Genomic DNA, 144,179 nt, shown 5'->3' with positions numbered 1-144,179 from the left:
TGCAATTAGAAACTATGACATATGGGCTGCATATAAATTAGAATTCAATTATCTTTTTGAGGAAACCATGATTACAATCCTCCTACCTTATAATTATCATTATACTCTTCTTTATTATTGGTTAAATATTTCAATGACTTATTATATCAGAGTTTCTGTAATGTTGAGTAAATAAATGATTTGCACTGATGTAGACCTTCAGTAGCTGAGAAAATATTATCTTTCACCGAACTGAAGGTGATTATAATTATTTCCAAGGAAAACTCATAAAATTATCACCTTCTTGAAAAGGAACTCTAGCAAGTCCTAAGTTTCAGAGAATAAAATCAAATCTTCCAGTTATAAAAATAAAAAGAAAAAATCCTCAGGGGCCCTGTGAACAATACTTTCCAAAAATAAGGCTCTTGTCTTTTGGTAACACATCAAAATTTCACCATAGAGTTGGTAACAGCACAGGGAAAAGGATGAAATAACTTTAAGAATACTTTAGAGCTTGGGGATAAAAAGTCCTTTCAGGATAAAAGTCCTTTAGGATATTGTCACATTGGTAGAATACCAACATTACCGTTCCTTTATGAAATGTCACCGTCAGAGAGATTAACTTTAGAAGTATAGGATCACAGAAATGTTTCTATTGATGTTGGCTACTTTGTTGAACTCCAAAAATGTGTCAAGAGTAACAAATCTATCTGACGTGTCCAGTCAAGGATCTGTTTTAAGCAGAAACCATGGCTTGCAGGACATTGTTACATTTTAATTTTGTTTTCCAACCACAAAAAGGAGTCTTTGTTTGCAGTCAAGATGAACACCTGTGTAATCCCTAAACGTTTACAGACATGTCTTTAAAAGTTCTATGGTACAGTTAAGATTTAATCTATCAAAGTGGTATAAATAATGCAGACATAGCCTTGGGTGCCAATTTTTCCCACAGTAGATAGAAAAACATAACAGTAAGAACTTCTTTGCTGATTTTCCTATAGCTCAAATAACACTGCCAAGAAGGGCAGAGGAGAGCAGTGTAATTCTAGAGATATAGCCTTGACGTTATTAATAATGTGCTAAAGTCTAGAAATTGAAAATATGGTCTGCAAAGCTAAAATTATGCAGAAGAAATAAGATTCAGATGGTTTCATGCTCAAAACCTTGGATCTCATTTTGAAATTTTTATAATTGAAAAGAAGTGGTTTTAAGAATGGTCAAGCTATTTTGTACCTAAGTACTGACCTTTCATATTCTTTCCATGTAATCTGAGGGCATTTCAGTGTTTATCCAATCTATAAAAACACTTCTGTTTTCATGAATGTGGAGATACAACCTAAATTTCAAACCAACCATTAATTAAATATGAAATCAGATGTGCAAAGCACTGTGTTGACTACTACAATGGATAGTGAGAAGTGTAACATGATTATGAGAGGTGAAGCTAGCTTGACTTCCTGGGTCAAGTGGAGACTTGGAGAACTTTTCTGTGTAGCTAGAGGACTATGAATGCACCAATCAGCACTCTGGGTCTAGCTAAAGGATTGTAAATGCACCAATCAGCACTCTGTAAAAACGCACCAATCAGCGCTTTGTGTCTAGCTAAAGGTTTGTAAATGCACCAATCAGCACTCTGTAAAAACGTACCAATCAGCGCTCTGTGTCTAGCTAAAGGATTGTAAATGCACCAGTCAGCACTCTGTGAGAAGGACCAATCAGCACTCTGTAAAAGCACACCAGTCAGCACTCTGTGTCTAGCTAAAGGTTTGCAAACACACCAATCAGCACTCTGTAAAAACAGACCAATCAGCACTCTGTGTCTAGCTAGAGGTTTGCAAACACACCAATCAGCACTCTGTAAAAACAGACCAATCAGCACTCTGTGTCTAGCTAGAGGTTTGCAAACACACCAGTCAGCGCTCTGTAAAAACAGACCAATCAGCACTCTGTGTCTAGCTAAAGGTTTGTAAACACAACAATCAGCACTCTGTAAAAACACACCAGTCAGTGCTCTGTGTGTAGCTAAAGGTTTGTAAGTGCACCAGTCAGCACTCTGTAAAAAAGGACTAATCAGCACTCTGTAAAGTGGACCAATCAGCAGGAAGTGGGTGGGGCCAAATAAGGGAATAAAAGCTGGCTCCTTGAGCCCGCAGTGGCAACCCGCTTGGGTCCCTTTCCACACTGTGGAAGCTTTGTTCTTTCGCTCTTCACAATAAATCTTGCTGCTGCTCACTCTTTGGGTCCTCGTTACCTTTAAGAGCTGTAACACTGGGAAAGTCTGCAGCTTCACTCCTGAAGTTGGCGCGACTATGAACCCACCGGAAGGAAGGAACTCCAGACACGTCTGAATACCTGGAAGGAACAAACTCCGGACACACCATCTTTAAGGCCTGTAACACTCACTGTGAGGGTCCTTGGCTTCAGTCTTGAAGTCATGGAGACCAAGAACCCACCAGAAGGAACTAATTCTGGACACAATTACACTTACACTTTAGGTTCTAATCCTAAAGATGATTAATATCTAGGAAGAAAGATAAGGAGAAAGTATTTGAATAGTAACTAAGATTCAAGGCAGGAGATTTGAAAGGGAAAGAAAACAATTGTTTTGGGTTGGGTTGTTCTAGAAAAATCTCCTTGGTGAAAGAAAACGTGAGATTTGATAAAGAAAAAGGTTAGTGCTTTTACAGTCATGTGTCTCATAATGACGTTTCGGTCAACAACAGACCACATATATGACAGTGGTCTGTAGGATTCTAATACTGTGTTTCTACTGTACTTTTTCTGTGTTCAGATACACAAATATTTATCATTGTGTTAAAATTGCCTGCAGTATTCAGTACAGCAACATGCTGTACAGGTTTGTAGCTTAGAAACAGTAGGCTGTATCACATAGCCTAGATGTGTAGTAGACTACACCATCTAGGTTTGTGGAAGTGATGTTCATATAATGATGAAGTTGCCTAACAATATGCCTCAAAAACATATCCCCATTGTTAGGTGATAGATTATTGTAGATGAGATGGCAGAGACATTCTCGACAGGAGCACTGATGCAGAGTTGGAGAAACCGAGCAACAGAAGATAGCCAATTTTAGCTAGAGGAATGGATTTATTAGCGGAATAGAGAAATTTCTTTGAAGATATTCACCGCCCCCCCACCCCCACCCCAAAGAGTGTAGAAGGGCTGTGTAGTAAATTTAAGACATTTAAAGGCCAGATGCGGTGACTTACGCCTGTAATCCCAGCACTTTGGGAGGCCGAGGCGGGCAGATCATGAGGTCAAGAGATTGAGATCATCTTGGCTAATATGGTGAAACCCCATCTCTACTAAAAATACAAAACATTAGCCAGGCATGGTGGTACGCACCTGTAGTCCCAGCTACTCAGGAGGCTGAGGCAGGCGAATCGCTTGAACCCGGGAGGCACAGGTTGCAGTGAGCCAAAATTGTGCCACTGCACTCCAGCCTGGGTGACAGAGCGAGACTCCGTCTCAAAATAATAATAATAATAATAATTAATTAAATAAGTCTTTGAAATGATCACCTTTACAGATAGAAACCAGCACAAATATTTATTGAATAAATAGATTATCACTGGATATTTATTATCAGTAAAGGTCCGTATAGAAACAAAAATAGGCTAACCTATAGCAGATACATTTACAGTAGAATTAGAGTCAAGGTGAGGAGCTAAAAGAAAATGCAACTGCTCCTTCTGTGGCTACACATGCAGGAGATGGAAATAAGATAGCAGTCCAATTCTCTTCTTGTAGAATGAAAAACCTTAAGTTTTCTTGAAATTCTCTTTTACCTAGTGCCTCCAAATTCCTGTTGCTTAGCACAGGATCTTCCCTTCTGAAGATAACCTTATCTTTCTTTCTTCTGTCTGGAGGACAGACATCTATGTTGCAGGTCACCTTCTGAAAAACTGTCTCTTGATTCCTCTCAGGTAATGTTAATTACCTCCTTTTTTGCACAAAGAAAGTAGGCACTGCTCTTGTTATATTGCACATTCCGAAGTACGACTCATTCTTTCAAATGTTTATGTCCCGTGCTTGAGTCTTTCTAAAAATTAATCTATTCTTGGCACAATATATACTTGCTGAATATTTATTGAATTAAAAGCTTTCCAGTAACATAATGCCAATAGCATAGGGGAAACTTACAAAACAAGTTATCCCTAGAAAATGAAAGATTAAAAAATGGCCAAAGGATTACTGGCCCTTTGATAATGGTTCCTTAGTATCTGCACAGAATAAAGAGGGAAGTGCCCATTCCAGCTTTACTTGGAAATTCTAGATTCAGCCATTTACTAAAATACTTTCATTTTATACATCTGTATTTCATAATGTGTAATATATAATGTATAGATCTATATTTCATATATCTATATGTATACACATGCATATATGTTCATATGTATACATTATGTGTATATATGCATGCATGTGTATTATATATAATACCGATTATCTCTCATTTTCTATACATATGCATTTTTAGTTGATAGGGGTATCTGTAAAAATGCTGTGCTTCTGCCAGCATGGCTCTCCAAACAGGTTCCACAGAAACAAATGAAATAATCAAAACAACCCCTGTTCCTCCTTCAGCCACACTCTTAGTTACCTGTTGAGTAATTTATTTTGCTGAGGATTTCAGAATCCTAAGATTTAGAAATGAACAATAAATAGATAATCTGTAGAACAAATCATACAATAAAGTTAATAATTTAAAACAAGAAAAATACCCAGAATATTTCTACTTAAAGATAAGCTTTTCATATCTTAGGGCATTTTACTTTGTTTTGTTTCACTCTGAAGATCCACAGCTGGATTTCAAAGGTTTGTGCACTCCACTGAAATCATGTGCTACATTTTGCAATGTGTAATTTTCCTTAGGAAATGTTTCTGGCCTTTGTTTTTGTAAAATTAAACTTTCAAGATCTATACCCTTCAAAATATTCTATTTTGTCCATTTAATGTGTTAGACAGTGGGATAAATATTTGATAATGATAGTAAATATAGTAATACTTTACATATAGATGATAATTTCAAATTATTCACTCTAAGAAGTAGGGTATTTTCAGTACTCATTTTGATAATGAAGAAATTGAAATTCAGATATCAAGCATCTTGCCTAAGTAAAGTGAGTTTTTACATGGTAGACAATGAAACCGTGTCTCCCATCTACAAATCTGCAGCTCATCTCAGTAGGCTTGTTCCTTGCCCCACCAGTCATGTGCTCTTCAGGAATTTCTCTTCCTCCATCTGTTTTCCTATACACATGAGCATGATCAGTTCTTGAACAGCTTGTCCAACTGCTCCCTGTCCCACTTCCTACCATGGTTCCAGGTCTTCTGAGCATAGAAGAAAAAACAGATCAACAGAATTGATATTTTGAGCTGGCAATCTGGAAGTCAGAATGGTCACACTTCATTGTTGGGTCACAGTGGTGGCACAGAGGAGTGCAAACATAATTATCAGAAAGAGCTTTGTACTGGAAATTTGGAGGCAGAGGTACAAGAAAAGGAGTGAACTTAGAATAAAGCAGGGAGGAGAAAGGCAAAGAGAGAGATGTCAGCTGGTGTCATGGACCTAGGCTCAAATAGAAAAGATTCCTTTTCAGCACTAGAATTGTAAAACCTTACTAATGCTGGGAGAGCCTGTTCCCAGTAGCTTTTAGTGACTGTCTCTATCAGTAACTGCTCTTTAAATCATCCTCCCTAGACAAAAGAAATGCATCAAAGGAAGGAGTAAAGAAGTTGAGGCCAAAACCGTCCACCTGACCTAACTCCCTAGGGAAATCTAAAGCATCTTAACTCTGCAGTGCCACCTTTGTACTGCATGGATTCTAGTCCATTGCATCTTTGCAAGGCAAAACCATCTTTATTATTTTTCTCACGCAAACCTGACATCCTTTGTCAGAGTGGGAACATGAGTGTTCCTTCCTCCTTCTTCGTCCTCTTCCTGGAAGCTTTCACCTGCCAAAACTAACAAAAGCTTTTGCAATGTAATTTAAGCCTGAAAGAGACAATACTGTGTTATGGTTCCTGAGGACCTGAGATGTATCTCATTCATTCTTTTTGTTTACATTAAGAAATTGAGGTCCAGAAATATCACATCACCTAATTGGAGGTACATGCCTTGGGCCTTTGGATCCCTAGCTCAGACATACCTGCTCTGTACTGTGAAATGTTCAGTACATACATTGTCAATAATATTGCTTAACTGACTGACAGAAAAGGAAGTTAGTCACTGCTACTTATTCTTGGTATTAAGTTCAATATATATATATTCTATTTATCCAGAAACTTATTGACATATAAATTCAGAACCCCTTGGTACTTATTTTTCATATCAGTACATATATGCACCAGATTAATCACATCAATATTTATTCCTACTTTGGACCATTTAGTTTTCTGTCTTACCAAGACAGGCATTGTGATTGGGCATATCCTAGGATACAAGCAGTTTCCACAGATCTGTAGATATTCCCCACCACTAAGGGAATAATACGCTTTGTAAACAAATGCTGTGTATGTCCATGAGGACATGGAAAAGCACTACAATGTACCTCATCAGGGTATCTCAACACTCCTGCCTGCTTAGTCTCAGAGTCCTAGGCATTGGTGGTGAAGAAAGGGTGGAGACAGGAGAGAGAATGGGCAGTGTTAAGTGATACCTGAATTGACCTGTAAAGTCAGAGTAGATTTCAAAGAAAAATTGCAAAGCCAGTGAAGTTTTTCTTTGGATTTTTTTTTTTCATTTCCAGATGACTATTTTAATCAATAAGAAAACTTCATGTCTGCTGAACTACTGGGGTGCTGATCCCAAATGGGCTTCTGGCTGACCTAAACCTCACTTTCTCTGGTGTATAGCATTGAAGAGAGAGCAAAGGTTTTACAGTCCTCTCAGGACTGCAAAACCTTTGCTCTGCCAAGATAACCAGCGCTGTTTCATTTAAGAACCTTTGGGAACAACATTTGTCCAGCATTGGGAGAGATGGCCCTCCCAGCATCAATTTCCCAATGATAGACATGGAACATAATTTGTATCTCTAAGACACTGAAATTTTGTATCCGTGTTTTACAAAATCTTAAGCATAAACTAGCCTTTCCTAACTAATACATTCTTCCCCCTTTTTTCCCCTCCTAGTAAAAAGTTAATGGACTTCTGTTTTTGGAACAAGAGATTAGATTAGCTGACCCATTGTCTTGGTCAGCTCAGGACACTATAGCAAAATACCATAGCATGGGTGGTTTAAACAACACATTTATTTCTCACAGTTCGGCAGACTGGAAGTCCAAGATCAAGATGCCAGAATATCTGGTTCCCGGTGAGAGCCTTTTTCCTGGCTTGTAGACAGCTGCAGGGGTGGGGTGAAGATCTTGTGTTCTTTATTTCCTTATAATGGCAGTAATCCCATCATGAGGGTCCCACTTTCAGGACCTAATCTAAACTCAATTGCCTCCCAAGAGCCCTACTTCCAAATACTATTACACTGGGAGACAGGGCTTCTATACATGAATTTTCTGGACACATTCAGTCCATAACACCCACATATTACAACTAGTAATACAGAGTGAACAGTGGCATTCTAACATCAATTTAGTTGGAGGCAAAGCAGTGCATCCTATTAAAAACAAACCTGGTGAAATTAGAGGGAAGAATGAGTGAGTGGTTCTTCCATTTAGAGGTGGCTGAGGGGCACCATGCATAAGAGAAATGATGTTAAGTGACATTTCCTAGATTGGCCTTTCATCCCAATCTACACTAGAAGAGCAAACCTGAAAATTTTCTTAACTTTCCTGAGCCTCAGTTTCCTCATCTGTTAAAAAAAATATATTTCTCATATTATTGTTAGGAGGATTAAATGAGATAACACATATAAAATACCTAGCACAGTGCTTGGAGATTAGCAATAAATTTAATAAATAGAACAATTACTTTTATATTTTTTAATGGTTTTTTAATCTCATCTCAATTCCTGTCTGATTACAGCCATGCATGCTTCAGCAGTGTAAAAATAATTATTTTCATTCATTTGAATGGCTTACCACTTTTGCCTAATGATGTGTAGCACAATAGTTGTTATACATATCATTAAATATGTGTCTGATTAATCTTGTTATAATTTTAATTGCAACATGAAATTCCTCTCATGCATACTCAGCCATCAAAGGATGTAGTTCATGAAACATGGCTGGCTACTGTCAACCTGAAAGAATTACAGGGAACATTGATCACATATAGTATATATCATAGACCTGAGAAGAGTGTCGCACAAAAGAAAGAAAACAAATTTAGAAGTCATGTACACCAAGAACTGAAAGCTTTACCCAACCACTGTAATTTATTCAATTTTATTCTAAGAGTTTTTCTCTGAAAAATGTGGCTAGTGATACGCACCATGTAGGCTCTTGTGAGGAATCGAGATATTTTATGTAAGATGATCAACAAGGACCTTGGAACACAATAGACGTTAATTATATTAGATATTACTACTTCCATACTATTGGACTTTAACTTGGAAGGGACTTCCAGAAGTCCATAGTATTAACCACCTCTGCTTCAAAGGCAAGATGTTGTCACTTCCCCCACTCTCATTTTCTACGAACACAGGGTATAAAACACCAGCGTGATTTGCCCAAGGTTAGGCAGCTTGCAAGTGAAGGAAGTAGAAGCTGAGCCAGCGATGGGTGCCCCACCTCTTCGTTTACTTCCTCCTTTCACTCAGCTCATGCCCGTGGCTGGCAAAACACCCCAAAGCACACATTCTTCTGGTGTTGAGTCAGTGGCATCCTGTGCCTTCCCAAAGAGAGGAAGCACATTTGAGTCAGGAGGAAATGGAATTGCCAAGTAGGAAAAGAAATCCGAGAACAGAGGACAGCCGACCTGTTCTGTGCTATAAATGTGGCAAAAAGCCACATTAAAATGATTCTGCAGACTCGGTAATCTTGAGAAAATTAAAGTGTGTCAGTATCTGAATCTACATTCCTCCTTCAGGAAGGAAACTAGAATGACTTCCTGTTAATAAGAGCCTGTCTTTATAAGGCCTAAACCCCAAGTTTCCCGGGAGACCTGGCCTTCCTTTTGGGTGTCATCCCTGAATACTTTCTCATTTAGGTCTCCTTCCCCTGAGTCTGCCTCAGTGTACAGATGGAGCAAGGAATCTGAGCTGTCCCAGATGCTGGCTGCACACTGTCACTGTGGTAGTGGCTGCTCATTCAAGGACCACATCTAACATGTGCAGTCCCATCTCAGAATGGGTAGCTGCTTTCTCAGAAAATTTAGTGCTGGTGCACAAACCTTGACTCAGAGCCCTATGAGACTGATAGAAAAGTCAGACTTGACTACTCGATTTCTTTCCTTTCTATTATCATTGTGACCTAGTCTTCTCTCTGAAGCCATGGGGACAGCGTGTTATGGTGGTTTGAACCTTGGTATAGTATCTCACTGGGAGGTGAGTCACTTTTCTTTTCAGATGTTCCAATAAAAGGGTCATTGCAAGGAAGAAATAAAAGACTATGGCTGAATAGACTAGATATACATTAGGTATGAGGAAAATGATAGTGTGCCTTTATTTGCTGCAAAATAAAAGCTAAGTCTAGAGAAAGAGAGCTATAATAAATATAAATATTTCTGATAATTTCAAATGGATAGGGGTAAAGATAGAGGAGAGTGCTACTTCCCCGTCATGTTGAATATCTCATTTTCTATAACTATAATTTAAAATTTATAATTTATGAAAAAAATAATTTAAAATAAAGTTAATATGGAGAAGCAGTGTGCCTTTAGAGAGTTTTATATATATATATACACACACACACACACACACACACACACTAGGTATTAATTCATTTCCATTTTAATTGAAATGACTTTTCATACATCAGGAAAACCTTTAATAAAGGAAGCAAAACTAGACGTTTGACATGACACTTTGTTGATGAATTTGGAATATTGAAGCAATTTGAGGATAAATATTTTTCTGGTTATGATAGAATCAAGTTATGATTTTTCTGGTGATGAACTTGTGGTTTGGAAGATTAAGAGCATTGTTGCCAGAGGAGTTGTTTTTTATCAGCTCGGGCAATTTTGTTGGGTTCTTCAGTAAGGTCCTGGCAAAAGCCAGTCTCTTGATTAAAGCTGAGAATCCCAAGATGCTCCATGAATTTTTTAAACCTAAATATGTTCATAATAACTAAACACATTGTATCTCAATGTCCTTCATAACAATTTTGGAGAAGTGGGGAAGCAGTTAACTTCTTTTTTTCTGCATTAAGTGTCAAAGAAGGGGAAAATGTGCTTTTATGTAGGTTCTATAAACGAAGTTCTGAAACATTTTCTAGAAGTCATATCATCTATACTACTAAGAGTTCAGTATGTTTTGTATACAATTTGTTTATATCAATACACCCACTTAAAACACCATTGATGCCACAAAGAGTTTGAAAAAAGTAACACTGTGGAAACGTTGGTGTGAGCCAGTATTGCCTGTTTGTATGGCTTGATGATTTCAAGCCTACTTGGCACATAAGCCATATGGGACTATTCCTGGGATGTGATTTCCATTTGGGCTCAGTCCTATGACTAGCTGATAAGGGCTACGGAAATGTATATGAGAGGAAAGTTGTAGCTGTTATACACTCATCTAGATAATCAAATGGAGGCACTTACGGATGAATAGCTACAATTTCTGTCTACCTTGAAAACTACTGAGGAAGATGAAATGGTCAGGGTCAATAAGTGGACCCATAGAGTTCAAACCTGTGTTGTTCAAGGGTCAACTGTATAGTACTTGCAGTTTTCTGGAAAATGTGTTAAGTTTCATGTTGAAAAAGTATGGTTGCTGCAAAACAATCCAGGTACAATTCTGACCATGTTCTCTTGTTTCTTTAAATTAAAGGAAGACGTTCACAAACTCTTCCCTTATCTCATAGCCCAATTTTCAGGAAGTCTAGAATTGTGCTCTTGTCTCATTTGCCCTCATTTTACCAATGAGGAGACAGTTTCATAGCATGAGAGGGATAACTACTGAGCTAGGTTAGCAAAAATTATTCACATAAGAGAAGGCCCTTGGGAACACTGACAGGATTGTTACCTAGTCCTTCTTTTCTTGGGTCATTATGAACTTTAAAAGGAAATCTATGTTCCATCTCTCTTGTTCGTGTTCTTAAGAGTGAAGCAAGAAGCTTTACTATTTAAAAAAATGCTGGAACAGGGCATACCTACTGTATGTCAGGCACTGAATTTGTGCTAAGGATACAGCTGTGAAAAAGACAAACATAATTTACATTCACAAATGCCACTGTGAAATGATAAGCGAACAAATAAGTGGTGAATGTGTAGGGGACTAGTTCTTCCATGGCAAAATTACTCCTATGGGAACTTATAGCAAAACAGTTAAAGTACAGTAAGGTTATCTTTTATAAAATTAACCTGAAGTAACTATAGAATTTTGGAGTTGTAGGCCAGGTGCCGTGGCTCATGCCTATAATCTGAGCACTTTGGGAGGCTGAAGCAGTAAGATCACCTGAGGTCAGGAGTTCGACACCAGCCTGGCCAACATGATGAATCCTCAGCTCCACTAAAAATACAAAAATTAGCCGAGCATGGTGATGTGCACCTATAATCCCAGATACTCAGGAGGCTGAGGCAGGAGAATCACTTGAACCTGGGAGACAGAGGTTTCAATGAGCCAAGATCATGCCATTGCACTCCAGCCTGGGCAACAAGAGTGAGACTCCATCTCAAAATAAATAAATAATAAATAAGGAAGAAGAAGAAGAAATTTGGAGTTATAGACCCCCTTTGTGAGAGGCTTTGGACAGATATAGACTCTCTGGCCTGTTTAGGAAAAGAAGGGACATCAGTTTCCTACTGCTTAACAAATGACTACAAACTTAATGGTTTCAAACATATTATCTTCAAGTTCTACAAGTTAGGAGTCTTATAGAACTAAAAGTATCAGCGGAACTATGTTCCCTCTGGAAGGTCTAGGGAGATTCTGTCCTTGCCTTTTCTAGCTTACAGAGCAAGCTTGTCCAACCCGCAGGGCACACGTGGCACAGGATGGCTTTGAATGCGGCCCAACACAAATATGTAAACTTTCTTCAAACGTTGAGATTTTTTTTTTTGCGATTTTTTTAAAGCTCTTCAGCTATCATTAGTGTTAGTATATTTGATGTGTGGCCCAAGACAATTCTTCTAATATGGTCCAGGGAAGCCAAAAAATTGGACACCCCTGTTCTAAAGGCTTCTGACCATCCTTGGCTCATGGCCACATCACTCAACTTCTGCTTCCAGTCTCACATCTTCTTTGCCTCTAACTCTCTTGCATCCCTCTTTCACCTGTAAGGACCTATATGATTACAGTGAGCCTGCCTATATAATATAATCCAGGATACTCATCTCAGCATTCTTTTTTTTTTTTTTTTTGGCGTAAAAACACTTGATTTTTATTCTGTATTTTATTACTGAAATATGTTGTCCTACCCATCCCACCCTACAATAAAAATCTCACTCAGTCCCCCCATTTCTTTCCCTCATCCCCTCTTCCACCACACCATCCCGGAACAAGTGATCCAGGATTACCTGACCACTGGCCATTTTGGAGTGTGTCCATTGGGTAGCAATGTGGAAACCACCAGGGCCTTTGTGAAGAAAATGGAGGGGGTTGAGGGAGTCCCAGGAGGGGCTTATTTGAGGGCCTTGGCCACTTGCTCATAGGCGAGCTCGATCTCCTCATCATCTGGACAGGTGGAAACGAATTCTTCCCGCGGGTAGGCATTGCTCAAATACCGACGCACTCCCCGGAAGGCCTCGGGGATGGTGAATCCCCGGTACTTCTTACACGCCACCTGTACTATGTGTAACTTTGGCAACAGGTTGCAGTCAGCCAGGGTGAGCTCGTTGCCATCCAGAAACTTCCTCTGAGAGACACCTTCATCTTCAGCACTGGTTTCATCCACTTCTTTTGGGAGGGGGGATGTTAAGTAATTGTCTAAAACCTTCAGGGCTTTCAGGAGTCCCTTCTCCAGATTATCATTGAGTGCTGGGTTTGAATTCTTGATGTAGGCAGAAAATTTGGCAAATATGTCCAGCCCAGCAGTGTTGGACTCAGGGTTCAGAGCCGCTAGCTTGGGGTACCTGGGAGGGCACAGCACTGCCTCCAGAAATTCCTCAATCTTGCTGGTGTCTGTGCACTTCAGTGCCATACAGCAGGAATGGGAGCTGCCCTCCTGGGCACAGCTTCTGCACTGTCTCAGTCCGCCTTTTGGTGTCAACGGTGGTAACATTGAAGGTGACTCCCTTGAGCCACAGTACCATGAACAGTCTCTGGGAGAACGGGCAGTTCCCAATCTTGGCCCCATCACTGCCAGCCTTCACGAACAATTCGACCTGCGGTTGTTCTTCAGCCATGGTTGCGTCGGGGACCAGGAAGTGCCCGTCGCTGGGGGAACTCGGAGGGGCTGGGGCCAGGGAAGGCGGGTCTCACACTCAGGGATTTTCTCCCCTAGACCCAGGGCTGTCCCTTCAGTGCAATATAAGCTCAATCAGACCCTATTTGCTCCCAAACTCGGCCTCCTCACCAGCCCAACGCACCCCACACCCAGCTCCTCCAGCTCGGTCCCCTCCCGGGCTGGATCAGAGAGCCTCAGCATTCTTAATCACATCTGTGAAGTAATTCTTTGCCATGTAAAGTAATAATGACGCATAAATTCTGGGGATTAGGAGGTAAATGTCTTTAGGGAGGAAATTCTGTCGCCTAGCACAGAACATAGAGTGAGAATTAAAAATGTTTCAATTTAACATCTGTTGGGGATGGAATGTTTCTGTAGCCCCCAAATTAATATGTTGAAATCTCAAACCTTAATATAATGGTGCTAAGAGGTGGGGTTTTGGCAGGTAATTAGGTCCTGAGGGGAGAGCCCTTATGAATGATTTCAGCACCCTTATAAAGGGGTTCACAGAGAACTCTCTCATCCTCTTCTCACCATGTGAAGATAAATGAGCAAACAGCCACCTGCAGCTCAAAAGAGAGCCCTCACCACAACCGAGCCATGCTGGTGCTCTGGTCTTGCACTTTCAGCCTCTAGAACTGTGAAAAATGATTTCTGTTTTTTATTAGCTACCCAGTCTATGGTGCTTTGTTATAACATCTCAACCTAAGACAATAATTAATTCAGGTCTTAATTATTTGAAATAGATAAATATAGATGGAAAGACATTTTAGGTTGAGTTGGAGGAAATTATCTTCACACTCATTACTGTCAGTTTGCATCAGGCTCTTTTACAGTCTACATCTGTGTTTAGACCTTGTTCTACTTACAGAATAAGCACGAGTCCTAGTGATTGCCCTTCAGATACCTTCAAAGGGCAGTTTAACTATAAATTGGAACCACTCTTCTTTTGGAATAAATCAATAAATATAGGGGGATCTCCTAATAATAGGGCACTAATTGCTGAAAGAACAGACCAAAAAATATTTAATATATTTCAGTCCTGTGCCAATTATGAGAATAAGTGAAAAGAGTATACACTCCAAAGCTATTGGTCAAAACATGATAAAGAAAATAAATGCTTACATAGTCTTCCAAATTAAAAGCTAATGTAAAGGTTGGATATTATATTTTCTGATATACATTATATTGTACATACCAGAGAAAGAGAATCAATAGGTGATATATATTAGAGATACATATATGCACACACACATACACACACACACACACACACACACATATATATGAGATTTAGAAAGAGACTTATTTTAAGGAATTGGCTTATTCTAAGGAGTTGTGGAGGCTGACAAATCTGAAATTCTTTGGCCAGACTAGCAGGATGAAAATTCAAGTAAGAGTGAGGTTGTAATCTTGAATCCAAAATCAGCAGGGCAGGCCAGCAGACTTGAAATTCAGGTGAGATTCCCATGTTGCAGTCTTGTGGCAGAAATCCTTCTTTGAGAAACCTCAGTCTTTGCTCTTATGGCCTTCAACTGATTGGATGAGGCCCACCCAAATTATGGAGGATAATTTGCCTTACTTAAAGTTAACTGACTGTAAATGTTAACTTACATCCACAAATGCCTTCACTGCAGTATCTAGACTAGTGTTTAACCAAATAACTGAGCACCATAGAACCTAGGCATGTTGATACATACAATTACCATCACAATGCCCAAGGCTGAGAGCAATATTCTTATTTCTTTGGTTGGGGCAGTGAGGACTTTTTTTGAGCAGAAGAGTCTTGAGAATTAGCAGTAATTCTCACTATTACCACTTATATTACTAAAGGCTGGCATTTAAATACAATAAAAGAAGTCAAAGATTTTTTAGAACTGAAAATTGGGGAAATATGAGATTTTGTTACTTATCATTGTATATAATTTCTAAGTAATGATTACTACTAGAACTACTTTATTGCACAGCCATCAATTCATGTAGAAGGACATGGGCATAAATCCCTGTGTTGATTAATTATTTTGGGAGCCTGGAATCACCTTGAATTAATCAGCCAGGTTACTTTAGAATATAATATATGACATTAATTTTATGATACTATGACAACTATGGAGAAACCAGCTGATTTGAAAATGGACCACCTATCACATTGATAAATAGAAACTGCCCAAATGCAGAGGAAATGTTGACTTAGAGAAATTTACAGATGTTGATGTTAATAAAAAATAGTTCCTTCATATTAAATATAACCAGATAATTTTTAAAAACTTGGAAAGATTAGGAGCTTAAATAAGTAAATGAAGCTGAGCTTAATGCAGAGAGATGTTTTACTAGTTCCCTTTTGAACTACTTTTTTAACTGAAAGAGAAAATAGACTTTTAAAAGTCACCAACATAATTACTTTAAAGATAACAACTGATGCTCATCTTTGTACCTGTTCAGGTACTATCTACTGGCATCATGCAGGAATGCTGGGCCACAGAACCAGGATTTCTATATAGAACCGTATGCACATATATATCCTATATGAGAGGATATTGGTGATGGAAAACATTTGATTTCAAGGTAATTGAGCCTGACTTTGTCTTCTGTATGGGTGTATGTGTGACAGAGAGAGAGTTATCTTAAGGAATTGTCTCACGTGCCTGGAGGCCTGGAAAATTCCAAGTCTTCAGAGTAGACTGGCAGCCTGGAGATCCAGGGAACAGTTGACTTTTGAGTTTAAAAGTAGTCTGCTGACAGGGCAGTCTGCATTCTCATAAGGCCTCCAACTGATTGGAAGAGGCCCATTTACTTTATGGAGGGCAGTCTGCTCCATTCAAAGGCCACAGAGTTAAATGTTAATCTCATCCAAAAAACACCCTCACACAAACATCTAGAAGCATGTTTGATTAAATATCTGAGAAATGTCTCCAGCCAAACTGACACATAAAATTAACCATCACAGATTCTTAACTGATTTAAGCTATGAGTTGGAATCACATGTATAATGGGAATACAAGTAAGAACAGAAGAAATGAATGGATAATATGAAGTTCTTCCAGATTGGATAGTCATGTTTTATTTCCCAAGAGCTCTTTAGACCTCATAAATGCAAGTACAACTCTAATATTAACTGTAATAAAAATGACTTTATAGAGAGAATACATTGGTGGAGTAGCAAGAAAAGGATGTCAGCTCAGGAGGAGACAAAAGGTAAGTCTTTTTAGCAAGTAAAACAGCCCTATTCATTTCCTCCCTTATGGGTGCCTCCTGTCCCTCCTCTGCACCACTGAACTCAGCTGCTCAGTAGCATGCAATGCTCAGCTCTCTACTTCTCTGCATGCCCCTTGTGCTCCTGACAGCAGAAGGGAAGGCTCTTGGAGAGACACTGCCAGCAAGATGCATTTCTAAGTTGGGAGTAGCTTACTACAACAGAGGCAGTGCTGAGCTCACCATCTGCAACGCCTACTTGTATTCCAGTCAGGTTTGTCTACCGAGTCTTCCTCACTCCCCGCTGTGCCATCAAACTGGCTGCAGTAAGAGATAAAGATACTTGTGTTTTTTCCACCACTGACCTATAATCAAGAACCATAACGATGAAGCATACTAATTCTAATCAGCAAAGGCCACTTGTTTACTCATTCGCCTTTTGCCTTTGTGATGTTCAACATGCATCTCCAATCAGTCAGAGATGGAATGTGGATTTGATTTGGAAGGACTCCAGGCTCCTGTGCATTCTGAGCAGAGGCACCTGACCCTACTGCTAGGCTGTTCTATGACTATGACAACTCTAAATCTCAATAGAATGCTGCTACCACCAGCCAGTCCTAGTACCCACAGTGTACCCAGATGACAGCAAAAATAAAAAAAACTTTTCAGATTATTCTTAATTACCTTCCAAAATTCAAGGAAGATTTCCATAGAGAGAAATTAAGCCATTGATTCTATCAATGTATATCTGATGCATCTTGGAAAATGTGGAATTAGATGTCATGTGAAGGCCAATGGCATTGAAGTCCTTTATAGACCTTTTTTTTTCATCTGAAAAGATGATTTAGTTACATTTGAACAGGAAGATGAATTAAATGAAGTTTCAAAATAATTTCTAGGTATAGTTCTTTAACATTCTCTCATAAGGACCTTAGGGATAAACAAATAAAAAAATACACGCAATAAACATGCCTTTTATACTATTCAAAATTAATTAACTAACTAAAGTTCTCAATAAAAAGTAGTTAATTTAACTATCAGATTCTTTCTTAATATGGCAAAGCAGTCTTGTTTAATGTGCTTACATTTATTCTTCTATTCCCTAGGCCAGTAGTGTTTTTAATCTCCCTTTTATCTTGCCAAAATCTATTAATGAGTATATTTAAATACACAAACATTAGGTTAGGAAAAATATCAGCATATATAGTAGCTATTCACAATTATCCAGCCATAGCTTAGCCTTCTTTCCACCCTTTGTATACTACATGGGCCCTTTTATTAACTTACTGATTTTTTTCAAGGTAAGCATTAAAATTTTTTCCTAGCAGGCTTTATGTTGCTCAATAATATTTGTGGGTTTGTGTGTGTGTGATGTTGCTAATTTGCAGGTGGATATTGCAGGTTGAATCCCTAGGGATTAAAAGTAGTCCCTAGGGATGCCAACTCTGAAAAAAAATGGTTGGCTGGTTTTAGTTAAATATATCCAAATATATCCAAATCTTAATTTTGTGTTATGTATAGGTCTTTGAAAATATTTCCCTAGATTTAATAACAAGTTTATAGTTTCTTCTAAAATTGTAGAGTTTTTCACAAAAACTTAAGTGTTTAAACCACCTGGAATTAATTGAAAGGTTTATCATGTTCTATTGTTCTTCTACTTGAGTAGTCAGTTTCTGAATATTGAATTTGGTTTTCAAATATTTAATATTATACATATATGTGACTTATTTCAAATTGTGAAAATTCAATATTTATCAGTGATCAGTTTGTTGCCACTCAGCCCCTAAATCATACTTGAAAATCTCCTCTGTTATAATACACTGGAATCTTCAACATTTCTTCTTTTTCTTAAAATTTATTTATAATTTAGTTTTTCCATAAGTTATTGTGGTACAGGTGGTACTTGGTTATATAAGTAAGTTCTTTAGTGGTGATTTGTGAGATTTTGGTGCACCCATCACCCGAGCAGTATATGCTGCACCATATTGTAGTCTTTTATGCCTCACCCCCCTCCCACTCTTCCCCCAAGTTCCAAAAGTTCATTGTATCATTCTTATACATTTGCATCCTCACAACTTAGCTCCCACATACCAGTGAGAACATATGATATTTGGTTTTCCATTCCTGAATTACTTCACTTAGAATAATAGTCTCCAATCTCATCCAGGTAACTGCAAATGCTGTTAATTCATTCCTTTTTATGGCTGCATAGTATTCCATCATATATATATACACACATACATACATATACACACACACACACATACACCACAGTGTCTTTATCCACTCATTGATTGATGGGCATTTGGGTTGGTTCCACAATTCTGCTATGGTGAGTTGTGCCACTATAAACATGCATGTGCAAGTATCTTTTTTAAATAATGACTTATTTTCCTCTCAGTAGATACCTAGTGTTGAGATTGCTGGATCAAATGGTAGTTCTACTTTTAGTTCTTTAAGGAATCTCCACAGTGTTCTGCATAGTGGCTATACTAGTTTACATGCCCACCAGCAATGCAGTGGTGTTCCCTGTTCACTTCATCCACGCCAATATCTACTGTTTTTATTTATTTGTTTATTTATTTTTTGATTATGGCCATTCTTGCAGGAGTAAGGTGGTATTGCATTATGGTTTTGATTTGCATTTACCTGATAATTAGTGATGTTGAGCATTTCTTCATATATTTGTTGGCCATTTTTATATCTTTGAAAATTGTCTATTCATGTCCTTAGCTCACTTTTTGATGGGATTTTTTTTTTTTTTTTTTTTTTTTTTTACTGATTTGTTTGAGTTCATTGTAGATTCTGGATATTAGTCCTTTGTCAGCTGTATAGATTGTGAAGATTTTCTCCCACTCTGTGCTGTGGATTGTCTGTTTACTCTGTTGATTATTCCTTTTGCAAAAGCTCTTTAGTTTAATTAGGTCCCAGCCATTTATCTTTGTTTTTATTGCATTTGCTTTTGGGTTCTTGATCATGAAATCTTTGCCAAATCCAATTTCTAGAAGGGTTTTTCCAATGTTATCTTCTAGAATTTTTATGGTTTCAGGTCTTAGGTTTAAGTCCTTAATCCTTCTTGAGTTGATTTTTATATAACGTGAGAGATGAGAATCCAATTTCATTCTCTTAGATGTGGCTAACCAATTATCCCAAGACCATTTGTTGAAAAGGGTGTCCTTTCCCCACTTTGTTTTTGTTTGCTTTGTTAAAGATCAGTTGGCTGTTAAGTATTTGGGTTTATTTCTGGATTCTCTATTCTGTTCCACTGGTCTATATGCCTATTTCTATTCTAGTTAGTACCATGCTGTTTTGGTGACTATGGCTTCATAGTATAGTTTGAAATCAGGTGGTCTGAAGCCTCCAAATTTGTTCTTTTTGCTTAGTTTTGCTTTGGCTATGCAGGCTTTTTTTTGGTTCCATATGAATTTTAGAATTGGTTTTTCTAATTCTGTGAAGAATGATGGTGGTATTTTGATGGGGATTGTGTTGAATTTCTTTCTAATGGGCACTATGTTCAGCTTTGTCAGGAGAGGGTGTCTGAGGAACATTCCAGTAAGGTGGGGACTTCTCTTCTGAGTTCTAGTGTGTTTCCATCTGCCACTTCTTGCTCCTGCTGTGCGGTTGTTCAGTAATGTGGGTCGCCCAGAGTGCTCAGGCTCTCGGCAACTACTCAGCCGTGGCCTGAGCCCAGTAGCCATCTTTCCAGAACCATTTAGATGAAGGTAATGCATATGCCAGGCCTGTTCTGGCCCAGGTGACCCAGAGGCTTCTTTGACATGGGGAGGCTACAGCCACACCTTTCAGCTCCGGCCTTTTGGGAGAAGAACTCACATTCCAAGTTTTCCCTTCCTTGGATACCCTTCCTCAGCTCCACGGTACTCTGTAGGGATCACTTTATATTTTTATAGTCACTCTTCTATCAAAACAATAAGTATATCAAATTTCCCATGTTTCAATTTTTGTGTATTTTCTAGTTCCTAATTGAATCCAGCCTAATGCAAACAGCACTCGGTTTCCAATGGATCTGTAATGCTTTTGCTGTCATATATTCACTGTTGTGGTTGTGGGGTGGTTGTCTGCTAACTTGCCTTTTTGTGTTTTTTTTTCCCTATGCCAAGTCTTAATTATTCCATTGCTTCTCTGCCATTTTTAAACAATTTAGTTACTAAAAAATTCAATTAAATTTACTGTTTATATAAACTCTATATATTTAGTATATATATAGAATATATACTAAAAAGTTCAATTAAATTTACTGTTTATATGTAAACTACATACAGTAAACATAAACATATTTAACTAAATCTAAAATGTGACATATTTAGTTAAATTTAATTAAAATATACACATGTATTTTGATTATCTATATACAGCTGCTTAATATGATATCCATTGTGTTTTCCTTTTATTATCATTCTTTCAACTCTTCTTGATTTCTACTTGCCCATTTTTCTTCACATTAATTTTAGAATCAAATTTTCAAATTCTTCAAAAAAGTTAACTGATCAATTGGTATTTAGCTAAAATTAAATTAATTTAGGGAGAATGACCAGATTTATAATACTGACTCTTCCCAATTGTGAACATAATACTTTTTTTCCAGAAACTTATCTTGTTTTTCCAGATCTTGTTTGTCTTTTAATTTAAAAATTATTATTTTTCTCCAAAAACTTATTTTGTTTAATCTACTCTTAGGTAATTATACATTTTTTGATATTCTAATGAACAATTACCTTTTAACAATATATTTTCTGATGAATAAGAAAAGTTTTCATGTGTTTATATGTATCTTGTACCTAGGAAGCTCACTGAATTCTCTCATTAGATCTAAGTTTTGTCAGGAGATTCTTTTGAATTTTCTAAGTACACCTTCATATTATCTGCTATTAGTGGCAATTTTTCTTACTGTTTTCATTTTTTAAATTTCTCAATCTTTTTTATCTTGTTTACTTAATGTAGTCAATACAATGTTTAATAGAAGTGGCGATATGCATGCTTTCTCTGTTCCTGATTTAAAAGGAATAGATCTAAAATTTTAACACAGTATACTATTCATTAGAAGTTTTGGTAATGTATCTAGGAAAATTCACTAGTATTACTAGTTGGCTATCAATTTTGAATCAAAATTAAGAGTTGAATTTTATAAAATGCTTTTCTCTGTGGAGATAATTATATGATCATAATGATAGCTTAAAGCAGATTACATTGATAGATTTTCTAAAATTAAAACATCCTTTATTACTGACTACTCAATCATAAAAGATGTTTCATGATTTGATTCCTTTGATTCATTTAATTAGTACTTTTGGATATGTTCTTATAAGTTTAATTACCCAATAATTTGGCTTTCTGATTCTGTCATTGTCCAGTTTTAATACCAAAATATTTGTAGTATTATAAAATGAGTTGTAATTTTATATTTTTCTCCATAATCTAAAACTCGATGTATAAGAAAAAAAAATTTATTAATTGAGGGTGCTTTTTGTGAGCATGAATTCAGGACCATGGGAATGAAAATCAACTATGAGTTTCTTGAAACCACTGAGATTATAGTTTGTTATCACAGCTTGGCCTAGTCTAGTCTTACTGATTTTATAGCCAAATTCTAATTGATTTTCTATTGTTTTTAATTCGAGACTCTGTCCTTCAATTAATGGTTTGAATATAATAAAATTTGCTATGGTTTTTGTTATACTTGGCCTTACTTCTTCAATATTGGGCTTGCTTCATACAATATATTTTTCTTGCCTGTTTTTTCTAACTCTCTCCCTTCTATCGAATTGTTAATGATTAATTTATTTCACTTTTTCCACAGTTTTCTTGTTTGGAGCTCATTCAATTTTCATTATATTAGTAGTTGGTGTTAAAATTTTAACATGCCCAATTGTCTTAATAATGTCATCTTAATAATCCCTAATAATCCAGTTTATCCCTACTTAGTCTAAAAAATTCAACAGAGCTTAAATTGTTACTGCAATTAATCACTCTCAAATTGTTGTCTAGAATTTTAGTTGTAATTTTAATTTCCTTTAATTGATAATTGTGATTCAAAAAAAATATTTAGACAATTTACCTAAAAGTTTTATTTTTATCAAAAAGACAGTCTATGTAAATACCCAAGTTCATAAATTCTTCTAAAATTCTAAACATTTTATGTAGAATTTTATAAGCAATTTCTTTCCTTATTCCTTCTTATAGGTTTGTTTTTTATTTAATTTATTTTTTATCAAGAACATCTATTAATTGGCCTTTCAATCAGAATCTGAGTGGTAAATTATCTCTTAAATGCTTTCATTTGTATTAATATTTGAAACTGTTTCACTGGAACTTTAGAATTTTAGGCTGTTATTTTTATCTCAGCTTTTTGAAGATATTATTTTGTTGTCTTCTTACATTTTTGCCAAGAAGTAAACTGTTAGCAATTTTGATTCCTTTGTAAACAACCAAGTCTTTTTGCTCTTTAAAAATTTATCATTTGTAAAACTTTTCTCTTTTTTTTAGATCCTGCATTTTCTCCATAATATATGCAGGTTTGGATCTATATTTATTTATTGAGTTCAATATTTATTTTGCTTATTTAATCCAATAGTTTATGCCTTTCACTAATTCTGGAAAAATTTCACCTATTATTTCTTTGATTTTTTTTCTATCCCCAATTAACTCTTTCCTCTTTTATCAACCTTTGTTGAACTTAAGTCGTTCCACTCATTTTAGCCTAGGTGGTTGTTCTGTTGTGTTGTCTACATTCATGTCTCTCTTTTGCTTCCTCAATAATGTAGTCATACCCAGCTTCCAGCTTATATATTCCTTTTGAGTCCAGCTTTATTTGATGTTAAATTGTTACAAAAAACTTATTGATATTAATAATCATATCTCTAATGTCTTTAAGTTAATTTGATTTCCCTTTAAATCCTTTCTATTCTTTTTCTTGGTGTCTTTTAGCTTATAGGATTCTATTACTTCTTCTGTACTTTAAATAATTTTTTAAAAACCTATTTTTCACACACTAGATTGCTTTATTTCACAAGTTTTTTTGTTACAAGTTCTTCTGTTTGATGTATCTCCTCTCTTCATCATGGAAATATTTTTTAGGAATTTCTTTAATTTTTGTTGTTCTCTTTTCTTTGCGTGTGTTCTATGAGCGTGAGATTATGAAAACGGGATTTCAGAGTAATTTTGGTTTACAACTGCCAGTGCCTTCAGAGGCTTACTTGGTCTGGTATCAGTCTTTAGGTACATTTTTTTGGGATCTCTGCACCATTCATACAGTGTAAATTTGAAATGTATACATGCAGAAGACAGTCTTGGGATTTCATTTTCTGCAGAGACTTTAAAAGAAATACAGAATCCTAGTCAGACACAGAAACATAATTGTTTCTTGAGACTTTTCTGGGACTGAGGGTACAACTTCTCTAAGTCAATTTTCACCAAGTAGGAAGATTTCCCAGGGTTCAAATCTCATTCAGCGATTACAGTTCCAACCCTGAACACGTCCTCTTCCCCTGCCTGTGAAATACTATCCTGATCTTGACATGTTGGGCTCATGTTAGATCTCATATTTCCCTCATCTCTCGTTTTCGATCTCATTCTGAAGTGTTGCCTCATGTGTTTTGTTCTTCTGACTTCAAGTTCCTGAGACTTGGTCATTTTTTTCTGTCTTTCAAGGTTAGCCAAGTATTTTCTTTACTTTTGTTTAATTGTCATAGTCAACTAATGACTAAGACAAATGTCTTAGTCAGCATTTGTAAGTGTTTGGAATTAGGTAGAAGTCTGCATCATTTCAGTTCACCATGTCTTGAACTTGAATTCAGTCATTTTTAAATACATGCTTTCTTTAATTTTTTGCATAATTATATTTACATAGGCTGTGAATTTCTACTGCCTATTTTCTATCAGTAAGGTTCTTGCCAAACATGAAATAAATCTCTTTCTGAAGTATTAGTATTATCTTAGGGTTCCTGCATCATTGTCTAAATAATGTAGAGTTGTTTTATCACTAGCATTTAGTATTGGGTAGTATATTGATTTATTTTTGCTAAATTGAGAGGTAATCTAGAACTCAGATTTACTATACCTATATCTACATATTATAGTGGCAATTTGTTAATAAACTAGTGAATTGTATAATGTTTGAATTGTATTGGAAAATCAAAAGAATAGCATTTTAAAAGGTTTTGATGTCAAAAAAAGAGGTCAGATACTTAGAATATTTTAAAAGCAGTGTTTAAATAAAGGTACATAGCTCAGAGTCTGACTTTATGTCTCATAAACCCCCTCTACCTTTTTTATGTTATAGTGTTGGTCTAATTTAGGTGCTGACTCTTGCAGTCACAGCTCACAGGGGCTGGAATAGAAACTGAGAACATTAGATTGTTAACTCCCGATGAGAGCTGTGTCAGGCAGAATGAATGAATTCTCATGTTAGCCTGATCATTACATTTTCTCTATACAGATGAATATATAAAAATAAAAATGAGTATATAATTGTTAGGTTATTTTGGAATCAGAACAAGAAGGGGTTTTAACAACTTTTTGAATATTTAATATCATTAGGGCTCAAAACTTGACATGTCAATTCCTTTCATAGGAATGTATTCACTCAATGGACCTATACTCACATTCATCTGACACTAGGTCTTCATTCATAGAGCTGTCATTGCTTATGTGTTCTCAATGGCTCCTCTCTATCTGTGATTCTATTGCTAAGTCATCTTACTTGGGGTTGCCATCTGCCATTTTGAATCACATCCCTATTTTCAATCAGGTTCTGGCTAAGTTTTGTTAACCTTGCAGTCATTTTCTCCCCTGAAGGCAACTGACTTTGAAGTACTGCTGCTGCCTTTTTCCACCATATTATTCCTATAATTAGCTGCTGAGATTTACTGAACTCTTCCTATGGAGGCACGTGCTATACTTTTTGATATTCATTTTCTCATTTAAACTTAGAAAACAAATATGAAGTAGAAAATGTTATACCTATTTTGCTGATCTATAGATTTCTGAATGACTTGTCTGTCTAGTAAGACAGTAGCAAAATGTCAAGAGTTTATACTTAGGCAAGTATATTTACTATAAAGCACTTCTACCTACCTTCACAATAACTGGCTCTTGGAACCACACTTTATGACACTAAATCTTAGTATATTAGATCAGGACTGTGGTGATTATTCTCATTTTATGTGAAGAAATAGATCTAGAAGTCTGTATTTTATCTAAGACCAAAATCCAATTAATTACTAGCCAAGCTGGGACTAGAACCATGACCTTTAGACTGCTAGTCCTGGGAATTTTCCAAAGTTATACTCTCTTCCTTATTTTCCTTCTACAGCTGTGCTGCTTCATATGTGAACCATTTAATTTGCAAGGTTGCCTGAAGAGATGAGTCATGAAATTAGTTTTATATTGACTAATGGTATTTACTTATCTATATAGACACATGTTACACACATGTGAAGAAATGACTACTTCCATCATTACCAGGACAAGGATGCTGAGTTTTTCGGATGTGAGGATGGGTGGATGGGTTTTCTTTCTTTCTTTTTTTTTTGAGACTCGCTCTGTCACCCAGGCTGGAGTGCAATGGCGTGATCTCAGCTCACTGCAACCTCTGCCTCCCAGATTCAAGAGATTCTCCTGCCTCAGACTCCTGAGTAGCTGCAACTACAGATGCGTGCCACCACGCCCGGCTAATTGTTTTGTATTTTTAGTAGAGACAGGGTTTCACCATGTTGGCCAGGATGGTCTCAATTTCCTGACCCCGTGATCTGCCTGCCTTGGCCTCCCAAAGTGCTGGGATTACAGGCATGAGTCACTGCGCCCAGCCAAGTTTTCTTTTTTTCTTCTTTTTCTCTAAGCTATCCATCCTTTTTAACCCAGTGAGCAAGTGTGAACATTTCTCACACAGTCTGAAAAATTAGGATTACAAATTCTGTGTTTCAAATAAAGCCTTAAACAGACAAAGTAAGTAAGTATAAAAACTACTAGCTAGTATTCAGCTGTCTATAACTAGCTAAATATCTCACTAGGAGTATTCACTTTTTCTTATATTCTGAATGGAAAGTTTGCGGCTTTGCACAGCATGGATACTTTCTAGTTAAAATTCAGAAGCATTATCATTGTCCAGCTGAGCTGCTATGTGGGTCAACCATTCCAAGACTTCATCTTTTTTATTTTTAAAATGACTGAAATAGTATTGTAAAGAATTCAGTCCTTTGAAGCCAGCAATATATAGAAATTATATGACTGTAATCCCAGATGGAAGAGTTTTTTGGTTTTGTATTTAAATTTTGAGGGAACATTATGCCTGTGCAAGATGTCAGCTTGGCAGGTTGGAAGATCAAAGTTCTTTGTTCATGTGCAGCATATATGCCAAAGCTAAGACATCGCTCTCCTACCCCATTGTGCTACTAACTCTTAATAATAGCTGCCAATTCCAGCCAGGCAGAAAGCAGTTAAGTGCCCATGTGCATCCCTCCTTCGTTGAGTCTGACAGGCAAGGTGACATTGTGATGATGCATTACCGATGATGGAGTTGCAAGGAATTGAACAAACAAAGCATTAGTATCCTGAGTAGTAGCCAAACAACATTCCTCAAAAAAGTCATCTCATCATGTCCCCTCAAAGACTGAGAACCCTGTAACTTCAAGGATAGATTTTCAAACTTTAGAATTGACTAACCAATGTAAAATCTAAAATATGAGCGTAGTATTTTTTAAGAAATGAATGAAGTCTCTCTCCCCTTTTCTTTGCTTTTCATTTTTAGGGAGGATAGGTCAACTTTATGATAGATTTGGGTTTGTTTTTTTTTTTTTTTTTACAATACTTAAAACATAATTTTCCATTAAAATTTGATGTAGTCTGCTCAGTTATTTAAAATTTAGCAGCTGACAAAGTTTGGTTTCATCATTTAAAAAACTGAGAGGCTGTTTCTCCTAACATAAACAACCACTATTTTAAAATTTGGGCTGAAATAAAATAAAATTTATTGACAAAAGATTATTGTAGAACAGTTAGGCAAAATGCAAAGGTCCATTCTTTACCAATTTCAACTTGTATAAAGAAAATTTTCACGTGGTTAACTAACAAATATTTATTCACTACCCACCCATGTGCCAGTTTCTGTTAGGTATTGAGGTTATGAAAGTGGTTTCTGAGGAAGGGCGCGTTGGCTCACGCCTGTAATCCTAGCACTTTGGGAGGCCAAAGGAAGGCAGATCATGAAGTCAGGAGATCGAGACCATCCTGGTTAACGTGGTGAAACCCAACCTGTACTAAAAAAAAAAAAAAAAATACAAACAAAACTAGCCAGGCGCGGTGGCGGGCGCCTGTAGTCCCAGCTACTCGGGAGGCTGAGGCAGGAGAATGGCTTGAACCCGGGAGGTGGAGGTTGCAATGAGCCGAGATCCTACCACTACACTCCAGCCTGGCTGACAGAGCGAGACTCCATCTCAATAAAACAAAAACAAAAGCGGTTTCTGCCTCTTATGAATTTACTCTATGGTAGGAGAGGAGATACAAATGAATAAAGAGAATAGTAACACACCAGAGATAGTAAAATTAGAAAGAAGAGGTGACACAACCCTACCTGGAAGAGGCATCAGGTAATACCATCTACCAGAGGTAACAGTGGAGCTTATCTTACTGGATAAGACTGAAGTTGGCCATGCAAAAGGGAGGGGATTCAAATCCTAAAACAGTCATAGTACCACAAGAGCAAGCACTGCTAGAAATAATCTCATCTAAGTAAAACCATCTCACCAAACTCCCTTTTAGAACTGCAGTCTGACTTGGGAAAAGTCTAGGTTTTCTACTAATTAAAAGCCCAAACTGGGTGATACTTGTTAATTTGTGTTGCAGTGATCATATTCTTTGTGTTTTCTTTGCTTTTTGGTATTGTCTTATTTGACAAGGAAGGAGCTAATTTTGTTTCATTCAACTTTTTCTAGGCCCCTAGTGTGTATTATGTCTAACTCAATCAACTATTTTTTTCTTTGTACTGATCTGAATACAAGGAGTTTTCTATTAATTTTGACAGTTCATTGAATCTTAAAAGTTTGCTTCAAGGTTGGATTTATTATATATTTAGATCTAGAATTTCCTAATGTCAAAAATAATGCTCCATTCTAATTATTGTTAAGAAAGTTGTATATATATTTCCAATGGAAGGAACTTACTTTATCGAGATTTTGCTGTCACAATGCAAATAATTATAGATAAGATAGCTCTTGGTGACTTGTGTTTGTAAGTAAAAGGGACCATTTACTTTTTCTAGTTTTGTTTATGATTTTTCACATTTCAGTGAAACAAATACTTACCTTCAATTCAAAATGCAGTTGCTTTTATCATTTACAAAGCATAGAGTACAAAATATTCTTTCCTATTCACAGATTAGTTTGGAAAATGAAAGAAGTTGGTCAAACTTCAGGTCCTTGAAAATATTAAAACTTAAAGGGGTTTCAAAGCCTCTAAATGCTAAAGCTTTGAAATTTTTCATATGCAAATTTTAATGGTGCATCACATATAACTTTAAGAAATCAGAGAGCTTTTTTTTTTTTTTTCGCGTTAAACACAGCAGCATTTTAGGATAATGTGTGCTAGCTTCTCTGTTTGTGTAACAGTTTCTGAAACGGATCTTTTCAAGCATAGTAACGGGTTTGAATTGTGTTCGCCTAAAGGCTGTGAAAACCAGAAACTGTGAAATGGAGTTCAAGCACAGCCCTTTCGTAGCTGGCAGAAGTTCAGCTGTAGTTTTGGGTAGTTTGGTCAGTGGTTTCAACAAATACTTTGAAAATTTTATCTATATATAAGCATTCTTTTACTGAGCTGTTGTAAGCGAGTATTGAAGAGTAAATTCTTTATTTTTCCATCCATTATGCACTTTCTACATTTGTGGGAATAGAGACCACTCATTGAATACATTTGCTGGGTTCACTGCCAATTGGAATGTATGAATAATTGATACACATTGGATTTACTATCTTTCATTGCAAATCCCTTTACACATTATACCAGGATTATGGCTTAGGAAATGAGGTGGGTGTGAACCACACTTCAGAAGTCCAATCTTATTATTCATTGCTTCAAATACCTCTGTTTTATGTATTTTTTTTCTGAAAGTTTAATTCAACTATAGAAATAAGATGAAAAAGCAAAAAAGATCTATCCAAACTGTGATCCCACGCTGTTTCTTCTAGTCTTCTGATTTTCTGTTTTGAATTTGAAGTTTATGATCAAATCTAGTGGGCCAAAAGATGTCATAATTAAAACTATGGTAAAATTCCCCTGGACACCCTTTCATTCAATAAACCTTTATTGAGGCCCTGCTTTTGACCCAAAGCCATTAGAATGTATGAAATCACTCAAGGAAACTGTCAAGCAAGTTCTGGGGCCAAGAATTCTTTATGATCTCTTATTTGAAGGGTGTTCCAGAGTTCTTCATATCCTAATGCTGTATTATAAGGTTTTAAATTTCTATTGGGATTTATGATTTGTAAGCCTTCTCACATGTAAAATTATATCCATTTCAGAAAGAAAGAGCTATAGTAAGTATGTGGATTCCAATTCTGAGCCTTCTTCTTGCTGGGAAGGTAAATTAATTGCTCCTGTTCCAACTTCAGCAGCACTTTCAGCAGTGGCTACATGTTCTGGTGGCCTCAGCTCTCCCTGAATGGATACCTGAGGTCACATCCACAGGATGACCCTGGCTTTGGGTTTCCTTTCAGTTTACCTCCATGCCTAGGAAAGTTAGGGGTAGCTTTTTGCTTTTGCTAAAACTTGGGCTCCCTCAGATACCCCTTAGCTATTTCTCCTTTTCCATTACCTGTGTGGACATTTCTTGAGTTTAAATTCTCTCTGTTTGAAATACCTAGAAGGGTATTTGTTTTCTTGACTGATATGCTTCTTTACACCTCCATTCCCCAACCCCTCGACAATGAAGATAAAAAAACAACTTCAGAGGGCTGTTTTGAGGATTACGCTAGTGAAATACCTGAAGGATGAAGTCAGAGGATGGAATAACAGACAAACCAGCTGTGGGGGAAGGGTGTCATGGTGGGAGAGCAGCTAGAAAAGTTTGATAGAAAGAAAAGAGCATTTACTCAGGGCTTCCTTTCTCCTGAGCACCCTAATTTGGTTAATAATCTTTATTTTCATTTTTAAGATGAGAAAAATGAGCCTTGTAGATTTGAAGCAGAATACCATTTATTCTATGGAATTAGAACCCCAGTCAGTTCAGACTCTAACTTTATATATTTTTGGTTTTCCTGCCCACCTTGATGACTGCTTTTGGGAAGTAAATGATGTTGAATTAGACAGGCTCCATTTTTAGGTATGGGATTTGTAGTCATTGACAAAATGCAGAACAACATTTTTTAACTGACCTTTCCTCTTTGTTTACATGAGTTAAAAAAATACTATTTAATTAGAACACACACATGCTTTGTAGAAAAAGGAGAGTAGTTTTGCATAGGTTTATGGGGTATTAACTATTCCCTAGCATTCTGGTCTAGAAAACCTCTCAGGTCATGTCAAATCTCCAGTTGTTTACATTTTTTAGCCCTTTGCCAAGATGATTAAGTTAAGTCATAAATCAGAAATGTTTTGCTTTTAATTGCCCATATTGTCCATGTAAATGCCACCTTAAATTACCACCTGTTTCCCTTTTAACTGTAAGATATTTTATGTGCAGTGTCCAGTAACTCATTTTCTATCATCAAAAATAAGTCAGATAACAGGTTCACAAATTATTTGTGGAAAATACACAAATCTCTGATTTGAAAAAAGGAATACCTTAAGTAAATATGCCAGGTGTGGAAGCTAGATACAGTAGCAGGTGCAAATTCTCACCTTCATTTTTAAGTTGGTAAACCTTAGAAGGACGTGGAGAAGTGTCTATGTGATAAAAAATAAAGATCATTAAAATTTGTTAAAGACATTCCTTTGAGGTTTTGGCAGTTTTACAGGCCAAACGATGTAGTTTATGTAAGGAAAATTACATGGAAAAATGATTTAATAGCATGACAGGATACATGAAGAGAATTTCAAAAGCTATTGACAGCTGTGGAGAGTGAGCTCATATTTTGTGGAATGGAGCAGGGAGAACAGGTGGGCACAGACCTCAAATTTCCCATATGTGAGATACCTGGGAGGTCTACTGACTGCTGGGAGAAGTGATGATTTAAGGGAAGGAAACCAACCAGACACATGTAAATGAGGGAACCAATATTGATAAAAAAGGAATCTCAAGGAATGTGGACATTATTTCCAATAATTTTGTTCATGTTCACTTAATTGATTTTTACTTTGTTTCCCGTTAGATGTTTTGTTTTTGCATTTATTTGCCTAGGGCCATACCACCCTGGATGCTCTCCTTATGTTTACAGACTGAGCAAAGCTTAGTCAGAAGTTAGGTTGGGTTAAAAAAGACCACCTAGGAGAGTTGTACATGGTATCACTTAATGCCAAAGTTGCTGATGCAATAAGAAAACCATGAATATAATATGGATTCTAAAGTTAGAACCTAAAAAACAAAAAAAAAAAAAACGAAATTCAGATAGAGTTAGAAAACAGTTGTATGACCTTTGATTACTGTCCTTGAATATTCTACTTAATCTTCATTTGTTGTTTATATTATAGGATATTATTTGAGGAAATTAATATGTAGCATTTGATAGCTACTTGATCCCCAGCACTGGGCCAAGTAGTTCACATGACTATCTCATTTAATCTCACAGTAACTCTTCGAAAGATGCACTGTAATTACTCCTGTTTTGCACATGAGGAAACTGAGGCTCAGGATCTTTAATCAATTAGTATAGTTAGAGAGAGCCCAATAAGAACAAGAAGAGACAATGGATGGGATTGGTGGATAAGACTTAGCCTGTGAAACAGTGCCAAGGTTTTAACATTTTTCAGAGTTTAATAACTTCTTAAAATTTTTAAAGTTAACTTAGAGGCTACAGGAGTAAGCAAATACACTGCCACAAAGAAGCCATCTTTTGGGCAAAATGTGCCTCAAAATACCTTTGGTACTACCTGAAGAAATAAAGAGGTTTTTTTAATCATAAAGGGATAGAGACCCCAGGATTCATGCCAATCTCCAATTTATTTAAAATTCTTCCCACAATTTCAACATCCTGCCAGCACTGACTGTGAATGAACATGGCTAGGAGAATACATAAATTGTGGCTGTGCCATTAATCAGGTGCAATCTTTCAAAGTATCATAAATTTCTGTGATCAATGTCAAGTCTCATTTTGATGACTTAGGGACTAAACCCATGGATCAGCCTGACAGAGACAAATAAGAAGCTAAATAGGGATGTGATAGTCTGTTAGGGGTGGGAGATACTTGTTAGATTTTCAGACATGTCATTTATTAAAAACAAAAATACTGGATCATTTGAAACTCTTCATGTCTGTCATCTATGATTCCTTATGCTTATAAGTAGAATTTTGTGTCATTTCTTGCAGATTTTATTTCTTTTGATTTGAAATTGAAAATATTAACATTCAAGTAGTTATTTTTCAAAGCATATATTATTTCTGGCAGTGTTTCAAAGGAACTGAATTAAAAACAGTACAAAATTTGTATTACACAGTTCTTTCTTGTGAGTTTATACTTTTACTCAAAGAGTCAATGAAAACTTTTAGGGTTTTTTTAAATCATTTTTTTCTTACAATGCAATAGTACTAATGACTTCAATTTGAAAATTTAATAACAATAGGAACAGAAATAGATATTTGCCTTTTTGTTATTATATTACTAGTAAGGCTTCTTAAAGATATTCAAATACTTTTTTAAATTTATTTTTTTGAAAACCAACAAAATGTCATCTGTGGTTATTGTCGAGTAACTTCCCTATGATAATTCATTATTACTCAAGGTTCAGTAGTGCTTGGTTAAAAAAAAAAAAAAAAAAAGAAGTTGCTCTATGTGTCCATGGTAATACATGGAATGAGAGGCATTCACAGTTGTGGGAAACCAGCAGAGTGAAAGGTGGGAAGCTGTCACTAACTCTCAGTCTGCAGAACGGAAGTGAAGTGGTGGATCTCAAGAGTCTACTTGGGAGCTGCCACAGAACTCAAGTGCTTCTAGGAAGTTCCAAATAACTACTGTAGCCAGGTGCACTGAGATATCTGGTTCACAAGAAGCCATGTCAGCTATCAAAGCTGCCTATAGCACCTAAGTGAATATTTTCAGAAGTTCACCCTGAAATTCCTTCAAACTTCACATCTGACATGTACTCACGTGTCTGGGTGAATCTGCCTCTGGTGAATATCATCATTTTCTTCCCTTTTACTTTCTGAAGTTCACAGAAGTGACTGTCAGTGATGAAACTAACTATACAGGAAACCACACAGGGAAAAGGATTCTGGGGAATGTGGTTCTAGTCTTCTCTTCTGCAATGCAGAGAAGACCATCAATGGGAGTGGCAATGATGTTAACCTGACAAGAGTTAATCCAGCACAGGGACTCATATTTCATCTCAGCATCCCTTGACACTCTTTTATCCACATTTAAACTTCTGCCTACTTCTACCACCAACAAATCAGGATTTTAATATGACACATATATACACATATCCCTCATATGACCAGAGACATGCTCACCTTCTCTGGAACATGGGAGGTTTCAACAGCCCATATGTCACCATTTCCATCTCTAAATCATGTTCATTTCTTTCTTAGTCCAGTCAAGTCTCTCTCTCATGTCCTGTAACATAAAGACCAGATTAAAAGGTTAAGGTTATGAATACAGTATATATAGAAAATAAGGTAGAAGACTTGCCTTTTTACTTCACAGTGATCAAAAGGAGCTACATTTGTACCTGATAAAGCAATATCAGGCATCATGTAGAGATCTTGGACATTGAGTTTGAAACTTTGACCACTTGGGTTGTTTCCTTTGGGGAGGATGAGTGTATTTGCCTGCAATAAGAAGAGGAAACCCAACATTTGGTAGCCAAAAACCAGGCATTTTGTCATTAGAGTTTATCAGATATTTCTGGTCCACTTGAGCAAATGGTGGGATTGCATTCCTCCCATGCTTATAAGTAGGTGTGGCCACGTGACTTGTTTTAAACAATGGAACATGAGTGGAGATGATGTGTGCCATATTGGTCTGTGAGCTCCAAAAACCAGTGCAAGATTTGCCATTCTTTCTCTTTCTGCCCCATAGATTCTGGCAATGCTATACATACAAGCCGCTCTATGAACCTGGGTTTTAGAATGGGGATGATGAGTAACAGAGCCTGACTTAGGCTCTGATGAGCATATAATGTACAGAAAAAAAACCATATTTTACTATATTAGGCAACTGAGATTTGGGTGTTGCTTATGATTGCAGCTTAATATATCCTATTCTGAATAATGTAGTCAATATTAAGTATGAAAATAAATATATTTATCAAGTTTAAAGTCCAAAGCTTTTAAATACTTGAAGAGTAAAAGTTAGAAAATGATCTTGACATTTAATGCAGCTTAGAAAAGAGAAGGACATAGAATTGGTTTAATATATTTCTGATTGTATCAAGGTTTATTAGATAGCATAGCTATTTTTCATAAGGTTCTATCACAGTCCAGACTATGGGTCATGAAGGGTTAAAAATCACCATGGAAGTGATCTACCTACAAAATATTTGGAAGTACTGCTTACTGGCAATTTTCTGTCCTGAGGCTCATGACAGTGAGCTGAACCAATCAATTGTAAGCATAGGCCTAGCACTGTTCCAGGTGGATGTGGACATAGAGAAGTAGAAGTCTTATTCTTCTTGTGAAATTTGTCCAAAATCGGGGTATAACTAGGATTAAGTCACCAATTTGCCGGGAGAAGTATATCACAGTAAAATAAAAAAAGGAGACAAATGAAAGGATCAGTCTGAGTTTTTAATATGGTGTTATTTAAGTTTTGAATTCCAATTTCAGCTTATGAAGAGTGGGGATATAATGACTATAAGTTTGTTGTGAAGCTTAATCAATATGTCACAGTAGCTGCTCAATAAATATGTAGGGTTTTTAATATTCATCTTTGTTAATTTTATTCTGAATGTGCATATGGAGTGTTTGGGATCAGAGATGGATGGCTTAGTAGTTACTTAATAGTAAATAACAAGTGTATAAGCCTCCTTCCCCCACTGCTTGTCCTCAGGGAAATCTAATGATAATCAATGGGAAATTTTTCCCACCTGAGTAGCCAGAAAGTACATACTCAATAAATGAGAAAAAAAATGGCTTTTCTCTGCTTATAAAAGGAAAGGAGGAAGCTGTCTCTCTCCACTCCTAAAAGCATCTTTTCGGAAATGTAATGGGCCTCAATCCTAACTTTCATTTGATGTTGTTATTGACTGAATGCTTTAATGTATCTGGAGACATATATTTATATCAATTATATATGTTAATCTTTCAGCAAAAAAGGGTGGTTAACTTTCCCAATATTTTTCAATAACGGGTAGAAAGCCTTCAATCACCCAAGTCCCATGAAACAACCTTTTCCTTCTTAAAATCCTATTAACTCAACTGTTTGGCAGAATTAAAAATAAGAGTTTCAGCAACTGACCATGTCTAGAAGGCATTGATGTGTGGCCAAGGCAATAGGGCAGTAGCTGCAAGATGTTTTCTTCTGAATCCAACTAGAAAGTCATAGATCATGAGAAACCCTTTTCTAGACAATGTGAAATTGAACAGGAAAATACACTCCAATTACTGGCCTACATAAATATCCAAAGCGAACAAAGAGCATCAGTCAGGAGGCTATTGTCTTCCTAATTATGTTTCAAATTGGAAATGGCAGCTTGTTTTCTTCCTCACATAATAGTTCTCTAAATAAATTGTCTTCTCCCTCTGTCTGCTGTTCTCTTGAGGATTTGGTTATATAGGGATAAAGAACTTCTGGTTGCGAAAAGTCTGGGTTATGAGCCAGCTAGCTTCCTATGCCAAGAGAGAAAGTGGGAACGAATGCTGAGGTTATGACATGTTGTAAACCCGACATGTTTAGCAATTCCATTTGTTGTGATTTGGGTACTACAGAAGACTTTTGTAAATTTTATGTCTTCTCTGATGGTTAGAATATTGACATAGTGTACTGCAATGAATAGCTTTGCTTCCTGAAAATCACATATGGACTATTTGATAATACCCCTATCTTAAATTGCCTTGGTATTTCTTCAAACTAAAAGTGTATCTGATGGAGATTTAAGAGAATAATGTTCATTAGTATTAGTTAATTCATACCATCAATTTGCTTTGTCTTTCTCCATCATATTTTACAAAAAAAAAATTCTTAACTTTAAAATTTGATACTAAAATATTTTTCTGTTTTGCTTAATGACTTTAATTATGAATTTCTTCCATTTTTGTGAATATTACTGGGTTTAAGCTTTGCCAGTGAAATACCATCTCAATTGTAAGGTAAAAAATTTAGATAATTGCCATCAAATATCTGGGGTTGGATTTTGCATGACTAATCTCTCCCAAGCTTGTTTGTTTATTTTTAGTATTTTATTTCTATATTCACAGAATTTGCTTTTATTCTTCAAAGTGGCAATTAACTGTTATTTTATATGATTAGGCTTATAATATTAATCATTATTTTGGTTGTAGCTAATTTCTGTCCAACTAAGCACCTTTCTAAATTGTTTCTAATTTCCTAGGAATGTAATTTTTAATATTTGTTGATGTATAGATATGTCCTTAGGAAGGTTTGTTTTTGTGGTCTAAATGATCTTATAAATCTTTATATCAAAAACAAATGGGAGATGATCCTTGGTAGATTTTTATCTTCAAAATACCCTGTCTTTCAGTATGAATAATGACAAATGTAATGTTTTGACAAAGTGAAATTACAAAAACTAAAGACATATCATAAAATACTGAGAAGCAAAAGCTTGAGACACCTTTAAATGAAAGTTACAGAAGCTTAATTCTCAAGGAAGTTGGCTCCATCAGTGTCATTTTCCTGAGAGGTAACTGTAGCATGGAATATATTGTGATAAATGAAGTAACCGATCTAACATGGTACTGTCAAAATGGAATACAAATAGTAAGTATGTCATTAGTTGAAACTCTTTTCTAATTATTTTGATATTTTTTAAAATCTATTTTTTTTTTTTTTTTTAGTATTGCTAACTTTCACTCTCGATTGATCACAAGGACACTTGCCTGGGCTCCGTTCATGTTGAAACAGGCTTCCATGTGAAAGTGTAAATGCGCCTAATACATCTTTATGCTGGAAGACAGAAGTCTATGTGTTAGAAATACTTATTTTCTGTATGTATACAATCAGAGAAGAAGACAAAAGCTGCACTGGTTTAGCTGTGTGATTCTGTTCAATGGCTTTGCCACTGGGGTCTGCAGAAAGGAAATAAATTGAGAATAATAATGATAGTCTTCAGCAATCTTGTTATCTTTCCTCATTTAAATTTTAGCCAGATTAGAGTGAAGCCTTCCCAGGGAGACAGAGCATTAGCTATAGTTTTTGCACAAATAGACTATAGCTACAGAGAAGAAAAGGGAGCTCATCAAATGCTAGACATGAATTTGGTTTAGAACTTTGAAGACTCTGAAATGAAAATGATCTAATCAATAACCTCAGGGTTATTAAGAATTAGCACAATCTTTCATTTTCTTCCCCCTCTTTCCCACTTGTGGTTTTATCTTAGAATCTGGACTCGCTTCCTCAAACTTAGGCATTTCTTTTCTTGATGGACCATGTCTAACATGGTGCCCATATATCTTCAAATTCAGAGTGAAGATTTGGGTTTCTGAGCAATCTGTGACATTTTTTAAAAATTTCTTTTTTAATTATAGTTTAAGTTCTGGGGTAAATGTGCAGAACGTGCAGGTTTGTTACATAGGTATACATGTGCCATGGTGGTTTGCTGCACCCATCAACCTGTCACCTACATTAGGTATTTCTTCTAATGCTATCCCTCCCCCAGACTCCCCCCCCCCCCGAGATGCCCCAGTATGTGATATTCCCCTCTGTGACACTTTTTATAAGGTAAAATTCTCTGGATTCAATTAATGATTCATGAAGCACATAACTTGTTAAAGATCAATGGCAAGAATGACTATTGGTTTTGAATTTGACATGATAAAACTGCAACTGATCAGGTAGAAAGTAAAGAACAGTGTGAAGGCACACCATTTTTGCTCATAGGTGTTCCTACTGTTCTAGAACAAGCCATACTACATTCACAAATGGGGTGGAATACCTGAGAACACCTGATTGGTTAGTGACGGGCAGTAGAGATGAAGTTCTCTTTCCACTTATGAAACCCCAGCTGAGATAAACAGAATATCCCATGCTCCCCCAGTAAGTATGTAAGAGTATGTAATTACTAATATAGATGAGGCATGACATTTTCATCTGAGATTTTTGGTCATCTTCGTAACTGGCTAAATCTTTTCAGATATCATGTCAGGTTCCCCTACAATAAGAACAAAACAAATGAGCACACTCTTTCCTTGTTAAATCAAGTGTAATGAAACTCATTTGCCTAAAAGTTGGAATGGGGCTGTGTTAGGAACTAGAGTAATACTAAATTTTAATAACAATGGATAAAATATAAACAGGCCTAATAGCATCTCTGTTAGTTATTGGCAACTAATTAATGCCTCTTGAATTTTCCTGTAGCCTGATCTAATTCAGATAGGCTAATACATAAATTTTCTTCTGTCTTATACGTATAGATAAGACCAAATACTCATGAAAACATTTAGAAAACTACTGATGGGGTTTAAATAATAATGCCCCATAAACGAAATGCGCCTTGAGGGTCTCTCAGTAATTACCTATTGCATTTTGTACAGTTGAAACAAGTTTTTAACCTTCATCTAAAACAGGTCCGGTGAATTAATGCTAGATTTAGCTCCAGTAGAGAATGCACAAATTCACGTAAATGGATCAGACAGTGTTCAACTCTTTATTAAAATATTCTTTCGTAGCATTTGAAAGCATCAAGGACTCATGTGGCACATTTTTCTAGTTTTCTTTACAATGTATTCGTGTGATAGGTACCAGAACTTCCGATAAAAACGCAGGAATCGTAAACCTTTTTGCTCACTGTCCCTGACTATCAGCTATCCAGTTATTCCGGAGTCACAAGCCTTGACTGTGCTGGAGATTTTCTTTCAGATGTACTTTGAGACGAATAATGTTTTGTGTGATGAATCTGCTGTTTGTATTTTGAAAATGGTTATCTGGGCAAAGGGTTTTTCGATAGAAAGCAGCGGTGATGAATCCAGATAAACTGAAAGCTGCTCAACTTTTTTTGCAACTGACAGTCAGAGTGGTTTTTGATCTTTAGCTTTCTATAAAAGGGATCTTTTCCCAGAGATATTCCTTAATAAAATTAGCTAATTATATGTATACCTGTGTGTGGGTGTGTGTATGTGTGTGCATATGACAGAGGCAGACATGAAGAGTGTTACACTCTCAATAGTGAGTTATGGAATAAATGTCAAATTTGCTTCATGTTCAGAATATGAAAAAACATGGGAGAGATCAGACTACGGCTTACACAGGGTCACATATGCTACATGTTAGTGATCAACTGTTAGTCACTAACAAACAGTTTGAAAACTGAAGCAATAGTTTGTGTACTTGATGTTATGTTGGATAGATCCTCAAATTTTCATGGATGCATTCACAAGCTTCAGATTCACATTTTATTTCAGAAGAGAGCATTGCAATGTTTTTTGTCTTTTTTTTTTGTCAAATCAACCCAGATTCGCAAGTAGTTTGTGTAGAACACAGTCTGTAGTTTAACTGGAAAATACATTCCAGTTTTTCAAATAAGTTATAAATTAATCAAGATTTGAAGAATTTCTATTAGTTTGCATTTTTATAAACTACACTGGGAAATGATATATACTGTTTGAAGCATATTCTGCATCAGTTGTGATATAAAACTAATAAGATGGAAAATTACTTTGAGAAGAAAGCGAGTTCCGTATTAAATAATTGGCCCTTTTTATTGAAAATTATTCAATAAGTGAATGACATTTGGGAAATTCAACATTTATGATGCTGAAATAATATCTCTTTATACAGAAATTTTTAATTTAAAGAGTTTTGTTTTTTTTTTTTACTATGTAAGTGGAATATATTATATGGAAGCAAAAATCATAAACTTATCTCAGAATTTCTTAAAGTAAGCTTTATGAGGCACCGCATACTCAGAATTCACAACATTTTAACTTTTATTATCATTATTTTTCTTCCCAGGTTTATGGAAAATAAGATTTTCTTCCCTTTAATTTTTTCCAACACTAATTTTATCCTGAAATGTTAACAAGTTTCAGAAAGATAGAAGTTTCGAAATGTTTAGACAAATATGATATTATTTTAGAAAATGTGGTATTCATTGATGTGTTAATTTTGTCCCACCCTAAAACAATTAAGTTAAATTGCTAATAAATTTATGAATTCTACATATGTTATATGCATATCATATAGAATTTTTATTCAACCCAATATCTGCACAGTAAGTTGTCAATAAATTTTCATAAAGAATGGGTTGCACTAAGATTATAGTAGAATCTAGTACCTAGAAAATTTGGTCACAAGCATGAAAAGCCCCCTCCTCTTTTTTACTGTCTTTCACCCCAATGTGGTCTTGCTGGTTAGTTGGTGACAACTTTCTGATGATGCTGCTATTAATGTCTTCTTGCTTTTGTTAGCTGAGGTTTGTTTTTCCTGACCAACCTACTTATTTTGTATTTCATTTATCTCCCCAAATATCCTTAGATCTCTGCTAATTATTTTTCTTCATTTCTCTTCTATCCCACCTCTTCTTCAGAATTGACCTCAGTTCACTTTAACCTGAAATACAAATGTGTAAACCAGTATTTTCTACCTCATTTTCTTTCCTCTGAAATATATTTATCAGTCAATACATATTCCAGTTATCCACCTCTGAGTGTAAAGAACTTCCACTGTCCCTCCCAGATGCTGTGAGTATAGGAATTTACAAATACCAGTGGGTGCTAGAATCCTAATAATGGTAATAATAAAACAGTTAATATATATTGAGCACTTACTATGCCAAATCTGGACTAAGTGATTTATACAGATTTGCTCATATGATTCTTCCAACCATATCATAAAATAACTGCTATGTTTATCTCCAATTTATAGTCTAGGAAACTAAAACTTAACATGATCCACCCAGGTAAGAATTGGCAGAGGTCATGTTTGAATCAGGGTTACTGGTCTCTAGAAACCACATACCTCTGTAGGAAGGACCCATGTCCCACAGAGAGGCAGGATATCTGACTAGTTTAAAAAATAATAAATATGGCCTTCAGACTTATTGCCTATAGGGATCCTCACTCAATAACCACATACAAATTCATACTTTATTAAGTAAATATTTTATTATTTATTTAATAAATATGTCTTAAGTACTATTGAAAGTATTAAGGTGAGTCATAAACAAAATTGATAAAGTCATGAATATCATGCAGCTTTCATTCTAATGGACAGGACAGATGGTAACTGCAAATATAATATATGCATACGCCTGGTAGAAGTAAGTTCTATTAATAAAAATTAAGCAGGATAAACGGAAATAGAATTGTGCAGGGGACTAACATTCTCTCCATTTATTCTCTGATACAGTGCCATTTGAATAGAGAACAAAATAAACTGAGGGGGTGAGCCATGAAAATATCTAGGGGAAGAGACTACCAGGTAGAAAGAGTGGTAGGTATAAAGACCTTGATACATAAGCACACTCTGCCTGGTGCTTAGGATAAATAATGAGGACCTTGCGGCTGCATTAAAATGAGCCAGAGGAAGTATAGCACAAGAGGTCAGAGGAAGAGAGGGGAGCTAGATCATATAGAGTCTTGTGGGTCATAGCAAGCTCATTCAAATTTACCTGGAAAGAGCTGAGAAGCCCCGTAAATCTGAGGCTTTTGACCAGATTTATTAAGTATCTGACTGCTGTTTATAGAATCAACTCTAAGGAGGCAAGAATCTGCCGAAAACCATTGCAATAATTCAAGTGAAAGATACACGTGGCTTAGAATAAAGTAGTGATGGGCCAGGTGCAGTGGCTCACACCTGTAATCCCAGCACTTTGGGAGGCCAAGGCAGGTGGATCATGAGGTCAAGAGATTGAGACCATCCTGGCCAACATGGTGAAACCCTGTCTCTACTAAAAATGCAAAAATTCGCTGGGTGTGGTGACACACACCTGTAGTCCCAGCTACTTGGGAGGCTGGGGCCAGAGAATTGCTTGAACCTGGGAGGCAGGGGTTGCAGCGAGCCAAAATCGTGCTACTGTACTCCAGCCCGGTGACAGAGCGAGACTCCATCTCAAAAAAAAAAAAAAAGGAATAAAGTAGTGGTGCAAGTGATTAATACGTATACACAATACACACACATTTGCATACATACATAAATATAAATTTTGTGTTGAAATGAAATGCATGTATACAAAGCACACATCATAGACATACAATTGGATGAATTTTTTTCTGTTGGGAATACTAGTGTAACTAGCTCTTACATTAAGAAACAGAACATTATAGCCCTAGAAACTCCCACACACTAAATTGTAGTCATTACATAGGCCACCTTTGGCAAAGATAAGCAGTGTTCTTACTTGTTATGACAAATTCTTTAGTAAAGGACCAGAGAGTACATTTTTAGGCTTTATGGACCACATGTGGCTTCTGTCACAGTATTCTTTTCAGTTATTTTGATAGTTTTTCTATGTGTACAATTATATGTTAGAAATCATTTATGCCATCAAAAATTTGAGAACCTTGCTCTTCACTCTTCTACCTTCCAGAAAAATAGACAATTTTGAGCCCCAAATCTTTCATTTCCAACTTGTAAGCCCTAATATGAGGCAGCTTTTGATCCAGAGACTTGAGATTTTTTTTCCAAAAAGAAAAGTTATCTGCCCCATTCTCCTTCCAAGACATATGTGGACTCTGTTACTCAGTTTTGTCTTCACTGAATTATCCTAGCTATCAATAATGAATTGATCAAAACAATGAATGATAAAGTCTTTACAATCCAAATGCTATTCAAATACTGCTCTTCTTTTAGAGAATAAAGCAATAGCTTCACTCAGTTCAGATTGCTCAGAGTCTGCAGCAGTCACTTGTAGAATCAGATGTTGGAAATTCCAGAAGCCTGTCCAACACCATGATAGTCTTGATCTAATCCAGAAGTACACTTTCCTCAGAATCAATATTTTAAAATATTATATTATCTGAAACTTAAATGTTAGACCTAAAACCATAAAAACCCTAGAAGAAAACCTAGGGAATACCATTCAGGACATAGGCATGGGCAAGAACTTCATGTCTAAAACACCAAAAGCAACGGCAACAAAAGCCAAAATTGACAAATGGGATCTAATTAAACAGCTTCTGCACAGCAAAAGAAACTACCATCAGAGTGAACAGGCAACCTACAGAATGGGAGAAAATTTTTGCAATCTACTCATCTGACAAAGGGCTAATATCCAGAACCTACAAAGAACTCAAACAAATTTACAAGAAAAAAACAAACAGCCCCATCAAAAAGTGGGCAAAGGATATGAACAGACACTTCTCAAAAGAAGACATGCATACAGCCAACAGACACATGAAAAAATGCTGATCATCCCTCGCCATCAGAGAAATGCAAATCAAAACCACAATGAGATACCATCTCATACCAGTTAGAATGGCAATCATTAAAAAAATCAGGAAACAACAGTTGCTGTAGAGGATGTGGAGAAATAGGAATACTTTTACACTGTTGGTGGCACTGTAAACTAGTTCAACCATTGTGGAAGACAGTGCAGCGACTCCTCAAGGATCTAAAACTAGAAATACCATTTGACCCAGCCATGCTATTACTGGGTATATACCCAAAGGATTATAAATCATGCTGCTATAAAGACACATGCACACATATGTTTATTGCAGTACTATTCACAATAGCAAAGACTTGGAATCAACCCAAATGTCCATCAGTGACAGACTGGATTAAGAAAATGTGGCACATACACACCATGGAATACTATGCAGCCATAAAAAAGGATGAGTTCATGTCCTTTGTAGGGACATGGATGCAGCTGGAAACCATCATTCTGAGCAAACTATCACAAGAACAGAAAACCAAACACCACATGTTCTCACTCAGGTGGGAATTGAACAATGAGATCACTTGGACACAGGAAGGGGAACATCACACACCAGGGCCTATTGTGGGGAGGCGGGAGGGGGAGGGATAGCATTAGGAAATACACCTAATGTAAATGATAAGTTAATGGGTGCAGCGCACCAACATGGCACATATATACATATGTAACAAACCTGCACGTTGTGCACATGTACCCTAGAACTTAAAGTATAATAATAAAAAAAAGAAAAATAAATGAATAAAATATTACGTTATCTAAGAAAAGGAATACCTGACTACCAAGACAGTTTTAGATACTTAGAAGGGTTCCCTAGGATGCTCATTACTACTTCACTAGGGATATAGTAATCATACCTAGACAATACACTTGCTGCAATTCCCATCAAAATACCACCATCATTCTTCACAGAGCTAGAAAAAATCCTAAAATTCATATGGAACTCAAAAAGAGCCTGCATATCCAAAGCAAGACTAAGCAAAAGGAGCAAATCTGGAGGCATTATATTACCTGACTTCAAACTATACTATAAAGCCATATTCACCAAAACAGCATAGGACTGGTATAAAAATAGGCATATAGACCAATGGAACAGAATAGAGAACCCAGAAATAACACCAAATACAGTCAATTGATCTTCAACAAAGCAACCAAAAACATAAAGCTGGGAAAGGACACCCTATTCAATAAATGGTGCTGGAATAATTGGCAAGCCACACATAAAAGAATGAACCTGGGTTATCATCTCTTACCCTATACAAAAATCAACTCAAGATAGATCCAAGACTTAAATCTCAGACCTGAAACCATAAAAATTCTAGAAGACAACATTGGAAAAACCCTTCTAGACATTGGCTGAGGCAAAGACTTCATGACCAGGAAACCAAAAGCAAATGCAATAAAAACAAAGATAAATAGATGGGACTTAATTAAACTAAAAAGCTTCTGCGCAGCAGAATTATTACTGAGTTTCGAGAATGTGTGAGGTCAATACCCTTGTCAAAAGGGATTCCCTAAGTTAACCCTCAGGTTCAGTGATTTGCTAGAACTCAAAGAACTCAGAAAATCTGTTTTACTAATGGTTATGGCTGATTATAGTGAAAGAGAACAGACTAAAATCATCTAAGGTCAAAGGCTGATAGAGCAGAATCCAGGAAAGACTAAGTTCAAGCTTCTATTAATAGTTGTTCTCTCCTAGTAGAGTCCCACAGACAGCACCTAATTCTTCCAGCAATAATCTGTAACAACACAAATGGGGTGTTGTCAACAAGGTAAGCTCATCTGAGACTTGGTGTCCAGGATTTTATTGGAGCTTGGTCAAATAGGCATGGCATGCCCATGAGGCTGACCTTAGTTTCTCAGCCTTCAGCCCTTCCAGAGGTCAAACTGATAATTATGTGGCCCAAGGCCCCAACCATAACTTAACATTGTTAGCATAAACTGCCTCACATGGCTGAAGGCTCCAGGTAAACAGACACTCTTATGAGGTACCATATTCTAAAGGCTTAGATGCTCCTAGTAGCCATTCCGGGTCCCATCCTTCCTTTGGAATGGGCAAGGTTTAGACACCTCAGACATGCTGAGTCAACCTGTCCCTGCACAAGCGTATTTTATCGCTCAAATTTAGGAGATGCAGCCTTTATACAAGATCTCTTTCCATAAATTTCCCAAGCAGAATAACTCCAATTTGAGACCACAATTTTATCCCACATATGAAAGAGCTATCTTTCCCTCTTCTGGTTGAAATTCACTTATCTCCTGTCTACCTCCACCAGATTATAGCATGTTTTATTCTATGAAATGTTTTGCTATTGCTATATTATTCAACATTTGAAGGCTCTGAAGAACTGACTCAGTCAGATATTGCTATGCAACACACAACCACAAATATCTCCGTGGCAAACAATACTAAGCATTTATGTCTCGCCCTGGCACCTGTGAAGTGGCTATAATTATTTTGCATCTGTGAGAAGCAGCTCTGTTCTATTTGTCTCATTTAGAGTTCCCAACTGGAAGGGTAGTATCTACCTGGGGTTCGTTTTTCTCATGGCTTTAACAGAAGCACAAGATGACAAGCATAAGGGCTTAACCATATTTCAAGCCTCTACTCATGTCACACCTGTTAATATCCATTGGCCAAACTAGTCATATTGCCAATGCCAAAGTCTAGGGACAGAGAAGTACATGTCACCAACCGTGTAGGCCATGGCAAAGGAATGGATGAATAATAATTCCACAGGTAAGTGAAGAATTGAGAAGATTATTTTACATACCTCCGAGGACATAGTGCAATGGAAAAATTTAGGAAGTTTTTCAAATCCTGGTTTGGCTACTTGTTCACATACATAGATGCAGTTACTCAGCATTTTCATTACTTGGTTTTCTCATCTGTAAAAAAGAAATAAAATAATTATTCAGAATTTTGTTGTGATGATTACAGATGTTATATATGAAGTGCCTACCACAGAGTCCTGATAATAAGTACACAATTAATGATAACATTTATTATAATGAAGATGTCTCAGAGCTTCCTCCTCAGAAGCACTAATGAGGATAATAACAGCTGATATTTATTGAGTATCTACTGTATACTCACTATTATCCTAAGAATGTAACAGGTAGAAATTCTTTCATATGATTTTTGTGTGTGTGTGTGAACAAAAGAAGGTGAGAAAAGCTAAGAAACATGCCTAAAGTTAGCTTTCATTGTATCTCAAACTATCTCAAAACCAAGTGGCTTAATATAACAATTGTTTGTTTTGTTTATGACTTTATGGGCCAGCAATGAGGGCTGGACTCACCTAGGTTGCTTTTCTGGACTCATCTGGATGCAGGCATGTATCTGCAGTCAGCTGCTTGGTTGGCAAAAGCTATCTATTCTAGAATGGCCTTGGCTGTTATAGCTCATTAGTGTTCCAGTGACCTCTCATCGTCCAGCACAAGAGCCTCGGCTTATTTACCTGGTGGCTGGGAAGGGTTCCAAGACAGCAAGTGGGAAAGTTTGCTTGAGGCCTTGGCTTCTGATGTGTCATCACGTTTACCTCTTTCTATTAACCAGAACAAGTTACAAGACCAGTCCAGACAGAAGGCAACGGAGAACAGAATCCATCTCTTAATGAGAAAAGTGGCAAAGTCACATTACAAAGAGCATGGAGGCAAGAAGGAGTAAAGGATTATGAGCCAATTTTCTAGTTTACTACAATCTGCCTCTGGCCACAATTTTCACCTTTCTACCCATGTACAACATCCTCTTCCTTCTCATAGGATCCCTAAAATTCTCATGGAACTATGACATCAGGCTTGAATTCTAGAATTCAATTATCCATTTAAAGTTGAGAGGAAGCCCATTAAATGTAAATGTTTTTGATCCAGAGAGTCATGAAATTTTAAAAAATATATGTCCCATAAACATCCAACCTGCAATATTAATACAGGGATAAGGTAACTGATAAATACTGCCATTCTGAAAGAAAAAAATGGGAGGTACATAGCAATTACTGGTCCACTGGAAATTTAAAATCTAGGTAGAAAAATGTTGTTAGGCTCCCCTACCTGGGAGGAGTAACTATTCGTTAAGGCAAGGTGCTGTTTTTTGGGGGTGGTTTCCCAGTTTTTTTGTTTTTCATGACTATTGGATCTTGACTCTGCTCTCTAGAACATTCTCTCTTTTTAATTTCCTTCCTTAGCCTTTTGAAAAACGTTCTCAGTCAGCTTCTGGATCATAGAAAGTTGCACCCACAGAGACCTTTTTGCAATTTAAGTAAAATCATTCTTTCAAAATTCAGGTTGATGGCACTTTTATAAATTCAGTTTCTTCCAAATCATGGTGGACTTACTATGAGTTTAATTTATGTGCATGTCATTTGTTGGAAAGCCATACCCTGATTGTTTTCAAGACATGCCTCTCTGTATAGACTTATTTACTCTGGGATTGGGCTTCTGTGAGACCATACTCTTACAAAGTTGAGGAGCTGTATTTTTTAGTTTGAGAGAGAACCAGACAACATATAAATTCTTTCAGATTTCTTAACAAAGGATTGCGGAGCTACACCCTTGAATTGATTTTTTTTCTTCTTGATGCCTCATTTTACTTTGAGAATTTTTACTGGATGGAAAGACAGAAGATACGAAACAATTATATTTTCCCACCCAGAAAATTCTGTCCCCTCTGTGTTCCCTCAGAATTCTCCTTGCAAGCTGGCCATGTCTTTATTTAGACCATTTCTTTCTTCTTGTACCTATATGTAGCTAGGACCAACCATCTGACATTTCAACATTCTGTGGAGGTCTCTTTAGCCAAAATCAAAAGTTCATTATATACACTGGCCATCTTTCAAGTTTCTATAGGCAACACTTTTGACAATTATTTTATTCTCAAAAATACAGATCACCATTTTTTTCCTAACCTCCAATAACAATTTGATTTTTTTTCTCCGCATTTGCTAAGAGTTTGTTTGCCATTTTTCCATCCTCTGCTCAGTGCTTACTGCCAATGGCACTTATTTTAGATTTTTGTTATGGCAGCACCTCAATTCTAGGAACCAATTATTTCTGCATCAGTTAGCTTTTGCCATGTTAAAAAAATCACACAACTTCGCAGCTTAAAACAACCATTTCTTTTATTTTTCAGCACATAATTCTGCTGGTCATTAATATGGACTGGGCTCAGCTGAGCTTGTGTTTGCAGTCAGCTGCCAGGTCAGCTAGGGACTAGAGGTCTAGAATGGCCTCAGCTGGGGCTGCTTCCCTTGGTTCTGTGTTTTCTCATCATCCTGCAGGATAGCCTGGGCTTGTTCTCATGGTGACTGGTTGGAGTTTCACGAGAATGAAGAGAGGCAAGCTAAGGATTTTGGGGCCTAGACTTAGAGCTAGCACACCATCACTTATGCTGCATTTTATTGACCAGAACAAGTTACAGGGCCAGCCAAAATATAGGAGAATGGCAAATGGACTCTAGATGTTACATTGTAAAGGATATAGATATTCAGAGTACAGAAGAATTAGGGATCCTCTTCCAATATACCATACCTCTCACTATTAGTAAATTTTGTTACCCTTACTGTTTTCTCAAAAACACTATTAAATTGGTATTATTCCATGGAAAAGCATGACTGTGGCTTCACCAAAACTTTTCTGCTTCCTTGAGCACAGACACTAACTTTCTGACCACACAACCTGACTATATATGTATTAGTATCCTACTCCCGAGCCTTCTCACTGGTCTACTTGTTTCAGTAGGCAGTTCCCAATCTCACTTTTGCTTACCTGCCTCTCTCCATCTTTGTACAATTCTAACTGGTTGAATCCAGGCCTGTAGATTTGCTTGTCTTTGGGTGGCTTGTGATCTTCAACCACCTTATAAACAACAGCAGCACCAATCAGTCCGTTGTTTGAAGGAAGGCCCACTTACGTAACTCCTGCATGCCCCACCTCAGTGATGATCATGTTCCATAGTCCCCTCTTCCATTATGCACCTTCTTCTGATCACCTCCACTACTGGGCTTTTCTCATGAGTTATAAGTTATCTAAAAAATTGATGTGTCAAATATGTAATTTTATTGTCTTAATCTTATTGTAATCTATAGAGGACACGTCTAATTTGATTTTCTTGTATTTTATCATAAAAATTTCTTTTTATATTTTTGCTTAGAAGGTATATGGGTAGGACTGAATAAATAGGTGATAGGGCTTATTATATAACAGAAATTAATAATTGATTTGCCTCATGGTCAATTAATTTGTTAATAATTACCTAATTTTTGGTCAATTTTCTCAACATTCTACAGAAAAGAGAATCATATTGATTTTGTACAGAAGTAGAAGATTTTGCCAGAATGAAAATCTGCTTCATCAATCATCCTGTGATTTAAAGGGTGCAACCATCTAAATATAAAAATATTGGAAGAGTTGCTTACAGTTCTTTAGAGAAGCACCCTGAGCTGAGTGAGTCACCCTACATTTAAGCTCTGATTGGATTGGCTTGACACCCCCAAAAGTCAGAGTTCTATTGGGCAGAGTTCATGAGTATTATCTCAGAGGGGACTTATATTCATAAATGCTTACATATGACTTTTGCAGTAGCCTCTGGCCTAATCCTCTGTGGCTAGGATGGCATCTATTTTAACACCACATATATGCTCTATTGTGTAATGTGAAACAGCTAGTAAAAGTAGGAAAAATTTGTTGAAAATATGTTCTTCAAAAACTAGCTATGCAGAGAAGAGAAATACAGCTCCTACCAGTTCAATGGTGTTAACTCCATGAGTTAGGCCCAAATCCTCTTTTCAAGTCCAGAAATTGTTATAAACAAGATGTGAGGCTTGGCTACTTCTTTGACTTTCAAGTCTCCAATCTTTATTAAGTTTGATTTTCATCCTTTTATTTGTGTTTTTATGGATAGTTCTATAAAGGAAATATGAAACCTACTTAAGAACATTCAAAGAAAAAGGTGAAGATACAGAATTACACCAAAAGGCCACATGTTCATTAGGATGGAGAATAAAATCACAATGTGTCTCAAGATCTATTTAAAACTCCATTTATGAATATTTGCTTTTTCTCTGATTTTTTCTGAGAGCATAAAATAATTTTGAGATGATTCTGAATGTTTTAAGTTAAAGAAAGTTTGCGCATTAAGGGCACAAGAATCCTTTATAGTTCACATAAGCACACACGCACACATACACACATACTAACACACATTTATTCCTCTTTCTAATCTACATTTGTTGGCCAACAGTATAGATGATGAAAAGGATATCCTCCCTCATTATATCAAATAGCACCACCAGCTTGGCTATGAATTTTACCCTGAAATAAGCAACACACACACACACATGCACACATGCATACATCTTTCTTTAAGTAGAAAATAACCCTAACTCTGATTCAATTCAATAACATATACTGTTACAAAATTAAGACATAATTGAGCAGCATTTTTGAGAGTTGATAATGCAAAATTGATATGTTATACTTTTCTTACTGCCCTTGATGTAATATTTAGCAAACCAGTATTTATTATGGGAATAATGGTAACACAATTGACAACCCACTGGGATAAATGGATATGTTTAGTTATATAAGTTATGGGAATTGCCTGTCATACTAGTACACCCATTTTAATTTGAGCTCTAGTGGAAAAATCAATGCTTAGAAAATGCAAGAGGGAAACAATGACTACAACATTTTTTTAAATGTCTAAGATATTACATGTTTTTTTTTTTTTTGTAAGCAAAACTGAATAAGGATAGCTTTGTTTCCTAGAAAAAGCTAGATATAGTCCTAAAATAAAGTTGCACATGATTTTAAAGTAGATTCTCATTCATCTGTATTCTCTGGCCTTTATTAACATTAAGTAAAATATGTAATAATTTGAAAGTAAAAATTGAAGAAGAGTTCAACTTCAAAATGAAAATACCTCGAAATAAACTCCTTTATCCCCATGAAACATTTATTTTGCTTCATGCATGTTAGTTCATAGGCTTTCCCCCTTGAGTCCCCAGTGTAACATTAAAGAGAATTTAAACATTTCTTTCTCAGCATGGAAGCTTACGAGCTAAATAAGATGGTAACATGAGCAGAGACTCACAAGGTAGGCCTCCCTTCCCACTTCAGACCAACTTGCAGATTGGCATTCTCCTATATCAGACCTCAGGACGATATCTAGTCAAAATCTTTACTTGTCCAAGAAATTGTGTCATCCAAGAAATAAACATACCCTCCAATCTCTTCGCTGTAAAGTAAATGAGCTTTCAGAACAATTAGGATTATACAGAGTTAAACTGAAATGCCTTAATGTGTACAACAAAGTTAGTTTAGAGATAGTGCCAAAGGTTGATATGTGAAAGTCAATATGGCTCTTGTCCTTTGGTGAAGACATGGAACACAGGGTTTCAGGAACAGAATTAAGCTTCCATTTCTGGACGTATGATGGAAGCTATGTCTTATTCATGGAGGTCATAAACAAACCCAGGAAACAAAATCAATAACTTTTGGAATTCTCTAAGCCATGAAGCAATACACTTCTGACCAAGAAGAATCACCTGCTGTGGAGATTTGGTCTGGGCCTGATACGTTTGCACTGAAGTCTTCTCTACTCAGATCAGGAAAAAATGTTTGAATGGGGGTGATTCAATTCAGAGGGAAACACAGAGAAGCAGTTTGAGAGTTCTCTCATTTTGGCCTGCTATATATGATATATAAATTTTTGGGTTTTTAGGAGTCTGTTTAGGAAAGATATATAGAACGTAGCATGCTATAAAAATAACTGGATTAATTGGTACATTTTGTTATTCCACTTATTGAGAAAATGGAATCCAGATTCTAATTTTATTGACAATTACGGCATTCCAGTAAAATTTTATAGTTGATTGATATACCTGTGTAGATTTATGTAACAAATATTTGCCCTAATTTTATGGTATACAGTGGATCTCATGTGAGGAAAAAAAAAAAAAAACTACCTTAACACTGCTCTTTGTAGCTTACTAAGAGATCTATTTTCTCCCAAATTTACATAAGCACAGAGAAGGAAACTATTCTAGTGTGACTAATTGTAACAGTAATCTGTCCTGTTTTTGGAGCATGCTTTTGTTTGTCAGATATACCATATAATATTACAGCTAGCCATCTCCCCCGACTCTCCACTCCCTAGAACAAGCAGCAGGTTACAAATAAATTTGACCTGAATAAGAATCCAAATATAAAAAAGGAATATTAGCAATTTATTTATAAAGTACAAGTTTATTATAATAGTGATATTTTGATAAACTTCTTGTATCAAGAAGAATTATGGGCTGGGCATGGTGGCTCATGCCTGTAATCCCAACACTTTGGGAGGCCAAAGAAGGTGGTTTGCTTGAGCTCATGAATTTGAGGCCAGCTTGGGCAACATGGTGAAACCCTGTTTCTACAAAAAAATAGAAAAATTAGCTGGGCGTGCTGGTGTGTGCCTGTCACCCCAGCTACTTGCGAGATTGAGATGAGAGGATGGTTTGAGCCTGGGAGGCAGAGGTTGCAGTGAGCCCAGATTGGGCCACTGAACTGCAGCCTGGGTGACAGAGCCAGACCTTGTCTCAGAAAAAATACCAAAAACCAAAAAACAGAAGAATTATGAACTTTACTTAGTCATATTTCTACAATTATATTTAGTCTTAAACCAGGAATGTTTTATGAATAGATTTAAAACACTTGAAAATGCATTGTTTGGCATTTTAGAATGTGTCTTTACTGGTGTATTAGTGGTTGATAAAGTGCACATAGGCAAGTTTATTTTTCGTGTAGCTAAACATGATTACTACAAATGAGGAAAAAATCTCAATTCTTTCATTGGACTTCATGATTCATTGAGTAGCATGCAATGAATAGCACCAATTTTTACTGGCAATATCTTTCTAATATCTTTATATAATGAAACAAGTAGCTCCAACAAAGTGTTTTTAAAAATAATACATGTGACTATAGACATCTCTAGTTTATTTTAATAAACTTAGATCAGATATTTACAATTGCTCTATTATGAATGTTGGTTAATATGGAGGAATTTGCATAAAATAGTATATTCTTTAGATCTGTTGAATTTTGTTTTTTAGAATAATATACCACTTTGTCTTTATAGTAATTTGATGCTGTTGAAATAAAAAGAAATCCTGTTGAAATTTTAAAAAAAAAGGTTGGATCTGTCCATCCCAACATTAAGAAAATATAGAGTGAATAAATCTCATAATATGTCTAACTTTTGCATGTAAATGGCTTCCATTGAGAACATATAAATTAAAAGGTTCTTAGATTTTATAGGAAAAATAATCCTAATTTCTTACTAGAAAGGATATGTAGAGAGAGGCAAGTCTGTGAACCAGAAGGAGCGCAGGGCTTGTTGTCAGTCTTGATTATTGCCTTGATTCCATGTTGAAATTTATTTAATATGGGTTATTATATTTAATTATTAATGCTTAATATGTGCTTACTATGGATCAATCACTATAAAAATTTACCTCTCATAATAAACCTCAAACCTATACTACCGGAAGTGTATTAAAATGAAATTTTTACTTTCCTTTTGTCTTATTAGATAACATTAGCACTTATCTAATATAAAAGATAAGTACCCACCATTGCAAAGTGAAAGTGAAGCACCAGATGACCTTGGGAGGACAATCCAAAAAAGTGACTTTGTGTAAGGTTCACAGTTTTCAAGCATCACCCACCTTTAGGCTATAGAAATGAAGGCTAAGGATTCAACCAGAGGGTGTAGACATTAAAGGCGTGAATTATTTGAAGAGAATGTGTAGGCATTTCCTCCTGGGGCTCTCTGACTGGGTGAAGAGGATGTGAGGATGCCACATAGCAAGCAACCACCTTTCCCTGAGAGTAGGACAAAGAGACGCTTCTATGAATTCAGGTAGGCCATATGTATTAGTGTTTTATGCTGCATATGAAATTTCCACAAACACAGAGGCTTAAAACAATGTCATTTATTATCTTCAAGTTCTGTAGATCAGAAGTCCAGCTGGTTTTTGTCGCTTTTCTGCTCTGTGTCTTACATAGTCGAAGTCAAAGTATGGGCCACAGGTTCTGATCTGCAGTTTCTGGGAAAGATCCTACTCCCAAGCTCGTCTAGGTTATTGGCAAAATTCATTTCCTTGTTTTAACAGGACTGAGGTCCCCATTTCCTTGCTGGTTATCCTGGAGACCATTTTCAGCTCTTACAGGCTACTCTCAGGTCCTTGCCCTGTAGGTACCCACATCTCAGCAACAGAGAACTTTCACATGGAATTCCTGTCTTGTTTCAAATTTCTGACTACTGCTTCTCTAATCAGCCAGGATAAACTCTGTTTCTAAATGGGTCATGTGATTAGAATGAGTCTACCTGGAAAATCTCTCTAACTCGAAGTCAACTGATTAGTAATCTTAATTACATCTGTAAAATCCTCTGTTCTTGTAATGTAATATACTCATGGGTATGATATCTGATGATAGTCACAGCCCAGAGATTAGGGGAGGAAATCTTGGACCATTTCAGAATTCTGTCTACCTGTGGGAGGAAGCTGGTCAGGGATGAGGCAACCCCAGCAAAAAGAGGCTGCAGTTTTAACACTGGGTATTCTAGATAATTAATGAATATACCTATTTGCTTGATAAAATAATATGCATATATTCTCTAGTTCCTGGAGTTGGAATAAACAGTTGCGTATATACTGATCATTTTTGTAGACTATGCTTAAGTCATTTATATGCTTTGATACACACTGTTAAATTGCTAGTAGAAGCGTGTCTTAATCAGGATAAGCTTAGTTATGCTGTGAAAACAAATAACCTCACACTCTTAGGTACTTAAAACTGGAAAGGTATATTTCTTGATTACACTGCAAGATACTTCTCAGAGCAGCAGGGGAGGTGGACTCCTTCATGTTGTTCTCATTAAATGACCAAGATCACTGAGCAGGCACTATTGGAACATTTTATTTCACTGAGGTGGGGGGTAGGCAAGTTGTAATAGAATAAGTAGCATGTTATTTCTAACATTTTGTTGGTTAAAGTAAGTCACATGGCCATGCCCAATTTCAGTGAGGAAGGAAAGTGCAATCCAAACAGAACCATAGTCTTGCTAAAAGCTCTAATGACTGTCTCAAAGACAATTTGGAAAACTCACTCAAAAATTAAATATATGTAGCTCTTGACCTAGTGATTTCTAAATGAAATGAAGTCACTGGTTCAAATTACATTTATATTATGGCACAAGCATGTTTCTGTGTTATCTGTAATAGCAAAAGGTAAGAAAATACTCAAGTTGTAGAAAGTTATATTAGATCCATTCAATGGGATACCTTGCAGCCTTTCAAAAGTTAAGATGTATCTGGATTAACATGAAACTATTCCAAGATCATACTATTGAATAATAATCAAAGTGTATGTGTGTGAGAAGGTGGTGGTGATTATGGTGGGTGGTGGCAGGGCCAGGGATAATACATACAAAGCACTTACAATAGCGCATGACAAAAATAATAGTAGTTAACACTCACATGCAATTTACTATGTGTAAAGTGCTCTTCTAAATGTTGTACATTCTTTAAGTCATTTGATACTCATAACAGTCATTTGAGGTGGTATTATCTCAATTTTCAAATGAGGAAATTAACAGAATATATTCATGAATAATTTCTAGAATAATATTTAAGAGAATCTCTGTAAAGGAAATGTATCTCTGGGGAGTGGGACTGAGAGATATAATGGGGCTATTTTATGATTTACTGTGTTGCTTTCTGTTGCTCTTAGAGTTTTTATCATGATGACATGTTACTTTCATAGTAAAACTCAAACTCTGGTAGTAAAAATATGATGACAATGAGCCAATGGGAGTTGTTCCACTCCTGCTAGAGTGTATTTGTGCCTTTGCACCCTGACAAGGGAGAATTTTTTCCTATGGAGAGAGAATATATAAGACATAAACATTCAACTCCAAATCTTCCCTTTTTCCTAATGAAGGAAAGTCTGAGTTTGTCACTCTTTAGTCCAGATTGTCTCTTTGGGTGTGATGATCCATGGTAGGTTCTGTTACTGTCCAATATCTCCCCCTCTTGTGGGATGCTACATCACTTGTCTATGACAGCAGGCTTGGCTGAGTGCTGGCTTTGGAAGTGACGTGTACTGCTTTCAAACAGAGGCTTTAAGAGTCACTGTCAGACTCTACTCCTGCTCTTTTCTGTTTGCCATGGGAAGAGCAATATAGAGACGGGGGCTACTTCTTTAGCCTGGATCTTGGAGAGACAAGAACATAATTGCAGCTGTAGGAATATGTAACATGGGTGAGAAATTAGAGAGAAATTTTTCTTCTAGAAAGCCACTGATGCTGAGCCATTTGCTACCATAGTATAAACCGGTGAAATCTAATACAAGATCTCATAGAAATAATAGGTATGCAGAAGTAGAGAAAATATACCTTCTGGACATCTTCTGGAATGCAGGCTCTGGGACATTTCAGCATTTTGTGCTTTTTGTTATTTTTGTGTTATAGCATTTTGCTCTTGGATCTTCAATACCTGACAATCTCTATTTTGTTCTTCTGAAAGAAGAAAAATGTGTATTGTCCTACTGCTTTAATATTGGCAGGCTAGTAGTGGAAGACTTGTTACACAATTTCAGTGTGATTTCTCTTTCTGATTGTAGAAGATTTACTTGTTCTACACATCCTGTTATTGAAAAAAGTGGCAATATTACGGCAGTATAAATAGTTGCAGTTGTATTTCCTTTTCAATAGCTCATTTCTCTAAGTTTCTCACTTAATTGCAAAATGTTGCAATCACTTTAACTTTATTTTTTTATTATCTAAATTAAATCATAGGTAAAATTATCAAGGTTTTTCCCTAGACATTCTATTATTTCATTTCACACAAAATATTTTATGTAAATAAGAACTTGCAATTTTGTAGTTTGATGTTAACTCTAAAGAATGTCCTGCTTTAATGATTGAATTGTAAGCTAATACCCAAGGAATCATGCTATAAGTTAATTTTTCCACTAAGTATAATTTTCAACTAATATAAAAAATTTTCTAAGTTTTTTAGACTTTCACTCATTAATAAGAACAATTTTATTTTCTCTTAATGGAGTTTAAATGGTTGTTTATATCTTATCAAAATAAGGATAATAACCTATTTTATGTCTCTATTCCAAAGGTCCATTTAGACACTAATTTTTTAGCTCAAAGTGATACACTGATTTCTGTTGGTTTGTTTATTTCTGTAGTTACGCTATCCATTGCAGCACTATTAAAAACACTTCTGGGATGAAGAGTATTTGGAGGATTGTCCTTGTCCCTATTCGTACACAAGGCAGCACTTTAGAAGAATTGTTGACTGAGAAGGAGGAGGCAACTCTGCTCCAATATTAAAAAAAAACACACAAAAAACAAAAAACAAAAACAAGCTATCTAGGGAAAATATCCTTTATTACAATCAATCAGCAATTAAGTCCCGACCCCACTGCACAACCTGGTGAGAAGACTGCCCTTCTCTTCCACATTTTATACGGGCTCTAAGCCCTTCTGTGGGGCAACTGTTTAAAGACTAATCCTTTTATCCTGATTTGCAAATACAGTTTCAGTAGGAGGGCTGCCTGAGAACGCCATGTGCTCTGGTTTGAATATGGTATGTCCCTGTCAAAATACACATAGGAGCCCTAACCCTAGTGTGGCAATTTTGGGAAGCAGAGTCTTTAAGAGGCGAGGCCTGTTGGGAGGTGTTTGGGTCATGGGGTGGATCCCTTGTGAATGGCTTGGTGCTGAGTGAGTTCTCACTTTGGGAGACTGGATTAGTTCTTGCTGGAATGGATTAGCTCCTTTGCGAGTGGCTTGTTTATAAAGCCAGCCTCTCAGGTTTTGTACCTTCACACATGTCTGCTTTCCATTTGACCTTCTACCTTGTTGTGAAGCAGCACCAGAAGCTGAACAGTTACTGGTGCAATATCCCTGGAATTTTCCAGCCCGAAGGACTGCAAGCTAAATAAATCTCTCTTTTTTATGAATTATCCAGTCTTAAATATTCTGTTATAGGAACGAAACAAAGATATCATGTGATTTATGCTATGCTTTACAAAGTCTAGAAGGTATTCTAATGGCCACACATCAAACTACATTGGAGGACCTAGGAGGCTTCAAGGATAATCCTATCTCCCTTCTTTTGCCTTCCAAAGCCAGTAATAAAGAATTCAGTAGCATTCTAGGGAAGCTCTGTGGGCTCTCTAAAGGTAACAGGGAGTTAGATGGCCTATAGGAGCGGTTTTTGTTGTTGTTGTTGTTGTTGTTGTTGCTGTTTTAACAAATAATTTATGGCCAGAACTTCAATTTCAATCTAAAGTATATGTGTTTTAGTTAATATCAAAAATATATTATAGAGGAAAAATAAGATCTTTGGTGGTTAATATATAACATGAGTTATTCTACTTTGCACATTTAAGAAATATTTTTAGGATATACATATGAAAACAGAAAAGAGTTTCTATGATGAAGATACACGTTGATTTAAAACATTTTTAATCTCAATGACTGGAATAATTATGTTTTAAGGAATGGGGCATTCAATTATGAATCAAATTTGTTATTGCTTAATGTGATTCTGAATGTGGTATTCCTGGATTACTTTTTGTAGATTTTATGTTAATAATAATTTTAATTTGTACAACACTTTGACATGAGAATCATTCAATGTATAGTTGTAATTCTTAAATTTATTAGTAATATATTTAATGTCAGGTAGATTTCATGCCAAAGACACAAGAACAGACTTGAATGGAAATAATATAGTATCTTGGGGGATGGCTTTTGAGTCTAAGTCCTCAGGGAAAATCTGAGTAAAAAGAGGAATGTAGTTGCTGAAAGAGCTGTAGGAATCCATTTTCTGACATAAATTTTCTAAAATAATGTATAAATTCAGGAAAAATAATATAGGAAAAATAAAATATTAAAATATTCAATTTGGTTGTAACATGTTTTTAACTATTTTGGGGCCTATAGCAAGCAAACTCTCTCATGGCCTCTAATAATTTCCAACTTCTGGTATTTTTTTTTTTTTTTTTTTGAGACAGTGTCTCACTCCGTCACTCAGGCTGGAGTGCAGTGGTGCGATCTCGGCTCACTACAAGCTCTGCCTCCTGGGTTCACGCCATTCTCCTGCCTCAGCCTCCCAAGTAGCTGTGACTACAGGTGCCCACCACCACGCCCGGCTGAGTTTTTGTATTTTTAGTAGAGATGGGGTTTCACTGTCTTAGCCAGGATGGTCTCAATCTCCTGACCACATGATCCACCTGCCTCAGCCTCCCAAAGTGCTGGGATTACAGGCGTGAGCCACCTCTCCCGGCCGTCCTGGTATTTTTACTCTTGTGTAATCCCCTCCCCTCAAGTGTGGGCTAGCTCAATGACTTGCTTCTAATCAATAGAAAAGAGTGAGATGGGATAGAATAGAATGGGATTTCTCTTCTGTGATTAGTTTACAAGAAACTAACTTTCATCTTAATAGCTATAGTCTATAGTTAATAGCTTGATAGTCTATAAAAGATTATTCTTTATCCTGGCTGTCATATTTACCAAAAAGGGTAAATATCTTGCCACGTGGCAAGAAAATGAGGCTTCTGGCCAGTAGCCTCCTAGGAACTGAGGCCCTTGGTCCCAGAGCCCTTGAGGAAATGAAGTTTTGCAGACTTCATTTAAGTAAGCACAAAGTGGATATTTACCCAGTTGAGCCTTCAGATAAGCCCCAGTCCTGGCTAATACTCTGATTGCAGCCTTGTGAGAGACCTTGAAACAAAGGATGCAGTGGTGCGATCCTGGCTCACTGTAATCTCCACCTCCCAGGTTCAAGCAGTTCTGCCTCAGCCTCCCAAGTGCAGGCATGCGCCACCACACCCAGCTAATTTTGTATTTTTACTAGAGATAGGGTTTCACTATGTTGGTCAGGCAGGTCTCAAACTCCTGACCTGCTGATTTTTGCACAAATGCCTGATGCACAGAAACTGTGGAATAAATGTTTTATGCTGCTAAGTTTGCACTAATTTATTACACAAAAATAGATAACTGATACAGGTCTTTTAATTTTAATTTTATCATTCATCTTGTAATTAATTTCTTCAGTATGGCATGGTTCAAAAAATGTATATTGTGTGCTGTATATTTAAGCAAAATTCAGTGTAGAAGAGGAATTGAGATAGAGCAGTCGTTCTCAAAATGTCATGTGCATCAGAATCACTTGAAAGACTTGTTAAAATGGTTTTCTGCTCCTTTCCTCTAGGTTTTTGATTCATCAAGTCTTCAGTAGTTCCTGGGAATTCACAGTTCTAAAACGTTCACAAGTGTATTAGTTTCCTATTGCTTCCCTGACAAATTACCCAAAATTAGGCGATTAAAACAATACAAATTTATTATTCTATGATTCTGGAGATCAGAAGTCAGAAACAGGTCTGCCTGGACTAAAATCAAGGTGTTCTCTTTCTGGGTGCTCTAGGAGAGACGTTGTCTCTGTATTAGTCCACTTTCACACTGCTGATAAAGACATACCCAAGACTGGGAAATTTATGAAAGAAAGAGGTTTAATTGGACTTACAATTCCATATGGCTGGAGAAGCCTCACAATCATGAGCAAAGGCAAGAAAGAGCAAGTCATCTCTTATATGAATGGCAGGAGGCAAAGAGAGAGCTTGTGCAAGGGAACTTCTCTTTTTAAAACCATCAGATCATATGAGACCTATGCACCATCACAAGAACAGCATGAGAAAGACTTGCTGCCGTGATGCAATTACCTCCCACCAGGTCCCTTCCACAACATGTGGGAATTCCAGAAGAGATTTGGGTGTGGACGCAGCCGAACCATATCAGTCTCCATGCCTCTTCCAGCTTCTAGACACTGTCTGCATTCTTTGGCTCATGCTTCCTTCCTTCGTCTTCAAAGTGTCTTCATCAAAGTAGCATCTTCAAATATTAGTATCTTTCTGACTCTGACCCCTGACTCTCCTGTGTCTGTCTTTCACTTATAACAACTCTTGTGCTTACAATGGACCCATCTGGATAATTCAAGATGCTCTTTCCCTCTCAAGACCTTTAATTTAATCACATCTGCAAAGTTCTGTTTGCCATGTAAGGTAACATATTCACAAGTTTCCAGGAATCAATTGTGGATATTTTTGTGGAGCCATTAGTCTGCCTGCCACACCAGGCAATGTTAATGCTACTGGCCCAGAGACCACCCTGTGCATATCATCGGTTATAGATCACTGTAAGGACCAAGCTCCCTCTGCCTTGGATTCTGTTTGCCTCACCATGCCATCCCCTTAGCCTTATCATCCAAAGATTCTACAGAAGTGATTCTCTTTGTGTGGACTGGAAGCCCCTTTCCTTGGTACTCATGTATATCCCACAAGCAGTTTCACTTGAATATAGGAAATTTTGTGCTGTGTTGAAGGCAGCTGAAATGCTAATCTATCAGACCACTTGTTATGGTTTTTAATTTTATCTATGTTTTACCACAGCAAAAATCTTTTCTTTGATTATATGATATTTTGCTTTTTTCTGAGTTAGACAAATTCCAAAATAGGTTTTGAAGCTCTCTAAAGTGTTTCCAGGATTAAATGAGTTTCAAAGATCACACCACTTAAAGCAGGAATGATAATATGCTAGAATTATCTACTATAAACACTTTGCTCACATTTTTATCTTTTATTTTCCTAAAAGACTTTGATTATTTTTTCTTCTAGTGTGTATATGTGAATGTGGGTATTTATTCTGGCATTTAAATATGCCTTGACTGTAAAAAAAAAAAAAAAATCGTTACTTTCCTATTAATGATTCTAAGAGAGGTGTAATTGTTGTTAATCAGTTAAGCTGATTAAAACTGAAGGTTTAAAAATACATATATTATCTGGCCTCTTATGTCACCTTATGTAATAGCACAATTTTAGACTCTATGGTATATGTGTGTCTATGTCCATATCACAACATATCCCCTATCTGAAAGGCCAGGAAATACATCTTTAAATTTAATGTCTACCTATTTTCCCTCCTTAGCATGCTCAGAAGCTATTGTGGTTTTAACCTTTATTACGAATTCTTTCTCAATCGACTCACACATGGTATGGTTAAAAATTTCAGGGAGTTTGCCACATTTTGTCTGGGAGAACTAGGGATGTTAAGGGTTAAAAAGGACTCTAGAATCTTAATACATGCCATAATTTATTACTGTTTTATAATCAGCTGTTACATGTAGTTATGGAGTTAAAGTTTCACACTTTGTTAAGTGAGCCCTTTGGTAATCTTCTATCAGTCTTTATATTCCAGAATATTTAGAATCCCTTTGGATATAAACACTTTATTCATTTCTTCCTCTGAGTCATGCTCCCATACCAATACAGCAGCAGATGTCCGGGACAGTGTGGTCTCGTTTGCACCCCTGTGTTCAACACTGGTAGTGGTTGCTATCTGGAAAAAAAAAAAAAAAAAATTAGCCACATTTTACTCTCAACTTGTATCAGTAATTTGGGTTTTCATGAGTTTGGTGTGTTGGTTCTTTATGCATGGCATAAAAATAAAAAGTACAAGTCTTTTCTATTTTTTCCAAATGAAAGATAAATTGGATTTAGAAGCTCATGCCTGACTAAATGCTTTTGTCCACAGAGCTGTTAACAATGGAAAATACCTAAGTATGGAAGGAAAATAAAAGTAAATAAACCTCATTAAAACTTCCGAGGGATACCTCTGGCTATTTGACTTCCTCCCATACAGGGGGGTAAAGTTCAAAAAGTAAGGAAAGTCCCAGGCTGTTGTCAACAAGACATTTTTGAAGGATTTTAGGTTTGTCATATCTGAATTAACTTTTGAATGAAAAGTAAATTTGTGTTAACTTTATTTAAACAGAAAATTGTTAATAAATCTGCAAAATCAATCATTCACAGTATAAGACTCTTCAGAGGAGAAAGCGTTATGGGTGTGTATAAAATCTCTCTTATTTTTTAATAAATGTTTTTGCTAAATTTATCATGTTGCTCTGTGAATTCATTGATTCTATTGCTATTTTTCAAATGAGTTAGTATATGTGATTTTAGATTGTTTTCAGTTGTTAAAAAAATACATTTTAGGGAAGTTTCCCATCTTGTGAAGTTGTAGATGTTACTGTGGAATAGTTGTCATTTTCTATTGCTAAAACTAATATCATCAGTACGTTTACTTTAAAAATCAATGTTTTTATGAAATGCCAGAATTATAGATGTGCTTATATATTGAAACATTAGTAAAAGAGACTCAGTAATGTGCATTTATTACCCTCTTTCTATTACATTCAAAGCAGATATTTTCTGAATATTTTTTAGATTTAAAGACACTTGCTTCTCCTGAATTATTTTAGTCCATCTCCAGGGAGTTCTTCTGTTGCCGACTTATCGGATGTGAGACAATTTACATGCTATAAAAATAAGTGAAAGTAATGTGATGTGTCAGATTTCTAGTGGCGTATGAGTCATCATCCTGTTGGCATGGCATGAAGTTTCATAGAAAAACAATCTTATATTATTGCTGAAAATTAATTAAAATTAAAGCCTTTTTTATAAAAGAAAAAACATGATAGATTTAATTCCTAACTAAAAATGAAAAGCTTCTTTTGTCTCTTAGTATGCTTCTATATGAAAATTGTTCTTCCTCTCTCTATTACTTATTAGTTAATATATATTTATTAAGCACTTGCTATGGATAAGATTGGGCACTCAGTAATGAAATCCCAAGGAGTAATAGATAACCAAGAATCTATAGATTGTAACTTATCATTGACAGAAGAATGATACGCATACAAAGAGTGCTAAGAAAGTTGAAGGAAAAAGGAGTTAATATCCAACTAGGGTTTAGAAGGAAAGCTTAAAAAGATTCCAGCAAAGAAACCACCACTTGAATGTAATATCATAATACAAAAACAAGCAGAGAACAAAAAAATTGCACAGCTAATATTTACCCTACTTCTACTATGGGCATTAAGCCACATTAGGAGACTAAAGAAAATGTTATCTATTTATATTGATACATTTTCTTCCAAAAAGTTAAAATTATCAATAAGTCCACTTAAATTATGGATTCATATTTAATATTGTTAATGATAACCCTTTCTTTTAACTGTAAATTATGCCTTTTGCTTTGAATTAATGATAATATCCAGATATCAGTAAGACAAATTTTTAAATTTAATCTTATCTCAATTTTCCAAATGTATATTGTAGTGTGTCATTTGAAATATTTATGTATAAATTATATTTAGATTATGATGAGTATAAATACTTAGAAATAAGTAAATATGCATATATTAGCATGTGTGTGCTAAAAAATACTTTGCTGATAAATGGAGAATGATCACTATAATTTGGTTCTTTTTCCAAAGCAAAAGATGTGCTTCTTTTCCCAACATCAGTCAAACCTCTCTTATCATTCAGCTCTTTCAGAAAGCTCGAACTTCTTAATCCCTTGCTAGATTACAAGTGAACAGAATTGATTGCTGTCTATCACCATTTCCTAGGACATATGAGGTGTTATTTAAGCCATGGCTCCTAAAGCCCTTTTCCCTAAAATGTTCATGACCTTAATCGGCCTACAGATAATTGATATTTTATATTATGTTAATTATTTATTCGTGCTGTCTTATATCCTCGAAAAGTCTGTCCTCATACCTACCAATTCAGTCTGTAAAATGTTAGAGATGAAGAGCTGAGTCACTGGAGCTTTGTGGACAGTTATAGTTAATGAGAATTCAGCAACACATGTACATTTTAATACCCATGGAGCTCTATAGAGTTTGTTTCCTGCACAAGTCATTGCTTTCTCCTGTACAAATGCACAACTTTTCAGTTAGGGGGCATTTTACAGAGGGAAGGGATCAACATGTGATGCGTGTGGTAGAAACCACAGTGCTATCATTTCCTGATGATCTATTTTATGTAAAATAGTTAATAATGACAGCAAAATCCAAAATATCCCTTTTTACAATGTGCAAGGATGGATCTTCGTATCCATGTATTTTGTATGTTTAAAAGGACATGTGAACAGTGTTTCCAGGAGAATGAGGCAGAAGCTGCACCAGGGTAGTAGATCCCTCAGCTTGACGTGGGAAATGTAAAAATCTCAGGCACCACACCATATCTTCTGAACCAGAACCTCAAGAAGTAGGGCCCAGGAATCTGCATTTCAACAAGCTCTCAGATGATTCTTATGTAAAAGAAATAGTGATTTAGGTTGCCTCTTCAGAATAGATGTGAAATTTTTCCAAATTCTCCGGGAAAGTATGTCAAAGGGTTCCTATGAGCCTCCATGACTCACTGATGCATTTTAAAGCTGAAAATGAGTTATTCACATAATATTTCACAGCAGTGAAGAATGACATTGTGATTTCTCAAATTGGTGGCAAATAAATCCAAATCAAACTGTATTTTGTGGAAATATATTTGATGAACAAATAAAATACAAAAATGGTTAAGTGTGACCCATGAAGAAAAGCAGATTAGTCTGTACTAATTACCACAACTATGATAAAATGATGGACTGGACAGTGATGCTTAACTAAAGTCACTTACGCTTTTGTTTTTCTCTCAAAGAAGAAAACCGTACCTCTTCTGAGAAAGGTGAGTCTAGATACCAGATATAGGAGGTACAAGAAGGCCTTAGTAATGAGACATCTAAAAGTTAAATCAATAGGAGTTAAATATTTTCAAAACTAATTTTGTCAGTACTGTTCATAAAACTACAGGCCCAAGCTTGTTTACAATCAGGTTTAGCTTGTTAATTGGTATTTGGCATTTGTTTCTTCTTGAAACAGTAAGATGCCTAGACAAGGTTGTATGAGAGAGAGCAAGAGACAGAGGAGAGAAACAGCAGTGCTTAACCGCTTACTAACACTGATCCTATTTACTATGTGTCAGTTTGTCATCCTTGGTTGAACAAGGAAAATATGCCATATAGAAACTGATAGCCTCTTTCCTTGAATTAAGCATGTTTGTGTACAACCATTTATATTTTCAGCAGGGAATGGCAAAATTTATGCCACTTATTATGTATTGTATCTAATTCAGACTCTAGCAATCTAAGGGCTGTTTATAGTTTCATGAAAATAAATATTGCCCAATGTGAGAAATAAGATTAGCTATCCTCTCATAGCACAGCTGCCCTAGTTGACCATGCAGCTCAATGTAGTAGATGGAAATCAGGAAACTGGTTCTACCCCCAGCTGTACCTTTAACTTCTCACTTAACCTCTCAAAGTTTTATTTTTTCCGATACTTAAAACTAAGGTATTAAATGATTGCTAAAAATGCTATAATTCTATAAGCACTGACAGTGATCACTTTTGGGGCACAATGACAGGGAGGCCTGGCCAGGAAGGATCTAATTTAGATCTAAGTCCAAGAGAAATTCAAAATCCAAAATTTAATCATTTATCAAATGAAAATTATTCAGGAACATAATGCTAAATTCTGATTTAGAATTTCTTCTAAATCATACTCAACAGTGGAAAATTGAAAGTTTTCCCTCTTAGATCTGGTAAGAAAAGGATGCCCACTCTTGCCCTGCTATTCAACATAGTACTGAAAGTCGAAGACACAGCAATGAGGTAAGAGAAAGAAATCATAGTCATCCAAATTGGAAAGTAAGAAGTTAAATTTTCCCTGTTTGCAGTTAGCATAATCTTATAGGTAGAAAACTCCAAAGATTCCACTAAAATACTGTTAGAACTGATAAATTCAGTAAAAGTACAGAATACAAAATCAACATACAAAAATCAGTAGCCTTTCTACAAATTAACAACAAACTATCCAAAAAGGAAATTAAGAAAACAATTCCATTTACAATAGCTACAAAACTATTAGGAATAAATCTAACCAAGGAGGTAAAACACTTATACAGTGAAAACTGTAAAATATTGAAGAAGGAAAATTAAAAAGACATAAATGAATAGAATAATATCCTGTGTTCATTGATTGGAAAAGTTAATATTGTCAAAATATCCATATTACCCAAAGCACTCTACAGATTCAATGCAATCCTTGTCAGAATTTTAAAGACATTTATTACAGAAATAGAAAAAACAATCCCAACATTAATATGGAGCCAAAAAAAGACCCCAAATAACCAAAGCAATCTTGAGCAAAAAGAACAAAGCTGGAGTTGTCACATTATCTGACTTTAAAATATACTACAAAGCTATTCAATTAATTTTTTACAAAGGTGCCCCAAACACAAAGCAGGAGGAACAGTCTCTTCAAGAAATGATGTTGGAAAAACTGGCTATTCATATGGAAAAGAACAGCATTAAAACCTTGTCTCATGATGTATACAAAAAATCAACTTAAAATGGATTCAAAACTTAAATGTAAGACCTAAAGCTATAAAATTACTAGAAGAAAACATAGTAGAAAGGCTCCATGACATTGACCTAGGCAATAACTTTTTTAATATGGCCCCCAAAGCCCAAAATAGACACGATTGTTGCCCAAAAGGCAATGAAAGCAAAAATAGACAAATGGGATTACCTCAAACTAAAAACACTTCTACACAGCAAAGAAAACAACACAGCGAAGAGAAAACTTATAGAATGGGAGAATATATTTGCAAACCATACGTCTGATCAGGGGTAAGTTAATATCCAAAATATGTAAGGAATTCAAGCAACTTAATAGCAAGAAAACAACCCAATTTAAAAATTAACAAAGGAGCTGAATAGACATTTTCCAAGAGAAGACTTACAAATGGGCAGCAGATATATTTTAAAAATGCTTGTTACTAGTAATCAAAGAAATGCAAACTAAAACCACAATGAGATATCATCTCACACCTCTCAGAATGGCTAGCATCAAAAAGATAAAAGATAAGTTTTGGCAAGGATGTGGGGAAAAGGAAATCTTTGTATACATCAGGTGAGAATGTAAATTACTACAGCCATCATGAAAAAGAGTATAGAGACTCTTCAAAAAATTAGAACTACCATATGATCCAGAAATCTCACTATTGAGTATATACCCAAAGGATATAAAATCAGTATATCAAAGAGATATCTGCACTCTCTTGTTCATTCCAGCATTATTCACATTAGCCAAGATATGAAATCAACCTAAATGTTTATCAATAAATGAATAGATAACAATATTTGGTATATATCCAGCCATTAAGAAGAAAATCCTGTCATTTGAGACGACACGGATGAACATCAGGATCAATTCGCTAAGTAAAATAAGCCAAGCACAGAAAGATAAATACCCCAGGTCTCACTTATACATGAGATCTAAAAAAGTTGAACTCATAGTAGAGAGTAGAATGGTGGTTACCAGAGGCTGGTGGCAGAGATAGAAGGTTGAGGAGATGTTGGTCAAAGGATACAAAATTTTAGTTAGATAGGAGGAATAAATTCAAACCTATTGTACAACACAGTGACTCACCTTTTACCTATTTCTTAGCTATTCCTCCTCCAGGTTATCAGACTCGGTCACAGAATTCTGGTGTTTGAGTTTCCAAGCCAAGTGCATCCACTGTCCGTCCTGCACACTGACTGGGGAATACCAGATTTTAGATGGGGGTGGGGGTGGAGTAGAAAAGAGCAGCAGTCTTCATGATTTTCCTGAATTTCTTTCTTTTGCCACCTAAGCTCAGCTATTTCCTTTCGAGGCAGTTTTTCTATTAATATAATAGTATACTTTCATTTTAATTCCGTTTGTAAACTCATCTAAATCTTACCCAGTAATACTAAAAAAATTCTTTTTAACATAACTGGTATATTATTGAAAGTCAATTAACCCTGTATATGTGAGTTTATTTTTGGACTACATTCAGTCATTCCTGTTTTATAAACCTCCTATTTTTATTTATTTTTATTTATTTTTTCTAAAAACAAAAAACAAATGGGATACATGTGAGAACGTGCAGGTTTGTTACATAGGTATACGTGTGCCATGGTGGTTTGCTGCACCTATTGACCCATCCTCTAAGTTCCCTCCCCTCACCCCTACCACCCAACAGGCCCTGTCATGTTGCTCCCCTCCCTGTGTCCATGTGTTCTCAATGTTTGACTCCCACTTATGAGTGAGAACATGTGGTGTCTGGTTTGCTGTTCCTGTGTTAGTTTGCTGAGGATAATGGCTTCCAGCTTCATCTGTGTCCCTGCAAAGGACATGATCTCATTCCTTTGTATGACTGCATAGTATTCTATGGTGTATATGTACCACATTTTCTTTATCCAGTCTATCATTGATGGGGATTTGGGTTGGTTCCATGTTTTTGCTATTGTAAATAGTGCTGTAATAAACATACATGTTCATGTGTCTTCATAGTACAATGATTTATATTCTTTGGGTATATACCCAGTAATGGAATTGCTGGGTCTATTTCTGGCTCTAGATCCTTGAGGAATTGCCATGCTGTCTTCCACTGTGGTTGAACTAATTTACATTCCCACCAACAATGTAAAAGTGTTCCTATTTATCCACAGCCTCACCAGCATCTATTGTTTCCTGACTTTTTAATAATCACCATTCTGACTGGTGTGAGATGGTATCTCATTGTGGTTTTGATTTGCTTTTCTCTGATGATCAGTGATGTTCAGCTTTTTTTCATATGTTCGTTGGCTGTGTAAATGTCTTCCTTTTGTAGTAGGACAAGCCACAAACAAAACTCTCAGACACTGAGTTAAAGAAGGAAGGGCTGCATAGTATTCCATGGTGTATACTATGCAGCCATAAAAAAGGATGAGTTTGTGTCCTTTATAGGGACATGGATGCAGCTGGAAACCATCATTCTTAGCAAACTATCACAAGAACAGAAAACCAAACACTGCATGTTCTCACTCATAGGTGGGAACTGAACAATGAGATCACTTGGACTCGGGAAGGGGAACATCACACACCGGGGCCTATCATGGAGAGGGGGGAGAGGGGAGGGATTGCATTGGGAGTTATACCTGATGTAAATGACGAGTTGATGGGTGCTGACGAGTTGATGGGTGCAGCACAGCAACATGGCCCAAGTATACATATGTAACAAACCTGCACGTTATGCACATGTACCCTAGAACTTAAAGTATAATAATAATAAATAAATAAATAAATAAATAAAATGAGAAAAACAAATGCCTCCCTATTTGTCCATTGGATTAAAATAAAATTAAATAAATACAAAATTTTAATTAAAAAAAAAAAAAAAAGAAGGAAGGGCTTTATTCGGCCGGGAGCATTGGCAAGACTCCTGTCTCAAGAGCCGAGCTCTCTGAGTGAGCAATTCCTGTCCTTTTTAAGGGCTCACAACTCTAAGAGGGTCTGCTTGAGAGGATTATGATTGATTGAGCAAGCAGGGGGTGTGTAACTGGGGACTGCATGCACCGGTAATTAGAACGGAACAGAATAGGACAGGGATTTTTCACAGTGCTTTTCTATACAATGTCTGTAATCTATAGATAATATAACTGATTAGGTCAGGGGTTGATCTTTAACTACCAGGTCCAGGGTGTGGCACCGGGCTGTCTGCTTGTGGATTTCATTTCTGCCTTTTAGTTTTTACTTCTTCTTTCTTTGGAGGCAGAAATTGGGCATAAGACAATATGAGGGGTGGTCTCTTCCCTTACTGTGAGAAATGTCTGTTCATATCCTTTGCCCACTTTTTGATGGGGTTGTTTTTTTCTTGTAAAAATGGTTAAGTACCTTGTAAATTCTGAATATTAGACCTTTGTCAGATGGGTAGATTGCAAAAATTTTCTCCCATTCCATAGGCTGCTTGTTCACTCTGATAGTTTCTTTTGCTGTGCAGATGCTCTTTAGTTTAATTAGATCCCATTTGTTGATTTTGGTCTTTTTTTTTTTTTTTTTTTTTTTTTTTGAGACAGTCTCACTCTGTCACCCAGGCTGGAGTACAGTGGCATGATCACTGCAACCTCTGCCTCCTGGGTTCAAGCAATTCTCCTATCTCAGCCTCCCTAGTAGCTGAGACTACAGGTGCACACAACCACACCTACCTAATTTTTGTATTTTTAGTAGAGACAGGGTTTTACTGTATTGGTCAGGCTGATCTCAAACTCCTGACCTCAAATGATCCACCCACCTCGGCCTCCCAAAGTGCTGGGATTACAGGTATGAGTCACTGTGCCCAACCCAATTTTGTCTTTTGTTGCAATTACTTTTGGTGTTTTTGTCATGAAATCTTTGCCCATGCTTATACCCTGAATGGTATTGCCTAGGATTTCTTATAGAGTTTTTATGGTTTGGGGTTTCACATTTAAGTCTTTAATCCATCTTGAGTTAATTTTTGTATAACGTGTAAGGAAGGGGTCCAGTTTCAGTTTTCTCCATATGGCTAACCAGTTTTCCCAGCACTGTTTACTGAAAAGGAGATGCTTTCTTCATTGCTTGTTTCTGTCAGATTTGTCGAAGATCAGATGGTTGTAGATGTGTGCTCTTATTTCTGAGGTCCATGTTCTGCTCTATTGATCTATATGTTTATTTTGGTAATAATACCATGCTGTTTTGGTTACCGTAGCCCTGTAGTATAGTTTGAAGTTAGGTAGCATAACGACTCCAGCTTTGTTCTTTTGGGTTAGGATTTTCTTGGCTATATGGGGTCTTATTTGATTCCGTATTAAATTTAAAATAGTTTTTATTTTTAATTCTGCGAAGAATCTCAATGGTAGTTTGATGGGAATAGCATTGAATCTATAAATTACTTTGGACAGTATGGCCATTTTCATGATACTGATTCTTCCTATCCATGAAGATAGAATGTTTCTTCATTTATTTGTGTCCTCTCTTATTTCCTTGAGCAGTGGTTTGTAGTTCTGCTTGAAGAGGTCATTCATATCCCTTGTTAGCTGTATTCCTAGGTGTTTTATTCTCTTTGTAGTGATTGTGAATAGGGGTTCATTCATGATTTGGCTTTCTGCTTGCCTGTTATTGGTGTAATGGAATGCTTGTGATTTTTGCACATTGATTTTGTATCCTGAGACTTTGCTGAAGTTGCTTATCAGTTCAAGACGTTTTGGGGCTGAGATGATGGGTTTTTTATTTTTTTTTATTTTTATTTTTTTTATTATTTTTTTTTTAATTTATTTATTATTATTATACTTTAAGTTGTAGGGTACATGTGCATAACGTGCAGGTTTGTTACATATGTATACTTGGGCCATGTTGCTGTGCTGCACCCATCAACTCATCATTTACATCAGGTATAACTCCCAATGCAATCCCTCCCCCCTCCCCCCTCCCCATGATAGGCCCTGGTGTGTGATGTTCCCCTTCCCGAGTCCAAGTGATCTCATTGTTCAGTTCCCACCTATGAGTGAGAACATGCAGTGTTTGGTTTTCTGTTCTTGTAATAGTTTGCTAAGAATGATGGTTTCCAGCTGCATCCATGTCCCTACAAAGGACACAAACTCATCCTTTTTGATGGCTGCATAGTATTCCATGGTGTATATGTGCCACATTTTCTTAATCCAGTCTGTCACTGATGGACATTTGGGTTGATTCCAAGTCTTTGCTATTGTGAATAGTGCTGCAATAAACATACGTGTGCATGTGTCTTTATAGCAGCATAATTTATAATCCTTTGGGTATATACCCAGTAATGGGATGGCTGGGTCATATTGTACATCTAGTTCTAGATCCTTGAGGAATCGCCATACTGTTTTCCATAATGGTTGAACTAGTTTACAATCCCACCAACAGTGTAAAAGTGTTCCTATTTCTCCACATCCTCTCCAGCACCTGTTGTTTCCTGACTTTTTAATGATCGCCATTCTAACTGGTGTGAGATGGAATCTCATTGTGGTTTTGATTTGCATTTCTCTGATGGCCAGTGATGATGAGCATTTTTTCATGTGTCTGTTGGCTGTATGAATGTCTTCTTTTGAGAAATGTCTGTTCATATCCTTTGCCCACTTTTTGATGGGGTTGTTTGTTTTTTTCTTGTAAATTTGTTTGAGTTCTTTGTAGGTTCTGGATATTAGCCCTTTATCAGACGAGTAGATTGCAAAAATTTTCTCCCATTCTGTAGGTTGCCTGTTCACTCTGATGGTATAAAATACCTAGGAATCCAACTTCCAAGGGATGTAAAGGACCTCTTCAAGGAGAACTACAAACCACTGCTCAGTGAAATCAAAGAGGACACAAACAAATGGAAGAACATACCATGCTCATGGATAGGAAGAATCAATATCGTGAAAATGGCCATACTGCCCAAGGTAATTTATAGATTCAATGCCATCCCCATCAAGCTACCAATGAGTTTCTTCACAGAATTGGAAAAAACTGCTTTAAAGTTCATATGGAACCAAAAAAGAGCCCGCATCTCCAAGACAATCCTAAGTCAAAAGAACAAAGCTGGAGGCATCACGCTACCTGACTTCAAACTATACTACAAGGCTACAGTAACCAAAACAGCATGGTACTGGTACCAAAACAGAGATATAGACCAATGGAACAGAACAGAGTCCTCAGAAATAATACTACACATCTACAGCCATCTGATCTTTGACAAACCTGAGAGAAACAAGAAATGGGGAAAGGATTCCCTATTTAATAAATGGTGCTGGGAAAATTGGCTAGCCGTAAGTAGAAAGCTGAAACTGGATCCTTTCCTTACTCCTTATACGAAAATTAATTCAAGATGGATTAGAGACTTAAATGTTAGACCTAATACCATAAAAATCCTAGAGGAAAACCTAGGTAGTACCATTCAGGACATAGGCATGGGCAAAGACTTCATGTCTAAAACACCAAAAGCAACGGCAGCAAAAGCCAAAATTGACAAATGGGATCTCATTAAACTAAAGAGCTTCTGCACAGCAAAAGATGGGTTTTTAAATATAAAATCATGTCATCTGCAAACAGTAACAACTTGGCTTCCTATCTTCCTATTTGAATACCCTTTATTTCTTTCTCTTGCCCGATTGCCCTGGCTAGAACTTCCAATACTAGTGGTGAAAGAGGACATCCTTGTCTTCTACTGATTTTCAAAGGGAATGCTTCCAGCTCTTTCCCATTCAATAGGATATTGGCTGTGGGTTTGTCATAAAGAGCTCTTATTATTTTTAGGTATGTTCCATCAATATATAGTTTATTGAGAGTTTTTAGCATGAAGGGGTGTTGATTTTTATCAAAGACCTTTTCTGCATCTATTGAGATAATCATGTGGTTTTTGTCTTTGGTTCTGTTTATGTGATGGATTACGTTTATTGATTTGCATATGTTTAACCAGCCTTGCATCCCAGAGATGAAACCAACTTGATCGTGGTGGATAAGTTTTTTGATGTGCTGCTGGATTCAGTTCGCCAGTATTTTATTGAGGATTTATGCATCAATGTTCACTGGGGATATTGGCCTGAAGTTTTCGTTTTTTTGTTGTATCTCTACCTAGTTTTGGTATCGGGATGATGCTGGCTTCATAAAATGAGTTAGGCAGGAGTCCCTCATTTTCAATTGTTTGAAGTAGTTTCAGAAAGAGTGGTACCAGCTTCTCCTTTTGTTTCTGGTAGAATTCAGCCATGAATCTGTCTGTTCCTGGGCTTTTTTTGGTTGGTAGGCTATTAATTACTGCCTGAATTTCAGAGCTTGTTATTGGTTTATTCAGGGATTCAAATTCTTCCTGGTTTAGTGTTGGTAGGGTGTATGCATCCAGGAATTTATCCATTTCTTCTAGATTTTCTAGTTTATTTGCATAGAGGTGTTTATAGTATTAACTGATGGTAGTTTGTATTTTCATGTGGTCACAGTGGTGATATCCCCTTTATCATTTTTTGTTGTGTCTATTTGATTCTTCTTTCTCTTCTTTTTTATTAGTCTAGCTAGTAGTCTATCTATTTTGTTAATTTTTTCAAAAAAGCAGCTCCTGGATTCATTGATTTTTTTTTTCTTTCTTTTTTTTTTTTTTTTTTTGGAGGGGTTTTTGTGTATCTCCTTCAATTCTTCTCTGATCTTAGTTATTTCTTGTCTTCTGCTAGCTTTTGGATTAGTTTGCTCTTGCCTCTCTAGCTCTTCTAATTGTGATGTTAGGGTATCAATTTGAGATCTTTCTAGCTTTCTAATGTAGGCATTTAGCGCTGTAAATTTCCCTCTTAACACTGCTTTAGCTGTGTCCCAGAGATTCTGGTACATTGTCTCTTTGTTCTCACTGGTTTCAAAGAACTTCTTGATTTCTGCCTTAATTTCATTATTTACCTGGGAGTCATTCAGGAGCAGGTTGTTCAGTTTCCATGAAGTTATGTGGTTTTGAGTGAGCTTCTTAATCTTGAGTTCTAATTTCATTTCACTGAGAGACTGTTCGTTATGATTTCAGTTATTTTGCACTCTCTCAGGAGTGTTTTACTTCCAATGATGTGGTTGATTTTAGAATAAGTGCCATGTGGCACTGAGAAGAATGTATATTCTGTTGATTTGTGGTAGAAAGTTCTATAGATGTCTACTAGGTCCACTTGATCCAGAGCAGAGTTCAAGTCCTGAATATCCTTGTTAATTTTCTGCCTTGTTGATCTAATACTGACAGTGAGGAGTCTCCCACTATTATTATGTGGGAGGCTAAGTCTCTTTGTAGGTCTGTAAGAACTTGTTTTATGAATCTAGGTACTCCTGTATTAGAGGTATATATATTTAGAATAGTTTGCTCCTCTTGTTCAATTGTTCCCTTAACCATTATGTAATGCCTTTCTTTGTCTTTTTTTATTTTTGTTGGTTTAAAATGTGTTTTGTCAGAGACTAGTATTGCAACCCCTGCTTTTTTTTTGTTTCTTCTTTACATTTGCTTGGGAAATTTCCTCCATCCCTTTATTTTGAGCCTATGTGTGTCTTTGCATGTGAGATGGGTCTCCTGAATACAGCAGACTGATGGGTCTTGACTCCTTATCCAACTTGCCAGTCTGTATCTTCTGATTGGGGCATTTAGCTGTTTTACATTTAAGGTTAGTATTGTTAAGTGTGAATTTGATCTTGTCATCATGATGCTATTTGGTTATTTTGCACACTAGTTGATGCAGTTTATCATTGGTCTTTACGTTTTGGTGTATTTTTGCAGTAGCTGGTACTAGTTTTTCCTTTCCATATTTAGTGCTTCTTTCAGGATCTCTTGCAGGGCAGGCCTGGTGGTAACGGAATCTCTTAGCATTTGCTTGTCTGGAAAGGATTTTATTTCTCCACTTATGAAGCTTAGTTTGGCTGGATATGAAATTCTGGGTTGAAAATTCTTTAAGAATGTCAAATATTGGCCCCCAATTTCTTCTAGCTTGTAGAGTTTCTCCTGAAAGTTCTGCTGTTAGTCTGATGGGCTTCACTTCCTAGGTGACCTGGCCCTTCTCTCTGACTGCCCTTAACAGTTTTTCCTTTATTTTGACCTTGGAACAACTGATGATTATGTGTCTTGGGGTTGATCTTCTTGTGGAGTATCTTAATGGTGTTCTCTGTATTTCCTGAATTTGCATGTTGGCCTGTCTTGCTAGGTTGGGGAAGTTCTCCTGGATAATATCCTGAAGCATGTTTTCCAGCCTTGTTTCCATTCTCTGCATCTCCTTCTGGTACTCCAGTCAATCATAGGTTCAGTTTTTTTATGAAGTCCCATATTTCTTGGAGACTTTGTTCATTCCTTTTCATTATTTTTTTCTCTATTCTCGTCTGCATATCTTACTTCAGCAAGGTGGTCTTCAAATTCTGATATCCTTTCTTCACTTGGTGGATTCAGCTGTTGATACTTGTGTATGTTTCATGAAGTTCTCATGCTGTGTTTTTCAGCTCCATCAGGTCGTTTATGTTCCTCTCGAAACTGGTTATTCTAGTTAGCAATTCCTCTAACCTTTTATCAAGGTTCTTAGCTTCTTTGCATTGGGTTAGAACATGATCCTTTTGCTTATCATAGTATTTTATTACCCATCTTCTTAAGCCTACTTCTGTCAATTGTCCATCTGATCCTCCATCCAATTCTGCACCCTTGATGGAGAGACGTTGTGATCATTTGGAGAAGAGACACTCTGGTCTTTTGAATTTTTGGCATTTTTTCATTGATTCTTTCTCCTCTTCATGAGTTTCTCTAGTTTTGGTCTTCGAGGCTGCTGACCCTTGGATGGGGTTTTTGTGGGGACCTTATTGTTGTTGTTGATGATGTTTTTGTTGTCGCTTTCTGCTTGTTTGTTTTTCTTTCAATAGTCAGGTCCGTCTTCTGTAGGGCTGCTGCAGTTTGCTGGGGGTTTACTCAGGCCCTATTCATCTGAAATGCTCCCATGCCTGGAGATGTCACTCAAGGAGACTGGAGAGCTTGGCAAAGATGGATGCCTGCTCCTTCTTCTGGGATCTCTGACCTCAAAGGGGCTAGAAACTGATGCCAGTAGGATCACTCCTGTATAGGGTATCTGACAACGCTTGTTGAAGCGTCTCACCCATTTGGGTGGCGCAGGGAGCAGGACCCATTTAAGGAAGCACTTTATCCCTTGGTAGAGGGGGTGTGTTTCACTGGGGGAAACCATCTCATCTGGGCTGCCTGGATTCCTTAGAACTACCAGGAGGAGAGGCTAAGTCTGCTGATCCTCAGAGACTGTGGCCACCCCTCCTGCTAGGGGCTCAGGCCCAGGGAGATCCAAATTCTGTCCCTGAGCCTCTGGCTGAAGCTATTGGACTTCCTGCAGGGAAGCACCCCCCTACCCCTACCCCAATGAGGAAGGATGGGTCAGGGTCATGCCTGAAGAGACACTGGCTGCAAACTACTACAGCTGGTGTGTTGGACTGTGGAGATGAGTCTTGGGACCAAGCCGTCCAGCCTCCCTGGCTTCAGCAGGGGAAAAGTACAGCCTGGAGCTGTAGAAATGGGTGCCACCCTTCCCCCGCCCAGGGAGCTCAACGTGTTAGGCAGTTGCCAGTCCCATTGCTGGCTGCTGTCCCTCCCTCAAGAAACTCGAACAGCTTAGACAGCAGACAACTGCAGCTGTGGTGCTCACGGTCTCCCTTCCCCCCCAGGAGTTTGGTGGGCTTAAGCAGATTCCAGAGCTGAGCGTTGGGACGGTAGGCCCTGGTGGTGTGGGTTCGTGAGTGGGATCTTCCAATCCATGGGTCCCGCAGTTCCATGGAAAAAGCACCGTTTCCCCAGCTGGGTAACATCCTCACTCACCACCTCCCTTGGCTGGGGTAGGGTGTTCCCCTGCCCTGTGTGGCTCTCAGCTGGGCCACAGCACCACACTGTTCTTCCTTCTCTCCATGGGTCACACCAGCTTTCTAGTCAATTTTGATGACAGAACCTGGCTACCTTGGTTGCTGGTGAAGGATTCATACACTTATTTATTTATTTATTTTTTCCATAGGAAGCTCCAAATGTCGCTGCTTCTAGTCTGCTGTTTTAGTCCTACCCCCCTCCATTTGTTTTTTTTTTTTTTTTTTTTTTTAAACTTCGTAATAACGTAGTTTAGGACAAAAGGCAAAGTCTTTGATGTCAGATATACTTAAGTTTTAATTGCTAATTGAGGTTATTTGGGCAAGTTTCACAATCTCTCTGAGACTCAATTTTCTCATCTATAAATTGGGGATTATTATTATTGGGTTGCTAAATATATGGTAGACTATGACTTGGGGAAAAACATGCAAGTATTTAGCTGTGGCACCACCAACATTTCCTTGACAGAGATATGTAGATCCTTGACCATCTATGGCCTGTGCTATGAACTGAATGTTTGTGTCTTCTCAAAATGAATGTGTTGAAGCCCTAACCCACAATGTGACTGTGTTTAGGGACTGGGTCTGCAAGAAGGTGATGAAGGCTAAATGAGATCATAAGGGTGAGGTCCTAATTTGATAGGACTGGTGTTCTTACAAGAAAAGGATGAAACACCAGAGCGCTCTCGCCATCATGTAAGCACCAAGTGAAAAGGCAACCGTCTGCAAGCCAAGAAAAAGGCCCTCACTGGGAGTTGAACCATACCTTGATCTTCGGCTCCTTAGCCTCCAGAACTGGGAGAAAACAAAGTTGTGTTGTTTAAGCCACCTGGTCTACGATATGTTGTTATAGCAGCCCGAGGTGACTAAGTTAGCCTCTCCACCAATTTATGGTATAAAAGGCAATGCAGCCAAGTCTCTGAGCTGGTAAACTTCTCACTATGCATTGGTTGCAGCAGCTACTGAATTCTGACCATACTCCAGGAGAAGGAGGAGTCACTGAGAACAGTATCCACTTCCTTTATCTTATATATTTTTGGTTTTTTGCACTAATTTTTAGTTTGATAGTGGAAACACTTTAAGCCAAGTCCCCATCATCATTCTTCCAATTTTTTGAACATAAATCAGCCCTTTGTGGACTAGACTAGTCAAATGTCTTAAAGGAGGTAATTTTTTTTAATTCAAATTTAGGTGCAGAAAAATATCACATGACCTCTTTTCACCTAAAATCAAATGAAATATGATTCTGGGCTTCCATCACACCAGGTGTTTAGGTAGTTTAGTCACTGGAATTATTGCTTCTCCCCCTCTTTCTGCCCTGGAACAGTTCCCAGGATCTTAAACAGAACATTACACTAAGGTGAGGCCTCCCAATTTCCATATGCACTAGTCACTACTAAAATTTTCATTATCTGAACCTGCAGGGTCCTTCAAGTTGATGATTCTGCTTTGACATTAAATGTAGTGAATGGAATCTTTGATGATTCCTGGTAGCACAGACCACCCTTGTAACTTGCTGTAAGTCCTGATACTCTCTTAGGGTATCCAAAGGGTATGAGGTTCAGCGTCATAATTTTCATTTCCTTTCAGCTCCCAAGAGGACTCTCCTCTCTTCCCCTGAACTCAAGGACCTCCTTGGGGTACCCAACTCTTTCCCTACTCCTTTGGATATGACTTAGTGGGACCCCCCATAATGTAGACCTTGAAAAGCAAAATCCAAAAAAAGAATGCAGTTGACTTTCCATATCCTTGGGTTCTGTATCCATGGATGCAACCATCCGAGGATCAAAAATATTTGGAAAAATAATTATATGTGTACTGGACATGTATAGACTTTTTCTTGTCATTATTCCCTAAATAGTATAATACAGCTATTTACGTAGTATTTACATTGTCATAGGACCTATAAGTAATCTAGAGATGATTTTAAGTACAAGGAAGGATATGCAAATATGCCATTTTGTAGCAAGGACTTGAGCATCCTTGGATTTTGCTATCTGCAAGAGGTCCAGAACCAATCCCCCATGGATACAGAAATTTCCAGACAATTCTGCTTTGGAACTTTCTTCACAAATCCTTCCCTTGACAAAGTCTTGGCTGTTACTTAGTGGAGAAAGAAGAACAGAAAAGTTAATTTAGAACAAAACACAAATATCTCCATAAACTTCCATATATAGAGAGAGAGTAGCAATTGGAATATATTACAAGCTAAGGAAGTGTTATTTTCTTTCTTCCTATTCTTTATTTTTTTCCCATTTTTCCCCAAAATGGTACATTGATTAGCTTGAAGGCAAAAAAAAAAAAAAAATAGTGGGGGGTGGGAGGGCTTAATCTTAGCTGGCAAAAAAAAAAGAAAAAAAAAAAGGAGGGAGTAGGCCTAATCTTAGTTTAGTTAATCTTAATAGTGACCAGGTTAAATAACACTTTAATATATTAAGGTAATATTAAAAGATAGCTCTTGTCTGTCTTCATTGACTCTTTTCCCAACAGATTTCCAGACCTTGCTACATGCAAAACCTGGTGCAATGAGGAGTCTGAAGCCTCGTTTTTGATGTTCACTGCTGTCAGCTTTTAATTTTCACTTTTCACTCTTCCCTTTGCCACTTTTCCCTCTTCCCTTTTCCACATCTAGGTAAGCTGGTAAGAAAGTCTGGGTGCTTCCTCCTTTGGCATCTGTGAGAGAACCAAACTACATAAACCTCTGTTCACCCACAGGAACTCTCACCCGAGCCCCATCCCCTAGCCACAAAAACAAAACCAAAAACAAATAAAACACAGTTCATTCTCTTTCCTTTCCCTCTTAAGCCATTTTGAACATGTTTAAAAGATTTGCCCTAATCTCCCCCAGAGACCTCAAAAATGTAAGTAATACAACTTTTCATACCCTCTTGGTATATGTGGTATCATCAGTCTTGATGTTGGAACCACATTTTGGGTGGCAGTATATCTGCCTCTGTAGGTAACCATAACACTCACAAAGAAGATGCAACTCAGAGAGGGGGTGGGAGGAGAAAGAAAGAGAACGCCAAATTATGTAATTTAAATTACAAAATAAGTTATTGAAATTTAAAGCACACAATAGTTTTGAATCCAAAACAAGTTTGATATGCATGTCCTATGCTATTTGATTGTAAGAATCCAGAACCTGGCAACTTAGAAATTAAAATTTATACCTTGGCCTCTAGACTACGAAAAAGCACTAGATACTATAAAAACCTTTTTTTCTACCCCAATCAAAATTCCAATCGGCAGATGGAATGAAGAATTTTAGGAATGAAAGGCACTCTACTTGTTCAGCCCCGGGGGATTTAATCCCAGGGAGTTGTGATAGAATCTCCCGTTGAGATTAAAGGGCTTCTGCCTCAGCGTTCAGGGTGTAGTCCAAGGAACGTGCCTCTAAGCGAAGTCTCACCTAACGTGGCACTAGAAAAATATGCACCTGCCACTGCCACCCTTGTGTAGCATGGACATAGCAGCTGGCAGAGAAGCAAAGATGAAAGGTCAGTAGCCAAGGAAGAGCTGGGAAATTTGAAGGGTCAGAGAGATCTGGGATGAGGCCAATTAACATGCACTGTAGCCTTAACCCCTAAATACCAGTGACTTACAACAATAAATACTTTTTTCTCACTCAAGGATCTTGAGGTCAGCTGTGGTGGGTCTGTTCTAGGCAGTTAGTCAAGTTCAGGTTTCCTTGGCATGTTTTCTCCCTGCAAGGGCTAGTGACATAGTTTGGATATTTGTCCCTGCCCAAATCTCATGTTGAAATGTAATCTTCAATGTTGGATGTGGAGCCCGGTGGGAGGTGTTTGGATCATGGGTGTGGATGCCTCATGCCTTGATGCTGTCTTCATGGTAGTGAGTTCTCACAAGATCTGGTCATTTAAAAGTGTGTGGCACCTCTCCCCCCAAATCCCCCTGCCCCCACCAATTTTCTGTCTCTTGCTCCTACTTTTACCATTTGATACGAGCTCCTGCTTCACCTTCTACCATGAGTAAAAGCTCCCTGAGGCCCCCAGAAGCCAAGCAGTGTTGGTGCTATGATTCTTTTTTTTTTTTTTTTTTGAGACGGAGTCTGGCTCTGTTGCCCAGGCTGGAGTGCAGTGGCCGGATCTCAGCTCACTGCAAGCCCCGCCTCCCGGGTTCACGCCATTCTCCTGCCTCAGCCTCCCGAGTAGCTGGGAGTACAGGCACCCGCCACCTCGCCCGGCTAATTTTTTTTGTATTTTAGTAGAGACGGGGTTTCACCATGTTAGCCAGGATGGTCTCGATCTCCTGAACTCGTGATTCGCCCGTCTCGGCCTCCCAAAGTGCTGGGATTACAGGCTTGAGCCACCGCGCCCGGCCGGTGCTATGATTCTTATACAGCCTGCAGAACTGTGAACCAATTTAACCTCTTTTCTTTTTGAATTACCCACCCAGTCTCAGGTATTTATTTATAGCAATGCAAGAACGGCCTAACATAGGCTGAAGGGACAGCTGCTAACTTGGACATGCTGTCCTTCTGATGAAGGGTGAGTGCAAGCAAGATAGAAGAAACTCACAAATCTCCCATGTAGATCTGACATATGGTCACTTCTCTCCATGTTCCATCGGACAAAAATATAATCAAAAGGTTTCCAAAAAATCCAATCATATAATAATTAGAAAATTGGGCACATTCCAGAAAAAAAATCACATAAATAATCCACTGATGATACTTAGATATATTTCCTGAGAAATTTTCTGTGGATTTGTATAGTAGTTGAGATTATATTATACATGTAGTTTTGCTTTTTTCCTTTTGTCCATACTAAATATGAACTATACTTTTCCTAATTACTTGTCCATGGGGACAAGCAATAGCTTCTAATTGTTTCTAATTTTTAAATTATATCTTGCTGCATAAACATCATTTTTTTTTTTTTTTTTTTGAGACAGGGTCTCACTCTGTCACCCAGGTCACCCAGGCTGGAGTTCAGTGGTGTGATCTTGGCTCACTGCAGTTTCAACCTCCTGGATTCAAGCCATCCTCCTACCTCAACCTCCCAAGTAGCTGGGACTACATGTGTGTGCCATCACACCTGACTAATTTTTGTATTTTTAGTAGAAACAGGATTTCACCACATTGCCCAGGCTGGTCTCGAACTCCTGAGCTCAAGTGATCTGCCTGCCTTAGCCTCCCAAAGTGCTAGGAATACAGGCGTGAGCCACTATGTTCAGCCTTGCATAAACATCTTTATGCATGAAACTACAAATCATGAATCTGAAGTAAAATTAAATAATCAGTTTCAACTTCCAAGACATTTGAAAGTCCATCTATTAGGTTGAACTGTATGAAATTACTGATACTTGACAATTGACCTTCAAAAACAGCAATTTCATATATTTCAAACAAAATAAATGTACATTCTTGTGCTACATAATGACATTTCAGTCAACAATGGATTGCATACGCAACGGTGGTCCCATCAGATTATAATGGAGTGAAACATTCCTGTTGAAATCATCCCTATACATTTTATTAAATTAATCAGGGAAGAAAGGAAGGGTAGAAATGAAAATAAACCAAGCTGCAGTACATTCAGCATTAACCATCAGGTCAGACTGCTCTCTGACCCACTTCCTCACAGTCGTTTGCTTCCTATTGCCCCAGAGTTACGTGGACCCCATCTCAAGGTTATTGTCCCCCTTAACTGTTCTAAAGATAACAACTTAAGCATTGTGAAGCATTAAGTTTTCCATTCAAGATATTCTTTCAGATCCTGCCTACTGGCAAAACAAATGTTAAAGAATGCAATTTCCACATTCTATTGATTCATTCTCCTTGCCCCAGTTAATCAATGACCCCAAATTTTCCGGCCCCATGCTCTCCATGACCACCTTAAAAACTCCAGCCCAAAACTCCTTGAGAAGACAGGTTTGTGGGTTCCTCCCATCTCCTTGCTCAGTTGCCCTGCAACTATTAAACTTTCTCTGCTGCAAATCCTGCTGACTCAATGTATTGGGATGTTACTGTGCAGTGGGCATGCAAACCTGTGGTCCTGTAACACTATTACCTAGTACCCTGTAAACATCATAACGTGCAATGTGTTACTCACATGTTTGTGGTGATGCTGGTGTGAAGAAACTTCCTGCACTGCCAGTCATATAAAAGTATAGCACAATTCTGTGCAGTACATAACACTTCACAATTATAATAAATTGCTCTGTTACTGGTGAATGTATTTATTATAGTTTTATTGTTATTTTAGAGTGTACCCTTTCTACTTATTAAAAACAATTTTCTGTATAATAGTATGCTGTGTTACCCTATCAACAGCCTCATTCATCTCAATGATTGCATCATTTTCTCTTACGTTTGGTTTAAGTATTATTATAAAACAGTCAAAAATTTAAAAAAAAATTAAAGAGTTTATAAAGTAAAAATTTTACAGTAAGCTAAGGTTAATTTATTATTGAAGAAAGAATTTTTTGTAAATTCAGGGTAGCCTATGTATAGTGTTTATGAAATCTACAGAAGTGTAAAGTAATATACTAGGCCTTCCCATTCACTCACCACTCATTCACTGACTCACCAAGAGCAACTTCCAGTCCTGCAAGCTCCATTCATGGTGAGTTCTCTATACCGTTGTATCATTTTTTATATCTTTCATATAATATTTTTAGTCTTTCTATGTTTACATATATTTAGATACACAAATATTTACCATTGTGCTACCATATTCAGTACAGTAATAGGCTGTACAGATTTGTAGCCTATGAACAAAAGGCTATATGATATTGCCTAGGTGTGCAGTGGGCTATACCATCTAGGTTTGTGTAAGTACACCCTGTGATGTTCAGACAACAATGAAATCACCACTGACACATTTATTAGAACATATCCCAATTATTAAGGGATTTGTGACTGTATTTTAGAATTTTCTTATGCCTTAATTTCATCTCATGATTATCTCTCTTTAATTAAATCTGTTTTCTTAAGCATGAATATTATAAATTAAAGTCAACAAATTTGTTTGCTTTTCTGTTTCCTTTGACTTGTATTTAACCACAGATTTTGTTTAATCAAGTTTTACAATACATAAACTTAATAAATATAATCTACAGTGTTTTGCCACGGGTTGGCAGAAGTGAGTGACCTTTGAGATATAACCAATTCGTTATATGGAGGAAAATTGACACTTAAAATGTTGATAAAATGAGGCTATTTTTTGAACATTAAGATATGGGATCGATTTTCTGTTTTTTTTTTTGGTTTTTTTTTGAGACGGAGTCTTGCTCTGTCACCCAGGCTGGAGTGCAGTGGCCGGATCTCAGCTCACTGCAAGCTCCACCTCCCGGGTTCACGCCATTCTCCTGCCTCAGCCTCCCAAGTAGCTGGGACTACAGACGCCCGCCACCTCGCCCGGCTAGTTTTTTTGTATTTTTAGTAGAGACAGGGTTTCACCGTGTTAGCCAGGATGGTCTCGATCTCCTGACCTCGTGATCCGCCCGTCTCGGCCTCCCAAAGTGCTGGGATTACAGGCTTGAGCCACCGCGCCCGGCCGGGATCGATTTTCTTAAAAAAGATTTTATGACCAGAATAGATAAGAAATGCTAGTGTGTCTTCTAACTCTGTTTAATTTAAATGCCCTATTTTGACAAAGGCAGCTATCCTGAATTGTCACTGTACCATATGAAAACACATACATATAAATATTTTGTTTTGTCTACCTAAATGTTATTGTTGTAATATTTTTGCCTCATTACATTCATATATATTACTAATGCAGTAGAAAGATTGGAAAACGTGCAATTTATAATTTACTCATACTATCAAAATAAGTTTTAATATAAATTGAGAAAAAATAATTATATTTAAATATTTTTATTTAAGAAATAGCTAAAATGTATAGTCAGCAAAATTTTATGATCTATTAGAATACACCTCTGGGTATATTCTAAGTATTAATATGTATTGTTCATTATACTTGTTTATATATATATTATGTTTTTAGTTATTCCTTAAAAACAGTTTTTTTTGCCAACACATATTTTACTTATGAATTATTACTAGGTTTGTTGGTAACAGATAAGTGTAGCTTACTCTACTGAACTAAAAGGGAATCTAAAGTAGGAAAAGTTCTCAAGGCCTTATAAATGTCTACAGGCTGGAAAAGTAGGATAAATACAAATATTGCTTACATTGACTTCTGTGGCAATATTTTTAAGGGAGACTCTTTAACAAAGGGTAAATATATAAAGAGGCTTTGAATAGTTTTTTAGTCAGACATATAATGCTTTGGTGTTCTGGCATCACCATTACCAATATTTGTGTAGTACTTTTAGCTTTAAAATAGTGTATCATTCAATTTTTTATATGATCCCAGAAATGGTGTGTTTTCCACACTCACAGAATCAAAGTTATAGGATAAGAAGAGGCCTCAGATATTCTTTAATCCAATAGCCTAATTTCACACCTGAGGAAACTGAGTTTCAAAACATTGACACCATTTGTCCTTATCATTGTTGAAAGATTAAATTTATTGATAAATCTCAGCTGATTTCTACAGTTTATCTCAACAATGAGACCGTGCAATATAAAAACAGAAGTGCTAGCAGAGTTGCAAGACAACATACAGGACACCAGATAAATCTGAATTTCAGATAAACAATAATTTTTTTAGCATACATAGTTTCTATACAATATTTCATATATACTAAAAAATTATTCTTTGCTTATCTAATTCAAAATTAACTGGGTATACTGAGCTTTTATCTGCTGAATCTGGTGACCCTACAACAAGGGTTGTTGTAAATAGCCTATATTAAATCAAAACATTAAAATGCTTTTGTTTCAAAGCTTCAGACAAAAGTCTGTTGAAATCCAGTATTTCATCCATTAGATGAATCAGCTTCTTTTTTCTAAGCTCATTTTCAGAAAAATAACCTGTTAATTTTGAGGTTATAAAGCACCTTTATACAGCACCATTGCTGTATAAAGGAATAATAAAAAGATACAATTTGATATATTTTTGATAACACATACAAACTGGCTAATTAGAAATGACATTAAAAAAGCACAAAAGTGTTAATATTGCCCATTGGTAGCTCTGATGCAATTTTGAAGGGGAAATTACATTTTATTCAGTGCTTACTATGTACCAGTCACAAAATCTCTTTGAGAAAAGCATTATTATTCTAATTTCAGAGATGAGAAAGCAGAGCTGCCTGGAAATGAAATAACTTGCCATTTATTCCACCGAGGGGTGGGTGGAATTAGGTCTCCAAAATCAATCCATTTGGAGTCAAAAGCTTATAGTCTTTCTCCTGAATTAGACCATTTGATGAAAAAGGAATTTGGAAATATTATTTGTTGCCTTCTCGACATTTGTCCACTTACTCCTCCATATTCTCTTTGTCCAATATCTTCTTTGCCAACTGAATACTGATTTTTTTTCGATTCCTCAGGAAAGGCCCTTATCCTCAACTCTGGCTGTATATTCTGACAGTTTAAATCATCATGGTAATTTTTCCTTTGTTAGTGATTAGACTAGGGTAGTTAGTCGTTTGAAAACTTCAGTGTATGTCAAAATTACTTGGAGGGCTTGTTAAATTACAGATTGTTGGATCCCAACCTGACCTTCTAATTCAGGAAGTGTCACATGAGGTGGGAGATTTTGCATTCCTAACAAGTTCCCAGTGAAGGTGATGATGCTGATAGGGACCATGATTTGAGAATCACTATTTTAGGGGTAGCTCTGTGACCAGTTGTGGCCAACGCAATGAGAGAAGTCTTCTGGGAATTGTTTCCTCATGATTCAAAGACAATACATTTTCTTATTACTTGAAATTATTGTACCGTGCTCTTCTAAAGTAATCCTACTTGATGCAAGAGAATTAGAAGTTATTATCCAAGTTATTACTTGTAAGTCTTAGCTGCTCATGAGATGATTGATTTGCTAATCTATATTTCATTATAGATTAGCAAATCCTGTGGCATGTATGTTTACAAAATATTTAGCTTTTTTGTTAGAGGTAGCTATCACATTAAAAGGCTATTATAAACGTGTCTATCATAGGTAGCCAAAATAAATAGAATATATTACTTCGTCACAAAAATCCTATTGTTAGGCTATGCAGTATATTGAACACATGCTCTGAAATGTGCATCTCTAGACATCTAGTTTGTTTTGTGGGCGGTTAAAGGGTTTCGGCACTAGACGGTGAACATATTTTATTTAGTAGCTAAGTATTGCCGACCAAGGATTTCCAGGCATTCTGCAGGCATTTGAAAACATATATACTCAATATAGTTACTTTGAGGTTATTTTAATGAAAATATTGTAATCACATGGTTTACATGATCTATTCTTAAAATACATTAAGTATAGTAGTTGTATTTGAAACAAGAATCAAGGCAAACCTAAACTCATCCAGGAATGCTCATCATTTTAGCTGAATGAATATGTGGCTTCACATGCTGTTTAGTTTCTGTGCAAGAAATGCTGACCACTGCTGCTCTTTCTGACTCTGCTAACACCAATGTCAAGGTTTGCTTTGTACGTAACTAAAAAGTCACAATTTTTATTTTTAATAACTAGCTATTTCATTTTAGATTGTCTGTTCTTTGCCTGTACTGAGTTGATGCAATGGAACATTTTTGTGTTATACCATTCAACCTCTAAAACAAACACTAGTCAAACTAAACTCAAAGGAGAAGTGCATAGCATCCTTTTAGGCTACTTGTACCATGATTATTTCTGCTCAATTAAATTTACCTCTGTTACCTTGGTAACCAAACTATTAGCTCGCTGCCAACATATTTTTATTTCTCCTTGTATTATTTTGGATATCTGCATTTTGTAGCTTCCCCATAAGGTTCTCAAGCCAAGTTTTTTATAAACTCAGGTCCTTCCTTGCCTATTGAACTTACATTATGTATCTCCTATCTTCCACTTAGAAAAGGAAATGGTAAATCGATTTTGAATAATTTAAGCAACGCTTTATTTAAAAAAATATTTTTCATGTTATTAAAATGGTCTCACTTTCCTCGTTTGTTTCCTTCATAACTATCATTTCACAATTAGTATTTGCCAGACACTATTTAAACACTTTTCAAATATTAACTAATTTAATTATCATAACAAGCCTATGAAGTAATACTGGAATCCTTAATTTATCAATGAGGGAAATCAGAAACAAACATTATTTGAGTTGCCCAGTTCAAACATCTAGCAATTGATAGAGGCAAAATTTGAACCCAAACATTAGTTTTAAACATCTGAGTTTATCAGTCTTACATAAATAACAATTGGAAGTCCTCAAATAAATCAGTATTGTTAAGATAACAATTTACTGATTACATTTAGGTAAGTCTTTTGACTAATGCTAATCCTAAAGGCCAATAATCTGCTCCTGAAAAATCATTGAATCTTCTATTTTTTAAATGTGAAAATGTGAAAGTAATTTATTCCCAGTCCACCACATAATCTTAAGCAGTTCTCCAAATATCACTAAGATATACTTAGACACATTTATAACATCTACCAAGGATTTCTGCAGAATATAAAGCATGAAAAACACCAATTACCTAACTATGTGACATTTAATGAACTCATATTTGGGCTTTGCAATATGCAACAATACTGAACAATAATAGATGTGAATTCTTTTTCTTCTACATGGAAATGAATGAAGTGTGATGTAAAACATGAATATGTTAGAGCTACATAATGAAGGCAAATAACTCTTAGCAATAAAAAATAAGTAATAATGTAATTAACATTGGAACTTCCTAGCAGAAGAATTGCCTCAGTGGCATTTGGCAGCAAGAGGAAAGGCATATTTATCATTAATACGGAGTAAAGATGATAACACATCCTAATATATAGTGTATTTAGACAAGATAAGCACACGATGTGATTCTATCAGAATACCTGAGACATGACTATTTGCTACTAAACATCTTCTCCCTTGGTCTCGTGTGTGACTTAAAGGTTTCCCTGGTGCATGCATAAACATTCACGGTAATAGGCTTTCAATTAGAGTAGTAAATTTTGGAGATTACTGTTTTTGCAAGCCATCAAAATACGTATTTGGATGATGGAATTTCAGATAACTTCAGATTCTTTTATTAGCTTCAACTTGTTGGAACATGAGTTATAAGCGCATTCCCTGGTTTAGAAAAGAAGACACTAATTCTTGACATAAAGTTTTTGATTAATAGAGCAAATTGTTGGCACATTGGCTTTTGAGTGATTTTCCTAGATTTTCAAAGGGAGAATGCCAATTTTTTTTATATTTAAAAGACAAATACTTTTGAATAAAGTTAATTTATTTATTTATTTATTTATTTTTTTTTTTTGAGATGGAGTCTTGCTCTGTCGCCCAGGCTGGGGTGCAGTGGCCGGATCTCAGCTCACTGCAAGCTCCGCCTCCCAGGTTTAGACCATTCTCCTGCCTCACCCTCCCGAGTAGCTGGGACTACAGGCGCCCGCCGCCTCGCCCGGCTAGTTTTTTGTATTTTTTAGTAGAGACGGGGTTTCACCGTGTTAGCCAGGATGGTCTCGATCTCCTGACCTCGTGATCCGCCCGTCTCGGCCTCCCAAAGTGCTGGGATTACAGGCTTGAGCCACCGCGCCCGGCCATAAAGTTAATTTATAAATTGAAAGATAATGTGTTATTGCAGTCATCAAACTGATGTGAAATCAAGTGGAGGAATAGGGGTTTTGTGATAGGTTGGATTGATTGCATTACAAGTCCAAAATTTTTATTGGTAATGAGTAATACTTCTCAGTTTGGCTTAGATTTGTATATAGTTTCTATAAAATGTAATAGAAGTACAATGTAATAGACTCTACTTTATTTAAAGGAAATCTCTCATGACCTACCTCTGTCTTAATGTCCAGTATGAGGAATGGAGTTTGCTGACTCTCCCCTACTGCCTTAGTTGAACTCTCATTTAACCATTCATGGAATTATTCCCTAAAAACAGTGAAGCTATTAGGCAGTCTTAGGAATGGGCTATAACTTCAATTATTATAAACTTAGGCTCTTTAATGTTATTGTTTAGAGGAAATGTAGACATTTGTTATAGGTTTAGGATTAATAAATTCCTAGTATATTTTAAAATTTTATTTAAATTTAAATATATTTTTAAAAATTACCTAATAGAAATTTAGAAATTCTATAAAGTAGATATATTATTTCAATTTCACAAATAATAAAACTAGATCTGAAAGGGTTTTAAGCCCAATGTCACATATCCAATATGTGGGTGAATCAGATTGATTCAATTATCTGACTCCAAGGGATTTCAGGTGCATTTTCAAACCCTGAAATAGGTAGGGTGAAGCCAATTTTACAGTAAAATGTTTCTATAAGAATCTAATGACTTTCCTGTAGTTCAGTTATATGTCTTAGAGAAGTAAGAACAAGTTTAGTCTTAGAGGATATGTCCTAATCCACTCTTATTACACAGGTGCAATCATAAAATAGAATAAAAATAAATTATTTAAATAGCAATGATGATGCATGTTGGAGTTCTCTAAAGAAGTAGAACACATAGAATATAGTTGAATAGATAGATATACATAGATCTCTATATAAGAGGATATTTGTTTGGGGAATTGGTTCACCCAATTATGGAAGCCAAGATGTCCCATGGTATGCTGTCTGTAAAATGGAGAATCAAGAAAGCTAGTGAGGTAATTCAGTCTGGGTCAGAAGGTCTGAGAAATATGTGGGCTAATAGTGTAACTTCCAGTTCAAGACCAAAGACCTGAGAACCAAGGATATTTTATTAAAGTCATGGATTTAAATGTGATTTTAAACTTTAACTGGAAGAGATTCAACACAACCCTCTCAATTTCTATATGAAGACTAAAGCTCAGAATGGTGACATGATTTAATTTAGGTCACACTTATAAGTAGCTGCAAAGTAGGACTAGACTCCCAGCCTGTTAACTCTCAATCAAGTCACCTTTCCCACTGAAGAGGGACTTTTTAGTCTTTTTATTCAATATACGTACACTTTACTAAGGGTTCATAGAAACCTGTCACAACAGAGTCTGTACGTTTTCCTTTCAAACCACCTTTCCTCAAAAGAGCCTTGGCCCTTAATCCAATAAAAATCCCTTTTTACTGCTAGGTGAACATACCTACTATGCATAGACTACCACCCTTTACAATTATGTCAGAGTTTTGTTTGTTTGTTTGTTTGTTTTAATTATTCTGCATTTGATTTATCCTGCAGGTTATCTTAAATCTCTATGAAGGGCACTTCATTGAATTCCTTAGATTTTTTTGGTACTTATTTAAAAAATTTCTATATTTAAAATAAGTGACAAAAGTATATTTGGACAAAAGAGGAAAAATTTTGTCAAATTTTTCTGCAAAAATAGGCTTATGCCTGCAATGAATGCCCATGTGCAGGCAGCTCTTTGAGGGAATCACTCTTTGTGGAAGCTGAGGAGACTCACAGATGTCGTGTGCCTTGTGAGGGCTGGTGCTCACTTAGTTTATTGATGGCATTTTATTGTATTGATCAGAGAACATGATCTAGCTCCTTTGCCCTGTGGCACTTTCCAGATTGGTATAAACTTTTTATTTTTCTTCTGATTTCTCTTGCCATCATCCATCATTTCTCACTTTTGAGGCAGGCACAGCATTTCTGTGGTTTGATCTCTTGCCCATGCTTTTTAGTTTAGACATATTACCCTGGGGTAGGAATGTTTCATCTTTTTAATGATCTTCCTTATCTTTATTAGAGTGAAAGAACATACTCTTAAACACTTTTTTTTTTGTTTGTTTTTTAACTAAGACACCAGAACAACAATGTGTTCTGGTGAAGAGCCTGGGAGAGTCACAGCAAAAAGGTTCTGTCTATTGCCATCAGTGGTTACAATAAGTTGATTTCATGCAGTTTGTTTTGAGTGGTGGTAGAAATTTAATTTGTCATGCTTTTCAATTAAGGAGGTTCCAGAGACTTGCCATACTTTTCCTTATAATTTATCACAAGAAGTTTTTTGCCTGCAAAAACATCAAAGAGTGTTTTGATTAAAAAAAAAAAAATTCTTGTGGGGTTTATATGTCCATTGCACAGGGCAATAACTATCCACTTTATTGCCATATCTATCATTGCTTCATATCTATCAGTGCTGGAAATAGAAGATTTAGAGATTCCGATGCCTTAGATATGATTCTCTCCTTCCCTTGTCACTTTTTCTTTTTTTAAATGTTTCTTTTTTTTTTCCCTTCCTTACTTCCTCTACTTTTATTATTACCTCATGCCCATCCCCTCTGAGCTTTAAAGTTTGAGGCTCAGCAGGTGTTAGTGAAGTTTCTTTTAATCATGTTATCCTCTGAAAGTCATAATAAGCTTACACAGTAGAAAAGATTTTTAAGAGGCAGTTCAGTGACTGCTTCTAAGACAACCATTATACACACCTGGGATGCCATTTGTCTAAAGAGCTCTGACAAGGATTTTCTGCAAACCCTGGTAGTCTCATCTGCACACCTTGGACAACTCTCAGTGCCATTCACTTGCTAATTACTTATAGAACAGAGATGATGCCCTTTGTCAAACAGAAGTCTTCTCTGACTAATTTAAACACATTTTTTTTTTCCAGTTTAGTTTTCAAGGAAGATGGAGTACAGGTGATCAAGGACCTTGTGATAGATAATACTTCAAATATTTGTAAGAGTTAGCAAACTTTCATAGGACTTTGCTCTATTCTAAATAGTCTTCAATTTCTTTCATATTTTCCTCCTGGGTTTGCTCTTTTTCATTTATGTTATGTCTTCCCTGTCTTATTCTGGCTATTTCCCCAGATTTCTGTGGTTTGATTATTTTCAGAGCTTCTACAATAAAGATTGAGATGGATTAGAACAACGGCAAGTTTGCTATCTTAGTTGAGAAAGAACTTAGGTTTTAAGGAGAGAAGGACAAAGTTATTCAATCACATGTGGGAGTGAAAAGGAAAAGGATTCGTTAGGATCAGATTCTCAGCACTAGCTTATGATTTATCAGGAGGTGTCAGTGTGAATTTTAGCACTTTGGCCTACTGTTCTCTCACAGAAAGTAAAATGATGTATTTCCCAAAGATCATGGTTTCTTAATGGCAATAAAAAAACTATAATTCAGGAGCTAATAATCAATGAGTAGCCAGTGACTTAATAGTGAAATGGCTAGCTTTTGGTTTTTCTCCCAAAAGAAAAATATAGGTTTCAACTATGCCTTTTCATATCCCACTTAAAGTAGAGAATCTATTGGAAGTTTCCTAGCAAAGAAAAGGGCAGCTCTCCCCAATAAGCTAGTCTGGGAGAAGGATATTGGCAACAATAGCATAATATATTTCTGAACATTTATGACTTAAGCACCAAAATTTATTGAGTTAGTTGACACATTCTTTGCTTAAGAAGAACATTATTGGCCGGGCGCGGTGGCTCAAGCCTGTAATCCCAGCACTTTGGGAGGCCGAGACGGGCGGATCACGAGGTCAGGAGATCGAGACCATCCTGGCTAACACGGTGAAACCCCGTCTCTACTAAAAAATACAAAAAACTAGCCGGCGAGGTGGCGGGCGCCTGTAGTCCCAGCTACTGGGGAGGCTGAGGCAGGAGAATGGCAGGAACCCGGGAGGCGGAGCTTGCATTGAGCCGTGATCGCGCCACTGCACTCCAGCCTGGGCGACAGAGCGAGACTCCGTCTCAAAAAAAAAAAAGAAGAACGTTATTGCCTTTAATTCATATGATTTTTTTTTCCCCTAAGAGGTGAAGAGAGGGAGAGAAAATACTATAAACTTGGTAGAAATAAAAATTGTATCTCTAGTCTGAACCAAAACACTTTGTTTTGTAACCACAAATTACCAGGTCATTATGACTGGAAACTTTTATATTCAACCCTAGGCTCATTACAACTATAAAATAAATAGAAAATTATGAATAAATTCATAAAGCTGATATAAAGCTACTAAATATTTTATTATGACTTGAATATTGAAACAGTTTTTGAGGTAACGAGCACAGGGATTCCTTAGCATTCTAGTCTCTCATTTCCAAGAACCCTGAAACTCCATATAGTTAAAAGGATTCTAAAAAATATATTTTCCAATCAGAACTCTGGAATAGCCTTTATATCAGAGGCAGCATGTGCAAAAGTAGAAGTGAGCAATGGGAAAGACTGAGGGAGAATTGAAGTGATGCAGGAAGGCTATGCCAGTTTCCCTTCTTAGTTATAGCTGTGGTGATTACCATGAGTCCAGCTCAATAAATAAGGGGAATGAGATTCTGTGGAAATTGCCATCCATGCATTATAGCTGGAGAAAAGGAGTGGATACTGTTGCAAGACATTTCTCAGGACTAGGAGCCACTAAAACTTTTACAAGCAAACTTGTTTCTAAGGTCTGGACAAGAGGGATTTCCATTTGGATTAAAGCAATCCAGGCCAGCTGTCAGTAATAGTCAGCCTAGACCACTGGTTCTCGGCTCTCTATACACATTCGGATCACTTGGAAAGAATTTAAAAATACGAATGCCTGGACCTCACTTGCAGATATTCTGATTTAATTGGTTTGGAGTGAAGCCCAAGCATTGGTATTTTTAAAAAGCTTTCCAAATAACAGAGAGAGGACTGGTTGTTGTCATGGCAGAGTAACAGACTAAACCTCCTGCCAATAACAATTATTAAAGCTGGACAAAATATAAAAGACAAGTATTTGAAGGCAACTAAAATAGGGAGGTATAAATTGGAAAGATGTGATCCTTAAAAGAAGGGAAACATATTAGGTGAGTTCAATGTATACCAAGACTTTTCCCTGAGGACAACCCTTAGATCTTCAAGATGCAGGTAAATCCTTCAATAAGCAGCACTTTCTGGACTGAGAAAACAGAGATCAGTGTGGTAGTTTGAAAGGGAAGCTGAAAATTGAGAAGAAAAACATCAGAGGAAGTCGCCGAGAGTACAGTCCCAACATCTGCATAAAATTCCTTTTCAATAGTTAGCTGGCTCCCAAACTCTGCATACCCAGGGTTGTACTCTACGGAACTCAGCATAAAGAAATAGTTTGGCGGGTGAAGAGCTGTGCAAAGACTAGAAGCTACCAGGAGTAGGGAGATGCAGTTTGGAGTTTTTGTCCTGACAAATCAGAGGGGCTTGGTAAAAAATGTTCAACTTTCCTTTGAAATCTCAGAAGTACTATGACTTAAGGTAATGGGAACGAATAAAGTAGGCCAACCCTAATGAAGCTTAAATCTCAAACTCCATATTGTCAAAGTGATATGCTGCTACTCTTTCTTCCTGCTAAAGGAGAGTTTATATTTGGAGGAATAAAACTTCATATAGAGGTTCTACATATTTTCACCTACAATGTCCAGCACCTGGTGAGAAAAGCAAGGAGAAATTTTGGCTCTGGTCAAAATTGGAGTAAAATCGAATTGGAGTAAAGTTGGAATAAAACGAAATGAGATTTACCTTGTCAACTGAAACAATACAAACATCTGGAAAATATATAAGAAGCAACAATATTTAGGATATTGCACATCAGTCAAAGGAGGAGACCATTGCCTGAGAAAGAGGAAGCAAAAGAGGTAAACCCTTTGATGGAATCAGTTTACCATCTTAAGAATGTTTCTAAGCCACGGCACAGAAAAGAAAGACCTCAGCAAAGTGAAAGGGACTTCTTAAGTTGAGGAGCCTTTGCTACGATTCCAAAAAAGGCAAAGCAGCAAGAGTTTATAGAGAAAAATACCAGACAGAAGAGAGCTGCAAATAGAAAACTCCAGAGATTTTTTTGATGGTTTCATATAATACATAATGAGTGCTGATCAGTGCATGGTCTAGGGGTACTATCTGTGGCCAGGAAAAATACCCTAAAGAATTAGAAGGAGCAATGACTGAAAACAGTGGGTCAGAAAGAGTGGCTGTTTCCGATAGATACATTGGGAAATTTCATAATGCACAAAGAACTGGTTATAGCACTCAGTCCTGGGGAAAATTAACCCAAAATTAAATGCCAGCCTGGTCCTGCCTAAGTAAGTTTAAAAACAACACACATATATATCAAACAGTTTCTAAGTAACTTCATTATTTCCTAAAACAAACTCCAAAAATATTTATGATAATTAAAAAACCCAGCACCTATCATGTAAAAATGCACAATTTCTGATATCCAATCAAAATCATTAGCATGCAAAGAAATAAAATATAAGCCATAGTGGAAGGACACCCTTTTCAACAAATGGTGCTGGGAAAATTGTAGAGCCACATGTAGAAGAATAAAACTGGATCCTCATCTCTCGCCTTGTACAAAAATCAACACAAAACGGATCAAGGACTTAAATCTACGACCTGAAACTGTAAAAACTCTAGAAGATAACATTGGAGAAACACTTGTAGACATTGGTTTAGGTAAAGACTTCATGACAAAGAACCCAAAAGCAAATGCAACAAAAACAAGATAAATAGACTGGATTTAATTAAACTAAAAAGCTTCTACACAGCAAAAGAAATAATCAGCAAACTGAAAACCCACAGAGTAGGAGAAAATATTCACAATCTATACATCTGACGTAGGACTAACATCCAGAATCTACAAGAAACCCAGACAAATCAGTAAGAAAAAAATGAACAATTCCATCAAAAAGTGAGCTAAGGAAATGAATAAACAATTCTCAAAAGAAAATATACAAATGGCCAACTAATATATGAAATAATGTTCAACATCACTAATAATCAGGGAAATGTAAATCAAAACCTATAGTGAGAATAAAAATAGTCAATTGAAACTAACCCAGAAATGACGCAAAGACTGTACTAATAGACAAGTGCATTGAAAGAGTTACTATGACTGGGTTCTACATGTTTAAGAAGGTAGAGGAAAGGTTAAATATATAAAGTATGCAGGATATTTAAGAAAAGACCCAATCTGAATGTCTACAGATGAAAACTGCAGCGTCTGAGATGAGAAATGCAGTGGATGAAATTAATAGCAGATTTTGCATCAGAAAAGAAAAGATTATTGAACTTGGGAGATATAAAAATTATACAAAATAAACATGGAGAGAAAATAACTGAAATAAATAGGGCATTAGGAAACTTTGGGGAATCTTGTGTGACTAAGCACATATTATTAAGTTCTCGAAGGAGAAGAATGAGAAAATAAATATATTTAAGGAAATAATGGCAGAAATTTTTCCAAACTTGATTATACCCTAGAAACCTATTACTATTAGGTTTCTACGGCTGCCATAACAAATTATTGAAATCTTAATGGCTTAGAAACAACAGAAATGTATTCTGTCACATTTCTGGGAGCCAGAAGTCCTAAATCAAAGAGTTAGGCCTGGAAGTTCTTAGGGTGGATCCTTCCCTGCCCCTTCCAATTTCTAGTGGCTCCAGGCACTGCTTTGCTTATGATACATAACTTCAATCTCTGCCACTGTCTTTACTTGTCCTTCTCTGTGTGTCTCCAATCTCCCTCTGCGTTTCTCTTACAAGGACACTTGCCATCAGATGTAGGGCCCACCCACATAATCCAGGGTCATCTTGCCCTGAGATCCTTATCTTTATTGATCTGCAAAGATCCTTTATCCAGATAAAGTCACATTCACAGGTTCTGGGTGGTTTTCATAACTTTTGGAGAGCCAGCATTCAACTCACTAACACCCACAGAGCCAAAAAGCTCAACAAATTCCCCTGCACAAAACAGGAGGAAAACTACACCAAGGAACATCATAGATTTATTTAAATTAGTGATAAAAAGAAAATGTTATAAATATCCAGATTTAAAAAAATAAAGCACATGATATACACAGAAACAAAGATAAAGTTGACAGCAGATTTCTTGTTTAAAAAAAAAAAAAAAAGATAAAGAAAAAATACAAGCCAGGAAATAGTGGAGCAACCTCTTTAAACTATAGAGGGGGAAAAAACCTGTTTACCTATAATTATTTACCAGTGAAAAGATTTTTCAAAAGTGAAGATAAAGACTTTTTTAGACTTAAAAAAAAATGAAAGAACTAATCACTAGCAAGCCTGAATTACAAAAAATGTCAAGAAAATTTTCAAGAGGACTATAATACCCAATGAAAACTTGAACTTTAAAGCAATAATGAACATGGGAAATGTTAGCTACATGGATTTATACACACACACACACACACACACTCACACACCCCTTCATAATATGTATAATAAAGATACACATATATATATAAATACATTTATTTATTTAAGAAACTGATCTTTGTATGTTTCCCAGGCTGGTCTCAAACTCCCAGCCATAAGCGATCATCCCACCTTAGCCTCCCAAATGGCAAGGATTACAAGAATGAGCCATTGTACCCAGACACATTATATATTTTAAACTTTTTTCTTTTAAACTGCAGAGCAATATGTGGTGTGAGTCATTCCAGTGTGAATGCCATGAGTACAGGGGTGTACTGGTCAGGGTTCTCTAGAGGACCATAACTAATAGGATAGATGTATGTGTGAAGAGGAGTTTATTAAGGAGTATTGACTCTCAGGATCACAAGATGAAGTCCTACATTAGGCATCCCACAATAGGCCATGTGCAAGCTGAGGATCAAGGAAGCCAGTCCCAGTCCCAAAACCTCAGAGGTAGGTAAGCCGACAGTGCAGCCTTCAGTCTGTGGTCAAAGGCCTGAGAGCCCCTGGCAAATCACTGATGTAAGTCCAAGAGTCCAAAAACTGAAGAACTTGGAATCTGATGTTGGAGGGCAGCAGGCATCCAGCTTGGGAGAAAGATGAAGACCAGAAGTCTCAGTGAGTCTGCTCATTACACTTTCTACTGCCTGCTGTATTCTAGCTACCCTGGCAGCTGATTAGATGGTGCCCACCCAGAATGAGGGTGGGTCTGCCTCTCCCACTCCACTGACTCAAATGTTAATCTCCTTTGGCAACACCCTCACAGACACACCTAGGAACAATACTTTGCATTCTTTAATTCAATCAAGTTGACACTTAATATTAACCATCGCAAGTCCACCCCTCATCAACTTACATCCATACACATCTCCTGAAGTTATACATAACCTACAAATAAAAACAATAATAAGGTCATAATTACAGCTAATGTAATACAGCTATCCTTCATACAACCAGAAGCACACTAAGCCGTAACTTAAATGTTATTACAAAAATTTAACAACACTTAAATGCTGATACGAAGTTAATAGATCTTATGTTACATGATAAAGGAAAAGAAAAGTGAAGATACTTTCTTGTACAAGTGTATACAGGCACAAACATATTCTTAACAAAATAAGGTGGAAACATTTGCGACAATTACAGTCCTTGTTTCTGCACCCAGTCACATGGTCATAGCTAGTATTGATGACTACCTTCTATTCATTCTGTATTCCCTTTGCCTTCATCAAGCACCACAGTGGGTTGTGTTTTTTACCTGGTAGAGTGACTCAAACCTTCATTCCTGAAGGGTCTGGGCCATTTGTAGTCCTGCCTCGATTGGGTTGTTGTAGTTTGCCATTGACCTTAATCACTAGGCATACTAAGGTAGGTAATACTAATCACAAGGTAATACTAAGAGACACCCTAAGGGATCTTCTGTATTTCACACATACTTTTCCTTACCTCCATTGTGGAGTAGTAGTCTGATTTCATCTTGATAGTCCAGGTCAATCACCCCAGACAACACTATAACCCTCTTCTTAGCCTGTTGACTCAGAGGTAGGAGAAGCTCAAAGTGGACAGGTGGCCATCTTAACTTCCAATTTAATGAAATCATTGTCTGTATACTTGTGGCAGCATTCCTCCCTCTTAAACTAAGACATCTAGGCCAGCAGAACATAATGTCATGGGAACAGGAAGCAAAAATTTTGCTTGTGTGTCACTAGAGGTGATGGTGAGTGGTGCCACTTCCACTTCCACCCCTGGATTCCTGGACCCATCAATCCTGGATATGGGGGAAACAGTGCCATATACTGGATTCTGATTCATGGCCTTCTGGAGAACTTTGCCCCAGTCTTGTGAAGTATTGTCACCTAGTTGGCATTGGGATTGTAACTTCAAAAGGCCATTCCACCATTCTGCCAATATAGTTGCTTCGGGATAATGGGGAACATGGTAAGACCAGGGGATGCCATGAGCATGAACCCACTGCTGCACTTCTTTGGCCATAAAGTGAGTGCCTTGGTCAGAGGCAATGCTATGTGGAACACCATGAGGGTGGATAAGGCATTCAGTGAGTCCATGAATGGTAGTCTTGGCAGCAGCATTGTGTGTGGGATAGATGAACCTATATCCGGAGTGAGTGTCTATTCCAGTGAGGACAAACCACTTCCCTTTCCATGATGGGAGAGTTCCAATATAATCAACCTGCCACAAAGTAGCTGGCTGATTACCCTGGGGAATGGTACCATATCTAGGGCACAGTGTTGGTCTCTGCTGTTGGCAAACTGGGCTCTCAGTGGTGGCCATAGACAGGTCAGCCTTGGTGAGTAGAAGTCCACGTTGCAGAGCCCATGCATAACCTCCATCCCTGCCACCGTGGCCACATTGTTCTTGGACCATTTGGGTGATAACGGTGGGCTAGGGAAAGAGGCTGAGGGGTGTCCACAGAATGAGTCGTTCTATCCATTTGATTTAAAAATCATTCTCTGCTGAGGTCACTCTTGGGTTAGCATTCACATATGATACAAATATCTTCATGGTTTTTGACCACTCAGAGAGCTCTGTCCACATACATTTTCCCCAGATTTCTCTATCACCAATTTTTCAATTATGCTGCTTCCAAGTCCCTGACCATCCAGCCAAACCATTGTCTACTGCCCATGAATCAGTATTTAATCACACAGCTAGCCATTTCTCCTTCTATGCAAAGTGTACAACCAGGTGCACTGCTCAAAGTTCTGCCCACTGAGAAGATTTCCCTTCACCACTGTCCTTCAGGAATGTTCTAGAAAAGGGCTGTAGTGCTGCAGCTGTCCATTTTCAGGTGGTGCTTGCATATTGTGCAGAACTATCTGTAAATCAGACCTTAGGCTTCTCTTCCTTTGTCAAATGATCATAGGGAACTCCCCATGAAGCCATTGGTACAGGCTGGGGGACAGAAGGTAGGGTGGCAGGAGTGGAGAGCATGGGCATTTGAGCCACTTCCTCATGTAACTTACTTGTGCCTTCAGGACCTGCTTTGGCCTGATCACGTACATACCACTTCCATTTGATGATGGAATGCTGCCGTGCACCCTCAACTTTATAGCTAGATGGGTCAGAAGGCACCCAGCTCATGACAGGCAGTTCAGGACACATGGTGACTTGATGAGACATAGTCAAATGTTCAGTTTCTACCAAAGCCCAGTAATAGGCTGAGAGCTGTCTCTCAAAAGGAGAGTAGTTATCTGCAGAAGATGGCAGGGCCTTGCTCCAAAATTCTAGAGGCCTCTGCTGTGATTCACCTATGGGTGCCTACCAAAGGCTCCAAACAAAATCCCTATCTGCCACTGACACATCAGGCACCATTGGATCTGCTGGGTCATATGGCCCAAGTGGCAGAGCAGCTTGCACAGCAGCCTGAACCTGCTGCAGAGCCTCCTACTGTTCTGGACCCCACTCAAAACTGGCAACCTCTGTGTCACTTGAGAAATTGGCCAGAGTAACATACCTAAATTAGGAATGTGTTGCTTCCAAAATCCAAATAGGCCCACTTTCTTGTGCCTCTTTCTTGGTTGTAGGAAGGGCCAAACACAGCAACTTATCCTGCACCTTAGAAGGGATATCTCGACAGGCCCCACACCACTGGACCTCTAGAAATTGTATTCAGGTAAAAGCTCCCTGAATTTTAGCTGGATTTACTTCCCATCCCATGGCATGCAAATATCTCATGAATAAGTTCGCTGTATTTGCTGCTGCTTGCTCACTGGATCCAATCAGCATAATGTTATCAATGTAATGGGCCATTGTGATATCTTGTAGAAGAGAAAAGTGATCAAGATATCTGCAAACTAGATTATAACACACAGTTGGAGAGTGATATACCTCTGAGGTAGGACAGTGAAGGTACATTGCTGACCTTGCCAGCTGAAGGCAAATTTTGGGGCCCTGGGAATGGATAAAAACGTATGCTCAATGACTACATACTCGGTAGCAGATGTATTAATTTGCTCAAGCAATGAAACCACATCTGGTACAACAACTGCAATTGGAGTCACCACTTGGTTAAGCTTACAATAATCCACTGTCATTTTCTAAGATCCACCTATCTTCTTCACAGGCCAAACAGGAGCGTTGAATGGGGATGTGGTGGGAATCACCACCCCTGCATCGTTCAAGTCCTTGATGGTGGCGCTAATCTCTGCAATCGCTCCAGGGATGTGATACTGTTTTTCATTTACTATTTTTCTAAGTAAGACAGCTCTAATGGCTTCCATTTGGCCTTTCCCACCATAATAACCCTCACCCTATGAGTCAGGGACCAGCTACTAAGTATCTTTATGTCAATTATGCACTCTGGCACTGGGGAAATGAACACAGGGAGAGTCCGGGGATCCACTGGACCCACTGTAAGTCAGACATGAGCTAAAACTCCATTAATTACCTGACCTCCATAAGCCCCCACTTTAACTAGAGGACCGCAGTGATATTTTGGGTGCTCTGGAATCAACGTCAGCTCAGAGCCAGTGTCCAGTAGTCCCTGAAAAGTCTGGCCTTTTACCAGAGTTAAAGGCCAGACGCCTTCTTGGGGAAAGATGGGAGAAGGATTAACAGCATAAATTGTTGGTAGTGTAGTGGGGTTCTTCCTCAAAGGGACTCGGCCTCCCCTTCATTCAAGGGACTTGGGGTCTGTAAACTGGTTCAAGTCTGGAAATTGATTGAGGGGCAATGATTTTCTATTTTTGTAATTCAAATTATTCCTTCATCCACAAAACCTGGAAGTTTTCTGCTTATACAAATTAAGAATGCAATACGCTTCCTATCAGTTTCACTTCTAGGAACACTGTGATTAATTAGCCAATGCCTCAGCTCTACACAAGTCGACTATTCCGATTGCTGCTCTGCCTCTGCTGTCCATTGTGGTAACTACACCCACCTCAACTTTGATGGTGGAGTGTCACCACTTGCCCCTGCCACCTCTGAATCCAGTTATTCCAATTACACTTACATTTTTTAATTAATTGAGTAACTGTTGTTCCGACTTGTAATATCTGGCATACAGAGAAGTGCAATCACAGAGCTCTTCAGGGTTGCAGGTGCTCCCCTCACAAATCTATTTTGCAAAGTATTGGTGAAGGGTATGTCTTCTGGACCTTCTCAGCTGGGATGAGTACATCTATAGTGACTAACCCAATCTAGCATTCTCATATCCCTTAGCCTTTGGAGCCCTTCTTCTACATTAAACGAAAGGAGATCAGGCATTTCTAGCTCACTCACAGTGGGCCATCTTTTGATCCATAGTTCAGCTAATCAAGCAAGTAAACTATTAGAACCCTTTTTTTTTTTTTTTAAACTCCCCGAGCTACAGCATTAAATGCAGGATCCCTGCTTAGTTGGCCCATATCAATAAATTCATCCTGATCCAACTTAATATCCCTTCCACCATTATCCCACACCCTTGATATTCCCATGCCTTTTCTCCAGATTTCTGCTTATATAAATTAGAAAACTCAAGCAGTTATTTTGGAGTGTAGCACACCTCCTTGTGCATCACACTCTGAACCTCACCTCTAGGGGCCTGCTGGGACTTGAGTCTAGTTATAGGTATAGAAGCAAACAGGGGTGTTGCGGGTGGGTCCTGAGGAGAGCCAGCATTGTCTTGCCTGGCAATTCCCTCAGGGGAGACCATCACTGTTGCCTCAGGCAGTGCATGGGTAATCTCCTTAGACAAATATGGAAAGGCTAATGGCAGCATGGTTGGTGGAGGGGATGTTTCTACCACTGGGGGTGGGCAGGCGGTTTCCTCTGGCCAAAAAGGCTCATCAGAGTTTACAAGCTCAGTATCCCCAGCTTCATCAGGTTCCTCCCACCGATCCCCATTCCAAGTTGCAGGGACCTATTCTTCTCCAGTCAATGCCCTCACTTTAACACTAGACACCTGGCGAGACTGAGTGTGCACCTCTCTTCGCAGGTCAGCTACTCTCATGATAAGAGCTTCTGTGTGATTTTCTGCAATTTCAACCCTTTGTCTACAGGAGATAAGATTCTCACTCAGGACAATCTTAGAAGACTTGAGACTCAGTTTGTGCTTCTGAAGCTGGGAGTTAGAATCTCTGTGCTCATCCTTTTCTTTTGTCACTTTGTCCAGTGAACTTAAAAGCAACCAGCCAACTTTATTTTCCTTGGCTTTCCACAAATGGTCAAAGGTATTATGTATAGAGTCACTAAACTCCTTGCTGCTCACAAGTGGTGAATCAGGAGTATCAAATGCATTTATTTTACATAACTCTCTAAGCAATTATTGCCAAGGACTATCAATGTTTTCCATACTATTAGAAGTAGAGTCCTTAGCATTTTGAGGTCTAATCATATTAAGCAGCCAACTCCAGAAACTCCAAAACCAACTAAAGAAATCCATTCTTAAAATTCTGCTCCTCTAGAATCAGTCTTGGTACCAAAATCTGTATTAGGGTTCTCTAGAGGGACAGAACTAATAGGATAGATGTATATATGAAGAGGAGTTTATTAAGGAGAATTGACTCACACAATCACAAGGTGATGTCTCACAATAGGCCTCCTATAGTAAGCCGTGTGCAAGCTGAGGATCAAGGAAACCAGTCCCAGTCCTAAAACCTCAAAGGTAGGGAAGCGGACAGTGTAGCCTGTCTGGCCCCAGATCCCTGATAAATCCCTGGTGTAAGTCTAGGAGTTCAAAAGCTGAAGAACTTGGAGTCTGATGTCAGAGGGCAGCAACCATCCAGCACAGAAAGAAAGATGAAGGCCAGAAGACTCAGTGACTCTGCTCATTCCACTTTCTTCTGCCTGCTTTATTCTAGCCACACTGGCAGCTGATTAGATGGTGCCCATCCAGAATGAGGGTGGGTCTGCCTTTTCTAGTCCACTGGCTCAAATGTTAATCTCTTTGGGCAACATCCTCACAGACACACGCAGGAAGAATATTTTGCATCCTTCAATCAAGTTGATGGTCAATATTAACCATCACAAGGGACATTCTCTCTCTGTGTTCACCACTGAATATCCAATTTTTAGAACAGTGACCAACAAAATATTCTCTCAATAACCATGTATTAACTGCATGTTTGTGAAAACAAGAACAAAGTGCAAAAACAATTCTAATTCTTCTCAAGTTCCCTATCCTCTGTTGTATTTGAAAAGGGGGGGAGTTCATTGCCTCTAATTTCTAAATTAGATTTTTTAGCAAGATGTCCCAACATACATGTCTCACCATAAAAACAGACATTATGGATGCAAATGTAGAAAAATGTCTTCAGAAAATAAACGTGTGTTTTCCTCTACTCAAAAGACAGAGGGCTTACAGAAAATTCTGCTGCTCCAACCTTTAGGAAAGGGCCTCTGTTGAAGACATGCTTGGCATTTTACTATCAAGAAAAAGTAAGTAAGTTGCAGTTGTTCTGAAGTTCTAGGGTCTGTTGGCAGCAATCTCTGTTTTCTAGAAAAAGTGGAAATAAACAGCCACTGGTGTTTAAGGGTTAAAAATTCAGAAGTTGCCCAAAGAGTGCAAGCTACTAAGGAGAAAAGATATAATTAAGTCATTTATTCTTTAAATGTATGATCCTGTTATCCACAACGATGCTTCACTGTCCAAGAAATATGAAAAGAAGAGATCTTTGGTACCAAAGCTTATAAAGTAATGATAGAGCAAGTTGGTGGAACAAAGTAAAGGAAAGAGTCCTGGCTCTTGCTTTTAGAAAAACTGACATTCTAGGATATGTCTGAGGTCTGCGAGGCTCTGAAGAACAGGGAGATAGCAAAGCAGTAACCAAACAGAACTCATCAAAGCACCTGGCTCTGGTCAGGACCATGGCACGGGGAATTCAGTTGTGCTGAAAATATGCCACCCACCAAACTATTGGTCATTGCAGGCTTCTGAGGCTTTAACCCTCTAGCCCAGAAAACAATTCCACATGACAGTACCCACCATTCCTCATGGATTATGCAAAAATCACACCTCTGCAATCTCCCTGGTTGCTGTGTTTGCTTGTTGAGTATTCTTTAAAATACTTGAGGCTGGACTGTGTGATGTAGTTAGTAGCATGTGAAATATCCCAATTCAGAATCCATATTCTAGAAGTAGCTAAAGCAGAAGCTGCAAATATCAATATCTGAGTCTGTGCTGGAGATATCCATAGTTAACAAAAGGAATATTAGATATGACTTTTTGAATTGTAGGATTAGTGTTGTTCAGAGTAAGGTGAGTTGACTAGATATGGTGTACCAGCATCTAATTCTTTCTTATACAAATCTGGTTAAGTAGGGATCTTGAGACAAGTGTCCAAGGTCAAAAATGTGTTCTGTCCTGCTCTGCACACTTAATAGAGGATTCTGTCTCCTAGCACAATTTGAAGGTTAGCTTATCCTGTCTCTAGTATGTTATTAAATCATAATTGCTTTTGGGCAATTATTTTAGAAGTGTTGCTTACCGGAAACCTTAAAGAGATAGGAGGTGGGGACTACATTAAGCTTCTATGCAAATTGCATATTTTTTGTTCCTGTAGAACACACACAAAAATGTGTACATGTATGCAAAAATTGGAACTGAGACTTGCTTTCATTCTAATATTCTGGCTTGTGGAGAAGGGGCACCTACTCTCAGCTACCTGCAACCACTGGGGACTGCCTGCCCCCTCTAAAAGGAACCTAACCAGCCAAGAAAAGCTAAATTTCACAGGCGGTTTTTAACAGTAGATGTGAGCTCCTGATTCTGGAGAGAAGCTTGACATATTGGTTTAACCTGAACAGGTGAGAAAATAGAGAAAATAACTCTACTTCTGGGCTTTAAAAAAATGTTAAAAAATAGCCCACATTCTGATTATTCATGGGGGATGAAGGGAAGAAGAAGCAGGCTAGGTTTCACTTTAGATACTTAAATATTTTTTAATACAGCAAATATATTTATTTCATAATATTTGTGTATGTGAGTGTGTGTATGTGAGAGAAAGTGATATATATATATAGAGAGAGAAATGTGTGTGTATGTATATTTATATGCATGTAAATCTATAGACAAATTCACAGCATATTAATTTTAGTTTAGTGTGATTTTTTTTCTTTTAGTTGGGATTGGAGTGAACACCTGATTTACTTACTTGATTTATTACTTGTCTTCAGGTGTGAATTATTGCTAAAAAAGAAAGAAGTCAGCTTTCCTCTGTCAACTACTATGCCAGTGAATTCTTTTTCAAATTTAAATCTAAATCAAACAATTCCTTTAAAGAAATGGTGTTACAAAGCCATGCATTGTACAATATCTGCCTGCTTATTTGACACAGAATACATAGGCAATATTTTGATTTAGTTTTTCTTCTTATTAAGACCTGTGTAAAGACAATTTGCAATAACAATTTAGAAGTAATCTGTAGTTATAGAGAAAGTGACATTAAAATTCTGTTTCCTAAATCAGAAAATATTTTCTGCATGTCTACTATATGCCACATACTGTGTGCTAAGAAATGACTTGATGCTTTGCAGTACAAGTTTAACAAACAGCCTTTCCTTGTGACAAAATCTGAAGATGGCCACAAAAATTTATTTTCCCCCAATAAAAGGGCACACTTAGTTTAATTTATGTTGATCTTTATCTTCCCTATTAGTGCCTTCCTTTTAGATAGGAAGACCCACAATTTTCTGGTGCTTCAGGTTATCTTTATCCATCTTATATTCATGACCAGGGAAGAGTTGTATTGCAATAAAGGTGATGTCATTTCCCTATGTGGCCTTGCGCAAATTACCTAATTTCTTTAAGACCCTGTTATGGTTTGGCTGTGTCCCCGCCCAACTCTCATCTTGAATTGTAGCTCCCATAATTCCCATGTGTAGTGGGAGGAACCAGGTGAGAGGTAATTTAATCATGAGGGCGGGTCTTTCTTGTGCTGCTCTCATGACAGTGAATCAGTCTCACAAGATCTGATGATTTTTTAAATGGGAGTTCTCCTGCACAAGCTCTCTTGCCTGTTGCCACATAAAACATGACTTTGCTACTTCTTGCCTTCCGCCATAATTGTGAGGCCTCCCCAGCCATGTGGAACTGTGAGTCCATTAAACTTCTTTCCTTTATAAATTACCCAGTCTTGGATGTGTCTCTATTAGCATTGTAAGAGCAAACTAATACAGATCCATTGGTCTCTGTTGGAAATAGATAATAATATCTACTTCTTATTTTTATTCGAACATATTTGAGGAAACCATGCATATAAACTTCTTAGTATAGAACATCTTAGCTCTCAATAAATATTGAGTGCTTTTCCTGTTGAGATGTGTGTGTGTGTGTGTGTGTGTGTATGTTCATTGTCACTACCAGTATCTTCATCATACATCTTAACTTAAAAGAAGACACTTCATTTTTAAGGTTATTTTTGTTACTTGGACATCGCATTGAAATAATACTAGTATAAAATTGTTTGTTTCCCTATAATTGCTTTAGTTTTAAAATAGAGCCACTACATGTACACAATAAAAAAACTTTTGCAAATCAATAGGAAAATGACAAATATTCCAGAAGAAAAGCATTTAGGACTTAACTAATAAGCATTTCACAAGACAGAGTATCCAAATGTCTGACAAACATAGGAAATTGGACTCAAACTCATTAGAAGTTAGGAAAATACAAAATGAAATTACAATTAGATTTCAATTCATATCCTCCCTAAGGACTGAAATAAAAATTACTAACAATTCCAAGTGTTGTCAAAGTGTGGGAAAACTGAAATTTTCGTACATAGCCTTGGGAATGTAAGTTGGTAAACTTACATTGGAAAACTTTGGGCGTTTTCTATTCAACCTGACCATTTACCTATCTTAGGACCCTCAGTTATGTACCTAACAGAAATACATGCACTTATATCCTAAAAAATATGTGTAAGAATGTTCACAGGAGCACCATTTATAATTGTCAAAACTTGGAAACTACCCAAATGTTTATCAGTAAGTAGAATGAGGAAATAATTTGTGGTGTATTCATACAATTGAACAGTATACAGCAGTGAAAATAAACATTTTGCTACAAGTAACATCATGGATTAATGTCTCAGTCATAATCACAATAATATGATGAGTAAAAGAAGCCAGATACAAAAAGAGTATATGGAATGTGAATGTATTCTATAAATTACAAACCCAACAAAACTAATCAATGGTGATGGGAATCAGAACAGTACTTCTTTTGGGAAAAGAAGTAGGAAATAGGAGGGAGCATACTGGGTACTTATGGAATGCTGACAATATTCTATTTCTTGTTCTGAGCAAAAGTTATATGTGTATGTTAACATTCAGAAAATTTGTAGAGTTGTATGATTATTTTGGTGTATAAAAAATGTTATTATATATTAGGTACTTTTCTCTATTTGTTATATTTTTATTTTAAAAGTATAGAAACAATGAAATAATGGATCTACCCACAGGCAGTGATGTAATTCACTTCAGCTGTGGAAAGAAATCTGTTTGTTTATGATTTTTTTTTTTTTTTTTTTTTTTTTTGCAGATATGGGGAGGAGAGTTTGAGAGGGTGATAGACTGGAGGTGTTAGCATTAACTTGGTAAAAAGAAAATGGAGGAAATGGTAGCTATTATACAAAATATTTTTCAAGTTTCTAGACTCAATATGCATAGACTTTTCTGATGTTAACAGTCATTTGTCAGATGAAGGCTTGCCTTATGCTTGTAGGTATAACTTAAAAATTCGCTTAGGGATTTTAGAAGATCAGAAGAGATCAACTCTGCCATAATCCTTATTTCTGCACACTGGCTCCTGATCTCTGAGGAGGCAGACTCCAAAGCTGAGCTGTCTTCTGAGTGCTGTGTAATAAAGAGCTACCTCCCGAGGCAGATTCTGAACTGTGGAACTCTGGCCTGTGATACTCAGGTGCCCCTCTACTCCCGCATTTTCTGGATTGAATATTCTTGTGTAAAGGAGGTTAGAAAAAAGCTACCTGTTATCTTCTATGAATAAAATATGCGATGAATAATTTTTATTCCGCTCTTACCATATATCAGGTCTTAAGATGATCCTGTTTCTCTTGACTCTTGTTTTACTTAATGTGTTCTTTCTCTGTTTTGAATGATTAGCAATTCTGTGGAGTCTATCTCCAAAACATGGCCTAAGTCAGTTACCCCTCACTGCTGCTAGCACCCTGGTCCAAGGCATCTTTGTCTTGTAGCTGAGCTGCTGCACTAACTTTAGTGTCGGTTTCTCTGTCTCTAATCAATCCCTTATACAAAGTTCAAGTTCTCAGAGCTCACCCTTGTGGCACACATAACCCAGGGTGGGAAGCTCCTGCTTTATGCATGGAATCCAGGGCCACCTCTGTGCCATCCACGGACCCGCAGGTCCTTCTGTGGACCATATTGTATCAAGTCTGATATACCGCTGAGTCTTTGGGTGTACTCTTTATTTCTAGCATTTTCAGATTCCTCTTAATTAGCTTGTCTGTGTATATATTTAAATCATATTTTCTTCCTTGTTTCTAAATTTAAAATAGGAAGGGGAATATCTCTATTCCTCAGTGTGACATCTTGACTGAAAGTCTCTACATATTTACATTGACAAAATCACAAGACTAAGTCACAATTCACTGAAAACATTTGAGGTACCACTGCATTTTCTCATGTATTCTTATTTCTCATATATTCACATTTAATATTATAGGCCATCTTAGATAATATGATTCCTAATTTTTCCTGTAGATAAAAAAGATGTTTTTAAGATAAAAAGATGAGCCTGAATAGTTCGACTTACTTGAGATTGAATGCTTTTAAAAAAATAGTGATTTTATTTATGCTAACATGCCCTTCACAGGAAAACTATAGCAATAGAGAAGGTAAAAGAAGATGGTAAAGAAAATCACCCAGGGCTGGGTGCAGTGACTTACGCCTGTAATCCCAGCATTTTGGGAGACTGAGGCAGGAGGATCACTTGAGTCCAGAGTTGGAGGCCAGCCTGGGTAATGTAGGGAGACCCTGTCTCTACAAAAACAAACTAACAAAAAAGGCTAGCTGGTCATGGTGGCACACACATGTAGTCCTGACTACTCAGGAGGTTGAGGTGGGAGGATCACTTGAAGCCTGGGAGTTTGAGGCTGTAGTGAGCTATGATTCCACTACTGGACTCCTGCCTGGGCAACTCAGTAAGACCCTGTCCAAAAAAAAAAAAAAAAAGAAATAAAAAAAGAAAGAAAAAAAAATTACCCTAAATTCCAACCTTTAGAAGTAAATATTATCAATTTTAGATGGACGTCATTTCAGGCCTCACTCATAGATTCATAGATATTCACTTATACTTCACACATAGAAAACAAAATAGAAGAATAATCAAAAGACTGAGATTTTGACATTTTATTCTGCATTTTATTTTCTAAAAATAGCATTAAAGTTATTTTAACATATATAATAATTAGATATTAAAATTTAAGCATTACTTAATACAAAATACCTAAATTTTTCCCTAAATTAAAAAGATAAACACAGAAATTAGTTTTTAAGGTAAAACACAGTTTACCTTGAATGGTATATTTAAACTCTCATTATTGATAAAATGAAGGCATTTTCATTTACACATATTTCTATTTTCATTATACCATTTATTGATTTTTAAGTTATTTAACACCAGTCAAGATTAAAAATATTAACATAGCAAGGTGTTATTTTTATCTTTACAGCCCTAATTTTTTACAACACCTTCTCTCATTTTAAACTTTGATTCTTCTCTAAGTTGTTTGGTTTTATTTTAGAGAGTTTTTTACTTAAAGTATTCATTAATAAATATATGACAAGGCTTTTGTTGCAATGTCTGTTGTTTTATATTTAATGAATAGTTTAGCATATTAGTCAATGTAGGTAGAATTTACCACAGTAATAAAATGTTTTCTATTTGTCTCATCTATGATTTATTTTCTTTGTCTTATTTTTCTGCATCTTTTGCATTATTTTGTCATGATTCCATTTTACAGCAACTTTTGGCTTTTAGGCTAATTTTTGTTGTGATATTTAAGTGGCTATTTTAGGTTTTATAGTATAGTAGTCCTCCCTTATCCAGGGAATGTGTTTCAATACCCCCAGTGGATGCCTGAAATCACAGATAGTATCACACCCTATACACTCACTGTTTTTTCGATCTGCTAACCAACATGGCCACTAAGTTACCAGTGGATGGGTAGCGTCTACCACATGGATATACTGGACAAAGAGAAGATTCACATCCTAGGGGAGGTGAGGAAGGAGCAGGATAGGGTGAGACTTTATCACACTACTTAGAATGGCATGTAATTTAACACTTATAAATTGTTAATTTCCAAAATTTTCCATGTAATATTTTTGGTTGACAATGAGTAACCAAAATACACATGGAAAGAGAAACAGCAAATAAAGGAAAGCTACTGTATACACATTTAAATGATCATAGCTTACTTCAAGTGACAGTATAGTATTAGACTTCAGGTATAATATTAGACCTTAATGGCAGCGTGTTTCAATTCCTCCACTCCAGCTTTTTCTAATGCAATTTAAAAACATTTTACCCTGAAATGTCTAAAAATGCATCTGAAATAGGTCTCATTAAGCTAAAATCATTGTATCAGCAGAATTGTGTTCCTTCTGGAAGGCCTAGGAGTGAAACTCTTTTGCCTTTTCCAGCTTATACAGGTGACCTGCATTCCTTGGCTCATGGCGTCCTGCCGTCTTCAAAGCTAGCAATGACCGGTCAATGTTTTTTATACTGTCTCACACTGACATTCCCTATCTTCCACCTCTCTCTTTCACTTACAACCATTGTAATAATCACAATGTGTCCACCTGTGTAATCAAGGATAATCACCCCATTGCAAGGTCAACTGATTAAGAACCTTAATTCCATCTGCCATCTTAATTCTCCTTTCCAGTATAACCTAACATATCCACAGGTTCCAGGGATTAGAATGGGCACATCTCTGTGATGAGGGTATCTTACACTGTGTACAACATGATTTTTGTGTTAGATAATCAATTATCACTTAAAGATATTTAAATAATAAGAAAAATGTATTATTTAATTACATAATTTTCTTCATTCTTTTGTTTAAATCCAGATTTGTACATGGTATCATCTTCCTTCTGCCTGATGTCCTTTACTTTTTCTTCTAGTACATTTTGCTGGTGATGAATTCTTTCAGCTTTCGCATTTCTAATAATGCCTTTATTTCACTTTTGGTATTGGAAGATTTTTTTTTTGCTCAGTAAAGATTTCTAGATTGACTGTTGTTTAATTCTGTATTTTAAAGATGGTTCTCTTCTGACTTCCAGGTTAGATTGTTTTTGATGAGATGTCAGCTTTCATTCTTATCTTCATTTCGCTGCACTTATGTGTCTTCTTTTCTTTGGTCTGACTGTTGTTATAATTTTTTCAAAATCATTGATTTAAAGGTATTTAATTATGGTGTACTTTTTAAAAAAAATTTAGATTCAAAGAGTACATGTGCAGATTTGTTACATGGATATATTGTGTGATGATGAAGTTTGGACTTCATTGAATTCCTCACCCAAATAGTAAACATAGTACCCAATAGGTTATTTTTCAACCCTCGCTCTCCTCCCTCCCTTCCCCAATTTGAAGTCCCCAGTGTCTGTTTTTCCCATCTTTATGTCGTGTGTGCCCAGTGTTTATTTCCCACTTATAAGCAAGAGCATGCGGTATTTGGTTTTCTGTTTCTGTGATAATTCATTTAGAATAAAGGCCTCCATTTCCATCCATGTTGCTGCAAAAGACATGCTTTTGTTCTTTTTTATGGCTGCATAGTATTCCATGGTATGTATGTACCACATTTTCTTTATCCAATCCACCACGGATGGAAATCTACATTGATTCCATGTCTTTACTATTGTGAATAGCACTGCAATAAACATAGAAATGCAGGTGTATTTTTGGTAGAATAATTTTTCTTTTCTTTTTTTTTTTTTTTTTTGAGACAGAGTCTGACTCTGTCACCCAAAGTGGAGTGGAGTGGTGCAATCTTGGCTCACTGCAACCTCCACCTCCTGGGCTCAAGCCTTCCTCCCACCTCAGTCTCCTGAGTAGCTGGGACTACAGGTGCATACCACCATGCCCAGCTTTTTTTTTTTTTTTTTTTTTTTTTGTATTTGTTGTAGAGACAGGGTTTCTCCATGTTTCCCAGACTGGTCTTGAACTCCTGAGGTCAAGCTATCTGCCCACCTTGGCCTCCCAAAGTGCTGCAATTACAGGTGTGGGCCACTGTGCCCAGCCTGCTATTTTTCTTTTATCGTGTGTCCAGTGATGGGATTGCTGGGCCAAATGGTAATTCTATTTTTAGTTCTTTGAGAAATAAAATGAACGTCCCTTTGTGTAATTTTCTTCTAGTTTATTTAGCTTGAGGTCTGTTGAACTTTTTTTTTCTTTTCTTTTTTAAGATGGAGTCTCGCTCTGTTTTCCAGGCTGGAGTGCAGTGGCGCAATCTCGGCTCACTGCAACCTCCACCTTCCAGGTTCAAGCAATTCTCCCTGCCTCAGCCCCCCGAGTAGTTGATAGTACAAGGGCCCACTACCACACCTGGCTAATTTTTATATTCTTTTAGTAGAGATGTGATCTCGCCATGTTGGCCAGGCTGGTCTTAAACTCCTGACTTCAGGTGATCCATCCCCCTCGGCCTCCCAAAGTGCTGGGATTGCAGGCGTGAGCCACTGTGCCTGGCCAGTTGTATTTATTATTTTCATCAAGTTTGAGACATATTTGACCATTTTTTTTCCTGAAATATGTTCATATCTCTCTTCATTCTCCTGTCTTTGAGTCTCTTATCACATGCATATTAGGCCACCTGATGGTGTCCAACAGAACTGATTTTTTTCATTTTTTTCTGTTTTTTTTTTCTGTTTTATTTTGTATATATTTCATGAATATGTTTTCAAGTTCACAAATCTTTCTTCTGCAATATATAATTGGCTCTCATTCTAGTGTCTTTTTCATCTCAGAAATGATAGCTTTCTAAAATTTTGATATGGTTCATTTTTTACCATCCACGTCTATATTTATCATGACATGTGATAAATCCTTCTAACTTCTTGAATATAGCAAATATATTTATAATGATTGCTTTAATTTCTTTGTATACTAATTCTGTCATCTGTGTCATTTCATTATTTTAATTGATACTATTTTCTTCATTTTTGATCATAGATAACTGGTTCTTTGATTATCTAATCATTGCTGTTAGATAATAGACAGCATCAATTTTACATTACTGAGTTCTATGGTTGCAATCCTAAAAATATCCTTGAGTATTTTTGGGGACATAGTTAAACTACTTGGAATCAGTTTGAATCCTAAAGTATCGTTTTTAAGTTGGTGGCAGAATATTACTTAGTGCTAATAGTATTTAGTGTTAATTTTATCTTTCTACTAAGGCAAAGGTCTTCTGAGCATGAATTATGATGTTTTACTCAGCCTGGGTTACCATTTGAAGGCTTGATTAAGCTAAAATATTTACTTTCATACTCACGTTGCTGTGGGCAGGAGGCTTCCGTTCCTTACTGACTTTTGGCCAGGGGCCTCAGTCTCTCGGTATATAGGAGCCCTCACAAGGTTGACAGAGTGTCCTCACTTCATGGCAGACAAGTTTCCTTAAGTGAAAATCTGAGAGAGAGCATTGTGAAAGCCACATTTCACTTTAGGTCTCTATTTGGTCTACACTGGGAATTCATACTCCATCTTTTCTGCCAGAGTCAATTTATTAAAAGCAAGCCACTAAGTATAATCCACACTCAAGAGGCTGGAAATTAGGCCCTAACAGAAGAAGACAGTTCATGTACATAATTTAGAACCACCATAGTCAACCTTCTGGCCTCCAGTTATAAACATTCTTATCACGTGCATTTTAAATGCATTTACCTACTCCAGGACCCCCACATTTTCATCCTTTACATGCTCACCTCAAAATTCAGGATCCTGGCTTCTAAACTAGGTGCAGGCATGGATGGGGCCTCTTGGATATAATTGCTTAAATAAAGCATTTCAAGTATAGCTTCTTTTAGATCTGTGAATTAACAAGACCAATTACATGCCTCCAACACACACTACAGTTAATGATGGGATAGGCACAGGACAACTGATCAAGGAGAAGGGAATGATGCTCCACCAAAGTCAGAAATATCCAAAAATTTGTGGACATATTTTTAAACTACCAGACCCCTGAAAATAATTAACTTTTGACATTTATGATCATTTTATGTTTACTGTCTTATTTTTCTTGCAGTTATTAATGATATAAAAATAATAAGCCCTTTGGATCTCCCCCTTCATCTAATGAAATGTTGTGTTTATAAGTAGAGAATTTCACTCTTGAGATTATTCTTCAGGTTCCAGAGATAATTTCCTGAGGCTCCTTTCTTACTCCTATTTTATCTCAAAATTGGGGTAAGAATACTCAAGATTTCGGCAATTCATCTTCTTTGCCACCACTGTTACTGTGAGTGGGAGTGAGCATAGTTAATTCTGCCTCACTCCACAAGCATTTCTATGTTTTTTTCCTTTTGGGCACCATCAAAGAATATGTCAGGGGGTTGTGCTTTCTTCTTTCACAGGGCTGTCAGTGAGTTTTGTCTAGATCTAACTTGATTTTTCTATTTTGTTTCATTTTGGAGGAGGGAGAGTCTGTGACATGATGTGATTTGACTTGTTGTCTTTCCTAAGGAAGGATCTCATGAATTTTAAGTGAGAGGACATGGGCCTGGATCAGGATCTGCACTTTTTTGTGTGACCCTATTTTAGTGCTCTCTCTCCTGCTGACAGCATGCTCCTGAAAAATGCAATTCTTTTATTCAAGAACGTATTCATAAAATGGAAATATCATAGTTTCCAAAGCTGTAAAGTGCCGTATGAAACTTCACTCACTTATGTATTGATTTCAGTATACGGTATCCCAAGCTTTCTGATTCAATGTTTATTTTAGTTGTAGTTGAATGAGAATAAATTGCAGTTGCTACTTATATCATTTACTTCAAAATACTTCTAACTTTAGCTTACCTAGGAAGCATTAGGCATGTTTGGGCAGAAGTCAAAGACACACCTGAATTTTTCTCATATTTTCAACACTCAAAACTGTTAATACAGTGCTACCTTCAGATTCTACTTTTTTGAAGTACGTAGTATTCAAGCCTTTTTATTCTGAAATAGAACATATTTTAATTTCTATTTTCTAAAGATTATATAATTTGTATGTTATTCTCACATCCATGATACAGATATGATACAGAGTGGATAAAAATTAGAATTACAATTTGAACTTCAAATTGTAGTCGACAGTGTTAAGAATCTATGTTGACTTTGTTTTTCTTTATAATATTTATAGTAGTTTTTTAAATTCAATCTCTTATTTGACAATAACAAACAGATTTTTTTCTTTTTTATAAATGGAGTCACTAAGGTTTATAAAGGTTTTAATGTATTCAATGACAAGCTGCTCAAGATAGTGTTAGGTCAGGATCTGAGATTTTATCACTTTTAGGATAGTTCTACTCCCCAAATCTCATCACATCCTTGATTCATATACTTTAGTCTATATAGCTGTAGATAGCTATAGATGTAGGTATAGATTATAATTAGCCATTTTAATATATGCATGTTTTTCTAAGAAGCCAGTGACATTAACTGAGAGCAGAGAGGTCTGTACTTCTTACTATTTACTGACTTTAAAGATGTTTTGATGAGGGCTTCTTATCTGCTTTTACTGATATAAGATAGAAATAGAATACAAGACTAAAGGGGAAATATTTTTCATTCAGTGACATATCAATGACATGAATGATGGAATAATAACTTTTCCCTTATTTCAGTCAATTACCCAGAAACAATGAAAAAGCTTATATTTTTAGATAGCTTTTACCTACACTGATGCCTGAAATGAGAGGATAATACGACTTGGAAACGGAATATGAATACTAGATTTAAACACATACAAGACATAAAAAATTACATTTCTTTTGCATCAGGCTACCACCTGGTAATATCATGGAACCATTCTTATAGTAAAGAGTAAAAAATTATGCCATGATAGATGGGAATATGGCACTTTATATGAATTTGGTTTTAAAACAAAATATTTTTTAAATACTTAAAAAAATCAGATTAAAGTTTAGCTTTAGAAGAGAGATAAAATGAAGGTACTATCCTTTTTTTTTTTTTTTTTTGTGAGATGGAGTCTTGCTTTGTTGCCCAGGCTGGAGTGTAGTGGTTCAGTCTTGGCTCATGCAACCTCCACCTCCTGGGTACAAGTGATTCTCCTGCTTCAGCCTCCTGAATGAGTAGCTGGGATTACAGACGTGCACCACCTTCCACAGCTACTTTTTGTATTTTCAGTAGAGACAGGGTTTCACCATGTTGATCAAGCTGGTCTCGAACTCCTGACCTCAGGTGATCTGCCCCCCTCAGCCTCCCAAAGTGCTGGGATTACAGGGGTGAGCCACTGCGCCCATCTGGAAATATCTTTTTTAATAGAAGACATTAAAATTATGTAATGAGAGTAATTGACACTTCTACTTTGTTTCAAGATGAGGTAAGAAAGATTGGAGTTATAATGGCTTTCATTGAACATTAGGCAACATGGAACTGTGAATCCCAAGAGAAGGGACATAAGATACATAAGTTCTGACTGGAGGCAGTTTCCATGTCTGATTGAAGGGAGTCAGGGCTCAGTCAGAAACAGCAGTCTCAAGGACTTGAGGAGAAAGTTATGGTCTCTGCAGAAGCAGAAGTTCCTAAACAGATATAACAACAAAACATATTTCAGAGCTTAAAACAATACCCTACCAAAGATTCTAAGCCTAGATGGGGCCGGGGTGGGGGGGAGCGGGAACTAAAAGTACAACTGTCTTATTTGCAGTTTATACAATTATCTAAAATTTTAAGGAATCTATACAAATAATCTCAAGATCATAAATGAATTTAAGGTCAATATGTAAGAATCTATTGTACTTCTATAAACTAGCAATAAACAAATTGCTATCAGAAAATAGTTTGGTAGTTTCTTAAATGTTTTAAATGTTAACCTACTATATCATCCAGAAATTAAACCATTAGTTATTTACCCAAGAGAAAATAAACATTTTACACAAAGATTTGCTTGTAGATATTCATGTAGTTTTATTTCTAATAGTCCAAACCAGAAGAAATTCTCATGTGCTAGATAAACAAATTATGGTACAGTATACAATGGTATATTACTTAGCACTTGAAAGGAATGAGCTATTGGTGCATGCTGTAAAATTGATGAATCTCAATATAATTCTGCTGAGAGGAAGAAAGCAAGATGAAAAAGGAGAAGAAGAAGGAGAAGAAAAAATACTGTATTCTTCTGTTAATATAAAATTCTAGGAAATGCAAACTAATAGGACAGAAAGCATGGAAATAGTGTAGGGAAAAAAGCAAGAAGGGGCAATAGTGAGGAATTATAAAAAGGCACAAAGAAATGTTTGGGGGTGATGACTAAGTTAATTTTTATTGTAATGCAGCAGGCCAACAAAGTAAACATTAAAGAAAGAATTAGTAGAAGAAAGGGGACATTTCATAATGAATAAGACATTCCAATGGAATGATAATAGACCAATGAAGTCATAAATGTGTATGCATTCAATAACATAGCTTTACAATCTATAAAGCAGAACTATATAACTAAAAGGAGAAATTGACAAATGCATAATCATAGTGAGAAACATTAACTCATCTCTCTCAAAAGCTAATATAACAAGCAGACAAAACCTAAGAAGGTGTTAGGTTTAGAATATCAGAAGACTACATGAGGAAAACATGTCATATGCAATTGACAATGATAGAATATTGCATCAAATAATATAAGAATTTACAATCCCTTCAAATGTCCATTTAACAAAACTGACCATATGCTATTCCAAAAAGGTAGCTTCAGCATACTTCCAAAGATACATATTATTTAATGAATATTCTCTGATCTAAAGGAATTACACTAGAAATCAATACTGAACTGTTAAACAGAAAAAATGGAATGAACTAGAAATCAAACAATATACTTAAAAATAAAGTCAAAAATATAACTTAGATACATTTATAACTTGGTAACTTGTGGACTACATCAAAAACACTTCTTATACTAAAATATGTAGCCTTAAATGCACATGTGGGAAAAACAGGCTGAAAAATCAGTGATATAAGCTTCTATCTTAGGAACCAAAAAGAAATGAGCAGGAACAATAACAAACAGCAAAGCAAACCTAAGAAAAGTAGAAGAAAACAAATAATACAAAGATAAGAATGCTAATAAAAAAGTGGAAAATATTCAAGAGTTTGTTATATAAAAATATTGATAAAAAGCATGAACTTCAATAATTATCTAAAAAAAAAGAAATCATAAATAACCAATATCAAGAACTTTAAAAAAGAGAGATACCTACAGATCCTATTGATATCAAAAAGATAAGAGGGGATTACCAGAAAAAAAAAAAAAAAGTCAATTTGAAAGGAATTCGGAAGAAGTGGGCAAATTTCTTGGAGAGGGACTTAGCAAAACTGACACAAGAAGAAATTAAATATCCAGATGGTCTGTTATGTGTTTAAAGAAATTCAGTCCCTTCTTTAATTCCATTTCATAAAGAAAACTGCAGCTACTGAAGCCTTTACCAGTGTCTTATTTCAAAAATTTAATGAAAAAACATTCCTTGAAAATAAAGAACACTTTCTGACCCTGTATAAGGTCAGCAAAATCTGCTTCAAAAGTCTGCCAAAGAAATTACAAAATAAAATCGAATAATTTGAAATAATATATTTCATAAATATTGATATAAAAATCCTTATCAGAATAATCTCAAATCATCATCAAGTAGGGTTTATTTAAGGTACATAAAGATAGACATTTGATATTTAATAAATGGAATTTATTACTAATTAAGAAAAATAATTATTTCAACAGAATCAGAAAAACTACAAAATTCAACACCAACTTGAGATACAATTTAGCAAATTAGGAATAAAAAGTAAGTTCATTAAATTGATAAATTGTAGCTACAAAAAAAAAACCACAATCAAACTCCATAGTGAAAACTGGAACCTTTCCTTCTGCTAATGAGAATGATACAAAAAAGAAAGAAAAGCAGGCTGTAATTATTAACAAATAATATGGTTGTGTCTGTTGAAAATGAAAAATACGTTATATATGAATAACTTTAAAATGTAAATTTAGCAGTTTTGCTGGACACATGTCAGTATGTAAATTTAATTATATTTCTATCTGCTGTCAATAATGAATAAAATTGTATTTTAAAAAATATAATACTACATATAAAACATAAAATATCTATGGATAAATTTAATATAAAATTTACACAGAGAACCAGAAAATAATTTTGAAAGATATATAACATGCTGGGGCATGCCACTTTTTATTATGTACATTTTATGGATCAAAAGACTCAATATTGGAACAATGTCAATTTCCACAAATTCAGTGTCATACCAATCACAATTGTTGAAGTATTTTGTGAAAAATTAACAAGCTGATTATAAAATTTTTATGGAAATAAAAATTGCAAAACATATTTAAAGATATTGAAGAAGAAGGCAAAATTGGAAGATTTTATTAGACATCAGAGTATTTTATAAATTAGATAGTGGGATATTGGCCAAGGAATAGACCAATAGCATTGGACTAGGAAATAAAGTTCTAGAAATGGATTCACACATATAAAGTCATTAGATTGATGATAATGATTTCATTGCAGAACAATGGGGAAAGGATTGTGTTTTTAATGAATGATGCCAGATCAATTGGATGGCCATATGGAAAAAGAAAATCTTTATCTCTACCTTGTATTACACAGAGAAATAAATTCCAAATGAATTGCAGAGCTAATTATGGGAGGTAAAACAATAAAGTTCATTAGATATTGAATCTGTTGAAAACAGTACAAGATCTTACTTTAAAAAAAAATCACCTTCTCCTGTTCTTTTTATTCCTCTACCTAACACCCATAATTTATTAGCTCTTACTATGTTCCACGTACTGTTCTGAGAGCTTTACACAGATTAACTATTTAATTATAATAACCCTATGAAATAAATATGTAGTCCTCATTATATATCCAGATGGGGAAATGGAGACAAAGATTGATTAATGAAATTAACTAATTCATTCACTTATTTCTACTTGCTCCTCAAATGGGAGTTATACCTGATGTAAATGACAAGTTGATGGGTGCAGCACACCAACATGGCACAAGTATACATATGTAACAAACCTGCACGTTATGCACATGTACCCTACAACTTAAAGTATAATAATAATAATAAATTAAAAAAAAAATAGAATTTTAGCAAAGGAATCAGAAATCCTGAATTCCAAGCCTGGGCTGACTTGTTTTTTCTCTGGGAGACCAGGTTTAAGTTGTACAATCTGTTTAAGTCATACAATCTGTTTAAGCCTCAGTGTCTTCACACACACACAAAAGTGTAATACGCAGGGCTGTTATTATCTCTTGAAATTGTGAAGATCAAATGAGACAAACTTACATGAGAGCTCTATGAACTATAAATTACCATTTAAAATGTGTTAACGATGAAAGATACCCAAGAAAGAAAGGCAATGCAGTTTAGGAAGCACCAAGGTTTAGGAGTGAAACAGATTAGCATTTGAATCTCATCTTCTCTAATGATATGGTATTTTCCAATTACCTGATGTTTCTCAACCATTTCCTCATATATATTGGAGGTAATAGCATGCTGTTAATACATGCTGGCTATTATTATGTGCCAGGTACTCTTCTAAGTGCTTTACACGTATTAACTCATTTAATCCTCACAATAGTCCCATTGAGTAGGTACATGATTCTGATTTTCAGACGACAAACTTGAAGCATAGAGAGGTAACTTGTCCAAGGTTACACAGTTAAGAAGTGGTAGAATCATTATTTGACCCGAGTTAGTTTGTTATTGTTGCATAAGTTGATTGTGAAAATTGAACAAGGTGATATATAGAAAAATAAGTACTGTATACAACACAGTATAAAGACTCAAAATGGTAATTATTGTTTTAATAAACTAAGAATTTATACCTCGAGGCTAAAAAGAAGAGAGCTATTGGAATAATAGAAAACAGAAACTAGAACTGAGGAAAATACATGGAGTTGCTTAAGTGTTTGGCAAGGAAAAGGGGATACTTTGGATGATGGAGGAAGAAGACAGAGATGTGAAAACTGAATAAATAGCAGCAAGGATGATGTAACTCACAAATAGGAACTATCTGCCCTAGTGACAACGAAGGCATAGTGGGTGTCTAGTGGGTTGCATAAATATCACTGAGGTTGTTATAAGTTGGTAACTTGTTGCCATGGTATCTTTAAACTCTCTTAGAGTATGTCCTGATAAAAGTCCTTAAATTAGCTTATCTTTTCAGCTTTGTGCACCACATAAAAGTTATGTGATTCTAAAGAGTGCTTATAAATAAGAATCTGTACATCATCAACCAACACAATCCTAAAATCCTCATGTGTAGCTTCATAGATTGACTCTTTTGAATGAAACAGAGCAATCTGTCACTTGACTTTTCTATGACATTCAAGATACTGAAGTTTATAAGTAAAGATTGATTTAGACACAAGTTTAATGAAATTAAAAATGTGTGATTAATGACATCTGTTTTTTTAGGCATGATATCTGAAGTAAAATTAATGCCTTAACACATTACACTGTAATTTGCCTAGAAAGAAGGGTAAATTTGTTAAATTTTTCTTAACATACTTGATTTTAATGCCTAGTACATATTCGTTCATATAATTGAATTGGTCCTTATTTTTATCTCACTATTCCCTCCTGAATTTCAGCATTGTTTAAATATTGTGATTCCATTTTTCATCACCATGAGTTATCTGAGAAGCCAGATAATATCCAATTTTATTAGTTAGCTTATTTTAAAAAGTCTAATATGAGCTTTAGCTGGTTTGGTGTCTAAGGCATTGTACTATGCAATAAACTAGGGTAAATATTTTTCTTCTTTATCTTTTTCATATATTAGAATAAAAAAGAAGAAAGGAAATATATATTTCCCTGGTAAATAAATGTTGTTATGCCATGTACACAAAATGTATACACTTACACACTCCAGAAAACTTTAAGAATCTTTTAAAACAAGCTTCATTGCAAATCTACATGAAAATTAAACCTAAAAATATAGATATGTAACCTGAATCAATAGAAAGTTATAGCCTTATTTTATTACTGCAGTAATAAATTTCCAATTCCTGTGGATATACATAGTTTTATGTTGTTAAGTACAATAGTATTCAGATATATTGAGAACACCTGGTACATTATAGAATTGTGTCTTTCTTGAATTCAGACTGAGTAGTTTAAGTGTTAATATCCATGGTCCTTTATACCGAGGACTGTAATTTGGTCATATCCCTGTAGCAAACAGTAAGAAATGTCAGCAAATCCTCTTGGTGCTGTTTACTGTTCTAAACAGTATTTAGTAAGCCTAGGGATATCTACAAGAGCTTATACGTATAATCTGGCATGATCATTCAGAAAGGATATCTGAATTGTAGACATGCACTTTCAATAAGATTAAAAATAATATCAGGTCCTTTTCTATCTCAATGCACTGTACTTACATGTAGTGAATAGGCAGAATTTTGTGGGTTTTTTTTTTTTCTAACAGTAGCCACTAAATTATACCAACTTTGGAATTTCTCTGTAGTAGCCAATTTAATTGAACAAATTACTTTTTTGTGAAATTAGAGATTAAAATGAGTGAACTAAATGGTTGATTAACAATATGCTGTGGATATTACCTTAACCAGGAATTCTTCATCTTTATGCTACACTCACCAATATCATTTATTATTTATGAATCACATAGAACTAAGCTATTGCCTCTGAGTTTTCTAATAACTAAATCAAGTAGTTTGAATTAAACACATACCCTGAGAATCTTGGCCCACAATAGAAAGTAAAATGAAGGAAAAGATTGTTTGTTTCTATCAGTTTCCAAATAGAAGGTCAAATAAATAGAAAGTAATGACATGACAAGGAATATCTAAAAAAAAAAAAAAAATCTCACAACAGGAAAATCTTGAAAGTTATGACACCCATTAGTTCTCTTTTTCCCAAATGCTGGACTCAAGCTCCTATGGCTTGTGGTGAATGAAGGCATCATGGATAGAAAAGGTTTTGGTTTGATTATTTTTAAAGATAGTCTTTCAACATCTTTCTGTAACTTTGAGGCTTGTGTAGTCATCATCAGGATATTCTCTCAACTAGAGAGCACTTACTATATGCTATGATTTAAGATTATCCCCTTCTTATCAAAGTCAGACATCATTATGTTGTCCCTCCCACCCTTAACCCCCCAAAAATAAAAAACTACATCACTATGCTGAAATTACATATGACCTATTTTCCAGAATGTGCATTATTTGTGACGGAGGGAGACTTCACTGCTCAAAAATATTTGCTGACTTCTCACTATTAAAAGATAAATTTGGGTTGGGCGCAGTGGCTTATGCCTATAATCCCAGCACTTTGGGAGGCTGAGGCAGGTGGATCACTTGAGGCCAGGAGTTCAAGACCAACCTGGCCAACATGGCGAAACCCTGTCTCTACTAAAATTACAAAAATTAACCAGACATGGTAGTGGATGCCTGTAATCCCAGTTACTTGGGAGACTGAGGCACTAGAATTGGTTGAACCCAGGAGGCAGAAGTTGCAGTGAGCTAAGATCACACTACTGCACTCCAGCCTGGTGACAGGGCAAGACTCTGTCTCAAAAACAAACAAACAAAAAAGATAAATTTGAAATCCTTAGATTGGCATTTGCCAACTTCTATCATTTGAAATTTTTTTCTCCCACTACTTCTCTACACAACCTCCAGATGTCAGTCAAATTCCCCATCCTTTCAGGATCCCCTTGAGGAGTATCATAAAAATAGTTTCAATGAATCATGCCTTCCTGCATCTATACCACTTTGAAATATGGCCTTGCCTCTCCTTCCTCCAAAAGATGGAACTTCTGGAACCAGGACTGGCCTGGGAATTGACTTGGTCATTCAGATGTGACAGAGGTGATCTGAAGCCTATATTTCAAGAGACCTTGAAGTTTCCACCTTTGCCCTCTTGGAATCCTAAGAACAGCATGCTATGAAGAAGTTGGCATTAGAATGTGAGGGCCTATTAGAATGTGAGGGCCACATGGAGGAGAGCCAAAGTGTCCCAGAAAACAGCCAACACTAATTTCTTCATCCTTCTGGGACAATCAGTCCTCCATCAGAAATCAGTCTCATCTACAAGCTCAGGTAAAACCAGCAGAGGAACTGCACAGTCAATGCACAGAATCATGACAATGAGTAAATCATTGTTTCAAGCTTCTAAGTTTTGGGACGGTGTATTAGACAACAATAAATAACAATAATATAAAGCAATAGATGATTGACGTATAGTCCACTCTATAATAATTTCCTTGAATATCCATCATCATTACACTTTCCCCTTACAAAATGTGTAGCACTGTGTATCAGCTAATGCTATCCTGTACTTTTCATATTTTAAGAAACTTCTATGTTCCAGTCATAATGTAAATTCTTTTATTATAGAATGGCATATTTTAAACAGAGATGGCTCCTTATTCTTTAAATGGTATTTAGTGTCCTTGAAGCCCTTTAGTCATCTGTTCAGATTAAATAAACCCGGTTGGTTTTGCATTTTATACACAAATTGTTCTTAAACTTTTAGAGATAAAACACAGGAAAAGGGAAGTAGGAAATACATGAGAATATTTAAGTGTAATAGGTTTTATTCAATGTACACTTATTGATAATATGAATATGGAAGACAATACAAAGTTCTGCAATATACATAAAAGATCAAAATTTAACATCTATATTCAAAAATTTTTTCATTTAGATAGAATTTGGTAAACTATGGTCAGCTGGCCAGCTGCCTGCATCTGTAAATAAAGTTTTACTGGCTGGGTGCAGTGGCTAACACCTGTAATTGCAGCACTTTGGGAAGCCGAGGCGGGCGGATCACAAGGTCAGGAGATCGAGACTATCCTGGCTAACACGATGAAACCCCATCTCTACTAAAACTACACAAATTAGCTGGGTGTTGTGGCACAGGCCTGTAGTCCCAGCTACTCAGGAGGCTGAGGCAAGAGAATCGCTTGAACCCCGGAGGCAGAGGTTGCAGTGAGCCGAGATTACGCCACTGCACTCCAGCCTGAGTGACAGAGCGAGACTCAGTCTCAAATAATAATAATAATAATAATGTTTTAAGGACATATACGCATGCCCTTTCATCTGTGTATTGCCTATGGCTGCTTTTGTGTTACAATAGCAGAGCTAGTAGTTGGCTAAACTACTGTGTGAGTTTCAAAGCCCAAAATACTTACTGTCTGTCCCTTTAGGAAAAAGTATGCTGACCCATGTTTTAGTATGAGTAATAAATATAAGTATAATCAGAGAAAAAAATAAAATTCAAATGGTGGCAGAGAGACAAAAAAGTAAAATATTTTACAAGTATGAAAGAGAATATGACCGTTTTTGGCTAGAATATTTAGGAAAGGCTACATAAGTAAGAAGTAATTTGATATGGGTAGTGAAATAAGGGTAATATTCTAGAAAGTAATTTAAGGGGGAGAAGTTTGAGATGAGGAAAAATAAAGAGAAGACACCTCGGGAGTGAAGAGGAAGAGAATAAAAGAAACAGTTGAGAGTTAGGGAGAGAATTGAGATGTTATTATGACTTTGGAAACCAACAGAGAAGAGAGTTATAAAGCAAGATGGTCCCCAGTGTAGACAGCTGCAGAGGGTATTATTTTAGTTCCCTAGAGCTGCTGTAACAAAGTACCAAGCACTGAATGGCACAAAACAACAGAAATGTATTGCTTCACAGATCTGGAGGCCTGAGGTCCAAAATCAAGTTTTCTACAGGCACATATTCTCTCTGACAACTCCAGGGAAGGATTCTTCCAAAAAATGCCAGCAATTTTTGGCATTTCTTGGCTTGTAGATGCACCACTCTAGCTATGTGGCAGTCTTTTCCCTGTATGTCTTTACATCTTCCCTCTGTGAAAGTCTGTCTCTGTATTCAAATTTCTCCTTTTTATAAGGACACTTGTCTTATTAGGACTCACCCTAGTGGCCTCATTTTAACTTGATCACTTCCGTCAATAATTTATTTGCAATCATGTCACATTCTGAGGTACTGAAGATTATGACTTCAACATATCTTCCTTGTGGGACACAATTCAACTCCAAAAAGGTATAGACCAGAAAAGCTGGGGGGGCCAGGGGATGCATAGATTAGGTTATCACTGGTGAATTTTGAAAAACTAACTTAAATTAGATTGGTGAGTTTTGGAACCACCTGGTTACTAGAAGCTGTTGTGGTAGAATAATTTGTGAATAAATTCAAAACAATGAAAATAAAGATAAAGAGCAGAGTAGTTTTAGAAAATCATAGCATTAACATTCGTTTTAGGAGAGTCAATACCTTCACATAGAAAAAAAGAAATGGAAGAAATACAAGAGAATAAAACAACAGATTGAGCAAGTTTTAGATTTAAAGAAAGGAGAAAAACAATCATTATGACAGGCAGAGAAGAAAACTTGGTAAGAAAGAAGGGTATATTTTTCCTCAAAGATTGAATAAAGAAAAGAGATGTCTCAAAAAGTCATGGAGATAGTTCCCATTAGATTCAAAAATTTCTTTTCTTTTCTATTTTTCTCTTCTCTTCTTTTTTCTTTTTCTTTTTCTTTTGAGATGGAGTTTCGCTCTTGTTGCCCAGGCTGGAGTGCAATGGCACAATCTTGGCTCACTGCAACCTCTGCCTCCCGGGTTCAAGTGATTCTCCTGCATTAGCCTCCCAAGTAGCTGGGATTACAGGTGCAAACCATCAAGCCCAGCTAATTTTTTTTTGTATTTTTAGAAGAGGCAGGGTTTCATTATGTTGGCCAGGCTGGTCTTGAACTCCTGACCTCAGGCGATCCACCCACCTTAGCCTCGCAAAGTGCTGGGATTACAGGCGTGAGCCACCACACCCAGCCAGATTCAAAATTTCTAAGGAAAGTAGGATATGATATCATGTGCTTACAATAAAACAATAAAGAGTGTGTATTGGGCCTAAGGTCAGTGAAAAAGTGTAGGAAAAAAGCCAGTATTATAAATTTCCTTTGGTACCAACAGAAGATGAAATATATATATGTATATATATGCTGTTTAGCAGAGCACTCCAAACTGAAGTTAGGGAGCATGGATTTGTAGTAAATCTTAGCATAGTTATGTGATTTTTCTGCTAATGCTCAGCAGCCCCAGAGATAAAACAGAGGATGCAGACTGTAGGGATGTTTGAGACCTGGGGACCAGTAAGGAGTATTGCAAAAAGCAGTACTCTGCAGTAGAAGTGAATGCACAACATTTTTTACTTGGATGCCAGGGTTTGTTAAAAAGTCAGGGAAGATGATAAATACAGGACGAAATTGCGGATGAGAAAAAGGGAAACATCTATAGTCTGTGATGAGAACCGAGCCCAAATTTAGTAGAAGTGATTGAAAGAGGTGAGAAGGAGATTTTAAACTTTGGTGTCTTAGAGAAAGAGAATTGTTGAGTACTGATGAGGAGAAATGTGTGACTAGGCCGGCGTGTTGTTGCCATCAAGAGACTTTTGGGAAAAACAGGATTTAAAAACCCACCTTCATCTAAATCGTGAACACAACTTCAAAATACGGACAAAATGAACAAGTGGACAAAATGGACAAAAACCTAAAAGCCAAACTCCTTTTATATGTTTTTTTGAATGTGAGAATCTGAATGAAGTGAATGAAACATTTTCACCAGAAAAAGATAATTTTTCATATGACTGTGGTAGCTGATGATAGATTTTAAGTCAACGAAAATGTACATGCATGTTAATATAAGACTTTTTTCTTTTCTTTTCTTTTTTTGCTTTGCAAAACTGGAGGGTGGGTGGAGGAATTATTACAGAATGTTTAATTGTTAATGGGAAATTGTGTGGGCAGCTTGTTTTATTGCTAGGCAAATGTTAATGAATAAATGCCTGAGATTAATGGGTTTAAGTTGAAGTCATCTTTTCTCTTACTTTTCATATCATAAACTGTGAAGAATTGTATAGGGAGGATACGTTATCCTTGGCCTTGGAGACATGAGTTATATAACGTTTCTACATGGTAAGTTGGTCAGAATGAACTCAAAGCAAGTACAAGCAGGAAAACGTCTTCATTTTTCTCTTCACCACACTTTTAATCAAGATCTGTCAAATCTCTCCTGCTTTAGACAGAATCTCAAATAGGTCTCATAACTTTCTTGTCTCATTTGACTATAAAAATAGCTTTATGTCCAATTGTTAAAATGTTCAGTCTATTTTTTTTTTTTTTTCATTTTAAGATGGAGTTTAACTCTTGTCACTTAGGCTGGAGTGCAGTGGTGCGATCTCGGTTCATTGCAACCTCCACCTCCTGGGTTCAAGTGATTCTCCTGCCTCAGCTTCCCAAGTAACTGAGACTACAGGCACTCACCACCATGCCCAGATAATTTTTGTACTTTTAGTAGAGACGGGGTTTTACCATGTTGTCCAAGTTGGTCTAGAACTCCTGACCTCAGGTGATCCACCTGCCTCGGCCTCCCAAAGTGCTGGGATTACACACATGAGCCACAATGCCTAGCCTAGTTCTTAAATTAAAATTTCCATCCCATGTACAATTAAAACATTTTCCCTCTTATTAGCTTAGGCATGATGTGTCTGACTTTTTAAAACCACCAGTAAGCAACATGGTAGGGAGTGGGTGGTCCCTTTGTTCATCACTTTTTTTAACCTACTCTTCCCTTCCCACCTGCATCCTCTCTCCTCTAGGATTAGGGCAAGTGGTGATGAGGAAAGATTAGAAAAAGAGGCACAATAGTTTGTACTTCACTGATGCCACCTCTGGTTTTCTGTTGGTTGACATTTTCTGTCTTTAATCACTGTGATGTGGCAGGCATTTGAAAACTGAAATAAGTTTGCAGAATTTGGGGAGACTCCCCTGAGGTCTTGTTACACCCCTGGTGGGACACTCTTCCCCCTAGCAGATCTCTCTGTTTGACAGAGTTCCTTAAAACACCTCATGTCTGCTACTTCCTGCATATACTTACTTTGCCCAAAGGATACTCATGTATCCTTGTCTCACCAAACTGAAGAAGACAGTTTTCCTAACTTCCGATTCCTTCTTTCTCCTCCTGCCATGCGGGCAGTCCAAGCCAGCTCCTGCTTTTAGACCTGTCTATATAAATAGCAGGCACCTCTCTCTCTGTTTTTGTTTTCCCCTAAAGTCAGGTTTTCTCTGGAGCTTTCTCATCTTACCTCATCTAAATGATAGGAAAAATATGGGCTGTAACAAATCTGTTGTGGAATGAGATGCCTCTCCCCTTCTTATAAGCACCCTAATCCTATAAGTAGTTCCTTTGGGGTGTCCATCACTTAACTTCAATGGGGAAGGAGGACTACATATCCCCTTCTCTCAACAAGAAGACAAGAGTTAAATCATTCTGTGTTTCTAGGAATTTTCTTTATAAATTAATCAGCCTTGAGCAGTTCTTTAACAGCAGTGTGAAAACGGACTAATACAGAGGATATCTAAGTTTGTCATCACTTTCTCCTAAGATTACTGCTGAAAATGAGAATAACTCACAACATTTACAAAAAAATTTTTGGTAATGTTTTTATGGCTATAGATTGAGATTTCTATTGGTTGGTACTGACTACTACTTTCATTTGAGTGGGTATGTGGTCATATTTATATATTTAATATTAATTAAAAACTTCAGAGCAAATGAGTGCTTACATAGGTGGCACTTAATTCATGATGAAGAAATATGTGTGATTTTCATAATTTTACAAGAAGAATTTAAGTCCTCCCTTTGTAGTTTATAGAATATTTAATAAATAGCATTTACTATGTGTCAGACACTGTTCTAAATGCTTTATTATGCATTTAATTCTCATAACAACTCTATGAGGTGGTTACTCTTATCATTTTTATTTTACCAGAATAAACTGAAGCACAGGAATCTTGAGTTTGTGCAAGGTCATACCACACAAAGTGGTGAAGTCTGGGTTTGTGTAGAGGCAGTCTGACTTCAAAATGTGTGTTCTCACCATTATGCAGTGTGGCCGGTTACTTCTAAAGAGATTTAAATTAGATTAAAATAAAAGACATGCAAAAATACCACTAAAATAAAAATTGGAAAATTCAAAGTCGTGAAGTGAATGAAGGGAGAAATTACCATACTGAAGAGCTAAGTCCTAAATTTAGCTCAGAGTTTTCTAACAGGTAAATCATAAAGGAAAATAAGATAAATTACATAGCTCTTATATCCTCATTCTCATATCAAAGAACTTTAGAATTTATTTGGATGAAGAAACTGTCTCTAGCTTTCAATAAGAAGAGGTTTATACAAGGAAGATCTTTTCATAAAAGATATCTCACATAAACTTTTTTTCAGATTATATAGAAATTCTATTTCTATTGCATCTTATAACAAGAAATAAGCTGAAGATAATAATGAAAACATTAAAAATTTGTGAAGGAAGTTCTAAAATAAACTAATGTTTATTAACACACCTGGCAAGCCTCTATTCTCTTTTCATTTAATGATATACTATAGATAGTATAGAGGAGCTCTTTTTATAAATTTTGCTTATCTACTTTCTGAAAGAATTCTCAAAAATGATTTATCCCCTTGTACATTTTAACTTGGCATCTTATTTATCTTATACTAAGTTTAAATAGTTGTAATGAATGTAATTTCTGAAATATAATTATTAATATTTAAAATAAACAGTCAAATCATTATTTTAGTGTGCCCAATAAAATCTTATTACTCTAGTAATTTGATATCTACCAAAACCAATTTTAAGATTTATGAACCAGACAAAAATTTCACATTCTGCTTCAGATGTCCATTCTATTATACATATAGAATATTTACATTTTTATTGTTGACAGTGTTTTCTTGATCAAGTTTTCTTATGTCTCTGCAACAGCAACCTGTCTATAGATATATTTATGTACATTTTTTATTTAAATTTAAATTCTAAACATTTAAATTAAGCAATTGTAAAATTTTCTGTACCACTGGAATCTAAGTTTTAAGAATTCTTTTTGGATCAACTACAATTGTGAGCATTATTTATGTTATCAGAACAAATATATAACAGATTGTGATAAATACTAAATACAGAAAACAAAATTATATTGGCAATGACTCAATGACCTTTTTCAATTAATTTATAAACTTTTGGATTAATGTTAGTTATTGATAGAATGTTACAAGGTTCGGTAGAAAGTAATTGCAAGAACAGTTTATGTGCCACTAAGTGCAAGACTTATAAAAATACATTAATGATTTTTGTGAGTCTACTTTTAGAGTAGGTCCTGTGAAATACTTCTCTAAGGATATTTTCTTATAAGTACAGGGATGTAGGGATGAAAAAATTTTCAAAATTCCATCTAAGTAAAAATAAATACAGGTTTTCAGATTTCAATAAGAAGTCTATAAAAAATCATAAAAATGATTTTTATGAGCTTGCATAAGTGTTTGAGGAAATATGCAACACTATCTTGCCTTCAGTATATGGTCATTTAATTCAAAGATGTAATGTTGGTCTGTTGTAAATAAATGCATAATATATATTATTCTGTTTGAAATCATGGCAAAAACACGTCACTGATACATACACTGGTCAATGAGAATCCCCTCCCCAAACTCTTTCTCATTATTGAGAATGATAAAATTGTAGAGAGCGTATACTTTGTAGCAGATTGACATTTGTATTAGTCCGTTTTCACACTGCTAATCAAGACATCCCTAGACTGGGAAGAAAAGGAGGTTTTAATTGAACTTACAGTTCCACATGGCTGGGGAGGCTTCAGAATCATGGCAGGAGGTGAAAGGCACTTCTTACATAGTGCTGGCAAGAAAAAATACGGAAGAAACAAAAGCGGAAAACCCTAATAAACCCATCAGATCTCGTGAGACTTATTCACTATCATGGGAATAGCACAGGAGAGACCAGCCCCGCCATGATTCAATTACCTCCCCCTGGGTCCCTCCCACAACACGTGGGAATTCTAGAAGATATTATTCAAGTTGAGATTTGATGGGGACACAGTCAAACCGTATCAATATTTAAGACATAATTTTCAAATTTTAAATTTCTAAATATTTAGGTTGTTAAATAGATAAGCCTTACATTAGTGTGTCACTTGGATGAAATACATTTCCACTAACCTCAATGTTTTTGTTTTTAACCTCATGTGATACTCCGTCAAAGCAACAGATTCCTTAATGATAGTCAAGGGATAGAACAGATGAAATTATTAAACAGAAGTTATCAGTTCTACTATATCACTATAAAATATATCTAATTCACAGCACCCAAACTACATTTGTGAGATTCAACCACGTTCATTTTTTTGGTATAGTATTCCATTCTCATGTCATTTTTCATCCTTAACAAAAATGCATAAAAGTCATAATTGCATGGTGACATAATTAAAGAAATATTCTCTGATAGCAATATTTGAATTCCCCTCTACCCCCACTTATTGGTACCTTATAGATTTTTAGCATTGTAAGGCATTGTGTAATTCTGAGATTTGAAATGATTGGGGTGTGTGATTCTCTTTGGTAAGGTATGAGATGGGAGAGTGTGGATGAAGAGCTGAAAGCAGAAAACCTGCATGATGTTTTTATTGCTCCTACTTTCTCAGTCAGGTTAGGTTAGTTTTCCGGAGGAGAGTGTATTTCTATTGAAGATCTAGAAATTCACTATATGAGACTTTGAGCCCCATGGAAAGTTTCTCTGTACCATTAGGGATATATACAGATCCATAGATACCTATATCATACTAGACCATAGGTCAGATTGTTTAATATAGTACATCAGCTTAACTTTGGAAAGCTCCAGATGTTGAAGCAGAATTTCTCTGATGAATATTTAACTGTACAAATTTTGTACATTGGTTATATACCCCTCTCTTAACTGCTATCTTGACTTTAACATCACAGATTAGTTTTGTCTATTTTTTAAACTTTATATACAGCATATAGCATTTTTGTGAGTGAGGGTCTGACTCCTTTTTGTGAAATTAATTCTTGGGAAGTTCATTCGTAGTGTATGTGACTATAGTTTATTTTAGTTTGTATTGCATTTCATTTTATGAATTTACCACAATTGTGCATTTTATAGTGGATGACAACTTCAGGATGCTTTGCATTTCAAACTTTTGTGAATGAGGCTGCTATAAATTTTCTGAAGTTCCTTGGTCTAGTGATGATCATTATCATTACCAGCCAATGTAGAGCACTTTGGTTCCTCCTCTTATCCCTCCTAGTGGTAGAGCTGGGTAAATTCCTTGTTATGGGAATAAATGCTCATAAAGAATGCTAAGTAGACTAGAAAACACGAAGCTACTGCATCCAATTATGACTGAAGAAAACAAATTTTATTTTACCAAAGCATGCTTACCAGTTAAAGCTGTTTCTCTACAAAATTCACATTTCAAAAATGTGATCAAAATTTGCAGCCATTTATTTACCTCATTTTAGCTACGAGAATCTAGATATTTTATTGAAAAGGCAAATCATATGAAAAATTCCTAGAAATAGAATTATTGGATGAAAAAGCAGATATATTTTAAGACTTCTGATAAAGGAACAGTGACAATTTACACCCTATCACCAGTGTACTGGAATGCCAATCTCCCCTTGCTAATGCCACATGTTATTGATCATTGCCAATTTAATTGGCTGAGAATGGGATCTCTGTGTTGTTTTTATTTGCATTGCTTTGATTGCTAGTGATGTTGAACAGTATATCTAATAGTGAGACAGAACTTGAGTAAAAAAGAGAAGGAGGGGGAAGACATAATTAAGCTTGTGTGTGGTTGCTGTTTTTTAATGTTCACATTCTAATTTCTGTTATTCAAGTGTGTGAAAATGATTTTGGATAAAGCTCCCCCCTTCATCAGCTGCTTATCGCTTCTTCAACTCTTTTTCCATTGAATTATCTCCCTATTTTTCTAAATTTCAGGTTTCTAGATGAAGCTGGAGGCAAGAGACATGGAGAGACATCTAGGACATGTGATTAGATGGGAACACATCACATTTGTGTTTCCTCATCGTCTTTCCTCTCTGAACTTCAGTTATAATTCAGGGAAACATATACTGTGGTAACTATTCCATGATGTTGGAAAAATTACAACACCCCTAAATATTAAAATACATTTTGTTCTGTTGCCTTGGAAGTAATAAAACATAAAGGAACCACCTTTGGACAACAAAAAATTAAATGAAATCATTTTTTGTCATGTTTCATTTCCTTGTATACAGTAGAACTTTTTTTTTTAAAGTGTTGAAAGAATTAATAAATATAAATAAATGAATAAGCAAGTGAATGTAGTTTCTAAGTAAATTTACTTGAGATATATGAATGCCAGCAGAAAAAAAACCATTTGTAATTGAGTAGGAAAATCTAAGCTGATTTAAATTTATTCTGTGTCCACTGTTTACTGAAAATCTTTTAAATTTGATTTATTAGGTAATCAGTGAGTAAAAAATTAATCTAAAAAGGAAATAATGAATTTCATTGGGTCAATTATGTGTCAGTTTATGTGCCAATACGGTTTGTCAAAAGTAAATCCAAGAATTTGGTGAGAAATTGCTGTTGAATATACAATTACTCTGACTTAGCTGGTAATTAAATTAAACATTCTATGGTAAGAAAAAAGCTATTCAAAATATTATCAGTGGAAAATCCACTTTGATAAATATGCATGATTTCAGAGATTAACCAGTATTGTTACAACTAAACAACCAATCCTGAAATTTATAATAATAAATGTAGATGAAATATTAGAAGCACAATCATAACAGTAATAATGGAGTATCCATTGCAAAGAAGTCAGTTCACAAAATAGTAAGCATTTTGTTTCCATAAAGGATTGAGAAATGTGGAATTGGAGGGGAAATTCAAAAAGGATAGATAGGGACAAAGAATAGAGACCCACTCAGGTTAGCTTAAGTGATTGAAGATGTTTATAAAATAGATGCAGAATATAAAAAATGAAAGTAACCTCTCTTAGCAGGCCTATGAAATATTGGCACACAATTTTAAACAAATTTTATGTGAGAAGTAAAATACCGAAATGCAAAGCAACTCAGGGAACTACTTCCATTGAGCGCAGAAATGAAAGTAGTTCTCTCCTCTAATGCTCTGCATTATGAAGACGCAAATTATTTCCAGCTTCAACTTCAACAGCTCTTGCCCTTACAAACTGATTGATTTCTCCCTTCTTTTTTCGCCTGAGCCATAACATGTCTTTATGATTTCTGATTACTTATGGCCTATGTAGGCTTTGGTTGCCTCATAGGGTCTGCTCCTTGGCTTCTCTTTTTTTATGTATCCAAATTTGCTCAACATATCACCTGATTTCTCTTTTGTGTGTCACGGATTCCACACTCAGTGAGAGTATCCAATTAGATGAAAAGAGTAACAAAATATTATGTATCTCTGGTGGGACTCATGTCAGGAAAACTCAGGAGCCATTTCAAAAGAATCACCACTAGTACTTATTTGGTATTAAGTGTTTTGGAGTTTATCTTGAGAGTCAAAATATAGGCCAAAAAAAGTGCTATCCTGGGGTCAAAATCCTTCACTAGTCCAATCATTTTGGTGGAGTTCTGAGATTATGCATCTATAATGACACCTTTAGAGAAAGGTTGTAGGTAAGACTGGTGCACTGGAATTTTCCTGAAGGAGATTGTGGAACTGGTAGATACTTTCCATGCTGTTCCCTTCAACCTATGTTAATGGTGACACTAAACATTTTGAAGACTCTGCAAAGATTAAGGAGCTGAAACTTCAGTATAGTTATTTTAACAGAAAATCATTTAATAAATTGCAATGCTATTTATCATCAATTATTTTGCCAAGAAGTTGTGGTTTAATGAATAACACCTGAATCAATGGCATATGGTATTAATATGTTGATACTTTAATAGCTTTTACGTAGTCAGTCTATCTGAGTAACGTGCAGTGCTAAAACGAATGTTGACTCAACCCTCAATTTCCTTAGTACAATTGCACTTAAACTGCATTAAAATAATAAATCAAGCAAAAGACCACAGACATCAAAAAAAGGCTACTTTGTATAAAAGTTGAAATGACATGTTTAGAGGGGTACTTGCCTTTTATAGTAGAGACCCTTAGTGTAAAATAAACTTTAAATTTGGAAGGCAAATAAATTGGTGATTTAGGGAAGGTTTGACAGTAGTAATTATTTTTAAAAGTAAACGTAATAGTTTACCTTGAAAATATTTGGTCACCAAAGCCATAGTATTATTCTGTTTCTAGAACTTGAGACTCTTCCTTTCTTAGTAATCAGGAAGATAAGTTTTCGGAGAAGGAGAAACATGAGTTTCTCTGTGAGTTTTTCTGAGTTTTATTGTGTGCTCTTATGTACTGGTGAAATGTTTTCCTATTTAAGGTGATGTATTAAGTAGAGTGACATGTGACTGCACCATTCTTACACCTCCTTGTTAAATGACATACACTTCCATATACTATTTGAAATAATAAGTGAGCAATTTGAATTAAGTGTGGGTGTTAGTAGCATTTGCAGAATTTTCTACACTTTGCTCTTGGCTCCTGCAGTTAGACTTTTAACCATTGAAAAACTGAAGCTGTGGACATTTAAATTATGCCATTCCTGATTTCTTCACAATGCCAATATACAGCCAGCTTTTGCCATAAAATGAATATACAATTCAGTTTTGAGAGGAATGTCTGGATGGCCACACTAAATCTAGGATAGGGGATTATGCCCATTATTGCAAGTAAATCCCATTAATTTGATTAAGGAACAAGTGAAATACACAACCTCTTGGCTTGTGTGTGATATGTGTGCTACATCATTTTGTTCTTATCGATATGCTTCTTGATGCTTTCTTATGGGATTCTCTCTCAAAATCTCAAACTCCTAGAGGTTGGAGACCACTTTTTATATTTCTCAACACTCCTCCATAGTGCCTGGTTCAGTGCCATGAACATAGTTGCTTAATGAATAATTGTTTTCTAGGTAATTATGGGATTATGCTTTAGAGGGTTCATGCATGAGGTGAGTTATTAAGCAGGTGAAGTCATATATGCCTTTAGTTTACTTTTAACTCTTTCTCTGTCCATTTAAATTTGTTCGCTAATAATGTTCTTTAAAAATACCTACAAGTGGCCGGGCGCGGTGGCTCAAGCCTGTAATCCCAGCACTTTGGGAGGCCGAGACGGGTGGATCACGAGGTCAGGAGATCAAGACCATCCTGGCTAACACGGTGAAACCCCGTCTCTACTAAAAAATACAAAAAACTAGCTGGGCGTGGTGGCGGGCGCCTATAGTCCCAGCTACTCGGGAGGCTGAGGCAGGAGAATGGCGTGAACCCGGGAGGTGGAGCTTGCAGTGAGCTGAGATCCAGCGACTGCACTCCAGCCTGGGCGACAGAGCGAGACTCCGTCTCAAAAAAAAAAAAAAACCCTACAAGTCCTCAGGTATTTTTGCCTTGTGCATTGTAAAAAAAAAATAACTATCATTTTTCTGGGAAGAAACCAAAATTGAATTATGAGGTGACCCTGGAACTTGGAGATAAAGAAATTGCAAGCTTCAAACTGTCACGACTACTGACTCCCTGGGCTTTAGTAGATGTTAGAGAAATTTTTCAGCATTGACAACTTTTACACCTTTTTAGATTTTATTGAGTATTTTGAACAGTGTGTACATGATACTAACCAGAAATTGTTGTTAAGTGATAAAGTAGAAGCCTTCTGAAATAAGGCTGTGATGCTGTAGAGAATCTTAGATTAGCTAATCCTTTTAGTAGCAGTGTCAAGAAAACCTGGAAAGGAGCACATGGTCACAGTGGGCACATACACCCACACTGTACTTGTTAGGGCAGTATAAAGGTAGCTTAAGCAATGTATCACAAACAGGCAACTTCTAGACATGTCTTACTTGACATGTGCAATACTTACTAATATTGGCAATTGTTATTGACACTTAAACGATGGGAGATTTTACTTAAAAATTAGAAGGTCTGGCAATTTTGGTTTTGCATCTTAGCATGACTACAACTGGCAGGATTGGCTGGCCCTTTTTGATGAGGTAGGTACCTTTACAGAATGGTTATATATAAGTCTAGTCCCCACGGTACCCACTGATCTTCTTTACTCATTTATGTGATCTGTCTAGGACCTTTAGCTGCTGGCTTTGTAGATCATGTCTCAAGCTCACAAAGATTCCCTGTCCTTAGAAATTTCCAGAACTGACCTATGGGACATATCAAACTACATTCACAGCTAGAATAAAATAGTTAAAATTCATGCTGTTCAGTGTGGTCGCCACTAGATGGGCTACTTAAATTCATTAAAATTAAACAAAAATTTAATTCTGGAGTTGCTTTAGTTGCATATCTAGTTGCATGTCATGTGCACATGGAGAACATTTTCATAATTGCAAAAGGTTGTATTGAACAAACTGGTATGGTTAGTAAAATCTTTACAAGTGACAACTACAAAAGAAAAGCCCTAAAATGATAGACTTCAAATGGAAAATTCTAAAGCACAAACAAATAAACAACTGGCACTCACTGGCTGAAGCACAGAGAGGATGAAATATTTAAACAGAACATTTAAATCTTCCTAAATCAATTTAGGAGCACTGGCCCAAACAAATTGCATTCCAAAGAAAGGGAAGTATTTATACATGGAAGAGGAAAAACTACCACTGACAACAGTTGAGATGAGTTTCCAGAAGGAAAAACTAAAATAAAAAAGAAAAATTTAGCTGGGTGTGGTGGCTCATGCCTGTATTCCCAGAACTTTGGGAGGCTGAGGCAGGAGCTTGAGACCAGCCTGGCCAACATGGTGAAACCCTGTCTCTACTAAAAATACAAAAAGTAGTTGGGCATGGTGGCGTGCACCTGTAATCCCAGCTACTCGGGAGACTGAGGCAGGAGAATAGCTTGAACTTTGGAGGCAGAGGTTACAGTGAGCTGAGATTGCGCTGCTGCACTCTAGTCCGGGAGACAGAGGAGACTCCATGTCACAAATATATATATATATATATATATATATATATATGATTTTAGATTCAGAGGGTGCAGGTACAGGTTTGTTGCTTGGGTAAAATAAAAGGTGAAATTATAAGAATAAAATAAAATTAATAATGTGCAAAAATAAAAGAAAAATTATAATAACTAGAGATGAGGACACTTACTAATCTCTGGGTAGGCATAATTATATGATGGCTCCAAAAACTGATAACTTAGGAACACTTCAGAAAACAATTGCATAATGGGTCAGCTTATGAGAAAACAAATAATGGCAAAGTATCTATTAATTAGACCACTATATCAAAAAATGTGATAGAGACCTTCAGGGTATGTTATTGTCTATTATCTTCCCTGATGGAGATTTGGCTCAGTGATCTTCAAGGCCTCTTTTCTTTTTCTCTCTCTGTCTCTCTTTTTTTTTTTTTTTTTTTTTTTTTGACGAGGAGTCTTGCTCTGGTC

At 36.5% G+C, this 144,179-nt stretch overlaps 1 pseudogene; it reads right to left on the bottom strand.

The window, feature by feature from the left end:
* Positions 1 to 12,438: 12,438 nt before the first annotated feature.
* On the bottom strand, positions 12,439 to 13,640 carry LOC102119982 (chloride intracellular channel protein 1 pseudogene; annotated as a pseudogene).
* Between the last annotated feature and the right edge of the window lie 130,539 nt (positions 13,641 to 144,179).

The sequence above is a fragment of the Macaca fascicularis genome, chromosome 12 (genome assembly GCF_037993035.2).
Source record: "Macaca fascicularis isolate 582-1 chromosome 12, T2T-MFA8v1.1".
Taxonomy (NCBI): Eukaryota; Metazoa; Chordata; class Mammalia; order Primates; family Cercopithecidae; genus Macaca; species Macaca fascicularis.
The sequence above is the reverse complement of the archived record's forward strand: the minus strand, read 5'-3'. Positions and strand labels throughout refer to the sequence as shown.